Source organism: Mytilus edulis, chromosome 14, assembly GCF_963676685.1.
Source record: "Mytilus edulis chromosome 14, xbMytEdul2.2, whole genome shotgun sequence".
Lineage (NCBI taxonomy): Eukaryota > Metazoa > Mollusca > Bivalvia > Mytilida > Mytilidae > Mytilus > Mytilus edulis.
In genome coordinates this window covers 68,457,580-68,601,758 of record NC_092357.1, presented here as the reverse complement: position 1 = coordinate 68,601,758, position 144,179 = coordinate 68,457,580, and the positions used below count along the sequence as shown (strand labels likewise).

The 144,179-nt window shown below is 33.6% G+C and overlaps 3 protein-coding genes across 4 annotated transcripts; 2 read left to right on the top strand and 1 right to left on the bottom strand.

The window, feature by feature from the left end:
* Nucleotides 1–88,546: 88,546 nt before the first annotated feature.
* Nucleotides 88,547–96,253, bottom strand: LOC139503504 (uncharacterized). Of its 2 annotated transcripts, XM_071293294.1 has the most exons (9): nucleotides 96,231–96,253; nucleotides 93,736–93,998; nucleotides 93,156–93,283; nucleotides 92,155–92,407; nucleotides 91,660–91,815; nucleotides 91,080–91,142; nucleotides 89,814–89,873; nucleotides 89,243–89,420; nucleotides 88,547–88,679 (listed from the first exon to the last, which is right to left on the bottom strand). In XM_071293294.1, exons 4-9 carry the CDS (start codon nucleotides 92,155–92,157, stop codon nucleotides 88,591–88,593), a joined length of 549 nt encoding a protein of 182 aa, XP_071149395.1. In that variant the 5' UTR covers nucleotides 92,158–92,407; nucleotides 93,156–93,283; nucleotides 93,736–93,998; nucleotides 96,231–96,253; the 3' UTR covers nucleotides 88,547–88,590. The 2 variants fall into 2 exon arrangements, with proteins under 2 accessions (XP_071149395.1, XP_071149394.1); XM_071293293.1 differs by lacking the exon at nucleotides 96,231–96,253 and having other exon boundaries at nucleotides 93,736–95,093.
* Nucleotides 96,254–99,489: 3,236 nt separating this feature from the next.
* LOC139503503 (uncharacterized) lies at nucleotides 99,490–103,383 on the top strand. Its single transcript, XM_071293292.1, has 2 exons — nucleotides 99,490–102,065; nucleotides 102,993–103,383. Exons 1-2 carry the CDS (start codon nucleotides 100,900–100,902, stop codon nucleotides 103,102–103,104), a joined length of 1,278 nt encoding a protein of 425 aa, XP_071149393.1. The 5' UTR covers nucleotides 99,490–100,899; the 3' UTR covers nucleotides 103,105–103,383.
* Nucleotides 103,384–118,153: 14,770 nt separating this feature from the next.
* LOC139504425 (uncharacterized) lies at nucleotides 118,154–136,935 on the top strand. The gene is made up of 11 exons (XM_071294509.1): nucleotides 118,154–118,398; nucleotides 120,641–120,935; nucleotides 122,101–122,486; nucleotides 123,692–123,801; nucleotides 125,612–126,820; nucleotides 127,583–127,622; nucleotides 130,194–130,474; nucleotides 134,315–134,342; nucleotides 134,734–135,061; nucleotides 135,677–135,948; nucleotides 136,601–136,935. Exons 1-11 carry the CDS (start codon nucleotides 118,182–118,184, stop codon nucleotides 136,933–136,935), a joined length of 3,501 nt encoding a protein of 1,166 aa, XP_071150610.1. The 5' UTR covers nucleotides 118,154–118,181.
* Nucleotides 136,936–144,179: the final 7,244 nt, after the last annotated feature.

Sequence of the window (144,179 nt, the reverse complement as noted above, 5' to 3'; positions counted from 1 at the left end):
TCTGACACTATGTCTTTTGGCCACAGTACCACTAGTGGTACAAGATAAATCATCTGACTGTGATATATTTACTCTGACGCCTTTTCTTTTGTTTAAGGTATCATTATTGTTACAGGATAAATCATCAGACTGTGATAGATTGACTCTGACACCATATCTATATGTCACAGTATCCTTATTGTTACGGAATAAATCATCGGACTGTGATATATTGACTCTTACACCATGTCTATAGGTCACAGTTTCATTATTATAACGGGATAAATCAACTGACTGTGATAAATTGACTCTGACACTATGTCTATAGGCCACAGTACCATTATTGCTACAGGATAAATCACCTGACTGTGATAGATTGACTCTTACACCATGTCTATAGGTCACAGTTTCATTATTATTACGGGATAAATCAACTGACTGTGATAAATTGACTCTGACACTATGTCTATAGGCCACAGTACCATTATTGCTACAGGATTAATCATCTGATTGTGATGGATTGACTATGACACCATATCTATAGGCCACAGTACCATTTTTGTTACAGGATAAATCATCTGACTGTGATAGATTGATTCTGACACTATGTCAATGGGTCACATTATCATCATTGTTACAGGATAAATCGTCTGACTGTGATAGATTGACTCTGACATCATGTCTATAGGTGACAGTATTATTACCGTTACAGGATAAATCATCTGACTGTGATAGATTGACTCTGACACTATGTCTATTGGCGACAGTACCACTAGTGGTACAGGATAAATCATCTGACTGTGACAGATTTACTCTGACGCCATTTCTTTTGGTCAAGGTATCATTATTTTTATAGGATAAATCATCTGACTGTGATAGATTGACTCTGACACCATGTCTATAGGTCACAGTATCATTATTATTACGGGATAAATCATCTGACTGTGATAGATTGACTCTGACATCATTTCTATTGGTCAAGGTATCATTATTGTTACTGGATAAATCATCGGACTGTGATAGATTGATTCTGACGCTATGTCTATAGATCACAGTATCATTAATGTTATATGATAAATCTACTGACTGTGATAGATTGTCTCTGACATCATGTGTGTAGGTGACAGTATCATTATTGTTACATGATAAATCATCTGACTGTGATAGATTAACTCTGATACCATGTTTATAGGTCACAGTATCATTATTGTTACAGGATATATCATCTGACTGTGATATATTGACTCTGATACTATGTCTATTGGCCACAGTACCACTAGTGGTACAGGATAAATCATCTGACTGTGATATATTTACTCTGACGCCATTTCTTTTGGTCAAGGTATCATTATTGTTATAGGATAAAAATCGGACTGTGATAGATTGACTCTGACACTATGTCTATAGGTCACAGTATCATTATTGTTACAAGATAAATCATCTGACTGTGATAGATTGATTCTGACACTATGTCTATAGGTCACAGTATCATTATTGTTACAGGATAAATCATCTGACTGTAATAGATTGACTCTGACATCATGTCTATAGGTGACAGTATCATAATTGTTACAGGATAAATCATCTGACTGTGATAGATTGACTCTGACACAATGTCTATTGGCCACAGTACCACTAGTGGTACAGGATAAATCATCTGACTGTGATAGATTGATTCTGACACTATGTCAATAGGTCAAAGTACTTATTATTACGGGATAAATCATCTGACTGTCATAGATTGACACTGACACCACGTCTATAGGCCACAGTACCATTTTTGTTACAGGATAAATCATCTGACTGTGTTAGATTGACTCTGACACTACGTCTATTGGCCACAGTACCATTTTTTTTACTGGATAAATCATCTGACTGTGATAGATTGACTTTGACACTATGTCTATAGGTCACAGTATCCTTATTGTTACAGGATAAATCATCGGACTGTGATAGATTGACTCTGACACTATGTGTATAGGTCACAGTATCATTATTGTTACAAGATAAATCATCTGACTGTGATAGATTGATTCTGACACTATGTCTATAGGTCACAGTATCATTATTGTTATAGGATAAATCATCGGACTGTGATAGATTGACTCTGACACTATGTCTATAGGTCACAGTATCCTTATTGTTATAGGATAAATCATCTGACTGTTATAGATTGACTCTGACACTATGTCTTTAGGCCACAGTATCCTTATTATTACAGGAAAAATCATCTGACTGTGATAGATTGCTTCTGACACTATGTCTTTAGGTCAAAGTATCATTATTGTTATAGGATAAATCATCTGACTGTGATAGATTGACTCTGACGGTATGTCTATAGGTCACAGTATCATTATTATTACAGGATAAATCATCTGACAGTGATAGATTGACTCTGACACTATGGATATTGGCCAAAGTACCATTATTGGTACAAGATAAATCATCTGACTGTGATAGATTTACTCTGACACCATTTCTATTGGTCATAGTATCATTATTGTTACAGGATAAATCATCTGACTGTGATAGATTGTCTCTGACATCATGTCTATAGGTGAGAGTATCATTATTGTTACAGGATAAATCACATGACTGTGATAGATTAACTCTGACATCATGTCTATAGGTCACAGTATCATTATTGTTACAGGAGATATCATCTGACTGTAATAGATTGACTCTGACACTATGTCTATTGGCTACAGTACCACTGGTGTTACAGGATAAATCATCTGACTGTGACATATTTACTCTGACGCCTTTTCTTTTGTTCAAGGTATCATTATTGTTACAGGATAAATCATCTGACTGTGATAGATTGACTCTGACACTATGTCTATAGGTCACGGTATCCTTATTGTTACAGGATAAATCATCTGACTGTGATATATTGACTCTGAAAGTATGTCTATAGGTCACAGTATCATTATTGTTACAAGATAAATCATCTGACTGTGATAAATTGATTCTGACCCTATGTCTATAGGTCACAGTATCATTATTGTTACAGGATAAATTATCTGACTGTGATAGATTGACTATGACAGTATGTCTATAGGTCACAGTATCATTATTGTTACAGGATAAATCATCTGACTGTGATAGATTTACTCTGACACCATTTCTATTGGTCAAGGTATCATTATTGTTACAGGATAAATCATCGGACTGTGATAGATTGATTCTGACACCATGTCTATAGGTCACAGTATCATTATTATTACGGGATAAATCATCTGACTGTGATAGATTGACTCTGACACCACGTCTATAGGCCACAGTACCATTTTTGTTATCTGATTTTGATAGATTGACTCTGACACTATGTCTATAGGTCACAGTATCCTTATTGTTACAGGATAAATCATCTGACTGTGATAGATTGACTCTGACAGTATGTCTATAGGTCACAGTATCATTATTGTTACAGGATAAATCATCTGACTGTGATAGATTGACTCTGACACTATGTGTATTGGCCAAAGTACCATTATTGGTACAAGATAAATCATCTGACTGTAATAGACTTACTCTGACACCATTTCTACATGTTCTATTGGTCAAGGTATCATTATTGTTACAGGATAAATTTTCGGACTGTGATAGATTGATTCTGACACTATGTCTATAGGTCACAGTATCATTTTTGTTACAGGATAAATCATATGAGTGTGATAGATTGACTCTGACGCCATGTCTATAGGTCACAGTATCATTATTGTTACATGATATATCATCTGACTGTGATAGATTGACTCTGACACTATGTCTTTTGGCCACAGTACCACTAGTGGTACAGGATAAATCATCTGACTGTGATATATTTACTCTGACGCCTTTTCTTTTGTTTAAGGTATCATTATTGTTACAGGATAAATCATCAGACTGTGATAGATTGACTCTGACACCATATCTATAGGTCACAGTATCCTTATTGTTACGGAATAAATCATCGGACTGTAATATATTGACTCTGACACCATGTCTTTAGGTCACAGTTTCATTATTATAACGGGATAAATCAACTGACTGTGATAAATTGACTCTGACACTATGTCTCTAGGCCACAGTACCATTATTGCTACAGGATAAATCACCTGACTGTGATAGATTGACTCTTACACCATGTCTATAGGTCACAGTTTCATTATTATTACGGGATAAATCAACTGACTGTGATAAATTGACTCTGACACTATGTCTATAGGCCACAGTACCATTATTGCTACAGGATAAATCATCTGATTGTGATGGATTGACTATGACACCATATCTATAGGCCACAGTACCATTTTTGTTACAGGATAAATCATCTGACTGTGATAGATTGACTCTGACACTATGTCTATAGGTCAAAGTATCATTATTGTTACAGGATAAATCATCCGACTGTGATAGATTGATTCTGACACTATGTCAGTGGGTCACATTATCATCATTGTTACAGGATAAATCGTCTGACTGTGATAGATTGACTCTGACATCATGTCTATAGGTGACAGTATTATTACCGTTACAGGATAAATCATCTGACTGTGATAGATTGACTCTGACACTATGTCTATTGGCGACAGTACCACTAGTGGTACAGGATAAATCATCTGACTGTGACAGATTTACTCTGACGCCATTTCTTTTGGTCAAGGTATCATTATTTTTATAGGATAAATCATCTGACTGTGATAGATTGACTCTGACACCATGTCTATAGGTCACAGTATCATTATTATTACGGGATAAATCATCTGACTGTGATAGATTGACTCTGACATCATTTCTATTGGTCAAGGTATCATTATTGTTACAGGATAAATCATCGGACTGTGATAGATTGATTCTGACGCTATGTCTATAGATCACAGTATCATTAATGTTATATGATAAATCATCTGACTGTGATAGATTGTCTCTGACATCATGTGTGTAGGTGACAGTATCATTATTGTTACATGATAAATCATCTGACTGTGATAGATTAACTCTGATACCATGTTTATAGGTCACAGTATCATTATTGTTACAGGATATATCATCTGACTGTGATATATTGACTCTGATACTATGTCTATTGGCCACAGTACCACTAGTGGTACAGGATAAATCATCTGACTGTGATATATTTACTCTGACGCCATTTCTTTGTGTCAAGGTATCATTATTGTTACAGGATAAATCATCTGACTGTGATAGATTGACTCTGACACCATGTCTATAGGTCACAGTATCATTATTGTTATAGGATAAAAATCGGACTGTGATAGATTGACTCTGACACTATGTCTATAGGTCACAGTATCATTATTGTTTCAAGATAAATCATCTGACTGTGATAGATTGATTCTGACACTATGTCTATAGGTCACAGTATCATTATTGTTACAGGATAAATCATCTGACTGTAATAGATTGACTCTGACATCATGTCTATAGGTGACAGTATCATTATTGTTACAGGATAAATCATCTGACTGTGATAGATTGACTCTGACACAATGTCTATTGGCCACAGTACCACTAGTGGTACAGGATAAATCATCTGACTGTGATAGATTGATTCTGACACTATGTCAATAGGTCAAAGTACTTATTATTACGGGATAAATCGTCTGACTGTCATAGATTGACACTGACACCACGTATATAGGCCACAGTACCATTTTTGTTACAGGATAAATCATCTGACTGTGATAAATTGACTCTGACAGTATGTCTATAGGCCACAGTACCATTATTGCTACAGGATAAATCACCTGACTGTGATAGATTGACTCTGACACCACGTCTATAGGCCACAGTGCCATTTTTGTTACAGGATAAATCATCTGATTGTGATGGATTGACTATGACACCATGTCTATAGGCCATAGTACCATTTTTGTTACAGGATAAATCATCTGACTGCGATAGATTGACTCTGACACTATGTCTATAGGTCAAAGTATCATTATTGTAACAGGATAAATCATCTGACTGTGATAGATTGATTCTGACAACTATGTCTATGGGTCACATTATCATCATTGTTACAGGATAAATCGTCTGACTGTGATAGATTGACTCTGACATCATGTCTATAGGTGACAGTATCATTACCGTTACAGGATAAATCATCTGACTGTGATTGATTGACTCTGACACTATGTCTATTGGCCACAGTACCACTAGTGGTACAGGATAAATCATCTGACTGTGACAGATTTACTCTGACGCCATTTCTATTGGTCAAGGTATCATTACTGTTATAGGATAAATCATCTGACTGTGATAGATTGACTCTGACACCACGTATATAGGTCACAGTATCATTATTGTTATAGGATAAATCATCGGACTGTGATAGATTGACTCTGACACTATGTCTATAGGTCACAGTATCATTATTGTTACAAGATAAATCATCTGACTGTGATAGATTGATTCTGAAACTATGTCTATAGGTCAAAGTATCATTATTATTACGGGATAAATCATCTGACTGTGATAGATTGACACTGACACCACGTCTATAGGCCATAGTACCATTTTTGTTACAGGATAAATCATCTGACTGTGATAGATTGACTCTGACACTATGTCTATAGGTCACAGTATCCTTATTGTTAGAGGATAAATCATCTGACTGTTATAGATTGACTCTGACACTATGTCTTTAGGCCACAGTATCCTTATTATTACAGGAAAAATCATCTACCTGTGATAGATTGCTTCTGACACTATGTCTTTAGGTCAAAGTATCATTATTGTTATAGGATAAATCCTCTGACTGTGATAGATTGACTCTGACGGTATGTCTATAGGTCACAGTATCATTATTATCACAGGATAAATCATCTGACAGTGATAGATTGACTCTGACACTATGGATATTGGCCAAAGTACCATTATTGGTACAAGATAAATCATCTGACTGTGATAGATTTACTCTGACACCATTTCTATTGGTCATAGTATCATTATTGTTACAGGATAAATCATCTGACTGTGATAGATTGTCTCTGACATCATGTCTATATGTGAGAGTATCATTATTGTTACAGGATAAATCACATGACTGTGATAGATTAACTCTGACATCATGTCTATAGGTAACAGTATCATTATTGTTACAGGAGATATCATCTGACTGTAATAGATTGACTCTGACACTATATCTATTGGCCACAGTACCACTGGTGTTACAGGATAAATCATCTGACTGTGATATATTTACTCTGACGCCTTTTCTTTTGTACAAGGTATCATTATTGTTACAGGATAAATCATCTGACTGTGATAGATTGACTCTGACACTATGTCTATAGGTCACGGTATCCTTATTGTTACAGGATAAATCATCTGACTGTGATATATTGACTCTGACAGTATGTCTATAGGTCACAGTATCATTATTGTTACAGGATAAATCATCTGACTGATAGATTGGCTCTCACACTATGTATATTGGCCAAAGTACCATTATTGGTACAAGATAAATCATCTGACTGTGATAGATTTACTCTGACACCATTTCTATTGGTCAAGGTATCATTATTGTTACAGGATGAATCATCGGACTCTGATAGATTGATTCTGACACTATGTCTATAGGTCACAGTATCATTATTGTTACAGGATAAATCATCTGACTGTGATAGATTGACTCTGACACCATTTCTTTAGGTCACAGTATCATTATTATTACGGGATAAATCATCTGACTGTGATAGATTGACTCTGACACCAAGTCTATAGGCCACAGTACCATTTTTGTTACAGGATAAATCATCTGACTGTGATAGATTGACTCTGACAGTATGTCTATAGGTCACAGTATCCTTATTGTTACAGGATAAATCATCTGACTGTGATATATTGACTCTGACAGTATGTCTATAGGTCACAGTATCATTATTGTTACAGGATAAATCATCTGACTGTGATAGATTGACTCTCACACTATGTATATTGGCCAAAGTACCATTATTGGTACAAGATAAATCATCTGACTGTGATAGATTTACTCTGACACCATTTCTATTGTTCAAGGTATCATTATTGTTACAGGATAAATCATCGGACTGTGATAGATTGATTCTGACACTATGTCTATAGGTCACAGTATCATTATTGTTACAGGATAAATCATCTGACTGTGATAGATTGTCTCTGACATCATGTCTTTAGGTGACAGTATCATTATTGTTACATGATAAATCATATGACTGTGATAGATTGACTCTGACGCCATGTCTATAGGTCACAGTATCATTATTGTTACATGATATCTCATCTGACTGTGATAAATTGACTCTGACAGTATGTCTATAGGCCACAGTACCATTATTGCTACAGGATAAATCACCTGACTGTGATAGATTGACTCTGACACCACGTCTATAGGCCACAGTGCCATTTTTGTTACAGGATAAATCATCTGATTGTGATGGATTGACTATGACACCATGTCTATAGGCCATAGTACCATTTTTGTTACAGGATAAATCATCTGACTGCGATAGATTGACTCTGACAGTATGTCTATAGGCCACAGTACCATTATTGCTACAGGATAAATCACCTGACTGTGATAGATTGACTCTGACACCACGTCTATAGGCCACAGTGCCATTTTTGTTACAGGATAAATCATCTGATTGTGATGGATTGACACTGACACCACGTATATAGGCCACAGTACCATTTTTGTTACAGGATAAATCATCTGACTGTGATAAATTGACTCTGACAGTATGTCTATAGGCCACAGTACCATTATTGCTACAGGATAAATCACCTGACTGTGATAGATTGACTCTGACACCACGTCTATAGGCCACAGTGCCATGTTTGTTACAGGATAAATCATCTGATTGTGATGGATTGACTATGACACCATGTCTATAGGCCATAGTACCAGTTTTGTTACAGGATAAATCATCTGACTGCGATAGATTGACTCTGACACTATTTCTATAGGTCAAAGTATCATTATTGTAACAGGATAAATCATCTGACTGTGATAGATTGATTCTGACAACTATGTCTATGGGTCACATTATCATCATTGTTACAGGATAAATCGTCTGACTGTGATAGATTGACTCTGACATCATGTCTATAGGTGACAGTATCATTACCGTTACAGGATAAATCATCTGACTGTGATTGATTGACTCTGACACTATGTCTATTGGCCACAGTACCACTAGTGGTACAGGATAAATCATCTGACTGTGACAGATTTACTCTGACGCCATTTCTATTGGTCAAGGTATCATTACTGTTATAGGATAAATCATCTGACTGTGATAGATTGACTCTGACACCACGTATATAGGTCACAGTATCATTATTGTTATAGGATAAATCATCGGACTGTGATAGATTGACTCTGACACTATGTCTATAGGTCACAGTATCATTATTGTTACAAGATAAATCATCTGACTGTGATAGATTGATTCTGAAACTATGTCTATAGGTCAAAGTATCATTATTATTACGGGATAAATCATCTGACTGTGATAGATTGACACTGACACCACGTCTATAGGCCATAGTACCATTTTTGTTACAAGATAAATCATCTGACTGTGATAGATTGACTCTGACACTATGTCTATAGGTCACAGTATCCTTATTGTTAGAGGATAAATCATCTGACTGTTATAGATTGACTCTGACACTATGTCTTTAGGCCACAGTATCCTTATTATTACAGGAAAAATCATCTACCTGTGATAGATTGCTTCTGACACTATGTCTTTAGGTCAAAGTATCATTATTGTTATAGGATAAATCATCTGACTGTGATAGATTGACTCTGACGGTATGTCTATAGGTCACAGTATCATTATTATCACAGGATAAATCATCTGACAGTGATAGATTGACTCTGACACTATGGATATTGGCCAAAGTACCATTATTGGTACAAGATAAATCATCTGACTGTGATAGATTTACTCTGACACCATTTCTATTGGTCATAGTATCATTATTGTTACAGGATAAATCATCTGACTGTGATAGATTGTCTCTGACATCATGTCTATATGTGAGAGTATCATTATTGTTACAGGATAAATCACATGACTGTGATAGATTAACTCTGACATCATGTCTATAAGTCACAGTATCATTATTGTTACAGGAGATATCATCTGACTGTAATAGATTGACTCTGACACTATGTCTATTGGCCACAGTACCACTGGTGTTACAGGATAAATCATCTGACTGTGATATATTTACTCTGACGCCTTTTCTTTTGTTCAAGGTATCATTATTGTTACAAGATAAATCATCTGACTGTGATAGACTGGCTCTGACACTATGTCTATAGGTCACGGTATCCTTATTGTTACAGGATAAATCATCTGACTGTGATATATTGACTCTGACAGTATGTCTATAGGTCACAGTATCATTATTGTTACAGGATAAATCATCTGACTGATAGATTGGCTCTCACACTATGTATATTGGCCAAAGTACCATTATTGGTACAAGATAAATCATCTGACTGTGATAGATTTACTCTGACACCATTTCTATTGGTCAAGGTATCATTATTGTTACAGGATGAATCATCGGACTCTGATAGATTGATTCTGACACTATGTCTATAGGTCACAGTATCATTATTGTTACAGGATAAATCATCTGACTGTGATAGATTGACTCTGACACCATTTCTTTAGGTCACAGTATCATTATTATTACGGGATAAATCATCTGACTGTGATAGATTGACTCTGACACCAAGTCTATAGGCCACAGTACCATTTTTGTTACAGGATAAATCATCTGACTGTGATAGATTGACTCTGACAGTATGTCTATAGGTCACAGTATCCTTATTGTTACAGGATAAATCATCTGACTGTGATATATTGACTCTGACAGTATGTCTATAGGTCACAGTATCATTATTGTTACAGGATAAATCATCTGACTGTGATAGATTGACTCTCACACTATGTATATTGGCCAAAGTACCATTATTGGTACAAGATAAATCATCTGACTGTGATAGATTTACTCTGACACCATTTCTATTGTTCAAGGTATCATTATTGTTACAGGATAAATCATCGGACTGTGATAGATTGATTCTGACACTATGTCTATAGGTCACAGTATCATTATTGTTACAGGATAAATCATCTGACTGTGATAGATTGTCTCTGACATCATGTCTTTAGGTGACAGTATCATTATTGTTACATGATAAATCATATGACTGTGATAGATTGACTCTGACGCCATGTCTATAGGTCTCAGTATCATTATTGTTACATGATATCTCATCTGACTGTGATAGATTGACTCTGACACTATGTCTATTGGCCACAGTACCACTAGTGGTACAGGAATAAATCATCTGGCTGTGATATATTTACTCTGACGCCTTTTCTTTTGTTCAAGGTATCATTATTGTTAACAGAATAAATCATCTGACTGTGATAGATTGACTCTGACACCATGTCTATAGGTCACAGTATCATTATTCATACGGGATAAATCATCTGACTGTGATAGATTGACTCTTACACCATGTCTATAGGTCACAGTTTCATTATTATTACGGGATAAATCATCTGACTGTGATAAATTGACTCTGACACTATGTCTATAGGCCACAGTACCATTATTGCTACAGGATAAATCACCTGACTGTGATAGATTGACTCTGACACCACGTCTATAGGCCACAGTGCCATTTTTGTTACAGGATAAATCATCTGATTGTGATGGATTGACTATGACACCATGTCTATAGGCCACAGTACCATTTTTGTTACAGGATAAATCATCTGACTGCGATAGATTGACTCTGACACTATGTCTATAGGTCAAAGTATCATTATTGTTACAGGATAAATCATCTGACTGTGATAGATTGATTCTGACAACTATGTTGATGGGTCCCATTATCATCATTGTTACAGGATAAATCGTCTGACTGTGATAGATTGACTCTGACATCATGTCTATAGGTGACAGTATCATTACCGTTACAGGATAAATCATCTGACTGTGATTGATTGACTCTGACACTATGTCTATTGGCCACAGTACCACTAGTGGTACAGGATAAATCATATGACTGTGACAGATTTACTCTGACGCCATTTCTATTGGTCAAGGTATCATTACTGTTATAGGATAAATCATCTGACTGTGATAGATTGACTCTGACACCATGTATATAGGTCACAGTATCATTACTGTTACGGGATAAATAATCTGACTGTAATGGATTGAGTCTGACACCATGTCTATAGGTCACAGTATCATTATTATTACGGGATAAATCATCAGACTGTGATAGATTGACTCTGACACCATTTCTATTGGTCAAGGTATCATTATTGAAACAGGATAAATCATCGGACTGTGATAGATTGATTCTGACACTATGTCTATAGGTAACAGTATCATTAGTGTTATATGATAAATCATCTGACTGTGATAGATTGTCTCTGACACCACGTCTATAGGCCACAGTGCCATTTTTGCTACAGGATAAATCATCTGACTGCGATAGATTGACTCTGACACTATTTCTATAGGTCAAAGAATCATTATTGTAAAAGGATAAATCATCTGACTGTGATGAATTGATTCTGACAACTATGTCTATGGGTCACATTATCATCCTTGTTACAGGATAAATCGTCTGACTGTGATAGATTGACTCTTACATCATGTCTAAAGGTGACAGTATCATTACCGTTACAGGATAAATCATCTGACTGTGATGGATTGACTCTGACACTATGTCCATTGGGCACAGTACCACTAGTGGTACAGGATAAATCATATGACTGTGACAGATTTACTCTGACGCCATTTCTATTGGTCAAGGTATCATTATTGTTAACAGAATAAATCATCTGACTGTGATAGATTGACTCTGACACCATGTCTATAGGTCACAGTATCATTATTGATACGGGATAAATCATCTGACTGTGATAGATTGACTCTTACACCACGTCTATAGGTCACAGTTTCATTATTATTACAGGATAAATCATCTGACTGTGATAGATTGACTCTGACAGTATGTCTATAGGTCACAGTATCCTTATTGTTACAGGATAAATCATCTGACTGCGATAGATTGACTCTGACACTATGTCTATAAGTCAAAGTATCATTATTGTTACAGGATAAATCATCTGACTGTGATAGATTGATTCTGACAACTATGTCTATGGGTCACATTATCATCATTGTTACAGGAAAAATCTTCTGACTGTGATAGATTGACTCTGACATCATGTCTATAGGTGACAGTATCATTACCGTTACAGGATAAATCATCTGACTGTGATTGATTGACTCTGACACTATGTCTATTGGCCACAGTACCACTAGTGGTACAGGATAAATCATCTGACTGTGACAGATTTACTCTGACGCCATTTCTATTGGTCAAGGTATCATTACTGTTATAGGATAAATCATCTGACTGTGATAGATTGACTCTGACACCATGTATATAGGTCACAGTATCATTACTGTTACGGGATAAATAATCTGACTGTGATGGATTGAGTCTGACACCATGTCTATAGGTCACAGTATCATTATTATTACGGGATAAATCATCTGACTGTGATAGATTGACTCTGACACCATTTCTATTGGTCAAGGTATCATTATTGAAACAGGATAAATCATCGGACTGTGATAGATTGATTCTGACACTATGTCTATAGGTAACAGTATCATTAGTGTTATATGATAAATCATCTGACTGTGATAGATTGTCTCTGACACCGCGTCTATAGGCCACAGTGCCATTTTTGCTACAGGATAAATCATCTGACTGCGATAGATTGACTCTGACACTATGTCTATAGGTCAAAGAATCATTATTGTTAAAGGATAAATCATCTGACTGTGATGAATTGATTCTGACAACTATGTCTATGGGTCACATTATCATCATTGTTACAGGATAAATCGTCTGACTGTGATAGATAGACTCTGACATCATGTCTATAGGTGACAGTATCATTACTGTTACAGGATAAATCATCTGACTGTGATGGATTGACTCTGACACTATGTCCATTGGGCACAGTACCACTAGTGGTACAGGATAAATCATATGACTGTGACAGATTTACTCTGACGCCATTTCTATTGGTCAAGGTATCATTATTGTTAACAGAATAAATCATCTGACTGTGATAGATTGACTCTGACACCATGTCTATAGGTCACAGTATCATTATTCATACGGGATAAATCATCTGACTGTGATAGATTGACTCTTACACCACGTCTATAGGTCACAGTTTCATTATTATTACAGGATAAATCATCTGACTGTGATAGATTGACTCTGACAGTATGTCTATAGGTCACAGTATCCTTATTGTTACAGGATAAATCATCTGACTGCGATAGATTGACTCTGACACTATGTCTATAAGTCAAAGTATCATTATTGTTACAGGATAAATCATCTGACTGTGATAGATTGATTCTGACAACTATGTCTATGGGTCACATTATCATCATTGTTACAGGAAAAATCGTCTGACTGTGATAGATTGACTCTGACATCATGTCTATAGGTGACAGTATCATTACCGTTACAGGATAAATCATCTGACTGTGATTGATTGACTCTGACACTATGTCTATTGGCCACAGTACCACTAGTGGTACAGGATAAATCATCTGACTGTGACAGATTTACTCTGACGCCATTTCTATTGGTCAAGGTATCATTACTGTTATAGGATAAATCATCTGACTGTGATAGATTGACTCTGACACCATGTATATAGGTCACAGTATCATTACTGTTACGGGATAAATAATCTGACTGTGATGGATTGAGTCTGACACCATGTCTATAGGTCACAGTATCATTATTATTACGGGATAAATCATCTGACTGTGATAGATTGACTCTGACACCATTTCTATTGGTCAAGGTATCATTATTGAAACAGGATAAATCATCGGACTGTGATAGATTGATTCTGACACTATGTCTATAGGTAACAGTATCATTAGTGTTATATGATAAATCATCTGACTGTGATAGATTGTCTCTGACACCACGTCTATAGGCCACAGTGCCATTTTTGCTACAGGATAAATCATCTGACTGCGATAGATTGACTCTGACACTATGTCTATAGGTCAAAGAATCATTATTGTTAAAGGATAAATCATCTGACTGTGATGAATTGATTCTGACAACTATGTCTATGGGTCACATTATCATCATTGTTACAGGATAAATCGTCTGACTGTGATAGATAGACTCTGACATCATGTCTATAGGTGACAGTATCATTACCGTTACAGGATAAATCATCTGACTGTGATGGATTGACTCTGACACTATGTCCATTGGGCACAGTACCACTAGTGGTACAGGATAAATCATATGACTGTGACAGATTTACTCTGACGCCATTTCTATTGGTCAAGGTATCATTATTGTTAACAGAATAAATCATCTGACTGTGATAGATTGACTCTGACACCATGTCTATAGGTCACAGTATCATTATTCATACGGGATAAATCATCTGACTGTGATAGATTGACTCTTACACCATGTCTATAGGTCACAGTTTCATTATTATTACGGGATAAATCATCTGACTGTGATAAATTGACTCTGACAGTATGTCTATAGGCCACAGTACCATTATTGCTACAGGATAAATCACCTGACTGTGATAGATTGACTCTGACACCACGTCTATAAGCCACAGTGCCATTTTTGTTACAGGATAAATCATCTGATTGTGATGGATTGACTATGACACCATGTCTATAGGCCATAGTACCATTTTTGTTACAGGATAAATCATCTGACTGCGATAGATTGACTCTGACACTATGTCTATAGGTCAAAGTATCATTATTGTTACAGGATAAATCATCTGACTGTGATAGATTGATTCTGACAACTATGTCTATGGGTCACATTATCATCATTGTTACAGGATAAATCGTCTGACTGTGATAGATTGACTCTGACATCATGTCTATAGGTGACAGTATCATTACCGTTACAGAATAAATCATCTGACTGTGATTGATTGACTCTGACACTATGTCTATTGGCCACAGTACCACTAGTGGTACAGGATAAATCATCTGACTGTGACAGATTTACTCTGACGCCATTTCTATTGGTCAAGGTATCATTACTGTTATAGGATAAATCATCTGACTGTGATAGATTGACTCTGACACCATGTATATAGGTCACAGTATCATTACTGTTACGGGATACATAATCTGACTGTGATGGATTGAGTCTGACACCATGTCTATAGGTCACAGTATCATTATTATTACGGGATAAATTATCTGACTGTGATAGATTGACTTTGACACCATTTCTATTGGTCAAGGTATCATTATTGAAACAGGATAAATCATCGGACTGTGATAGATTGATTCTGACACTATGTCTATAGGTAACAGTATCATTAGTGTTATATGATAAATCATCTGACTGTGATAGATTGTCTCTGACACCACGTCTATAGGCCACAGTGCCATTTTTGTTACAGGATAAATCATCTGACTGCGATAGATTGACTCTGACACTATGTCTATAGGTCAAAGAATCATTATTGTTACAGGATAAATCATCTGACTGTGATAAATTGATTCTGACAACTATGTCTATGGGTCACATTATCATCATTGTTACAGGATAAATCGTCTGACCGTGATAGATTGACTCTGACATCATGTCTATAGGTGACAGTATGATTACCGTTACAGGATAAATCATCTGACTGTGATGGATTGACACTGACACTATGTCCATTGGCCACAGTACCATTAGTGTTATATGATAAATCATCTGACTGTTATAGATTGTCTCTGACATCATGTGTGTAGGTGACAGTATCATTATTGTTACAGGATAAATCATCTGACTGTGATAGATTAACTCTGACACCATGTTTATAGGTCACAGTATCATTATTGTTACAGGATATATCATCTGACTGTGATAGATTGACTCTGACACTATGTCTGTTGGCCACAGTACCACTAGTAGTACAGGATAAATCATCTGACTGTGATAGATTTACTCTGACGCCATTTCTATTGGTCAAGGTATCATTATTGTTACAGGATAAATCATCTGACTGTGATAGATTGACTCTGATACCATGCCTATAGATAACAGTATCATTATTGTTACGGGATAAATAATCTCACTGTGATAGATTGACTCTGACACTATGTCTATAGGCCACAGTATCCTTATTGTTACAGGAAAAATCATCTGACTGTGATAGATTGACTCTGACACTATGTCTTTAGGTCAAGGTATCATTATTATTACGGGGTAAATCATCTGACTGTGATAGATTGACTCTGACACCACGTCTATAGGCCACAGTACCATTTTTGTTACGGGATAAATCATCTGACTGTGATAGATTGACTCTGACACTATGTCTATAGGTCACAGTATCCTTATTGTTACAGGATAAATCATCTGACTGTTATAGATTGACTCTGACACTATGTCTATAGGCCACAGTATCCTTATTGTTACAGGAAAAATCATCTGACTGTGATAGATTGATTCTGACACTATGTCTTTAGCTCAAAGTATCATTATTGTTACAGGATAAATCATCTGACTGTGATAGATTGACAATGACACCACATCTATAGGCCACAGTACCATTTTTTTTACAGGATAAATCATCTGACTGTGATAGATTGACTCTGACACTATGTCTATAGGTCACAGTATCCTTATTGTTACAGGATAAATCATCTGACTGTTATAGATTGACTCTGACACTATGTCTGTTGGCCACAGTACCACTAGTAGTACAGAATAAATCATCTGACTGTGATAGATTTACTCTGACGCCATTTCTATTGGTCAAGGTATCATTATTGTTACAGGATAAATCATCTGACTGTGATAGATTGACTCTGACACTATGTCTTTAGGTCAAAGTATCATTATTATTACGGGGTAAATCATCTGACTGTGATAGATTGACTCTGACACCACGTCTATAGGCCACAGTACCATTTTTGTTACAGGATAAATCATCTGACTGTGATAGATTGACTCTGACACTATGTCTATAGGTCACAGTATCCTTATTGTTACAGGATAAATCATCTGACTGTTATAGATTGACTCTGACACTATGTCTATAGGCCACAGTATCCTTATTGTTACAGGAAAAATCATCTGACTGTGATAGATTGATTCTGACACTATGTCTTAAGCTCAAAGTATCATTATTGTTACAGGATAAATCATCTGACTGTGATAGATTGACACTGACACCACGTCTATAGGCCACAGTACCATTTTTGTTACAGGATAAATCATCTGACTGTGATAGATTGACTCTGACACTATGTCTATAGGTCACAGTATCCTTATTGTTACAGGATAAATCATCTGACTGTTATAGATTGACTCTGACACTATGTCTTTAGGCCATAGTATCCTTATTATTACAGGAAAAATCATCTGACTGTGATAGATTGATTCTGACACTATGTCTTTAGGTCAAAGTATCATTATTGCTACAGGATAAATCATCTGACTGTGATAGATTGACTCTGACAGTATGTCTATAGGTCACAGAATCATTATTGTTACAGGATAAATCATCTGACAGTGATAGATTGACTCTGACACTATGTATATTGGCTAAAGTACCATTATTGGTACAAGATAAATCATCTGACTGTAATAGATTGACTCTGACACTATGTCTATTGGCCACAGTACCACTGGTGGTACAGGATAAATCATCTGACTGTAATAGGTTTACTCTGACGCCATTTCTTTTGATCAAGGCATCATTATTGTTACGGGATAAATCATCTGACTGTGATAGATTGACTCTGACACCATGTCTATAGGTCACAGTGTCATTATTATTACGGGATAAATCATCTGACTGTGATAGATTGACTCTGACACCACGTCTATAGGCCACAGTACCATTTTTGTTACAGGATAAATCATCTGACAGTGATAGATTGACTCTGACGCTATGTCTATAGGTCACGGTATCCTTATTGTTACAGGATATATCATCTGACTGTGATATATTGACTCTGACAGTATGTCTATAGGTCACAGTATCATTATTGTTACAGGATATCTCATCTGACTGTGATAGATGGACTCTCACACTATGTATATTGGCCAAAGTACCATTATTGGTACAAGATAAATCATCTGACTGTGATAGATTTACTCTGACACCATTTCTATTGGTCAAGGTATCATTATTGTTACAGGATAAATCATCGGACTGTGATAGATTGATTCTGACACTATGTCTATAGGTCACAGTATCATTATTGTTACAGGATAAATCATATGACTGAGATAGATTGTCTCTGACATCATGTCTATAGGTGACAGTATCATTATTGTTACATGATAAATCATATGACTGTGATAGATTGACTCTGACACTATGCTTATTGGCCACAGTACCACTAGTGGTACAGACGCTTTTTCTTTTGTTCAAGGTATCATTATTGTTACAGGATAAATCATCTGCCTGTGATAGATTGACTCTGACACCATGTCTATAGGTCACAGTACCATTATTGATACGGGATAAATCATCTGACTGTGATAGATTGACTCAGACACCATGTCTATAGGTCACAGTATCATTATTATTACGGGATAAATCATCTGACTGTGATAAATTGACTCTGACACTATGTATATAGGCCACAGTACCATTATTGCTACAGGATAAATCACCTGACTGTGATAGATTGACTCTGACACCACGTCTATAGGCCACAGTGCCATTTTTGTTACAGGATAAATCATCTGATTGTGATGGATTGACTATGACACCATGTCTATAGGCCACAGTACCATTTTTGTTACAGGATAAATCATCTGACTGCGATAGATTGACTCTGACACTATGTCTATAGGTCAAAGTATCATTATTGTTACAGGATAAATCATCTGACTGTGATAGATTGATTCTGACAACTATGTTTATGGGTCCCATTATCATCATTGTTACAGGATAAATCGTCTGACTGTGATAGATTGACTCTGACATCATGTCTATAGGTGACAGTATCATTACCGTTACAGGATAAATCATCTGACTGTGATTGATTGACTCTGACACTATGTCTATTGGCCACAGTACCACTAGTGGTACAGGATAAATCATATGACTGTGACAGATTTACTCTGACGCCATTTCTATTGGTCAAGGTATCATTACTGTTATAGGATAAATCATCTGACTGTGATAGATTGACTCTGACACCATGTATATAGGTCACAGTATCATTACTGTTACGGGATAAATAATCTGACTGTGATGGATTGAGTCTGACACCATGTCTATAGGTCACAGTATCATTATTATTACGGGATAAATCATCTGACTGTGATAGATTGACTCTGACACTATGTCTTTAGGTCAAAGTATCATTATTATTACGGGGTAAATCATCTGACTGTGATAGATTGACTCTGACACCACGTCTATAGGCCACAGTATCATTTTTGTTACGGGATAAATCATCTGACTGTGATAGATTGACTCTGACACTATGTCTATAGGTCACAGTATCCTTATTGTTACAGGATAAATCATCTGACTGTTATAGATTGACTCTGACACTATGTCTATAGGCCACAGTATCCTTATTGTTACAGGAAAAATCATCTGACTGTGATAGATTGATTCTGACACTATGTCTTTAGCTCAAAGTATCATTATTGTTACAGGATAAATCATCTGACTGTGATAGATTGACAATGACACCACGTCTATAGGCCACAGTACCATTTTTGTTACAGGATAAATCATCTGACTGTGATAGATTGACTCTGACACTATGTCTATAGGTCACAGTATCCTTATTGTTACAGGATAAATCATCTGACTGTTATAGATTGACTCTGACACTATGTCTGTTGGCCACAGTACCACTAGTAGTACAGGATAAATCATCTGACTGTGATAGATTTACTCTGACGCCATTTCTATTGGTCAGGGTATCATTATTGTTACAGGATAAATCATCTGACTGTCATAGATTGACTCTGACACTATGTCTTTAGGTCAAAGTATCATTATAATTACGGGGTAAATCATCTGACTGTGATAGATTGACTCTGACACCACGTCTATAGGCCACAGTACCATTTTTGTTACAGGATAAATCATCTGACTGTGATAGATTGACTCTGACACTATGTCTATAGGTCACAGTATCCTTATTGTTACAGGATAAATCATCTGACTGTTATAGATTGACTCTGACACTATGTCTATAGGCCACAGTATCCTTATTGTTACAGGAAAAATCATCTGACTGTGATAGATTGATTCTGACACTATGTCGTTAGCTCAAAGTATCATTATTGTTACAGGATAAATCATCTGACTGTGATAGATTGACACTGACACCACGTCTCTAGGCCACAGTACCATTTTTGTTACAGGATAAATCATCTGACTGTGATAGATTGACTCTGACACTATGTCTATAGGTCACAGTATCCTTATTGTTACAGGAAAAATCATCTGACTGTGATAGATTGATTCTGACACTATGTCTTTAGGTCAAAGTATCATTATTGCTACAGGATAAATCATCTGACTGTGATAGATTGACTCTGACAGTATGTCTATAGGTCACAGAATCATTATGGTTACAGGATAAATCATCTGACAGTGATAGATTGACTCTGACACTATGTATATTGGCTAAAGTACCATTATTGGTACAAGATAAATCATCTGACTGTAATAGATTGACTCTGACACTATGTCTATTGGCCACAGTACCACTGGTGGTACAGGATAAATCATCTGACTGTAATAGGTTTACTCTGACGCCATTTCTATTGATCAAGGCATCATTATTGTTACGGGATAAATCATCTGACTGTGATAGATTGACTCTGACACCATGTCTATAGGTCACAGTATCATTATTATTACGGGATAAATCATCTGACTGTGATAGATTGACTCTGACACCACGTCTATAGGCCACAGTACCATTTTTGTTACAGGATAAATCGTCTGACAGTGATAGATTGACTCTGACACTATGTCTATAGGCCACAGTATCCTTATTGTTACAGGAAAAATCATCTGACTGTGATAGATTGATTCTGACACTATGTCTTTAGCTCAAAGTATCATTATTGTTACAGGATAAATCATCTGACTGTGATAGATTGACAATGACACCACGTCTATAGGCCACAGTACCATTTTTGTTACAGGATAAATCATCTGACTGTGATAGATTGACTCTGACACTATGTCTATAGGTCACAGTATCCTTATTGTTACAGGATAAATCATCTGACTGTTATAGATTGACTCTGACACTATGTCTGTTGGCCACAGTACCACTAGTAGTACAGGATAAATCATCTGACTGTGATAGATTTACTCTGACGCCATTTCTATTGGTCAGGGTATCATTATTGTTACAAGATAAATCATCTGACTGTGATAGATTGACTCTGACACTATGTCTTTAGGTCAAAGTATCATTATTATTACGGGGTAAATCATCTGACTGTGATAGATTGACTCTGACACTACGTCTATAGGCCACAGTACCATTTTTGTTACAGGATAAATCATCTGACTGTGATAGATTGACTCTGACACTATGTCTATAGGTCACAGTATCCTTATTGTTACAGGATAAATCATCTGACTGTTATAGATTGACTCTGACACTATGTCTATAGGCCACAGTATCCTTATTGTTACAGGAAAAATCATCTGACTGTGATAGATTGATTCTGACACTATGTCTTTAGCTCAAAGTATCATTATTGTTACAGGATAAATCATCTGACTGTGATAGATTGACACTGACACCACGTCTATAGGCCACAGTACCATTTTTGTTACAGGATAAATCATCTGACTGTGATAGATTGACTCTGACACTATGTCTATAGGTCACAGTATCCTTATTGTTACAGGAAAAATCATCTGACTGTGATAGATTGATTCTGACACTATGTCTTGAGGTCAAAGTATCATTATTGCTACAGGATAAATCATCTGACTGTGATAGATTGACTCTGACAGTATGTCTAAAGGTCACAGAATCATTATTGTTACAGGATAAATCATCTGACAGTGATAGATTGACTCTGACACTATGTATATTGGCTAAAGTACCATTATTGGTACAAGATAAATCATCTGACTGTAATAGATTGACTCTGACACTATGTCTATTGGCCACAGTACCACTGGTGGTACAGGATAAATCATCTGACTGTAATAGGTTTACTCTGACGCCATTTCTATTGATCAAGGCATCATTATTGTTACGGGATAAATCATCTGACTGTGATAGATTGACTCTGACACCATGTCTATAGGTCACAGTATCATTATTATTACGGGATAAATCATCTGACTGTGATAGATTGACTCTGACACCACGTCTATAGGCCACAGTACCATTTTTGTTACAGGATAAATCATCTGACTGTGATAGATTGACTCTTACACTATGTCTATAGGTCACGGTATCCTTATTGTTAAAGGATATATCATCTGACTGTGATATATTGACTCTGACAGTATGTCTATAAGTCACAGTATCATTATTGTTACAGGATATCTCATCTGACTGTGATAGATTGACTCTCACACTATGTATATTGGCCAAAGTACCATTATTGGTACAAGATAAATCATCAAACTGTGATAGATTTACTCTGACACTATTTCTATTGGTCAAGGTATCATTATTGTTACAGGATAAATCATCGGACTGTGATAGATTGATTCTGACACTATGTCTATAGGTCACAGTATCATTATTGTTACAGGATAAATCATATGACTGAGATAGATTGTCTCTGACATCATGTCTATAGGTGACAGTATCATTATTGTTACATGATAAATCATATGACTGTGATAGATTGACTCTGACACTATGCTTATTGGCCACAGTACCACTAGTGGTACAGACGCTTTTTCTTTTGTTCAAGGTATCATTATTGTTACAGGATAAATCATCTGCCTGTGATAGATTGACTCTGACACCATGTCTATATGTCACAGTACCATTATTGATACGGGATAAATCATCTGACTGTGATAGATTGACTCAGACACCATGTCTATAGGTCACAGTATCATTATTATTACAGGATAAATCATCTGACTGTGATAGATTGACTCTCACACTATGTATATTGGCCAAAGTACCATTATTGGTACAAGATAAATCATCTAACTGTGATAGATTTACTCTGACACCATTTCTATTGGTCAAGGTATCATTATTGTTACAGGATCAATCATCGGACTGTGATAGATTGATTCTGACACTATGTCTATAGGTCACAGTATCATTATTGTTACAGGATAAATCATCTGACTGTTATAGATTGACTCTGACACCATGTCTATAGGTCACAGTATCATTATTATTACGGGATAAATGATCTGACTGTGATAGATTGACTCTGACACCAAGTCTATAGGCCACAGTACCATTTTTGTTACAGGATAAATCATCTGACTGTGATAGATTGACTCTGACACTATGTCTATAGGTCACAGTATCCTTATTGTTACAGGATAAATCATCTGACTGTGATATATTGACTCTGACAGTATGTCTATAGGTCACAGTATCATTATTGTTACAGGATAAATCATCTGACTGTGATAGATTGACTCTGACACTATGTCTATTGGCCACAGTACCACTAGTGGTACAGGATAAATCATCTGACTGTGATATGTTTACTCTGACGCCTTTTCTTTTGTTCAAGGTATCATTATTATTACAGGATAAATCATCTGACTGTGATAGATTGACTCTGACACCATGTCTATAGGTCACAGTATCATTATTGATACGGGATAAATCATCTGACTGTGATAGATTGACTCTTACACCATGTCTATAGGTCACAGTTTCATTATTATAACGGGAAAAATCATCTGACTGTGATAAATTGACTCTGACTCTATGTCTATAGGCCACAGTACCATTATTGCTACAGGATAAATCACCTGACTGTGATAGATTGACTCTGACACCACGTCTATAGGCCACAGTGCCATTTTTGTTACAGGATAAATCATCTGACTGCGATAGATTGACTCTGACACTATGTCTATAGGTCAAAGTATCATTATTGTTACAGGAAAAATCATCTGACTGTGATAGATTGATTCTGACAACTATGTCTATGGGTCACATTATTATCATTGTTACAGGATAAATCGTCTGACTGTGATAGATCTACTCTGACATCATGTCTATAGGTGACAGTATCATTACCGTTACAGGATAAATCATCTGACTGTGATTGATTGACTCTGACACTATGTCTATTTGCCACAGTACCACTAGTGGTACAGGATAAATCATCTGACTGTGACAGATTTACTCTGACGCCATTTCTATTGGTCAAGGTATCATTACTGTTATAGGATGAATCATCTGACTGTGATAGATTGACTCTGACACCATGTATATAGGTCACAGTATCATTATTGTTACGGATTAATAATCTGACTGTGATGGATTGAGTCTGACACCATGTCTATAGGTCACAGTATCATTATTATTACGGGATAAATCATCTGACTGTGATAGATTGACTCTGACACCATTTCTATTGGTCAAGGTATCATTATTGTTACAGGATAAATCATCGGACTGTCATATATTGATTCTGACACTATGTCTATAGGTCACAGTATCATTAGTGTTATATGATAAATCATCTGACTGTGATAGATTGTCTCTGACATCATGTGTGTAGGTGACAGTATCATTATTGTTACAGGATAAATCATATGACTGTGATAGATTAACTCTGACACCATGTTTATAGGTCACAGTATCATTATTATTACAGGATATATCATCTGACTGTGATAGATTGACTCTGACACTATGTCTGTTGGCCACAGTACCACTAGTAGTACAGGATAAATCATCTGACTGTGATAGATTTACTCTGACGCCATTTCTATTGGTCAAGGTATCATTATTGTTACAGGATAAATCATCTGACTGTGATAGATTGACTCTGATACCATGCCTATAGGTAACAGTATCATTGTTGTTACTGGATAAATAATCTCACTGTGATATATTGACTCTGACACTATGTCTATAGCCCACAGTATCATTATTGTTACAGGAAAAATCATCTGACTGTGATAGATTGACTCTGAAACTATGTCTTTAGGTCAAAGTATCATTATTATTACGGGGTAAATCATCTGACTGTGATAGATTGACACTGACACCACGTCTATAAGCCACAGTACCATTTTTGTTACAGGATAAATCATCTGACTGTGATAGATTGACTCTGACACTATGTCTATAGGGCACAGTATCCTTATTGTTACAGGATAAATCATCTGACTGTTATAGATTGACTCTGACACTATGTCTTTAGGCCATAGTATCCTTATTATTACAGGAAAAATCATCTGACTGTGATAGATTGATTCTGACACTATGTCTATAGGTGACAGTATCATTACCGTTACAGGATAAATCATCTGACTGTGATAGATTGACTCTGACAGTATGTCTATAGGTCACAGTATCATTATTGTTACAGGATAAATCATCTGACAGTGATAGATTGAATCTGACACTATGTATTTTGGCCAAAGTACCATTATTGGTACAAGATAAATCATCTGACTGTCATAGATTCACTCTGACACCATTTCTATTGGTCATAGTATCATTATTGTTACAGGGTAAATCATCTGACTGTGATAGATTGTCTCTGACATTATGTCTATAGGTCACAGTATCATTTTTATTACGGGATAAATCATCTGACTGTGATAGATTGACTCTGAAACCACGTCTATAGGCCACAGTACCATTTTTGTTACAGGATAAATCATCTGACAGTGATAGATTGACTCTGACACTATGTCTATAGGTCACGGTATCCCTATTGTTACAGGATAAATCATCTGACTGTGATATATTGACTCTGACAGTATGTATATAGGTCACAGTATCATTATTGTTACAGGATAAATCTTCTGACTGTGATAGATTGACTCTCACACTATGTATATTGGCCAAAGTACCATTATCGGTACAAGATAAATCATCTGACTGTGATAGATTGATTCTGACACTATGTCTATAGGTCACAGTATCATTATTGTTACAGGATAAATCATCTGACTGTGAAAGATTGACTCTGACACGATGTCTATAGGTCACAGTATCATTATTATTACGGGATAAATCATCTGACTGTGATAGATTGACTCTGACACCAAGTCTATAGGCCACAGTACCATTTTTGTTACAGGATAAATCATATGACTGTGATAGATTGACTCTGACACTATGTCTATAGGTCACAGTATCCTTATTGTTACAGGATGAATCATCTGACTGTGATATATTGACTCTGACACTATGTCTATAGGTCACAGTATCCTTATTGTTACAGGATAAATCATCTGACTGTGATAGATTGACTCTCACACTATGTATATTGGCCAAAGTACCATTATTGGTACAAGATAAATCATCTGACTGTAATAGATTAACTCTGACACCATTTCTATTGGTCAAGGTATCATTATCTGTTACAGGATAAATCATCGGACTGTGATAGATTGATTCTGACACTATGTCTATAGGTCACAGTATCATTATTGTTACAGGATAAATCATATGACTGTGATAGCTATAGATTGTCTCTGACATCATGTCTATCGGTGACAGTATCATTATTGTTACATGATAAATCATATGACTGTGATAGATTGACTCTGACGCCATGTCTACAGGTCACAGTATCATTATTGTTACATGATATATCATCTGACTGTGATAGATTGACTCTGACACTATGTCTATTGGCCACAGTACCGCTAGTGGTACAGGATAAATCATCTGACTGTGATATATTTACTCTGACGCCTTTTCTTTTGTTCAAGGTATCATTATTGTTACAGGATAAATCATCTGACTGTGATAGATTGACTCTGACACCATGTCTATAGGTCAAAGTGTCATTATTGATACGGGATAAATCATCTGACTGTGATAGATTGACTCTTACACCATGTCTATAGGTCACAGTTTCATTATTATTACGGGATAAATCATCTGAATGTGATAAATTGACTCTGACGCTATGTCTATAGGCCACAGTACCATTATTGCTACAGGATAAATCACCTGACTGTGATAGATTGACTCTGACACCACGTCTAGAGGCCACAGTGCCATTTTTGTTACAGGATAAAGCATCTGATTGTGATGGATTGACTATGACACCATATCTATAGGCCACAGTACCATTTTTGTTACAGGATGAATCATCTGACTGCGATAGATTGACTCTGACACTATGTCTATAGGTCAAAGTATCATTATTGTTACAGGATAAATCATCTGACTGTGATAGATTGATTCTGACAACTATGTCTATGGGTCACATTATCATCATTGTTACAGGATAAATCGTCTGACTGTGATAGATTGACTCTGACATCATGTCTATATGTGACAGTATCAATACCGTTACAGGATGAATATTCTGACTGTGATTGATTGACTCTGACACTATGTCTATTGGCCACAGTACCACTAGTGGTACAGGATAAATCATCTGACTGTGACAGATTTACTCTGACGCCATTTCTATTGGTCAAGGTATCATTACTGTTATAGGATAAATCATCTGACTGTGATAGATTGACTCTGACACCATGTCTATAGGTCACAGTATCATTATTGTTACAGGATAAATCATATGACTGTGATAGATTAACTCTGACATCATGTCTATAGGTCACATTATCAATATTGTTACAGGAGATATCATCTGACTGTAATAGATTGACTCTGACACTATGTCTATTGACCACAGTACCACTGGTGGTACAGGATAAATCATCTGACTGTAATAGGTTTACTCTGACGCCATTTCTTTTGGTCAAGGCATCATTATTGTTACAGGATAAATCATCGGACTGTGATAGATTGACTCTGACACCATGTCTATAGGTCACAGTATCATTATTTTTCCGGGATAAATCATCTGACTGTGATAGATTGACTCTTTCACCATGTCTATAGGTCACAGTATCATTATTATTACGGGATAAATCATCTGACTGTGATAAATTGACTCTGACACTATGTCTATAGGCCACAGTACCATTATTGCTACAGAATAAATCACCTGACTGTGATCGATTGACTATGACACCATGTCTATAGGCCACAGTACCATTTGTTATAAAGGATAAATCATCTGACTGTGATAGATTGACTCTGACAATATGTCTATAGGTCAAAGTATCATTATTGTTACAGGATAAATCATCTGACTGTATTAGACTGATTCTTATACTATGTCTATAACTCACAGTATCATCATTGTTACAGGATAAATCATCTGACTGTGATAGATTGATTCTGACACTATGTCTATAGGTCACAGTATCATCATTGTAACAGGATAAATCATCTGACTATGATAAATTGACTCTGACACCATGTCTATAGGTCACAGTATCATTATTGTTACGGGATATATAATCTGACTGTGATAGATTGACTCTGACACCATTTCTATTGGTCAAGGTATCATTATTGTTACAGGATAAATCATCTGACTGTGATAGATTGACTCTGACACCATGTCTATAGGTCATAGTATCATTATTGTTACGGGATAAATCATCTGACTGTGATATATTGACTCTGACAGTATGTCTATAGGTCACAGTATCATTATTGTTACAGGATAAATCATCTGACTGTGATAGATTGACTCTGACACTATGTCTATTGGCCACAGTACCACTAGTGGTACAGGATAAATCATCTGACTGTGATATGTTTACTCTGACGCCTTTTCTTTTGTTCAAGGTATCATTATTATTACAGGATAAATCATCTGACTGTGATAGATTGACTCTGACACCATGTCTATAGGTCACTGTATCATTATTGATACGGGATAAATCATCTGACTGTGATAGACTGACTCTTACACCATGTCTATAGGTCACAGTATCATCATTGTTACAGGATAAATCATCTGACTATGATAAATTGACTCTGACACCATGTCTATAGGTCACAGTATCATTATTGTTACGGGATATATAATCTGACTGTGATAGATTGACTCTGACACCATTTCTATTGGTCAAGGTATCATTATTGTTACAGGATAAATCATCTGACTGTGGTAGATTGACTCTGACACCATGTCTATAGGTCATAGTATCATCATTGTTACAGGATAAATCATCTGACTGTGATAGATTGATTCTGACACTATGTCTATAGGTCACAGTATCATCATTGTAACAGGATAAATCATCTGACTATGATAAATTGACTCTGACACCATGTCTATAGGTCACAGTATCATTATTGTTACGGGATATATAATCTGACTGTGATAGATTGACTCTGACACCATTTCTATTGGTCAAGGTATCATTATTGTTACAGGATAAATCATCTGACTGTGATAGATTGACTCTGACACCATGTCTATAGGTCATAGTATCATTATTGTTACGGGATAAATCATCTGACTGTGATATATTGACTCTGACAGTATGTCTATAGGTCACAGTATCATTATTGTTATAGGATAAATCATCTGACTGTGATAGATTGACTCTGACACTATGTCTATTGGCCACAGTACCACTAGTGGTACAGGATAAATCATCTGACTGTGATATGTTTACTCTGACGCCTTTTCTTTTGTTCAAGGTATCATTATTATTACAGGATAAATCATCTGACTGTGATAGATTGACTCTGACACCATGTCTATAGGTCACTGTATCATTATTGATACGGGATAAATCATCTGACTGTGATAGACTGACTCTTACACCATGTCTATAGGTCACAGTATCATCATTGTTACAGGATAAATCATCTGACTATGATAAATTGACTCTGACACCATGTCTATAGGTCACAGTATCATTATTGTTACGGGATATATAATCTGACTGTGATAGATTGACTCTGACACCATTTCTATTGGTCAAGGTATCATTATTGTTACAGGATAAATCATCTGACTGTGGTAGATTGACTCTGACACCATGTCTATAGGTCATAGTATCATTATTGTTACGGGATAAATCATCTGACTGTGATATATTGACTCTGACAGTATGTCTATAGGTCACAGTATCATTATTGTTACAGGATAAATCATCTGACTGTGATAGATTGACTCTGACACTATGTCTATTGGCCACAGTACCACTAGTGGTACAGGATAAATCATCTGACTGTGATATGTTTACTCTGACGCCTTTTCTTTTGTTCAAGGTATCATTATTATTACAGGATAAATCATCTGACTGTGATAGATTGACTCTGACACCATGTCTATAGGTCACAGTATCATTATTGATACGGGATAAATCATCTGACTGTGATAGATTGACTCTTACACCATGTCTATAGGTCACAGTTTCATTATTATAACGGGAAAAATCATCTGACTGTGATAAATTGACTCTGACTCTATGTCTATAGGCCACAGTACCATTATTGCTACAGGATAAATCACCTGACTGTGATAGATTGACTCTGACACCACGTCTATAGGCCACAGTGCCATTTTTGTTACAGGATAAATCATCTGACTGCGATAGATTGACTCTGACACTATGTCTATAGGTCAAAGTATCATTATTGTTACAGGAAAAATCATCTGACTGTGATAGATTGATTCTGACAACTATGTCTATGGGTCACATTATTATCATTGTTACAGGATAAATCGTCTGACTGTGATAGATCTACTCTGACATCATGTCTATAGGTGACAGTATCATTACCGTTACAGGATAAATCATCTGACTGTGATTGATTGACTCTGACACTATGTCTATTTGCCACAGTACCACTAGTGGTACAGAATAAATCATCTGACTGTGACAGATTTACTCTGACGCCATTTCTATTGGTCAAGGTATCATTACTGTTATAGGATGAATCATCTGACTGTGATAGATTGACTCTGACACCATGTATATAGGTCACAGTATCATTATTGTTACGGGATTAATAATCTGACTGTGATGGATTGAGTCTGACACCATGTCTATAGGTCACAGTATCATTATTATTACGGGATAAATCATCTGACTGTGATAGATTGACTCTGACACCATTTCTATTGGTCAAGGTATCATTATTGTTACAGGATAAATCATCGGACTGTCATAGATTGATTCTGACACTATGTCTATAGGTCACAGTATCATTAGTGTTATATGATAAATCATCTGACTGTGATAGATTGTCTCTGACATCATGTGTGTAGGTGACAGTATCATTATTGTTACAGGATAAATCATCTGACTGTGATAGATTAACTCTGACACCATGTTTATAGGTCACAGTATCATTATTGTTACAGGATATATCATCTGACTGTGATAGATTGACTCTGACACTATGTGTGTTGGCCACAGTACCACTAGTAGTACAGGATAAATCATCTGACTGTGATAGATTTACTCTGACGCCATTTCTATTGGTCAAGGTATCATTATTGTTACAGGATAAATCATCTGACTGTGATAGATTGACTCTGATACCATGCCTATAGGTAACAGTATCATTGTTGTTACTGGATAAATAATCTCACTGTGATAGATTGACTCTGACACTATGTCTATAGCCCACAGTATCATTTTTGTTACAGGAAAAATCATCTGACTGTGATAGATTGACTCTGAAACTATGTCTTTAGGTCAAAGTATCATTATTATTACGGGGTAAATCATCTGACTGTGATAGATTGACACTGACACCACGTCTATAAGCCACAGTACCATTTTTGTTACAGGATAAATCATCTGACTGTGATATATTGACTCTGACAGTATGTATATAGGTCACAGTATCATTATTGTTACAGGATAAATCTTCTGACTGTGATAGATTGACTCTCACACTATGTATATTGGCCAAAGTACCATTATTGGTACAAGATAAATCATCTGACTGTGATAGATTGATTCTGACACTATGTCTATAGGTCACAGTATCATTATTGTTACAGGATAAATCATCTGACTGTGAAAGATTGACTCTGACACCATGTCTATAGGTCACAGTATCATTATTATTACGGGATAAATCATCTGACTGTGATAGATTGACTCTGACACCAAGTCTATAGGCCACAGTACCATTTTTGTTACAGGATAAATCATATGACTGTGATAGATTGACTCTGACACTATGTCTATAGGTCACAGTATCCTTATTGTTACAGGATAAATCATCTGACTGTGATATATTGACTCTGACACTATGTCTATAGGTCACAGTATCATTATTGTTACAGGATAAATCATCTGACTGTGATAGATTGACTCTCACACTATGTATATTGGCCAAAGTACCATTATTGGTACAAGATAAATCATCTGACTGTAAAAGATTAACTCTGACACCATTTCTATTGGTCAAGGTATCATTATCTGTTACAGGATAAATCATCGGACTGTGATAGATTGATTCTGACACTATGTCTATAGGTCACAGTATCATTATTGTTACAGGATAAATCATATGACTGTGATAGATTGTCTCTGACATCATGTCTATAGGTGACAGTATCATTATTGTTACATGATAAATCATATGACTGTGATAGATTGACTCTGACGCCATGTCTACAGGTCACAGTATCATTATTGTTACATGATATATCATCTGACTGTGATAGATTGACTCTGACACTATGTGTATTGGCCACACTACCGCTAGTGGTACAGGATAAATCATCTGACTGTGATATATTTACTCTGACGCCTTTTCTTTTGTTCAAGGTATCATTATTGTTACAGGATAAATCATCTGACTGTGATAGCTTGACTCTGACACCATGTCTATAGGTCACAGTGTCATTATTGATACGGAATAAATCATCTGACTGTGATAGATTGACTCTTACACCATGTCTATAGGTCACAGTTTCATTATTATTACGGGATAAATCATCTGAATGTGATAAATTGACTCTGACACTATGTCTATAGGCCACAGTACCATTATTGCTACAGGATAAATCACCTGACTGTGATAGATTGACTCTGACACCACGTCTATAGGCCACAGTGCCATTTTTGTTACAGGATAAAGCATCTGATTGTAATGGATTGACTATGACACCATATCTATAGGCCACAGTACCATTTTTGTTACAGGATGAATCATCTGACTGCGATAGATTGACTCTGACACTATGTCTATAGGTCAAAGTATCATTATTGTTACAGGATAAATCATCTGACTGTGATAGATTGATTCTGACAACTATGTCTATAGCTCACATTATCATCATTGTTACAGGATAAATCGTCTGACTGTGATAGATTGACTCTGACATCATGTCTATATGTGACAGTATCATTACCGTTACAGGATAAATCATCTGACTGTGATTGATTGACTCTGACACTATGTCTATTGGCCACAGTACCACTAGTGGTACAGGATAAATCATCTGACTGTGACAGATTTACTCTGACGCCATTTCTATTGGTCAAGGTATCATTACTGTTATAGGATAAATCATCTGACTGTGATAGATTGACTCTGACACCATGTCTATAGGTCACAGTATCATTATTGTTACAGGATAAATCATATGACTGTGATAGATTAACTCTGACATCATGTCTATAGGTCACATTATCAATATTGTTACAGGAGATATCATCTGACTGTAATAGATTGACTCTGACACTATGTCTATTGACCACAGTACCACTGGTGGTACAGGATAAATCATCTGACTGTAATAGGTTTACTCTGACGCCATTTCTTTTGGTCAAGGCATCATTATTGTTACAGGATAAATCATCGGACTGTGATAGATTGACTCTGACACCATGTCTATAGGTCACAGTATCATTATTTTTCCGGGATAAATCATCTGACTGTGATAGATTGACTCTTACACCATGTCTATAGGTCACAGTATCATTATTTATACGGGATAAATCATCTGACTGTGATAAATTGACTCTGACACTATGTCTATAGGCCACAGTACCATTTGTTATAAAGGATAAATCATCTGACTGTGATAGATTGACTCTGACAATATGTCTATAGGTCAAAGTATCATTATTGTTACAGGATAAATCATCTGACTGTGATAGACTGATTCTTACACTATGTCTATAACTCACAGTATCATCATTGTTACAGGATAAATCATCTGACTGTGATAGATTGACTCTGACACCATGTCTATAGGTCATAGTATCATTATTGTTACGGGATAAATAATCTGACTGTGACAGATTGACTCTGACACCATGTCTATAGGTCACAGTATCATTATTATTACGGGATAAATCAACTGACAGATATAGATTGACTTTGACACCACGTCTTTAGGCCACAGTAACATTATTGTTACAGGATAAATCATCGCACTGTGATAGATTGATTCTGACAATATGTCTACAGGTCACAGTATCATTATTCTTATAGGATAAACCATCTGACTGTGATAGATTGTCTCTGACATCATGTCTATAGGTGACAGTATCATTATTGTTACGGGATAAATCATCTGACTGTGATAGATTGACTCTTACACTATGTCTATAGGTGACAGTATCATTATTATTACGGGATAAATCATCTCACTGTGATAAATTGACTCTGACACTATGTCTATAGGCCACAGTACCATTATTGCTACAGAATAAATCACTTGACTGTGATAGATTGACTCTGACACCACGTCTATAGGCCACAGTGCCATTTTTGTTACAGGATAAATCATCTTACTATGCAATAAAACCAATTATATCAAGCATGTTTGAATAGATGGACCATCTTACATCATAGTACTATCTTACTACACAATAAAAATCAATTATACCAAGCATGATTCAATAGATAGACCATCTAACATCATAGTACTATCTTACTACACCAGAAAAACCAATTATATCAAGCATGTTTCAATAGATAGACCATCTAACATTATAGTACTATCTTACTACATCACGAAAACCAATTATACCAAGGCTATTTCATTACGTAGACCATCTAACATTATAGCCCTATCTTACTACACAATAAAAACAAATTATACCAAGCATGTTTCAATAGATAGACAATATAACATCATAGTACTATCTTATTAGACAATACAAACCAATTATACCAAGCATGTTTCAAAAGATAGACCATCTAAAATCATAGAACTATCTTACTTCGCATTAAAAACCAATTATACCAAACATTTTACAATAGATAGACATTATAACATCGTAATACTATCTTACTACACCATAAAACCAATTATATCAAGCATGCATCTATAGATACACAGTCGAACATCATAGTGCTATGTTAATACACAATAAATACTTGATTGTGTTCGACTAGGATGTCACAATTTCCTGAATAGGGTTTTACAAGGGCATGACTGGGGTGTTATATGAAGACATTATAAAAAAAGGTGTGATAGATACAATAGAACAATTATTACAAAGATAGGATGTCTATATGTATTATATAGTTGATTGTGTATGACTGGGATGTCCCAAATGCCTGACTAAGGTGCTATGAGGACATGACTGGGGTGATAGATGAAGACATTATAAATGAAGGTGTGATTGATACAATAGAACAATTATTAAAAAGATATGATGTCTGTATGTATTATATAGTTGATTGTGTATGACTGGGATGTCACAAATGCCTGACTAGGGTGTTAAAAGGGCATGAGTGGGGTGTTAGATAGGACATTATAAAAAAAATATGTGATAGATCCAATAGAACAATTATTACAAGGATTTGATGTCTGTATGTATCATATAGTTGATTGTGTTCGACTAGGATGTCACAAATGCGTGACTAGGGTGTTACAAGGGCATGACTTGGATGTTAGATGAAGACATTATAAATGAAGGTGTGGTCGATACAATAGAACAAATATTACAAAGATATGATGTCTGAATGTATTAAATAGTTGATTGTGTACGACTAGGATGTCCCAAATGCCTGATTAGGGTGTTACAAGGGCATGACTGGGATGTTAGATGAAGACATTATAAATGAAGGTGTGATTGATACAATAGAACAATTATTACAAAGATAGGATGTCTATATGTATTATATAGTTGATTTTGTATGACTGGGATGTCCCAAATGCCTGACTAAGGTGCTATGAGGACATGACTGGGGTGATAGATGAAGACATTATAAATGAAGGTGTGATTGATACAATAGAACAATTATTAAAAAGATATGATGTCTGTATGTATTATATAGTTGATTGTGTATGACTGGGATGTCACAAATGCCTGACTAGGGTGTTAAAAGGGCATGAGTGGGGTGTTAGATAGGACATTATAAAAAAAATATGTGATAGATCCAATAGAACAATTATTACAAGGATATGATGTCTGTATGTATCATATAGTTGATTGTGTTCGACTAGGATGTCACAAATGCGTGACTAGGGTGTTACAAGGGCATGACTTGGATGTTAGATGAAGACATTATAAATGAAGGTGTGGTCGATACAATAGAACAATTATTACAAAGATATGATGTCTGAATGTATTAAATAGTTGATTGTGTACGACTAGGATGTCCCAAATGCCTGATTAGGGTGTTACAAGGGCATGACTGGGATGTTAGATGAAGACATTATCAATGAAGGTGTGATAGATACAATAGAACAATTATTACAAAGATATGATGTCTGAATGTATTATATAGTTGATTGTGTATGACTGGGATGTCACAAATGCCTGACTAGGGTGTTAAAAGGGCATTAGTGGGTGTTAGATAGGACATTATAAATGAAGGTGTTATAGATACAATAGAACAATTATTACAAGGATATGATGTCTGTATGTATCATATAGTTGATTGTGTTCGACTAGGATGTCACAAATGCCTGACTAGGGTGTTACAAGGGCATGACTGGGATGTTAGATGAAGACATTATCAATGAAGGTGTGATAGATACAATAGAACAATTATTACAAAGATATGATGTCTGAATGTATTAAATAGTTGATTGTGTACGACTAGGATGTCCAAAATGCCCGACTAGGGTGTTACAAGGGCATGACTGGGATGTTAGATGAACACATTATAAATGAAGGTGTGGTCGATACAATAGAACAATTATTACAAGGATATGATGTCTGTATGTATTATATAGTTGATTGTGTATGACTGGGATGTCCCAAATGCCTGACTAGGGTGTTACAAGGGCATGACTGGGGTGTTAATTAAAGACATTATAAATGAAGGTGTGATAGATACAATAGAACAATTATTACAACGATATGATGTCTGAATGTATTATATAGTTGATTGTGTACGACTAGGATGTCCCAAATGCCTGATTAGGGTGTTACAAGGGCATGACTGGGATGTTAGATGAAGACATTATAAATGAAGGTGTGATTGATACAATAGAACAATTATTACAAAGATAGGATGTCTATATGTATTATATAGTTGATTGTGTATGACTGGGATGTCCCAAATGCCTGACTAAGGTGCTATGAGGACATGACTGGGGTGATAGATGAAGACATTATAAATGAAGGTGTGATTGATACAATAGAACAATTATTAAAAAGATATGATGTCTGTATGTATTATATAGTTGATTGTGTATGACTGGGATGTCACAAATGCCTGACTAGGGTGTTAAAAGGGCATGAGTGGGGTGTTAGATAGGACATTATAAAAAAAATATGTGATAGATCCAATAGAACAATTATTACAAGGATATGATGTCTGTATGTATCATATAGTTGATTGTGTTCGACTAGGATGTCACAAATGCGTGACTAGGGTGTTACAAGGGCATGACTTGGATGTTAGATGAAGACATTATAAATGAAGGTGTGGTCGATACAATAGAACAATTATTACAAAGATATGATGTCTGAATGTATTAAATAGTTGATTGTGTACGACTAGTATGTCACAAATGCCTGACTAGGGTGTTACAAGGGCATGACTGGGGTGTTATATGAAGACATTATAAAAGAAGGTGTGATAGATGCAATAGAACAATTATTACAAAGATATGATGTCTGTATGTATTATATAGTTGATTGTGTATGACTGGGATGTCCCCAATGCCTGACTAGGGTGCTATGAGGGCATGACTGGGGTGTTAGCTGAAGACATTATAAATGAAGGTGTGATCGATACAATAGAACAATTAATACAAAGATATGATGTCTGTATGTATTATATAGTTGAATGTGTACGACTAGGAGACACAAATGCCTGACTAGGGTGTTAAAAGGGCATGAGTGGGGTGTTAGATAGGACATTATAAAAAAAATGTGTGATAGATACAATAGAACAATTATTACAAAGATATGATGTCTGTATGTATTATATAGTTGATTGTGTATGACTGGAATGTCGCAAATGCCTGACTAGGGTCCTATGAGGGCATGACTGGGGTGTTAGTTGAAGACATTATCAATGCAGGAGTGATCGATACAATAGAACAATTATTACAAAGATATGATGTCTGTATGTATTATATAGTTGATTGTGTATGACTGGGATGTCCCAAATGCCTGACTAAGGTGCTATGAGGACATGACTGGGGTGATAGATGAAGACATTATAAATGAAGGTGTGATTGATACAATAGAACAATTATTAAAAAGATATGATGTCTGTATGTATTATATAGTTGATTGTGTATGACTGGGATGTCACAAATGCCTGACTAGGGTGTTAAAAGGGCATGAGTGGGGTGTTAGATAGGACATTATAAAAAAAATATGTGATAGATCCAATAGAATAATTATTACAAGGATATGATGTCTGTATGTATCATATAGTTGATTGTGTTCGACTAGGATGTCACAAATGCGTGACTAGGGTGTTACAAGGGCATGACTTGGATGTTAGATGAAGACATTATAAATGAAGGTGTGGTCGATACAATAGAACAATTATTACAAAGATATGATGTCTGAATGTATTAAATAGTTGATTGTGTACGACTAGGATGTCCCAAATGCCTGATTAGGGTGTTACAAGGGCATGACTGGGATGTTAGATGAAGACATTATCAATGAAGGTGTGATAGATACAATAGAACAATTATTAAAAAGATATGATGTCTGAATGTATTATATAGTTGATTGTGTATGACTGGGATGTCACAAATGCCTGACTAGGGTGTTAAAAGGGCATTAGTGGGTGTTAGATAGGACATTATAAATGAAGGTGTGATAGATACAATAGAACAATTATTACAAGGATATGATGTCTGTATGTATCATATAGTTGATTGTGTTCGACTAGGATGTCACAAATGCCTGACTAGGGTGTTACAAGGGCATGACTGGGATGTTAGATGAAGACATTATCAATGAAGGTGTGATAGATACAATAGAACAATTATTACAAAGATATGATGTCTGAATGTATTAAATAGTTGATTGTGTACGACTAGGATGTCCAAAATGCCCGACTAGGGTGTTACAAGGGCATGACTGGGATGTTAGATGAACACATTATAAATGAAGGTGTGGTCGATACAATAGAACAATTATTACAAGGATATGATGTCTGTATGTATTATATAGTTGATTGTGTATGACTGGGATGTCCCAAATGCCTGACTAGGGTGTTACAAGGGCATGACTGGGGTGTTAATTAAAGACATTATAAATGAAGGTGTGATAGATACAATAGAACAATTATTACAACGATATGATGTCTGAATGTATTATATAGTTGATTGTGTACGACTAGGATGTCCCAAATGCCTGATTAGGGTGTTACAAGGGCATGACTGGGATGTTAGATGAAGACATTATAAATGAAGGTGTGATTGATACAATAGAACAATTATTACAAAGATAGGATGTCTATATGTATTATATAGTTGATTGTGTATGACTGGGATGTCCCAAATGCCTGACTAAGGTGCTATGAGGACATGACTGGGGTGATAGATGAAGACATTATAAATGAAGGTGTGATTGATACAATAGAACAATTATTAAAAAGATATGATGTCTGTATGTATTATATAGTTGATTGTGTATGACTGGGATGTCACAAATGCCTGACTAGGGTGTTAAAAGGGCATGAGTGGGGTGTTAGATAGGACATTATAAAAAAAATATGTGATAGATCCAATAGAACAATTATTACAAGGATATGATGTCTGTATGTATCATATAGTTGATTGTGTTCGACTAGGATGTCACAAATGCGTGACTAGGGTGTTACAAGGGCATGACTTGGATGTTAGATGAAGACATTATAAATGAAGGTGTGGTCGATACAATAGAACAATTATTACAAAGATATGATGTCTGAATGTATTAAATAGTTGATTGTGTACGACTAGTATGTCACAAATGCCTGACTAGGGTGTTACAAGGGCATGACTGGGGTGTTATATGAAGACATTATAAAAGAAGGTGTGATAGATGCAATAGAACAATTATTACAAAGATATGATGTCTGTATGTATTATATAGTTGATTGTGTATGACTGGGATGTCCCCAATGCCTGACTAGGGTGCTATGAGGGCATGACTGGGGTGTTAGCTGAAGACATTATAAATGAAGGTGTGATCGATACAATAGAACAATTAATACAAAGATATGATGTCTGTATGTATTATATAGTTGAATGTGTACGACTAGGAGACACAAATGCCTGACTAGGGTGTTAAAAGGGCATGAGTGGGGTGTTAGATAGGACATTATAAAAAAAATGTGTGATAGATACAATAGAACAATTATTACAAAGATATGATGTCTGTATGTATTATATAGTTGATTGTGTATGACTGGAATGTCGCAAATGCCTGACTAGGGTGCTATGAGGGCATGACTGGGGTGTTAGTTGAAGACATTATCAATGCAGGAGTGATCGATACAATAGAACAATTATTACAAAGATATGATGTCTGTATGTATTATATAGTTGATTGTGTATGACTGGGATGTCCCAAATGCCTGACTAAGGTGCTATGAGGACATGACTGGGGTGATAGATGAAGACATTATAAATGAAGGTGTGATTGATACAATAGAACAATTATTAAAAAGATATGATGTCTGTATGTATTATATAGTTGATTGTGTATGACTGGGATGTCACAAATGCCTGACTAGGGTGTTAAAAGGGCATGAGTGGGGTGTTAGATAGGACATTATAAAAAAAATATGTGATAGATCCAATAGAACAATTATTACAAGGATATGATGTCTGTATGTATCATATAGTTGATTGTGTTCGACTAGGATGTCATAAATGCGTGACTAGGGTGTTACAAGGGCATGACTTGGATGTTAGATGAAGACATTATAAATGAAGGTGTGGTCGATACAATAGAACAATTATTACAAAGATATGATGTCTGAATGTATTAAATAGTTGATTGTGTACGACTAGGATGTCCCAAATGCCTGATTAGGGTGTTACAAGGGCATGACTGGGATGTTAGATGAAGACATTATAAATGAAGGTGTGATTGATACAATAGAACAATTATTACAAAGATAGGATGTCTATATGTATTATATAGTTGATTGTGTATGACTGGGATGTCCCAAATGCCTGACTAAGGTGCTATGAGGACATGACTGGGGTGATAGATGAAGACATTATAAATGAAGGTGTGATTGATACAATAGAACAATTATTAAAAAGATATGATGTCTGTATGTATTATATAGTTGATTGTGTATGACTGGGATGTCACAAATGCCTGACTAGGGTGTTAAAAGGGCATGAGTGGGGTGTTAGATAGGACATTATAAAAAAAATATGTGATAGATCCAATAGAACAATTATTACAAGGATATGATGTCTGTATGTATCATATAGTTGATTGTGTTCGACTAGGATGTCACAAATGCGTGACTAGGGTGTTACAAGGGCATGACTTGGATGTTAGATGAAGACATTATAAATGAAGGTGTGGTCGATACAATAGAACAATTATTACAAAGATATGATGTCTGAATGTATTAAATAGTTGATTGTGTACGACTAGGATGTCCCAAATGCCTGATTAAGGTGTTACAAGGGAATGACTGGGATGTTAGATGAAGACATTATCAATGAAGGTGTGATAGATACAATAGAACAATTATTAAAAAGATATGATGTCTGAATGTATTATATAGTTGATTGTGTATGACTGGGATGTCACAAATGCCTGACTAGGGTGTTAAAAGGGCATGAGTGGGTGTTAGATAGGACATTATAAAAAAAACATGTGATAGGTCCAATAGAACAATTATTACAAGGATATGATGTCTGTATGTATCATATAGTTGATTGTGTTCGACTAGGATGTCACAAATGCCTGACTAGGGTGTTACAAGGGCATGACTGGGATGTTAGATGAAGACATTATCAATGAAGGTGTGATAGATACAATAGAACAATTATTACAAAGATATGATGTCTGAATGTATTAAATAGTTGATTGTGTACGACTAGGATGTCCAAAATGCCCGACTAGGGTGTTACAAGGGCATGACTGGGATGTTAGATGAACACATTATAAATGAAGGTGTGGTCGATACAATAGAACAATTATTACAAGGATATGATGTCTGTATGTATTATATAGTTGATTGTGTATGACTGGGATGTCCCAAATGCCTGACTAGGGTGTTACAAGGGCATGACTGGGGTGTTAATTAAAGACATTATAAATGAAGGTGTGATAGATACAATAGAACAATTATTACAACGATATGATGTCTGAATGTATTATATAGTTGATTGTGTATGACTGGGATGTCCCAAATGCCTGATTACGGTGTTACAAGAGCATGACTGGGTTGTTAGATGAAGACATTATAAATGAAGGTGTGATAGATACAATAGAACAATTATTACAAAGGTATGATGTCTGAATGTATTATATAGTTGATTGTGTACGACTAGGATGTCACAAATGCCTGACTAGGGTGTTACAAGGGCATGACTGGGGTGTTATATGAAGACATTATAAAAGAAGGTGTGATAGATACAATAGAACAATTATTACAAAGATATGATGTCTGTATGTATTATATAGTTGATTGTGTATGACTGGGATGTCCCCAATGCCTGACTAGGGTGCTATGAGGGCATGACTGGGGTGTTAGCTGAAGACATTATAAATGAAGGTGTGATCGATACAATAGAACAATTAATACAAAGATATGATGTCTGTATGTATTATATAGTTGAATGTGTACGACTAGGAGACACAAATGCCTGACTAGGGTGTTAAAAGGGCATGAGTGGGGTGTTAGATAGGACATTATAAAAAAAATGTGTGATAGATACAATAGAACAATTATTACAAAGATATGATGTCTGTATGTATTATATAGTTGATTGTGTATGACTGGAATGTCGCAAATGCCTGACTAGGGTGCTATGAGGGCATGACTGGGGTGTTAGTTGAAGACATTATCAATGCAGGTGTGATCGATACAATAGAACAATTATTACAAAGATATGATGTCTGTATGTATTATATAGTTGATTGTGTATGACTGGGATGTCCCAAATGCCTGATTAGGGTGTTACAAGGGCATGACTGTTGTGTTAGATGAAGACATTATCAATGAAGGTGTGATAGATACAATAGAACAATTATTACAAAGATATGATGTCTGAATGTATTATATAGTTGATTGTGTACGACTAGGATGTCACAAATTCCTGACTAGGGTGTTATGAGGGCATGACTGGGGTGTTATATGAAGACATTATAAAAAAATGTGGGATAGATACAATAGAACAATTATTACAAAGATATGATGTCTGTTTGTATTATTTAGTTGATTGTGTATGACTTGGATGTCCCAAATGCCTGACTAGGGTGTTACAAGGGCATGACTGGGATGTTAGATGAACACATTATAAATGAAGGTGTGGTCGATACAATAGAACAATTATTACAAGGATATGATGTCTGTATGTATTATATAGTTGATTGTGTATGACTGGGATGTCCCAAATGCCTGACTAGGGTGTTACAAGGGCATGACTGGGGTGTTAATTAAAGACATTATAAATGAAGGTGTGATAGATACAATAGAACAATTATTACAACGATATGATGTCTGAATGTATTATATAGTTGATTGTGTATGACTGGGATGTCCCAAATGCCTGATTAGGGTGTTACAAGAGCATGACTGGGTTGTTAGATGAAGACATTATAAATGAAGGTGTGATAGATACAATAGAACAATTATTACAAAGGTATGATGTCTGAATGTATTATATAGTTGATTGTGTACGACTAGGATGTCACAAATGCCTGACTAGGGTGTTACAAGGGCATGACTGGGGTGTTATATGAAGACATTATAAAAGAAGGTGTGATAGATACAATAGAACAATTATTACAAAGATATGATGTCTGTATGTATTATATAGTTGATTGTGTATGACTGGGATGTCCCCAATGCCTGACTAGGGTGCTATGAGGGCATGACTGGGGTGTTAGCTGAAGACATTATAAATGAAGGTGTGATCGATACAATAGAACAATTAATACAAAGATATGATGTCTGTATGTATTATATAGTTGAATGTGTACGACTAGGAGACACAAATGCCTGACTAGGGTGTTAAAAGGGCATGAGTGGGGTGTTAGATAGGACATTATAAAAAAAATGTGTGATAGATACAATAGAACAATTATTACAAAGATATGATGTCTGTATGTATTATATAGTTGATTGTGTATGACTGGAATGTCGCAAATGCCTGACTAGGGTGCTATGAGGGCATGACTGGGGTGTTAGTTGAAGACATTATCAATGCAGGTGTGATCGATACAATAGAACAATTATTACAAAGATATGATGTCTGTATGTATTATATAGTTGATTGTGTATGACTGGGATGTCCCAAATGCCTGATTAGGGTGTTACAAGGGCATGACTGTTGTGTTAGATGAAGACATTATCAATGAAGGTGTGATAGATACAATAGAACAATTATTACAAAGATATGATGTCTGAATGTATTATATAGTTGATTGTGTACGACTAGGATGTCACAAATTCCTGACTAGGGTGTTATGAGGGCATGACTGGGGTGTTATATGAAGACATTATAAAAAAATGTGGGATAGATACAATAGAACAATTATTACAAAGATATGATGTCTGTTTGTATTATTTAGTTGATTGTGTATGACTTGGATGTCCCAAATGCCTGACTAGGGTGTTATGAGGGCATGACTGGGGTGTTAGATGAAGACATTATAAATGAAGTTGTGATCGATACAATAGAACAATGATTACAAAGATTAGATGTCTGTATGTAATATATAGTTGATTGTGTATGACTGTGATGTCCAAAATGCCTGACTATGGTGCTATGAGGGCATGACTGGGGTGTTAGATGAAGACATTATAAATGAATGTGTGATAGATACAATAGAACAATTATTACAAAGATATGATGTCTGAATGTATTATATAGTTGATTGTGTATGACTGGGATGTCCCAAATGCCATATTAGGGTGTTACAAGGGCATGACTGGGGTGTTAGATGAAGACATTATAAATGAAGATGTGATAGATACAATAGAACAATTATTACAAAGATATGATGTCTGAATGTATTATATAGTTGATTGTGTACGACTAGGATGTCACAAATTCCTGACTAGGGTGTTACAAGGGCATGACTGGGGTTTTATATGAAGACATTATAAAAGAATGTGGGATAGATACAATAGAACAAGTATTACAAAGATATGATGTCTGTATGTATTATATAGTTGATTGTGTATGACTGGGATGTCCCAAATGCCTGACTAGGGTGCTATGAGGGCATGACTGGGGTGTTAGATGAAGACATTACAAATAAAGGTGTGATTGATACAATAGAACAATGATTACAAAGATATGATGTCTGTATGTATTATATAGTTGATTGTGTATGACTGGGATGTCCCAAATGCCTGACTAGGGTGTTAAAAGGGCATGAGTGGGGTGTTAGATAGGACATTATAAAAAAAATGTGTGATAGATACAATAGAACAATTATTACAAAGATATGATGTCTGTATGTATTATATAGTTGATTGTGTATGACTGGGATGTCGCAAATGCCTGACTAGGGTGCTATGAGGGCATGACTGGGGTGTTAGTTGAAGACATTATCAATGCAGGTGTGATCGATACAATAGAACAATTATTACAAAGATATGATGTCTGTATGTATTATATAGTTGATTGTGTATGACTGGGATGTCCCAAATGCCTGACTAGGGGCTATGAGGGCATGACTTGGGTGTTAGCTGAAGACATTATAAATGAAGGTGTGATCGATACAATAGAACAATTAATACAAAGATATGATGTCTGTATGTATTATATAGTTGAATGTGTACGACTAGGAGTCACAAATGCCTGACTAGGGTGTTAAAAGGGCATGACTGGGGTGTTAGATGAAGACATTATAAATGAAGGTGTGATCGATACAATAGAACAATGATTACAAAGATTAGATGTCTGTATGTAATATATAGTTGATTGTGTATGACTGTGATGTCCCAAATGCCTGACTAGGGTGCTATGAGGGCATGACTGGGGTGTTAGATGAAGACATTATAAATGAATGTGTGATATATACAATAGAACAATTATTACAAAGATATGATGTCTGAATGTATTATATAGTTGATTGTGTATGACTGGGATGTCCCAAATTAGGGTGTTACAAGGGCATGACTGGGGTGTTAGCTGAAGACATTATAAATGAAGGTGTGATCGATAGAATAGAACAATTAATACAAAGATATGATGTCTGTATGTATTATATAGTTGATTGTGTACGACTAGGATGTCACAAATTCCTGACTAGGGTGTTACAAGGGCATGACTGGGGTGTTATATGAAGACATTATAAAAGAATGTCGGATAGATACAATAGAATTATTATTACAAAGATATGATGTCTGTATGTATTATATAGTTGATTGTGTATGACTGGGATGTCCCAAATGCCTGACTAGGGTACTATGAGGGCATGACTGGGGTATTAGATGAAGACATTATAAATGAAGGTGTGATTGATACAATAGAACAATGATTACAAAGATATGATGTCTGTATGTATTATATAGTTGATTGTGTATGACTGGGATGTCCCAAATGCCTGACTAGGGTATTAAAAGGGCATGAGTGGGGTGTTAGATAGGACATTATAAAACAAATGTGTGATTGATACAATAGAACAATTATTACAAAGATATGATGTCTGTATGTATTATATAGTTGATTGTGTATGACTGGGATGTCGCAAATGCCTGACTAGGGTGTTATGAGGGCATGACTGGGGTGTTAGTTGAAGACATTATCAATGCAGGTGTGATCGATACAATAGAACAATTATTACAAAGATATGATGTCTGAATGTATTATATAGTTGATTGTGTATGACTGGGATGTCCCAAATGCCTGATTAAGGAGTTACAAGGGCATGACTGGGGTGTTAGATGAAGACATTATCAATGCAGGTGTGATCGATACAATAGAACAATTATTACAAAGATATGATGTCTGAATGTATTATATAGTTGATTGTGTACGACTAGGATGTCACAAATTCCTGACTAGGGTGTTATGAGGGCATGACTGGGGTGTTATATTGTAACGCCGTAGGGCTATGCTTAGTTCTTGTGTACCTTAAACCGTGTTATAAAACGATTCGTACAATAGTGGGACTTTGACTGTTTATAGTTTTACCGGTCAAAGTTACACCAATATACAAGAAAGGACTGTAATATCCAGACAAGACCACTAAATACAAGAAGAACCTTTAATATAGCCACAACATTATGTTATCTATAAGGGATCGTTGAGTCTCTGGCTTTTGGTGAATATGAATGAGAAAGTTGGATATACATTATATAATTTATTAATTACGTATATGAAATATTTATTAGATATTATGAATAAAAATGTTTTATTATTGTCAATATATTTCTGGGTAGCTGCCTGATCTTCTTGCACAATGTATTTTTCTGCGGAAAAATACTCGGAACCTTTATATAGATATGGAAATAACGGACAGTCTTCTTTCTTTAACTGACGGTTGCTATGACGTAGTAATATTCTATATTATAACTCTATACAATTTATAAAGTATCTAACTCGATACGTTATTTATTTGTACGATAATAATTTATACTGTTGCCTTAATTCGGACAAGTAACTAAATTCCTTTATATTCAGGAATTTTCTATAGGAAATAAATATACATATATTTTTCCTTAAATAATACTTTTATTTGCTTTTAGCTGAATTTATATTTAAATTCAACTTTTGTACTTCTGAACCTTAATTGTTATGTACGAACACCGTTCACAATTTATTACGTAACTAAGTGTAAGTAAAAGACACCCTCTTTGTATATTAAATTAATTTCTCTTTCAGAAATATTCCGTCTATAGAAACCTTTCCTTGTTTCTCTTTTAGACAAATAATTAAAACTGCTTTTGCCTTCCGCCTAGCAGTTCTTTTTATTTTTTAGCTTCCGCCTTGAGTCTTGAAGCCAGACTGCCTAACACCGTCTGTGCATGATGTTTTATAATAATATTTACGTGCAATATCCTCGTGCTTCTCACAAGGTCCCCTATGGTTACCTCAACAACCAATCAGCCAATCAGAAACTGATTTCTACGGGAAACGTCATACTTCCGTTTCCTACCTGAAAAGACTTTTGTAAATATCTCTTTATTCCGTATTAACATATTCGGGAAATTTGTATAATTATATTCTAGACATGGAGAGGAATTTAAGCATGTCTCGTTTATTATGATACGAGTTTTCTAAGTGATCAGCCGCATGAAACAGCCATGAATATTGTGCCGTCTAGATTTCGATTGGAACAACGTCAGTTTGTTATCAACTCTAGACCGTCTATTTGTATGTTCAGCTGTCACCTTCTATTAAAATTGTTATGAAGTTATTCCTAGGATTATGTGTGTTCTATGGACTATTCATTTAAGCTGGTAAGACTTGTGTACGCCGAGAACGACGATTATTGCATCCAGATTATCTACCTTGTTCTAGACAGTGTTTGTTTACGTCACATTCCAAAGAATGACAATGTCATAGATGTGTATGAAATTACAATACAAATCTCTAACCGTTATAACGTTTGTAACAAAACCGATGTTACTATGAACTTCTATAACTACAACAATATTTATGTATAAAAATACATATTCTTTATCAACTATGAGCATTACGACTCTTTGTGTAAGGAAAATAAATATAAAAAACTAGAAACAGCCTGACTGTTTGTTTTTCTTTAAGACCTCTACAGGGTCTTGTGCGTACAATAATTTTTCATAGATATTCGGCGTATGGTACATGGTTCCTGGCCGTGACAATATGAAGACATTATAAAAGAATGTGGGATAGATACAATAGAACATTTATTACAAAGATATGATGTCTGTATGTATTATATAGTTGATTGTGTATGACTGGGATGTCCCAAATGCCTTACTAGGGTGCTATGATGGCATGACTGGGGTGTTAGATGAAGACATTATAAATGAAGGTGTGATCGATACAATAGAACAAAGATTACAAAGATTAGATGTCTGTATGTAATATATAGTTGATTGTGTATGACTGTGATGTCCAAAATGCCTGACTAGGGTACTATGATGGCATGACTGGGGTGTTATATGAAGACATTATAAATGAATGTGTGATAGATACAATAGAACAAGTATTACAAAGATATGATGTCTGAATGTATTATATAGTTGATTGTGTATGACTGGGATGTCCCAAATGCCTGATTAGGGTGTTACAAGGGCATGACTGGGGTGTTAGATGAAGACATTATAAATGAAGGTGTGATAGATATAATAGAACAATTATTACAAAGATATGATGTCTGAATGTATTATATAGTTGATTGTGTACGACTAGGATGTCACAAATTCCTGACTAGGGTGTTACAAGGGCATGACTAGGGTGTTATATGAAGACATTATAAAAGAATGTGGGATAGATACAATAGAACAATTATTACAAAGATATGATGTCTGTATGTATTATATAGTTGATTGTGTATGACTGGGATGTCCCAAATGCCTGACTAGGGTGCTATGAGGGCATGACTGGGGTGTTAGATGAAGACATTATAAATGAAGGTGTGATTGATACAATAGAACAATGATTACAAAGATATGATGTCTGTATGTATTATATAGTTGATTGTGTATGACTGGGATGTCCCAAATGCCTGACTAGGGTGCTATGAGGGCATATGACTCGGGTGTTAGATGAAGACATTATAAATGAATGTGTGATAGATACAATAGAACAATTATTACAAATATATGATGTCTGTATGTATTATATAGTTGATTGTGTATGACTGGGATGTCCCAAATGCCTGCCTAGGGTGCTATGATGGCATGACTGGGGTGTTAGATGAAGACATTATAAATGAAGGTGTGATCGATACAATAGAACAAAGATTACAAAGATTAGAGGTCTGTATGTATTATATAGTTGATTGTGTATGACTGGGATGTCCCAAATGCCTGATTAGGGTGTTACAAGGGCATGACTGGGGTGTTAGATGAAGACATTATAAATATTACAAAAATATGATGTCTGAATGTATTATATAGTTGATTGTGTACGACTAGGATGTCACAAATTCCTGACTAGGGTGTTACAAGGGCATGACTGGGGTGTTATATGAAGACATTATAAAAGAATGTGGGATAGATACAATAGAACAATTATTACAAAGATATGATGTCTGTATGTATTATATAGTTGATTGTGTATGACTGGGATGTCCCAAATGCCTGACTAGGGTGCTATGAGGGCATGACTGGGGTGTTAGATGAAGACATTATAAATGAAGGTGTGATTGATACAATAGAACAATGATTATAAAGATATGATGTCTGTATGTATTATATAGTTTAATGTGTATGACTGGGATGTCCCCATTGCCTGACTAGGGTGCTATGAGGGCATGACTGGGGTGTTATATGAAGACATTATAAAAGTATGTGTGATAGATACAATAGAACAATTATTACAAAGATATGATGTCTGTATGTATTATATAGTTGATTGTGTATGACTGGGATGTCCCAAATGCCTGACTAGGAAGCTATGAGGGCATGACTGGGTTGTTAGATGAAGACATTATAAATGAAGGTGTGATCGGTACAATAGAACAATTATTACAAAGATATGATGTCTGAATGTATTATATAGTTGATTGTGTACGACTAGGATGTCACAAATTCCTGACTAGGGTGTTATGAGGGCATGACTGGGGTGTTATATGAAGACATTATAAAAGAATGTGGGATAGATACAATAGAACAATTATTACAAAGATATGATGTCTGTATGTATTATATAGTTGATTGTGAATGACTGGGATGTCCTAAATGCCTGACTAGGGTGCTATTAGGGCATGACTGGGGTGTTAGATGAAAACATTATAAATGAAGGTGTGATCGATACAATAGAACAATGATTACAAAGATTAGATGTCTATATGTAATATATAGTTGATTGTGTATGACTGTGATGTTCAAAATGCCTGACTAGGGTGCTATGATGGCATGACTGGGGTGTTAGATGAAGACATTATAAATGAAGGTGTGATCGATACAATAGAACAAAAATTACAAAGATTAGATGTCTGTATGTAATATATAGTTGATTGTGTATGGCTGTGATGTCTAATATGCCTGACTAGGGTGCTATGAGGGCATGACTGGGGTGTTAGATGAAGACATTATAAATGAATGTGTGATAGATACAATAGAACAATTATTACAAAGATATGATGTCTGAATGTATTATATAGTTGATTGTGTATGACTGGGATGTCCCAAATGCCTGATTATGGTGTTACAAGGGCATGACTGGGGTGTTAGATGAAGACATTATAAATGAAGGTGTGATAGATACAATAGAACAATAATTACAAAGATATTATGTCTGAATGTATTATATAGTTGATTGTGTACGACTAGGATGTCACAAATTCCTGACTAGGGTGTTACAAGGGCATGACTGGGGTGTTATATGAAGACATTATAAAAGAATGTGAGATAGATACAATAGAACAATTATTACAAAGATATGATGTCTGTAGGTATTATATAGTTGATTGTGTATGACTACGATGTCCCAAATGCCTGACTAGGGTGCTATGAGGGCATGACTGGGGTGTTAAATGAAGACATTATAAATGAAGGTGTGATTGATACAATAGAACAATGATTACAAAGATATGATGTCTGTATGTATTATATAGTTGATTGTGTATGACTGGGATGTCTAAAATGCCTGACTAGGGTGTTAAAAGGGCATGAGTGAGGTGTTAGATAGGACATTATAAAAAAAATGTGTGATAGATACAATAGAACAATTATTAGAAAGATTAGATGTCTGTATGTATTATACAGTTGATTGTGTATGACTGGAATGTCACAAATGCCTGACTAGGGTGCTATGAGGGCATGACTGGGGTGTTAGTTGAAGACATAATCAATGCAGTTGTGATCGATACAATAGAACAATTATAACAAAGATATGATGTCTGTATGTATTATATAGTTGATTGTGTATGACTGGGATGTCCCAAATGCCTGACTAGGGTGTTACAAGGGCATGACTGGGGTGTTAGATGAAGACATTATCAATGAAGGTGTGATAGATACAATAGAACAATTATTACAAAAATATGATGTCTGAATGTATTATATAGTTGATTGTGTACGACTAGGATGTCACAAATTCCTAACTAGGGTGTTATGAGGGCATGACTGGGGTGTTATATGAAGACATTATAAAAGAATGTGGGATAGATACAATAGAACATTTATTACAAAGATATGAAGTCTGTATGTATTATATAGTTGATTGTGTATGACTGGGATGTCCCAAATGCCTGACTAGGGTGCTATGAGGGCATGACTGTGGTGTTAGATGAAGACATTATAAATGAAGGTGTGATCGGTATAATAGAACAATTATTACAAAGATATGATGTTTGTATGTATTATATAGTTGATTGTGCACGACTAGGAGTCACAAATGCCTGACTAGGTTGTTCGAAGGGCATGACTGGGGTGTTAGATAGGACATTATAAAAAAAATGTGTGATAGATACAATAGAACAATTATTACAAAGATATGATGTCTGTATGTCTTATATAGTTGCTTCTGTATGACTGGGATGTCCCAAATGCCTGACTAGGGTGCTATGAGGGCATGACTGGGGTGTTAGTTGAAGACATTATCAATGAAGGTGTGATTGATACAATAGAACAATGATTACAAAGATATGATGTCTGAATGTATTATATAGTTGCTTCTGTATGACTAGGATGTCACAAATTCCTAACTAGGGTGTTACAAGGGCATGACTGGGGTGTTAGATGAAGACATTATAAATGAAGGTGTGATCGATAGAATAGAACAATGATTACAAAGATTAGATGTCTGTATGTATTATATAGTTGATTGTGTATGACTGGGATGTCCCAAATGCCTGATTAGTGTGCTATGAGGGCATGCCTGGGGTGTTAGTTTAAGACATTATCAATGAAGGTGTGATCGATACAATAGAACAATGATTACAAAGATATGATGTCTGAATGTATTATATAGTTGCTTCTGTATGACTGGGATATCCCAAATGCCTGATTAGGGTGTTACAAGGGCATGACTGGGGTGTTACATGAAGACATTATAAATGAAGGTGTGATGGATACAATAGAACAATTATTACAAAGATATGATGTCTGTATGTATTATATAGTTGATTGTGTACGACTAGGAGTCACAAATGCCTGACTAGGGTGTTAATAGGGCATGCGTGGGGTGTTTAATAGGACCTTATAAATGAAGGTGTGATGGATACAATAGAACAATTATTACAAAGATATGATGTCTGTATGTATTATATAGTTGATTGTGTGCGACTAGGAGTCACAAATGCCTGACTAGGGTGTTAAAAGGGCATGAGTGGGGTGTTATATGAAGACATTATAAAAGAATGTGGGATAGATACAATAGAACATTTATTACAAAGATATGATGTCTGTATGTATTATATAGTTGATTGTGTATGACTGGGATGTCCCAAATGCCTTACTAGGGTGCTATGATGGCATGACTGGGGTGTTAGATGAAGACATTATAAATGAAGGTGTGATCGATACAATAGAACAAAGATTACAAAGATTAGATGTCTGTATGTAATATATAGTTGATTGTGTATGACTGTGATGTCCAAAATGCCTGACTAGGGTACTATGATGGCATGACTGGGGTGTTATATGAAGACATTATAAATGAATGTGTGATAGATACAATAGAACAAGTATTACAAAGATATGATGTCTGAATGTATTATATAGTTGATTGTGTATGACTGGGATGTCCCAAATGCCTGATTAGGGTGTTACAAGGGCATGACTGGGGTGTTAGATGAAGACATTATAAATGAAGGTGTGATAGATACAATAGAACAATTATTACAAAGATATGATGTCTGAATGTATTATATAGTTGATTGTGTACGACTAGGATGTCACAAATTCCTGACTAGGGTGTTACAAGGGCATGACTAGGGTGTTATATGAAGACATTATAAAAGAATGTGGGATAGATACAATAGAACAATTATTACAAAGATATGATGTCTGTATGTATTATATAGTTGATTGTGTATGACTGGGATGTCCCAAATGCCTGACTAGGGTGCTATGAGGGCATGACTGGGGTGTTAGATGAAGACATTATAAATGAAGGTGTGATTGATACAATAGAACAATGATTACAAAGATATGATGTCTGTATGTATTATATAGTTGATTGTGTATGACTGGGATGTCCCAAATGCCTGACTAGGGTGCTATGAGGGCATATGACTCGGGTGTTAGATGAAGACATTATAAATGAATGTGTGATAGATACAATAGAACAATTATTACAAATATATGATGTCTGTATGTATTATATAGTTGATTGTGTATGACTGGGATGTCCCAAATGCCTGCCTAGGGTGCTATGATGGCATGACTGGGGTGTTAGTTGAAGACATTATAAATGAAGGTGTGATCGATACAATAGAACAAAGATTACAAAGATTAGAGGTCTGTATGTATTATATAGTTGATTGTGTATGACTGGGATGTCCCAAATGCCTGATTAGGGTGTTACAAGGGCATGACTGGGGTGTTAGATGAAGACATTATAAATATTACAAAAATATGATGTCTGAATGTATTATATAGTTGATTGTGTACGACTAGGATGTCACAAATTCCTGACTAGGGTGTTACAAGGGCATGACTGGGGTGTTATATGAAGACATTATAAAAGAATGTGGGATAGATACAATAGAACAATTATTACAAAGATATGATGTCTGTATGTATTATATAGTTGATTGTGTATGACTGGGATGTCCCAAATGCCTGACTAGGGTGCTATGAGGGCATGACTGGGGTGTTAGATGAAGACATTATAAATGAAGGTGTGATTGATACAATAGAACAATGATTATAAAGATATGATGTCTGTATGTATTATATAGTTTAATGTGTATGACTGGGATGTCCCCATTGCCTGACTAGGGTGCTATGAGGGCATGACTGGGGTGTTATATGAAGACATTATAAAAGTATGTGTGATAGATACAATAGAACAATTATTACAAAGATATGATGTCTGTATGTATTATATAGTTGATTGTGTATGACTGGGATGTCCCAAATGCCTGACTAGGAAGCTATGAGGGCATGACTGGGTTGTTAGATGAAGACATTATAAATGAAGGTGTGATCGGTACAATAGAACAATTATTACAAAGATATGATGTCTGAATGTATTATATAGTTGATTGTGTACGACTAGGATGTCACAAATTCCTGACTAGGGTGTTATGAGGGCATGACTGGGGTGTTATATGAAGACATTATAAAAGAATGTGGGATAGATACAATAGAACAATTATTACAAAGATATGATGTCTGTATGTATTATATAGTTGATTGTGAATGACTGGGATGTCCTAAATGCCTGACTAGGGTGCTATTAGGGCATGACTGGGGTGTTAGATGAAAACATTATAAATGAAGGTGTGATCGATACAATAGAACAATGATTACAAAGATTAGATGTCTATATGTAATATATAGTTGATTGTGTATGACTGTGATGTTCAAAATGCCTGACTAGGGTGCTATGATGGCATGACTGGGGTGTTAGATGAAGACATTATAAATGAAGGTGTGATCGATACAATAGAACAAAAATTACAAAGATTAGATGTCTGTATGTAATATATAGTTGATTGTGTATGACTGTGATGTCTAATATGCCTGACTAGGGTGCTATGAGGGCATGACTGGGGTGTTAGATGAAGACATTATAAATGAATGTGTGATAGATACAATAGAACAATTATTACAAAGATATGATGTCTGAATGTATTATATAGTTGATTGTGTATGACTGGGATGTCCCAAATGCCTGATTATGGTGTTACAAGGGCATGACTGGGGTGTTAGATGAAGACATTATAAATGAAGGTGTGATAGATACAATAGAACAATAATTACAAAGATATTATGTCTGAATGTATTATATAGTTGATTGTGTACGACTAGGATGTCACAAATTCCTGACTAGGGTGTTACAAGGGCATGACTGGGGTGTTATATGAAGACATTATAAAAGAATGTGAGATAGATACAATAGAACAATTATTACAAAGATATGATGTCTGTAGGTATTATATAGTTGATTGTGTATGACTACGATGTCCCAAATGCCTGACTAGGGTGCTATGAGGGCATGACTGGGGTGTTAAATGAAGACATTATAAATGAAGGTGTGATTGATACAATAGAACAATGATTACAAAGATATGATGTCTGTATGTATTATATAGTTGATTGTGTATGACTGGGATGTCTAAAATGCCTGACTAGGGTGTTAAAAGGGCATGAGTGAGGTGTTAGATAGGACATTATAAAAAAAATGTGTGATAGATACAATAGAACAATTATTAGAAAGATTAGATGTCTGTATGTATTATACAGTTGATTGTGTATGACTGGAATGTCACAAATGCCTGACTAGGGTGCTATGAGGGCATGACTGGGGTGTTAGTTGAAGACATAATCAATGCAGTTGTGATCGATACAATAGAACAATTATAACAAAGATATGATGTCTGTATGTATTATATAGTTGATTGTGTATGACTGGGATGTCCCAAATGCCTGACTAGGGTGTTACAAGGGCATGACTGGGGTGTTAGATGAAGACATTATCAATGAAGGTGTGATAGATACAATAGAACAATTATTACAAAAATATGATGTCTGAATGTATTATATAGTTGATTGTGTACGACTAGGATGTCACAAATTCCTAACTAGGGTGTTATGAGGGCATGACTGGGGTGTTATATGAAGACATTATAAAAGAATGTGGGATAGATACAATAGAACATTTATTACAAAGATATGATGTCTGTATGTATTATATAGTTGATTGTGTATGACCTGGATGTCCCAAATGCCTGACTAGGGTGCTATGAGGGCATGACTGTGGTGTTAGATGAAGACATTATAAATGAAGGTGTGATCGGTATAATAGAACAATTATTACAAAGATATGATGTTTGTATGTATTATATAGTTGATTGTGCACGACTAGGAGTCACAAATGCCTGACTAGGTTGTTCGAAGGGCATGACTGGGGTGTTAGATAGGACATTATAAAAAAAATGTGTGATAGATACAATAGAACAATTATTACAAAGATATGATGTCTGTATGTCTTATATAGTTGCTTCTGTATGACTGGGATGTCCCAAATGCCTGACTAGGGTGCTATGAGGGCATGACTGGGGTGTTAGTTGAAGACATTATCAATGAAGGTGTGATTGATACAATAGAACAATGATTACAAAGATATGATGTCTGAATGTATTATATAGTTGCTTCTGTATGACTAGGATGTCACAAATTCCTAACTAGGGTGTTACAAGGGCATGACTGGGGTGTTAGATGAAGACATTATAAATGAAGGTGTGATCGATAGAATAGAACAATGATTACAAAGATTAGATGTCTGTATGTATTATATAGTTGATTGTGTATGACTGGGATGTCCCAAATGCCTGATTAGTGTGCTATGAGGGCATGCCTGGGGTGTTAGTTTAAGACATTATCAATGAAGGTGTGATCGATACAATAGAACAATGATTACAAAGATATGATGTCTGAATGTATTATATAGTTGCTTCTGTATGACTGGGATATCCCAAATGCCTGATTAGGGTGTTACAAGGGCATGACTGGGGTGTTACATGAAGACATTATAAATGAAGGTGTGATGGATACAATAGAACAATTATTACAAAGATATGATGTCTGTATGTATTATATAGTTGATTGTGTACGACTAGGAGTCACAAATGCCTGACTAGGGTGTTAATAGGGCATGCGTGGGGTGTTTAATAGGACCTTATAAATGAAGGTGTGATGGATACAATAGAACAATTATTACAAAGATATGATGTCTGTATGTATTATATAGTTGATTGTGTGCGACTAGGAGTCACAAATGCCTGACTAGGGTGTTAAAAGGGCATGAGTGGGGTGTTATATGAAGACATTATAAAAGAATGTGGGATAGATACAATAGAACATTTATTACAAAGATATGATGTCTGTATGTATTATATAGTTGATTGTGTATGACTGGGATGTCCCAAATGCCTGACTAGGGTGCTATGAGGGCATGACTGTGGTGTTAGATGAAGACATTATAAATGAAGGTGTGATCGGTATAATAGAACAATTATTACAAAGATATGATGTTTGTATGTATTATATAGTTGATTGTGTACGACTAGGAGTCACAAATGCCTGACTAGGTTGTTCGAAGGGCATGACTGGGGTGTTAGATAGGACATTATAAAAAAAATGTAAGATAGATACAATAGAACAATTATTTCAAAGATATGATGTCTGTATGTATTATATAGTTGATTGTGTATGACTGGGATGTCCCAATTGCCTCATTAAGGTGCTATGAGGGCATGACTGGGGTGTTAGATGAAGACATTATAAATGAAGGTGTGATAGATACAATAGAACAATTATAACAAAGATATGATGTTTATATGTATTATATACATTTGTAGTTGATTGTGTTTGACTGGGATGTCCCAAATGCCTGATTAGGGTGTTACAAGGGGATGACTGGGGTGCTAGATGAAGACATTATAAATGAATGTGTGATAGATACAATAGAACAATTATTACAAAGATATGATGTCTGTATGTATTATATAGTTGATTGTGTATGACTGGGATGTCCCAAATGCCTGATTAAGGAGTTACAAGGGCATGACTGGGGTGTTAGATGAAGACATTATAAATGAAGGTGTGATAGATACGATAGAACAATTATTACAAAGGTATGATGTCTGAATGTATTAAATAGTTGATTGTGTACGACTAGGATGTCACAAATTCCTGACTAGGGTGTTAAAAGGGCATGAGTGGGGTGTTAGATAGGACATTATAAAAAAAATGTGTGATAGATACAATAGAACAATTATTTCAAAGATATGATGTCTGTATGTATTATATAGTTGATTGTGTATGACTGGGATGTCCCAATTGCCTCATTAGGGTGCTATGAGGGCATGACTGGGGTGTTAGATGAAGACATTATAAATGAAGGTGTGATAGATACAATAGAACAATTATAACAAAGATATGATGTCTATATGTATTATATACATTTGTAGTTGATTGTGTTTGACTGGGATGTCCCAAATGCCTGATTAGGGTGTTACAAGGGCATGACTGGGGTGCTAGATGAAGACATTATAAATGAATGTGTGATAGATATAATAGAACAATTATTAAAAAGATATGATGTCTGTATGTATTATATAGTTGATTGTGTATGACTGGGATGTCCCAAATGCCTGATTAAGGAGTTACAAGGGCATGACTGGGATGTTAGATGAAGACATTATAAATGAAGGTGTGATAGATACGATAGAACAATTATTACAAAGGTATGATGTCTGAATGTATTATATAGTTGATTGTGTACGACTAGGATGTCACAAATTCCTGACTAGGGTGTTACAAGGGCATGACTGGGGTGTTATATGAAGACATCATAAAAGAATGTGGGATTGATACAATAGAACAATTATTACAAAGATATGATGTCTGTATGTATTATATAGTTGATTGTGTATGACTGGGATGTCCCAAATGCCTGACTAGGGTGCTATGAGGGCATGACTGGGGTGTTAGATGAAGACATTATAAATGAAGGTGTGATAGATACAATAGAACAATTATAACAAAGATATGATGTCTATATGTATTATATACATTTGTAGTTGATTGTGTTTGACTGGGATGTCCCAAATGCCTGATTAGGGTGTTACAAGGGGATTACTGGGGTGCTAGATGAAGACATTATAAATGAATGTGTGATAGATACAATAGAACAATTATTACAAAGATATGATGTCTGTATGTATTATATAGTTGATTGTGTATGACTGGGATGTCCCAAATGCCTGATTAAGGAGTTACAAGGGCATGACTGGGGTGTTAGATGAAGACATTATAAATGAAGGTGTGATAGATACGATAGAACAATTATTACAAAGGTATGATGTCTGAATGTATTATATAGTTGATTGTGTACGACTAGGATGTCACAAATTCCTGACTAGGGTGTTAAAAGGGCATGAGTGGGGTGTTAGATAGGACATTATAAAAAAAATGTGTGATAGATACAATAGAACAATTATTTCAAAGATATGATGTCTGTATGTATTATATAGTTGATTGTGTATGACTGGGATGTCCCAATTGCCTCATTAGGGTGCTATGAGGGCATGACTGGGGTGTTAGATGAAGACATTATAAATGAAGGTGTGATAGATACAATAGAACAATTATAACAAAGATATGATGTCTATATGTATTATATACATTTGTAGTTGATTGTGTTTGACTGGGATGTCCCAAATGCCTGATTAGGGTGTTACAAGGGCATGACTGGGGTGCTAGATGAAGACATTATAAATGAATGTGTGATAGATACAATAGAACAATTATTACAAAGATATGATGTCTGTATGTATTATATAGTTGATTGTGTATGACTGGGATGTCCCAAATGCCTGATTAAGAAGTTACAAGGGCATGACTGGGGTGTTAGATGAAGACATTATAAATGAAGGTGTGATAGATACGATAGAACAATTATTACAAAGGTATGATGTCTGAATGTATTATATAGTTGATTGTGTACGACTAGGATGTCACAAATTCTTGACTAGGGTGCTACAAGGGCATGACTGGGGTGTTATATGAAGACATTATAAAAGAATGTGGGATTAATACAATAGAACAATTATTACAAAGATATGATGTCTGTATGTATTATATAGTTGATTGTGTATGACTGGGATGTCCCAAATGCCTGACTAGGGTGCTATGAGGGCATGACTGGGGTGTTAGATGAAGACATTATAAATGGAGGTGTGATCGATACAATAGAACAATGATTACAAAGACATGATGTCTGTATGTATTATATAGTTGATTGTATACGACTAAGAGTCACAAATGCCTGACTAGGGTGTTAAAAGGGCATGAGTGGGGTGTTAGATAGGACATTATAAAAAAATGTGTGATAGATACAATAGAACAATTATTACAAGGATAGGATGTCTGTATGTATTATATAGTTGGTTGTGTATGACTGAGATGTCCCAAATGCCTGATTAGGGTGTTACAAGGGCATGCCTAGGGTGTTAGATAAAGACATTATAAATGAATGTGTGATAGATACAATAGAACAATTATTACAAAGATATGATGTCTGAATGTATTATATAGTTGATTGTGTATGACTGGGATGTCCCAAATGCCCGATTAGGGTGTTACAAGGGCATGACTGGGTTGTTAAATTAAGACATTATAAATGAAGGTGTGATAGATACAATAGAACAATTATTACAAAGGTATGATGTCTGAATGTATTATATAGTTGATTGTGTACGACTAGGATGTCACAAATGCCTGACTAGGGTGTTACAAAGGCATGACTGGGGTGTTATATGAAGACATTATAAAAAAATGTGGGATTGATACAATAGAACAATTATTACAAAGATATGATGTCTGTATGTATTATATAGTTGATTGTGTATGACTGGGATGTCCCAAATGCCTGACTAGGGTGCTATGAGGGCATGACTGGGGTGTTAGATGAAGACATTATAAATGAAGGTGTGATAGATACAAAAGAACAATGATTACAAAGATATGATGTCTGTATGTATTATATAGTTGATTGTATACGACTAAGAGTCACAAATGCCTGACTAGGGTGTTAAAAGGGCATGAGTGGGGTGTTAGATAGGACATTATAAAAAAATGTGTGATAGATACAATAGAACAATTATTACAAGGATAGGATGTCTGTATGTATTATATAGTTGGTTGTGTATGACTGAGATGTCCCAAATGCCTGATTAGGGTGTTACAAGGGCATGCCTAGGGTGTTAGATAAAGACATTATAAATGAATGTGTGATAGATACAATAGAACAATTATTACAAAGATATGATGTCTGTATGTATTATATAGTTGATTGTGTATGACTGGGATGTCCCAAATGCCTGATTAGGGTGTTACAAGGGCATGACTGGGGTGTTAGATGAAGACATTATAAATGAAGGTGTGATAGATACAATAGAACAATTATTACAAAGGTATGATATCTGAATGTATTATATAGTTGATTGTGTACGACTAGGATGTCACAAATTCCTGACTAGGGTGTTACAAGGGCATGACTGGGGTGTTATATGAATACATTATAAAAGGAGGTGTGATAGATACAATAGAACAATTATTACAAAGATATGATGTCTGTATGTATTATATAGTTGATTGTGTATGACTGGGATGTCCCAAATGCCTGACTAGGGTGCTATGAGGGCATGACTGGGGTGTTAGATGAAGACATTATAAATGAAGGTGTGATAGATACAATAGAACAATTATTACAAAGATATGATGTCTGTATGTATTATATAGTTGATTGTGTACGACTAGAAGTCACAAATGCCTGACTAGGGTGTAAAAAGGACATGAGTGGGGTGTTAGATAGGACATTATAAAAAAAATGTGTGATAGATACAATAGAAGAATTATTACAACGATATGATGTCTGTATGTATTATATAGTTGATTGTGTATGACTTGGATGTCCCAAATGCCTGATTAGGGTGTTACAAGGGTATGACTGGGGTGTTAGATGAAGACATTATAAATGAAGGTGTGATAGATACAATAGAACAATTATTATAAAGATATGATTGTCTGAATGTTTTATATGATTGATTGTTTACGACTGGGATGTCCCAAATGCCTGATTAGGGTGTTGTAAGGGATGACTGGGGTGTTAGATGAAGACATCATAAATGAAGGTGTGATAGATACAATAGAACAATTATTACAAAGATATGATGTCTGTATGTATTAAATGGTTGATTGTATATGACTGGGATGTCCCAAATGCCTTACTAGGGTGCTATGAGGGCATGACTGGGGTGTTAGATGGTGACATTATAAATGAAGGTGTGATAGATACAATAGAACAGTTATTACAAAGATATGATGTCTTTATGGATTATCAAGTTGATTGTGTATGACTAGGATGTCACAAATGCCAGACTAGGGTGTTTTATCATATGTTAAACTAGATACCCCAATGATGATTGTGGTCAAGTTTGGTTTAATTCGGCCCAGTAGTTTCAGAGGAGAACATTTTTGCAAAAGTTAACGACGACGGACGACGACAACGACGGACGACGGACGCCAAGTGATGGGAAAAGCTCATTTGGCCCTTTAGGTGAGCTAAAAAAGAGACATAGGGATCCTACATTCTGACGTTGTCATCCACAACTACTGACCATGTGGTTAAGGTTTTTTAAATTATAATGACTTTCTTAAACTGTCCTGAATTTCTGCCAAACTGGGACAGAAACTTGTTAATGACCATAAGATAGTATCTAGGAGTAAATTTGAAAAAAAAATATCCTGTTTTTTTTTCATATTTAACTAAAGTGAACATATATTTTTCTGCCACGAAGCATTTCATTCACTCACCTGTTTAGGATCATAAAAATATCAAGAATAAAATTTTGTAAAATTTTTTCATTTTTTCCGTATTTTTTTCCTTATAAATCGACTTAGTTTTTCTCCTAGGAAACATAACATTCACTCTGCGTTTAAAGTCTTTAAACTTTTAATAATTTTCTAAAACTATCTTGTAATTATACCGGACTTGGCCAAAAGCTTGTTTATGATCCGTAGCTATTACCTAGCAGAACATTTTTGTTCCTGGTTTGCTGTATTTTACTTATAAATTGACTTAGTTTTTCTTCCAGTTAGCATTACATACAGTCTTCAGTTAAAAGTTTTTAAAACATTTATTTGATTCAAAATCTATCCTGAATTTTTACCAAACTTCTTACAATCAAAAGATACCCTATAGCTGTTTATTTTATTTTTTTGGGGTGGGGGTTATTTTCGCTTTTTTTGGAGAGCATACTTTTGTTATTTTTTTAATTCTTTATTGAAAAGCACTTTACACCCATATGGGCCAATGGCTTAAAACATGATACATAATATACAATTTACATATATAAAACAATGAAAATAAACAATGTAGACACTTTGAACTATACTCCTTGTCTTTCTTTAAATCAATATATATATATAAGAGATTCAAATTATATCAAGGACTCCCTGTCCTCGGTCTTAGTGACTTTTTGAAGAAGGAGCCTAATTTGCAAGTGTCCTCTTTTGTTTCAGGATTGAGGATATGTTTTAATTTATCTATATCATTTAAGTTATTATATTTATTTTCATTTAATAGTTATAGTGTCTGTCGGTTGGTCAATAACAGTATAAGCTTAGTTTTGTACAACATAAACAGCTAGAAGCTCTAAAGAGCCTGTGTCTCTCACCTGTATTGACTGATGCTTTGGAAATCATGTAAAATAAGGTTAAAATCATAGTTTATAGTATTAGATATAATAATATCTAATATAATAACTAAAAACTGCAAAATTTCGGTACAAGTAATAGCTTTTCTCAAAAAGCTTGTCCCTTTTTCTCGCTTATTACGCTGTAAAATGATTTTTAATTTTGTACACTCATAGGACAAAAGTGAGTTCTCATTCCAAAACTGTTCTACCATTTTACTAAAATCGGTATGTACAAAAATATGCTACTAATTCTAATATGACGTGTTTCTTTCACTTTGTATACAAAAAATCTATACTTATGATATACATAATAATGGCTGTAACAATATACTTCCCATGTAAATCCACATTAATTGGGACATATTTGCAAACCCTTTGCCGATTTAATTGTTTTAAAAATTGAAATTAAATAAAGATATAATAACTTTTATTATTGCACCCCAACAGGTGACGTATTGTTATTCAACGTTTCTTTTTATTTTTTATGTCACCCTGACGGAAAAAATTGTTATTCTTATTTCTTTTTTTAATTTTTATTATTGAACACGTTTTTGTCCAGATTATTTCTCGGAATTGTATGGACCAATTATGATGGAACTTTACTATAATGTTAACCCTCTTGATGCCAGATTTAAAAAAAAGTTTAATTGAGATATAATATAAATGATTAAAGACCGTGCACTCTTAATCTAGATGTTTGAAGCAAGCATAGGTCATCATATATACGTCTTAAAATTTCAAAGTGTCGGCATTTCACAAAAATTAACGCAATTGAGCTAATTTTTGGTGCATCTGAAAGATAATGTAAAAGCCTTTAAGGATAATACCATAATTCAATGAACAAATAAGTTTTTTTCATAGAAAAATATATCATTAAAGTTTATGTATGCAGGGAAATGCATACTTAAACCCCGTGCCTACTTTGGTGAAATGCTGACTTATACGTAATTAAGAAATGTATCGGTTGTTCTAAAAATAGAATAATCTAAAAATATGCAATTCTACTTTCTACTTACAATATAGTATCTGTGTAAGACGATGATAATCCAACATCTTTTCGCCCTAGGGACCAAACTGAGCATATTATTGGTCTATACAAGGTGTCATTTTCATCGTAAAGACCTTGGCTAACTTTATGGGTAGTTGCCTTTATGTTGGTCTTCTAGGCTTTTATGATGGTTTATCGTGTTTTCCGCTTAATAAAGCACGTATTTATATTGAAAAACACATGTTAAAGTTAGCCAAGGCCTTTACGATGGAAATGACACCTTGTAAAGACCAATAATATAGTCAGTTTGGTCCCTAGGGTGAAAAGATCCGGGGTTGGTATGGTCAATACTGGAGTCTGGATTTTAAAATTGGGGATACGGGTCGATTAAACATTTGGTTGGCCTATGTTCCCATATTTTAGTATAAATACAGATTCAGGCATGTAGTAGACACCCTAAGCATTAGTTTGAGCTAGAATATACTCCAATGGCATGCCTGGGCGGCGCTAGGGGAAGATTTTCACTCTTATGGGTAGTTGCCTTTATGTTGGTTTTCTAGACCTTTATGATGGTTTACCGTGTTTTCCGCTTAATGAAGCACCTATTTATATTGAGAAAAAAAACATGTGAAAGTTAGCCAAGGCCTTTGCGATGAAAATGTCACCTTGAATAGACCAATAATATGTTCTGTTTGGTCCCTAGGGTGAAAAGATCCGGGGTTGGTACGGTCAATATTGGCGTCTGGCTATCAAAATTGGGGGTAAGGGTCGATTAAATATTTGTTTGGCTTACGGTCACATATTTGAGTATAGGTAAAGATTTAACCATGTAGTAGACACCCTAAGCTTTAGTCTGAACTATACTATTCCCCTATGCCTTACCTAAGCGGTGCTGGAGGGAGATTTTAACTCTTGTCGGTAGTTGCCTTTATGTTGGTTTTCTAAGCTTTTATGATGGTTTAATGTGTTTTCGGCTAAATGAAGCACCTATTTATTTTGGAAACACATGTTATAGATAGTCAAGGCCTTTACGATGAAAATGACACCTTGTATAGACCAATAATATGCTCAGTTTGGTCCCTAGGGTGAAAAATTCCTGGGTTGGTATGATCAATATTGGCGTCAAGCTATCCAAATTGGGGGTAAAGGTCGAATAAATATTTTGTTGGCCTACGTCCACATATTTTAGTATAAATAGAGATTTAGGCATGTAGTAGCCACCCTTAGCATTAGTTTGAGCTATAATATACCCCAATGGCATGCCTGGGCGGTGCTGGGGGAAGATTTTCACTCTTATGGGTAGTTGCCTTTACGTTGGTCTTCTAGGCTTTTATGATGGTTTATCGTGTTTCCCGCTTAATGAAGAACGTATTAATATTGAAAAACACATGTTAAATTTAGCCAAGGCCTTTACGATGGAAATGACACCTTGTATAGACCAATAATATGCTCACTTTGGTCCCTAGGGTGAAAAGATCCGGGGTTGGTATGGTCAATATTTGCGTCTGGATTTTAAAATTGGGGGTAAGGGTCGATTAAACATTTTGTTGGCCTATGTCCACATTTTTAGTATAAAGAAAGATTCAGGCATGTAGTAGACACCCTGAACATTAGTTTGAACTAGAATATACCCCAATGGCACACCTGGGCGGTGCTGGAGGAAAATTTTAACTCTTATGGGTGGTTGCCTCTATGTTGGTTTTCTAGGCTTTTATGATGCTTTATCGGGTTTTCCGCTTAATGAAGCACCTATTTATATTGAAAAAAACATGATGAAGCTAGCCAAGGCTTTTACGATGAAAATGACACCTTGAATAGACCAATAATATGCTCAGTTTGGTCCCTAGGGTGAAAAGTTCCGGGGTTGGTACGGTCAATATTGGCGTCTGGCTATCAAAATTTGGCGTAAGGGTCGATTAAATATTTTTTTGGCTTACGGTCACATATTTGAGTAATGGTAAAGATTCGAGTATGTAGTAGACACCCTAAGCTTTAGTCTGAGCTATACTATACCCCTATGCCTTGCCTAAGCGGTGCTGGGGGAGATTTTAACTCTTGTGGGTAGTTGCCTTTATGTTGTTTTTTAGGCTTTTATGATGGTTTAATGTGTTTTTGGCTAAACGAAGCACCTATTTATGTTGGAAACACATGTTATAATTAGCAAAGGCTTTAACGATAAAAATGACACCTTGTATAGACCAATAATATGCTCAGTTTAGTCCCTAGGGTGAAAAATCCTTGGTTGGTATGGTCAATATTGGCGTCTGGATATTAAAATTGGGGGTAGGGGCCGATTAAATATTTGTTTGGCCTATGTCCACATATTTTAGTATAAATACAGATTCGGGCATGTAGTAGACACCCTAAGCATTAGTTTGAGATAAAATATTCCCAAATGGCATGCCTGGGCGGTGCTGAGGGAAGGTTTACACTCTATGTGTAGTTGCCTTTTTGTTGGTTTTTCCAGGCTTTTATGATGGTTTCATGTGTATTCCGGTGAAGGAAGCACCTATTTCTGTTGGAAACACATCTTAAAGTTAGACAAGGCCTTGACGATGAAAATGACACCTAGAATAGACCAATAATATGTTCAGTTTGGTCCCTAGGGCGAAAAGATATGGGGTTGGTATGGTCAATACTGGCGTCTGGATATTAAAATTGGGGGTAGGGGTCGATTAAATATTTTGTTGGCCTATGTTCCGATATTTTAGTATAAATACAGATTCAGGCATGTAGTAGACACCCTAAGCATTAGTTTGAGCTAGAATATAACCCTATGGCATGCCTGGGCGGCGCTGGGGGGAGATTTTCACTCTGATGGATAGTTGCCTTTATGTTGGTTTTCTAGACTTTTATGATGCTTTATCGTGATTTCCGCTTAATGAAACACCTATTTATGTTGGAAAACACATGTGAAAGTTAGCCAAGGCCTTTACGATGGAAATGACACTTTGAAACGACCAATAATATGCTCAATTTGGTCCCTAGGGTGAAACCATCCGCGGTAAGCATGGTCAATATTGGCGTCTTAATATTAAAATTGGTTGGTAGGGTTCGATTAAATATTTTTGTTGGCTTACATTGACATATTTTCTTATAAGTAAAGGTTCAGGAATTTAGTAAACACTCTTAGCATTCGTTTGAGCTATAATATACCCCAATGGCATGCCTGTGCGGTGCTGGGGGAGATTTTTACTCTGATGGGTAGTTGCCTTTATGTTGCTTTTCTTGGCTTTTATGATGATTTATCGTGTTTTTCGCTTAATGAAGCACCTATTTATGTTGGAAAACACATCTTAAAGTTAACCAAGAACTTTTTGATGAAAATGACACCTTGTATAAACCAATAATATGATCAGTTTGGTCCCTAGGGTTAAAAGATCCGGGTTAGTATGGTCAATAATGGCGTCTGGCCTTCCAAATAAGGGCAAGGGTCGATTAAACATTTTGTTGGCCTCCGTCCACATATTTTAGTGTAAATAAAGATTCTGGCATGTAGAAGACTCCCTTAGCATTAGTTTGAGCTATAATATATACCCAACAGCATGCCTGGGCGGTGCTTGTGGAAGATTTTCACTCTTATGGGTAGTTGCCTTTATGTTGGTTTTCTAAGCTTTTATGATGGTTTATCGTGTTTTCCGCTTAATGAAACACCTACTTATATTGAAAAACACATGTTAAAGTTAGCAAAGGCTTTTAAAATGAAAATGACACCTTGAATAGATCAAAAATATGCTCAGTTTGGTCCCTAGGGTGAAAAGATCCCGGGTAAATATTGCCAATAATGGCGTCAGGCTGTCCAAATTGGGGGTAAGGGTCGATTAAACATTTTGTTGGCCTCTGTCCACATATCTTAGTATAAATACAGATTCTGGCATGTAGTAGACACCCTAAGCATTAGTTTGAGCTAGAATATACTCCAATGGCATGCCTGTGCGGTGCTGGGGGAGATTTTTACTCTGATGGGTAGTTGCCTTTATGTTGCTTTTCTTGGCTTTTATGATGATTTATCGTGTTTTTCGCTTAATGAAGCACCTATTTATGTTGGAAAACACATCTTAAAGTTAACCAAGAACTTTTTGATGAAAATGACACCTTGTATAAACCAATAATATGATCAGTTTGGTCCCTAGGGTTAAAAGATCCGGGTTAGTATGGTCAATAATGGCGTCTGGCCTTCCAAATAAGGGCAAGGGTCGATTAAACATTTTGTTGGCCTCCGTCCACATATTTTAGTGTAAATAAAGATTCTGGCATGTAGAAGACTCCCTTAGCATTAGTTTGAGCTATAATATATACCCAACAGCATGCCTGGGCGGTGCTTGTGGAAGATTTTCACTCTTATGGGTAGTTGCCTTTATGTTGGTTTTCTAAGCTTTTATGATGGTTTATCGTGTTTTCCGCTTAATGAAACACCTACTTATATTGAAAAACACATGTTAAAGTTAGCAAAGGCTTTTAAAATGAAAATGACACCTTGAATAGATCAAAAATATGCTCAGTTTGGTCCCTAGGGTGAAAAGATCCCGGGTAAATATTGCCAATAATGGCGTCAGGCTGTCCAAATTGGGGGTAAGGGTCGATTAAACATTTTGTTGGCCTCTGTCCACATATCTTAGTATAAATACAGATTCTGGCATGTAGTAGACACCCTAAGCATTAGTTTGAGCTAGAATATACTCCAATGGAATGCCTGGGCGGTGCTGGGGGAAGATTTTCACTCTTATGGGTAGTTGCCTTTATTTTGGTTTTCTAGGCTTTTATGATGCTTTATCGTGATTTCCCCTTAATGAAGCACCGATTTATATTGTAAACACATGTTAAGTTTAGCCAAGGCCTTTGCAATGAAAACAACACCTTGTATAGACCAATAATATGCTCAGTTTGGTCCCTAGGGTGAAACGATCCGCGGTAAGTATGGTCAATATTGGCGTCTTAATATTAAAATTGGTTGGTAGGGTTCGATTAAATATTTTTGTTGGCTTACATTGACATACACTATAAACTGCTCAGAGTCTGAATTGACCAGTTTTTGTGCTCGACCAGTAAAATCGAGAACACATTTTACTTGACTAGTCTCGACATTGTCTCGACTGTACTTAACTGTACTTAAGTGTACTCGACTAGGTCTCGACTTTACTTAATTAGTCTGATTCAGTACTTGATGATCTTTGTGTAGTCTGAAATGGTCTTGACCAAGGCTCGACCTGTCTCGACCTGTCTTGACTAGTCTCGACCTGTCTCGACTAGTCTTGACCTTCAAATTTAGTTTTGACTGGTGAAAATCAGCCCATCTAACTAAATTAAATATTGATCTTACAAAATTCAAGCTTATTAGGTAGTTTGATTTATTGCTGTCAAATGAAAGAATTTAATTTTACAATAGGTAAAAATAAAAATTATTATATAAATTCAGATAAGCATCTTTATTTTTTTTTTTAGCTTTTTCAAATCATCTTGGATTTTCATCAAACTATGCAGCTATTTCAGAGATATATTAAGCTTACTGAATCCCATGTCATTTACTTTTTTGTTGTATTGCTGTAAAATTTAAGAAATAAAGTAATCTTGGTAAAAAAAGCTAGGATTTGCAATTCGGACAAAATAGAGATAGTACACTTTAATTTTTTTAATAACTTTTTTCAAATCAACTTGGATTTTCATCAAACTATGTAGCTATCTTAGATATATATTAAGCTTACTAAATCCCTGGTCATTTTTTTTTTTTTTTTTTTTGTATTGCTGTCAAAATCAAGAATTAAATTAATCTAGGTAAAAATAGCTAGAATTTGCAGTTCGGATGAAATAGAGATCGTACACTTTAATTTTTTTAATAACTTTTTCAAATCAACTTGGATGTTCATCAAACTATACAGCTGTCTTACATATATATTAAGCTTACTGAATCCTGTATCAATTAGTTATTTGTTGTATTGCTGTAAAATTTAACAATTAAAGTTATCTTGGTAAAAAAAAGCTAGGATTTGCAATTCGGTCAAAATAGAGATAGTACACTTTAATTTTTTTAATAACTTTTTCAAATCAACTTGTATTTTCATCAAATTATGTAGCTATCTTAGATATAAATTAAGCTTACTAAATCCCTGGTCATTTTTTTTTTTTTTGTATTGCTGTCAAAATCAAGAATTAAATTAATCTAGGTAAAAAAAATAGAATTTTCAGTTCGGACAAAATAGAGATAGTACACTTTAATTTTTTTAATAACTTTTTCAAATCAACTTGGATTTCCATCAAACTATGTAGCTATCTTACATATATATTAAGCTTACTGAATCCCAGGTCATTTTATTTTTTGTTGTATTGCTGTCAAATTCAAGAATTAAATTAATCTAGGTAAAAATAGCTAGAATTTGCAGTTCGGATGAAATAGAGATCGTACACTTTAATTTTTTTAATAACTTTTTCAAATCAACTTGGATGTTCATCAAACTATACAGCTGTCTTACATATATATTAAGCTTACTGAATCCTGTATCAATTAGTTATTTGTTGTATTGCTGTAAAATTTAACAATTAAAGTTATCTTAGTAAAAAAAAGCTAGGATTTGCAATTCGGTCAAAATAGAGATAGTACACTTTAATTTTTTTAATTACTTTTTCAAATCAACTTGGATGTTCATCAAACTATACAGCTGTCTTACATATATATTAAGCTTACTGAATCCTGTATCAATTAGTTATTTGTTGTATTGCTGTAAAATTTAACAATTAAAGTTATCTTGGTAAAAAAAAAAGCTAGGATTTGCAATTCGGTCAAAATAGAGATAGTACACTTTAATTTTTTTAATAACTTTTTCAAATCAACTTGGATTTTCATCAAATTATGTAACTATCTTAGATATATATTAAGCTTACTAAATCCCTGGTCATTTTTTTTTGTATTGCTGTCAAAATCAAGAATTAAATTAATCTAGGTAAAAAAAAATAGAATTTGCAGTTCGGACAAAATAGAGATAATACACTTTAATTTTTTTAATAACTTTTTCAAATCAACTTGGATTTTCATCAAACCATGTAGCTAATTTAGATATATATTAAGCTTACTGATTCCCAGGTCATTTTATTTTTTGTTGTATTGCTGTCAAATTCAAGAATTAAAGTTATCTTGGTAAAAAAAAAAGCTAGGATTTGCAATTCGGTCAAAATAGAGATAGTAGACTTTAATTTTTTTAATAACTTTTTCAAATCAACTTGGATTTTCATCAAACCATGTAGCTAATTTAGATATATATTAAGCTTACTGATTCCCAGGTCATTTTACTTTTTGTTGTTGTTTTGCTGTCAAATTCAAGAATTAAAGTTATCTTGGTAAAAAAAAAAGCTAGGATTTGCAATTCGGTCAAAATAGAGATAGTACACTTTAATTTTTTTAATAACTTTTTCAAATCAACTTGGATTTTCATCAAATTATGTAGCTATCTTAGATATATATTAAGCTTACTAAATCCCTGGTCATTTTGTTTTTGTCTTGCTGTCAAAATCAAGAATTATATTAATCTAGGTAAAAAAAAATAGAATTTGCAGTTCGGACAAAATAGAGATAATACACTTTAATTTTTTTAATAACTTTTTCAAATCAACTTGGATTTTTATCAAACTATGTAGCTATCTTAGATATATATTAGGCTTACTAAATCCCTGGTCATTTTTTTTTTTTTTGTATTGCTGTCAAAATCAAGAATTAAATTAATCTAGGTAAAAAAAAAATAGAATTTTCAGTTCGGACAAAATAGAGATAGTACACTTTAATTTTTTTAATAACTTTTTCAAATCAACTTGGATTTCCATCAAACTATGTAGCTATCTTACATATATATTAAGCGTACTGAATCCTAGGTCATTTTATTTTTTGTTGTATTGCTGTCAAATTCAAGAATTAAATTAATCTAGGTAAAAATAGCTAGAATTTGCAGTTCGGATGAAATAGAGATCGTACACTTTAATTTTTTTAATTACTTTTTCAAATCAACTTGGATGTTCATCAAACTATACAGCTGTCTTACATATATATTAAGCTTACTGAATCCTGTATCAATTAGTTATTTGTTGTATTGCTGTAAAATTTAACAATTAAAGTTATCTTGGTAAAAAAAAAGCTAGGATTTGCAATTCGGTCAAAATAGAGATAGTACACTTTAATTTTTTTAATAACTTTTTCAAATCAACTTGGATTTTCATCAAATTATGTAACTATCTTAGATATATATTAAGCTTACTAAATCCCTGGTCATTTTTTTTTGTATTGCTGTCAAAATCAAGAATTAAATTAAGCTAGGTAAAAAAAAATAGAATTTGCAGTTCGGACAAAATAGAGATAATACACTTTAATTTTTTTAATAACTTTTTCAAATCAACTTGGATTTTCATCAAACCATGTAGCTAATTTAGATATATATTAAGCTTACTGATTCCCAGGTCATTTTGTTTTTGTCTTGCTGTCAAAATCAAGAATTATATTAATCTAGGTAAAAAAAAATAGAATTTGCAGTTCGGACAAAATAGAGATCGTACACTTTAATTTTTTTAATAACTTTTTCAAATCAACTTGGATGTTCATCAAACTATGCAGCTATCTTACATATATATTAAGCTTACTGAATCCTGTATCAATTAGTTATTGGTTGTATTGCTGTAAAATTTAAGAATTAAAGTTATCTTGGTAAAAAAAAAGCTAGGATTTGCAATTCGGTCAAAATAGAGATAGTACACTTTAATTTTTTTAATAACTTTTTCAAATCAACTTGGATTTTCATCAAACTCTACAACTATCTTTGCAATATATTGATCTTACTGAATCATAGGTTGTTATTCAGTTTTGTGTATTTCTGTCAAATTTAATTAATCTAGGTAAAAAAGCTGCGATATTAGAAATACATCTTTCCTCATTATTTGGGAAAAAGTATATATAATTATTTAATAATTTATTCCTTTTAATATATATTATATAAATATATCAAATAGTGATGAAACATTAAAGAAATTATTAAAATAGTTTTTCTGATTTGTGGTGATTTAAAAAGCAATACCTTTTGCTTGGGGCAAACTTATTAAAAAGATCACATCTACCAGTGTTTTAAATTCTAAATAACATTAATCAAAGTTGCAACATCCTGTTAAATCTAAATCGCAAGGCTTTTTTAATTTACTAGATAAGTAATACACGAGTTTAAGAAAAGAAGGGCTTTCTTTTTACCTGTAAAACTCACATGTACTGATGTAATTAAACCATGTATAGTGCCATGTCATTAAATTTGACCAAAATAATATTTTAAGATTTGATTTAAATTAAGTTTTACTGTAACTTTGAAACACATTTCTTTTTTTAAAAGGTTATCAAGGATTGTTATGAAAGTTCATGATATTAAATTTTTGTTTTAACAAAAAAAAGGTGTTTATTTGGTTTAAGCTGATTTGAAAAAAATTATGAAGTCTTAAAAAAGACACTTTTTTTTTGTTGTTAAAACAAAAATTTAATATCATTTAATATATCAGGAAAGATATATTTCTAATACCGTAGCTTTTTGACCTAGATCAATTAAATTCTTAAATTTGACAGAAGTACACAAAACTAAATAAAAACCTATGAATCAGTAAGATCAATATATGGCAAAGATAGTTGTAGAGTTTGATGAACATCCAAGTTGAATTGAAAAAGTTGTGAAAAAAATTAAAGTGTTCTATTTTTTTTACCTGGATTAATTTAATTTTTAAATTTTATAGCAATACAACAAAAAACTAAATTACATGGGATTCAGTAAGCTTGATATATATCTGAAATAGCTGCATAGTTTGATGAAAATCCAAGTTGATTTGAAAAAGTTATAAAAAAAATTAAAGATGCCTATCTGAATTTATATAATAATTTTTATTTTTACCTATTGTAAAATTAAATTCTTTCATTTGACAGCAATAAATCAAACTACCTTATAAGCTTGAATTTTGTAAGATCAATATTTATTTTAGTTAGATGGGCTGATTTACACCAGTCAAAACTAAATTTGAAGGTCAAGACTTGTTGAGACAGGTTGAGCCTTGGTCAAGACCATTTCAGACTACACAAAGATCATCAAGTACTGAATCAGACTAATTAAGTAAAGTCGAGACCTAGTCGAGTACACTTAAGTACAGTTAAGTACAGTCGAGACGATGTCGAGACTAGTAAAGTAAAATGTGTGCTCGATTTTACTGGTCGAGCACAAAAACTGGTCAATTCAGACTCTGAGCAGTTTGTAGTGATATTTTATTATAAGTAAAGGTTCAGGCATGTAGTAGACACTCTTAGCATTCGTTTGAGCTATAATATACCCCAATGGCATGCCTGTGTGGTGCCTGGGGGGAGAGATTTTTACTCTGATGGGTAGTTGCCTTTATGTTGGTTTTCTTGGCTTTTATGATGATTTATCGTGTTTTTTGCTTAATGAAGCACCTATTTATGTTGGGAAACACATCTTAAAGTTAGCCAAGGCCTTTATGATGAAAATGACACCTTGTATAAACCAATAATATGATCAGTTTGGTCCCTAGGGTGAAAAGTTCCGGGGTTGATATGGTCAATATTGGCGTCTGGCTATCCAAATTGGGGGTAAGGGGTCGATTAAATATTTGTTTGGCCTATGTTCCGATATTTTAGTATAAATACAGATTCAGGCATGAAGTAGACACCCTAAGCATTAGTTTGAGCTAGAATATAACCCTATGGCATGCCTGGGCGGCGCTGGGGAAGATTTTCACTCTTATGGATAGTTGCCTTTATGTTGGTTTTCTAGACTTTTATGATGCTTTATCGTGATTTCCGCTTAATGAAGCACCTATTTATATTGAAATACTCATGTTAAAGTTAGCCAAGGCCTTCGCAATGAAAACAACACCTTGTATAGACCAATAATATCCTCAGTTTGGTCCCTAGGGTGAAACGATCCGGGATTGATATAGTCAATATTGGCGTCTGGCTATCCAAATTTGGGGTAGGGGTCGATTAAATAATTTTTTGGCTTACGTTCACATATTTTGTTATAAGTAAAGATTCGAGCATGTAGTAGACACCCTTAGCATTAGTTTGAGCTATAATATACCCAAATGGCATGCCTGGGCGGTGCTGGGGGGAGATTTTCACTCTTATGGGTAGTTGCCTTTCTCTTGGTTTTCTAGGCTTTTACAATGGTTTATCGTCTTTTTGGCTTAATGAAGCACCTATTTAAATAAAAAAAAACACATGTCAAAGTTACCCAGGACCTTTACGATGAAAATGACACCTTGTATATACCAATGATATGCTCAGTTTGGTTCCTAGGGTGAAAAGATCCAGGGTCAATATTGTCAATAATGGCATCAGGCTGTCCAAATTGGGGGTAAGGGTCGATTTAACATTTTGTTAGCCTACGGCCACATATCTTAGTATATATAAAGATTCAGGCATGAAGTAGACACCCTGAGCAGTAGTTTGAGCAAGAATATACCCAAATGGCATGCCTGGGCGGTGCTGGGGGAAGATTTTCACTCTTATGGGTAGTTGCCTTTATGTTGGTTTTCCAGGCTTTTATGATGGTTTATCATGTTTTCCGCTAACTGAAGCACTTATTTATATTGAAAAACACATGTTAAAATCAGCCAAGGCCTTTACGATGAAAATGACACCTTGTATAGACCAATTATATTCTCAGTTTGGTCCCTAGGGTGAAAAAATCCAGGTTTCGTATGGTCAATATTGGTGTCAGGCTATTCAAATTGGGGGTAAGGTCGAATAAACATTTTGTTGGCTTACGTTCACATATTTTCGTATAAATACAGATTCAGGCATGTAGTAGACACCCTAAACCTTAGTTTTACGCTGAAATAATCCCAAATGGCATGCCTGGGCGGTGCTAGGGGAAAGTTTTCACTCTATGGGTAGTTGCCTTAATGTTGGTTTTCCAGGCTTTTATGATGGTTTAATGTGTTTTCCGCTAAATAAAGCACCTATTTATGTTGGAAACACATCTTAGAGTTGGCGAAGGCCATTACGATGAAATGACATCTTGTACAGACCAATAATATGATCAGTTTGGTCCCTAGGGTGAAAAGATCCGGGGTTGGTATGGTCAATAATGGCGTCAGGCTATCCAAATTGGGGGTAAGGGTCGAATAAACATTTTGTTGGCCTACGTCCACATATTTTAGTAAAAATAAAGACTCAGGCATGTAGTAGACACCCTAAATATTAGTTTGAGCTAGAATATACCCCAATGGCATGCCTGGGCGGTGCTGGGGGAAGATTTGAATTCTTATGTGTAGTTGCCTTTCTTTCGGTTTTCTATGCTTTTAGATGGTTTATCGTGTTTTCCGCTTAATGAAGCACCTATAAAATAACACCTTGTATAGACCAATAATATGTTCAGTTTGGTCCCTAGGGTGAAAAGATCCGGGGTTGGTATGGTCAATAATTGCGCCAGGCTATCCAAATTGGGGGTAAGGGTCGAATAAACATTTTGTTGGCCTACGTCCACACATTTTAGTATAAATAAAGATTCAGGCATGTAGTAGACACCCTAAGCATTAGTTTGAGCTAGAAAATATCCCAATGGCATGCCTGGGCGGTGCTGGGGGAAGATTTGAATTCTTATGTGTAGTTGCCTTTCTTTTGGTTTTCTAGGATTTTTTTGATGGTTTATCGTGTTTTCCGCTAAATGAAGCACCTATTTATATTGAAAAACACATGTTAAAATCAGCCAAGGCCTTTACGATGAAAATGACACCTTGTATAGACCAATTATATTCTCAGTTTGGTCCCTAGGGTGAAAAAATCCAGGTTTCGTATGGTCAATATTGGTGTCAGGCTATTCAAATTGGGGGTAAGGGTCGAATAAACATTTTGTTGGCTTACGTTCACATATTTTCGTATAAATACAGATTCAGGCATGTAGTGGACACCCTAAACCTTAGTTTTACGCTAAAATAATCCCAAATGGCATGCCTGGGCGGTGCTAGGGGAAAGTTTTCACTCTATGGGTAGTTGCCTTTATGTTGGTTTTCCAGGCTTTTATGATGGTTTAATGTGTTTTCCGCTAAATGAAGCACCTATTTATGTTGGAAACACATCTTAGAGTTGGCGAAGGCCTTTACGATGAAAATGACATCTTGTACAGACCAATAATATGATCAGTTTGGTCCCTAGGGTGAAAAGATCCGGGGTTGGTATGGTCAATAATGGCGTCAGGCTATCCAAATTGGGGGTAAGGGTCGAATAAACATTTTGTTGGCCTACGTCCACATATTTTAGTAAAAATAAAGACTCAGGCATGTAGTAGACACCCTAAATATTAGTTTGAGCTAGAATATACCCCAATGGCATGCCTGGGCGGTGCTGGGGGAAGATTTGAATTCTTATGTGTAGTTGCCTTTCTTTCGGTTTTCTAGGCTTTTTTGATGGTTTATCGTGTTTTCCGCGTAATGAAGCACCTATTTTTATTGAAAAACACATGTTAAAGTTAGCCAAGGCCTTTACGATGAAAATAACACCTTGTATAGACCAATAATATGTTCAGTTTGGTCCCTAGGGTGAAAAGATCCGGGGTTGGTATGGTCAATAATTGTGCCAGGCTATCCAAATTGGGGGTAAGGGTCGAATAAACATTTTGTTGGCCTACGTCCACACATTTTAGTATAAATAAAGATTCAGGCATGTAGTAGACACCCTAAGCATTAGTTTGAGCTAGAAAATACCCCAATGGCATGCCTGGGCGGTGCTGGGGGAAGATTTGAATTCTTATGTGTAGTTGCCTTTCTTTTGGTTTTCTAGGCTTTTTTTGATGGTTTATCGTGTTTTCCGCTTAATGAAGCACCTATTTTTATTGAAAAACACATGTTAAAGTTAGTCAAGGCCTTTACGATGAAAATGACACCTTGTATATTCCAATAATATGCTCAGTTTCGTCCCTAGGGTGAAAAGATCCAGGGTAAGTATGATTAATAATGGCGTCAGGCTATCGAATTTGGGGGTAAGGGTCGATTAAAGATTTTGTTGGCCTACGGCCACATATTTTAGTATATATAAAGATGCAGGCATGAAGTAGACACCCTAAGCATTAGTTTGAGCTAGAATATAACCCAATGGAATGCCTAGGCGGTGCTGGGGGAAGATTTTCACTCTTATGGGTAGTTGCCTTTATTTTGGTTTTACAGGCTTTTATGACGGTTTATCGTGTTATCCGCTTAATGAAGCACCTATTTATATTGAAAACACATGTTAAAGTTAGCCAAGGCCTTTACGATGAAAATGACACATTGTATAGACCAAAAATATGCTCAGTTTTGTCCTTAGGGTGAAAAGATCCAGGGTAAGTATGGTCAATATTGGCGTCTTGATATTAAAATTGGTTTACATAAGAGTCAAACAACTGGATTAACACATAGAAACAGTAATATGTCCACATGAAAACCTGTCAGATAGAAAGTCAGAATGCCACTTAGTCATCAAAATTGAAAAAAAGGTCTGTAATGCTTATTTTGACCATATAATTCCAAAATTGGTAATTTGTGCAGAATTTCTAATAAGTGAAAGTTTAAATCCTTTAGTTTGTTTCTATTTGACAAATTGACACCGTCAAATCATTCAGGGAAGTTGCCAAAGTACAGATTCTATATTTACTGATTTCACCTCTTAAAAAAGAAAAAATTGACCAATCTTTATAAAACTAGTTATGACCAAAGCTTAGTTACTTATGAGACTGCTTACAAATTTCATGACAATAGGATATATATAACATACAATATGTTAAATTTTAAATTTAATTTGCGTGTTAAATTTAGACGTTAAATTGGAAAATTTCAACTATCAACATTTGGGAGTTTAAAAATTAAAATGTTGCAAAAAAAATACTTCTTAAATGCTTAATATATAATATATCAAATATCAAAAGCAAAAAAGGACTCATTTGAGTAATCAGAGGTAACACAATTATTCAAAAGTCAAATTTATATGAGCCTGTGGTTTAAAATTAAGGTTTTCCAATAAAAGGGTGTCTTACATAAAGATAAAGTATTTTCCAGCAATTTTAAATTTTAGGAGTATTTAAAAAAAAGAAAGAAATGAGGCATATAACATATCATATTAGTTTTAAAGGGTGTTAGGCCAAGAAAGACTGCAAAATATTTATTATTTTTGACATGTTTGGTTCAGTGATTTTGTAAGCAGTTAATTTATAAATATATGATTTTTTTTATAATAAACACATAGTTTTTGATTGACTTAATTAAACTAAAGTTTCATATTATCATCGTCTTACGCAGTTACTCTATTGTAAATAGAAAGTAGAGTTGCGTATTTTTAGATTATTCTATTTTTAGAACAACCAATACACAGAAGAGCACTATTTATAAATTCCGTACAAGTCAGCATTTCACCAAAGTAGGCACGGGGTTTAAGTGTGCATTTCCCTGCATACATAAACTTTAACGATGTATTTTTCTATGAAAAACTTATCTGTTCATTAAATTATGGTATTATTCTAAAAGGCTTTTACATTATCTTTCAGATGCACCAAAATTAGCTCAATTGCGTTTATTTTAGTGAAATGCCGACACTTCGAAATTTGAAGATGTATATATATATATGATGACCTATGCGCTTGCTTCAAACATATAACTTAAGAGTGCACGCACGCAAGCATGCATATATAAAGTACGAAAACATTGATATGATCACATGTGGGGAAGAATTTAAAACTCTTCAACACTACCTGTCAATTAATAACATTCAATTGTATAAAAGAAACCCAGAATATATGCATGCTTTAGAAAATAGAAGACTATAGATGTAAGGGGACGGGTTTAAATTACATCTACATTATGTAGAAATGAGACAATTCTCCACAAGAGACCAGATGACCTAGAAATAAACAACTAAAGGTCACCCCGAGCAGCATTTAACAATGAGCAAAACCCATACCGCTTAGTCAGTTATAATATATAAATGTACATTATGTATAACGTTTGTTACAATGCAAATATTTTTATAATATAGCCGTCTAGGTTTTTAAAACGCGTATCATATGTAGAACAAGATTGTATGATTAAGAAATTAATGTTTATTTTAATAATTTGATTGAGTTGTAAAAGTGTTGACTGGAGCATAACTTGTACGAAGCGGTTCGTTCGAAAAATATTCACACGATCAACAATATAAAATCCCCTTTCTCTTTTCCCGTCAAAAAAATATACATAAAGAAGCATTCATTTCTTAAAACTATATTTCTATGCTAATAAGACAAAACAAAAAGTTGGATCAAGTTTTTCTTTTATATACCAGTGCACTTTTTTTGCAGCACGTATCAATTCGAATTTAACATATTATTTTGATATTCCTTATGTATTAATTCAATTTCAGACAAACTACTCGTAATTTCTTTAAAGTTTTTAATTACATTTCATTTTTTTCTACAAAATTTTAATATAACTTCCTTGCCAACAGAACTGCCGTTTTGTTTGTTTATTAACAAAGACTTCCGAAAAGAAATGTTATTCTTATCCTTAATATATACGCTGACTTTAACGACCTTATACTTGTTTAAATACAAAATCAAGAGATGTTCCGGTGATTGCGACTTAAGTAGTAATTTAACAATATTTTTTTTTTTAAATTGTATAAGAAGGCACAAAATTTAAAGTAGGCACGTATACATTTTGGAGGCCGAGTTTACACATTTCCCGATTTTTTATTGAGTTTAAAGTAACATATTTATCTTAAATTGTTATAAAAAACATATTGTACGTCCAAACAATATTAATATAACATCAAGATTTTCGATAATAACCGATTTCCTAAATTCTTTGAAAATGCTGAATCATGCTTACTTTAGTAGCTGTTTTAACGCATCGGGACTTTGGTAGCAATTAGTTAGTATATATATATATATATATATATATATAAGTTTACACTCAAAGTAAAGCCCAATAAATTTACACACCACTAATTCTGTCTCTTGAAATTTACACTACTGATGATAACACATTCAAGTGATCCACTAATAATGATGATATCCCTTATTCACACCCCACTGAAGATAAAAAGTAAAATAAAATAAAAATACTGAACTCCGAGGAAAATTATAAAGGGACAGGGCCTAATCTAATGGCAAAATCAAAAGCTCAAACACATCAAATGAATATATAAGAATTGTCATGTTCCTGACTTGGTACTAGCATTTTCTTATGTAGAAAATGATATAATCAACCTCGTTTTAAAGCTAACTAAACCTATTACTTGTATGACAGTCGCATCAAGTTGACAACAATGTATGAATAAAACAAACAGACACAATATGTCAAAATGTCACAAATAGGGGTATAGCAGGAACACGAACCCCACCAAAAACCGGGGTGATTTCATGTGATTTGGAAGGGTAACCAGATCCTGCTTTTGATTTGTTACACCTTTAATTTATTAACACAAAAATGGTGAAACCCTGTCTCTTACACCACTGATGATGGTGATAGTCCTAATTCCCACACCGCTAATAAAGACTCCCGCAATTCATCAAACAACAAATGTTAATATCTCTTATTCACATACCGATGGTGATAACTATTCCAATCCATTCACCAATAACGGTGATATCCATAATTCACATACAACTAATGATGACTCTTTCGATGCATTCAACAATAATTGTGATATCCATAATTTACATTACAGTTTATGACTCCTTCAATTCATCCATCAATAATGGTAATATTCCTAATTTGTGACTCCTTGCATTCATCCGTGATATTCCTAATTTTCGCAGGTTGACGATGACTCAACTCCAAAAGATGAAAATAACATTAAATGCATATTTTTCGGAATGATGTTTAGAGGGCTAATGGCTGAATATGACAGTTGTTGTCCATTCGTTTTTGATGTTTTTTGTCATTTGATTTTGCCATGTAATTAGGAACTTCCCGATTTTCCTGTTAGTTCAGTATTTCTGTGATTTTACTTTTTATGATCCAAATTTGACATGCTTTTGATTATTATCACATTCCTTTCTTTCCTTAACTTTATCACATGGAATTCCGATGTTACGTTTTCAGTAATAAACATATTAAAGTACGTCTACAGAAACAAACATGAAATATACTGAAACAGGAAATTGAATATGTTGAGAGAGAAAAAATCAGAGTTACAAGCATAGTTATGAAAGTTACTTAAACAAATAATGTTTTCATACTCATTGAAGCATATGATAAAAAGATCTTAACATGTCATTTTTCATATCAGATGTATTACCAGCCCTGTATCAACATCAGCATTCGACCCTTTAGATTTTAGGCTGATAATACATCAGATATGAATAATCCTATGCAAGATTTTATATTATCACACCACTGATGATGACTCCTTCAAACCATCAATCAATAATGGTGATATCCCTTATTTGCACACCACTGATAACCTATCCAATGCATAACCCAATAATGGTGATATTAATAATTATTAACCATTATTACAATATGTATAGAAATGCCCATGATTTATAAAAGTAAAATTTCGACAACTGCTCATTATGAACGGAGAAATTGCTACAGCCAGTCATTACGAAATCTAAGTCATGCATTACGTAATCACACCCGTGTTTTACGAAATCATAGTCATGCATTATGAACAGTTGAAACAGGACATCGATTTAATCAAAATGTCGTTTATTTCTTAAAATAAGTGTGACAGTTTTTTTTGTTTTTTTTAAACTTAATATCATAAAAACAAGTTTAAATACTGCGCAGTGTTTTGTAACGACTTGAAACAGAAATATTTTACATACTTTTTCGGGTACGACTTTCGATTATTATCCCTGTTTCATTTCTATTGTTCAATTCTCAGAATGCAGACTACTCAGGGCCATTACAACCATCCTTGGCTATTATTAATACCTCGGGCATGTTACAGGGCCAATATGAAAAGTCCATACATTATAACTATATTAACAAACAACTGATTATAACTTCTTCAATTCATTCAACCATAATGGCGATATTCATTATTCGTCAATTAATAATGCTGCACAGAAAAGCAACATGGATATTCTCCTTTATCTGATCACTAGCACTAGCTATGACATCTCACAACAAAGCATTGTGTTTATTTGTTATACAATTATATAAAGAATATACTTACTGGTTCGACCGGTAATTGTTATTCAAGTTTTACATCGTATTCATTTGATATGGAATGTATATATTTTATCTATAATTATTCAACGATGTCCAGTTCATGACACAAGTGTTGATGAATGTTATATATTTATATTACAGTATGGAGGCACACCATTAATGAACGCTGCCGCCGAAGGACACCTGGATGTTGTCTGTTACCTGGCCAGCATTGGATGTAATATTCTCGCCAAATCCAAGGTAACAAAATATATATCTCCTGTTCGGTTGTATCCCTGTTTATATTTAATAATTCAATCAGACAGGTTTATCTTATATTTTGTTTATATGTGTTTTACATTGTCGTTTGGTTTTGCACTTTAGTGTTTCTATATTTTCGTTGATTTACTTTTATGTTTGATGTGTTTTCCTTAGTGGTAGTTTATATCTCTGATTTTTTGTTTTCTCTCAATCGATTTATGACTTTCGAAAAGCGGTATACTATTGATGCCTTGATTTAATACACAACGCAATTTGTAAAGTTGTATACCATTGAATGTTACTCTGAGAAAGGCTTCAAAGTGTGTTTATAATAATGGGCAGTTGATAGTAATCAAACATATCTTTCTGAATTCATTGATATAAGTAGTTCTTTTTCAATGGTTTATGCCATAGAAAATAGTTCGTTTTGTATCATGACATTTATGATGGAAATTTGGATTTCGATGTGTTTACCACTCATTCTTTTCTGATACAGTTTGGTGCAGACCAAGCATTACATAAAGTAAACGCAAGTTAACGCCGCGTGCACATATTTCGTTAGTTAACTTCAAATCTCCCGTTTACTAGTAAACGCACGTTTACTATAATAACGTTAACGTGGCTGAAATGGAAATTTCTAATGTCTACCTTACTAAACGGGTGTTTACTATGTGTCCGTTTAGTCAGTAGTAAACGGGCGTTTACTTCAGAATTCTTCAAATTTATTTTTACGTGCACTTAAAAGTAAACGGGCGTTTAGTACAGATTTTACAAGTGTATTTTTACGTGCACTTGAAAGTAAACGCACGTTTACATTTCGCGTTAACTGATTGGGTAAATTTAGAAATAAAGTTCATTCGCACATTTATTTTAGAAAAACGACCTTTAGTCTTAATAATTTACGTATATGTGTTTCAAACCAGAACAATTCAAAAACTCTTTAAATTCGAAATATTAAATTACACAAAATCACTTTCATTAAGTCCATTAACTTTACTGATTGGCAGATTTTCTATATTTTTCTTCCAAAAGTTACATGTGCAAATATCGATACGAAAGGAAGGTTATCCGAGACATCGGGAGAATATTTTAATATGATGGGATATAAACATCACGGTTTACGTTGTTTCTTTCCCTATTCATAATTGTCTCTTCGAATTCCTACTATAACTCGGGGTATTTAATACATTATTTGTAATCGAAATTCACCTTGTTTGCCTTGGATTTACATGATAAGATTCTGTTTTGACAAATGATAAAATAAGACGTAAATTGTTTAGTGGATTGAAAGGGATATCGATAAAGGGTAATATAAGTATGTACATTTGTACCGGTCATCTCGTCAATTTAAATGTTCAAATATTGCTATCTTTACATGGATATAATACACTAATTTACTATGCAGCTATATATAGTGCTAATATGGTCTGTTTTGGTTAAAATTCGAGTCAGTCTGAGGTTAAAAAACTACTGAAATTTGTTTCAATATTCAATATTTTGAATAAAAAAAGGACATGCTGGCACTCTTCCCATCCCTAGATTTGTTTTCCATGGAAAAAAAAGATAAAAAGAGAGCTATCTAATTCAACCATATACATTTTCCATGGAAATCCATGGAAAACCATGGAAAACAATTTCCATGGAATTCCATGGAAATTTTTCCATGGTTTTCCATGAAAAAGAAACCCAGTCAAGGTAGAACCTTATTAACTCTGTGACAAAAGGGTTCCCTATATGGACAATTTACCAGGCTCTGGTTATAAGCATGAAACGACTAGTTGCATTGACAAGAAGTTCTTACTGTTAGATAAAACCAGTAAAACTCTGTTTTGAAAACATAAAATATCACAATTTCATCCAAAAACTAACATTCTATCCTTCACTTGAAGATTCTGACTCTTTGAGGACACACTTTTGATATATAAAATAAAAACAAGAACTTGAGTATATTTGTGCACTGCATTTATATATAAATGGAATTTTTTAAAGTCACTTTTGGCGGCAAGGCTTCAGTAGGTCCCTTAAAACTGCATTAACCATATTTGGTGTCACAAACCGCCATTTACTTCTTATGATGCCTGCAAACAAAAAACAAAAGATTTGTTATATAAATAATTCACACTTTTCCTAAACTAAATCTAATTTTGGTTTTATATATATATGGCTTTTAATGTCAACTTTCTTTAATTAAAAAGGATCATTATGTGTTGTCCTGTGCTAAGTTAATTATTTGGATGTCCTTATTGGTTTTCTCTCTCAAAAATAGGTCAAATTTACATCTTAAGTAATTTCATTTGATTCCTTTTTTGTATATATAGGTAGCTTTGTCCAACAAACTGTTTCCTAAATGTGTGGATTAAGGTTTTGTCAAGCCTACCACTATCTTCTTACTTTATGATCTTGATATGGGCTATAAATGCCAATCCCTTTGGTCTCGATCCTGTTTTTAATGCATGTGTTTGTGGTGTCTGACCTTTTGTATGTTTAATCCACTTGAGTTTGTCTTGTTTTTTCAAATACTTTTTTTTTAATATTGGACTTACTACTATATTTGTACCAAAAGGCTGTTATACTCATAATGATAATTTATAGAAGACCATAATTATCTGAAAGTTATTGCAAGAGTAAATAAACAATATACTTCTCAAAATGTCCAATTTGTCTAGGTCCTCCAAGGCAGGTCTTTTTGTTCCAGTTTTCGAAATTGATCCAGTTAAAGATCTGCCATCACACTCCTCCTTTGTATACATTAGTCGAAATAGACGTGTTGATGCTTTTTTGTAATTGTCCACCTCAGCAATTTTTTGTTCTAGTTGACTCTGTGATAAAAATATTAATCTTTATTTGAAAAGTACAAATGATGAAATTCCTGATATCACTAAACATTTATTATTCATCCAGTAATATACCTCAGTATCCTGGTCATTCCTCTGTTGAACGGTATACATTGATAAAAAAAAATATGTTTACATAGAAGGATTTTACAAAAGTATTTCACAGAAGTTCTAGAAGAGAACCTTTCACTTTCCAGAAAACTATTTTCAGAAACTATTTTTGTTAAAATCGAGAGAAAAAAAGATGATCACGAACAAAAAACCCTATATTATTTTTCTTAAATATCAATGTATCATTCAATGTGTAACAATGTACTTACAGAAGAATTAAACATTTCATGTAAAAGCAAATTAACTCAAAATATTATATACACATACCTTTAAAAGACCATTATATAACATATTTTTCTTTGTTTTTGCTAGACACACTTGAGACTCCTGAAGAAAAAAAAAATACAAGGAAGGATAACTGACTTTGTAAATGCATTAATTTTTAAAGGAAAGATTGTACTTCAGTATCTGATGGTTCTTGTTTGCCAATGTTGACCTTAAAATAAATAAAAAAACAATGTTTTTAAAATATAATTGTGCCTGATGTCCTCGGAATTTTGAATTATCGAGGAAAAATTACATTTTCAGGTACAAGATTCAAATATACTCACACATATAGATAACAATTTAGTAACACACCTTTAGGGACGACATCAAAAAATCAATGAAGGATAAAAAACTTAATTCAAATAGTTTTGGGGGTCAAAATTGCCGCAAGTTTTGTTTAATTGACATCAATTCAATATATATACTTATTGGTCAATCAATTTTTCCCAAATTAAGTTAAGAAAGGGGGGTGTGTAAAAGGGTCAGCGAAAAAAATATATGAAAAATAAGTTTTTTATTTTACATTAAACTTTAGAGTATTTTATCCTACATTAAACTTTTGATGTCGTCCCTTACCATAGTATGGTCACATTTATGTACAACAGCTTAATGTTGAATGAATTGTTTTTCTTACTTTTACAAACACATTTTAGATGATCATTATATTGATGGATTTTTGTCTCTAGTAGTTCTTGTGGCTTCAGATATCTGGGACTTCTCTAAGGGTGCCATTAAAGTGTGGATATACAATCCTTTGCATGGATAACCTTGCTCCCCCTTTTATGAGTGATTGTTCATATTTATTCTGTCGTCTAGTATATTGTTTAAAAAAAAAATGTGGTATGATTGCCAATGAGACAACTCTCTATTAGAGACCAAAATAATACAACTATAGGTCACCTTATGGTCTTCAACAATGAGCAAAGCCCATACCACATAGTCAGCTATAAATGGCCCCGAAATGACAATGTAAAACAATTCAAACGAGGAAACTAATGGCCATATTTATGTAAAAAAATGAACGAAAAACAAATATGCAACACATAAACAAACAACAAACCACTCAATTACAGGTTCCTCACTTGGGACAGGCACATATGTAGAGGATGTGGCGGAATTAAACATGTTAGCGGGATCCCAACTGTCCCCTTAACTTGGACAGTACTAGTGGTGTAATAGTACAACATTTGCTCTATTTTAATACTTCATTTGAATTTGAATCTCTAAAGTATATCTTTCATGTCTTGTGTATTTATTTCTACTTACCCCAGGCTCAGAGACATGCTCTTCTAAATCACAGTCATTTTCAACTTCAAAACTTGGACCATCCTAAAAGAATAACATGCATTTTTAAATTAAACATATAGCATTTTATCAAATGATATAAAAGATGTAGAATCATGATTAAGGCTAGCAATCACCATTTCCTGATTTTTTCAAGAGGAAAAAATTACAGCGTTCATCTTATTTACTTTTCTGGTTTCTCAAAACTATATCACTTTACTATCAGACAATACTAGGGATCCATCTTGAACTTGTAATGATTTTGATTGAAATTCAATAAATAGCTGATTGTATTTGATAGCTATTGGCAACAAAGGACTAATTGATAAGGGTGTGGTTCTATTATTTATTTGAAGTGTTGTGGTTTAGTTTAAGGACTAGTCACTTACAATTTTTTTTTTAAACTTTGATAGGATATAATTGTTCTGAAGCAGAAATTTCACGATCGTTATGGCGATGCAGGTCTTTGAAGTATGTGGTAATTTTATGTCTCCTCTTTTTCTTTTAACAGAGTCTTTAGTCCAAAAAAAAAGCTTTGTTTAAAAAAAACTAATGCACTTACTTTTACCTCACTTTTACTGCATGTTTCAGTTTTAATGTTAATTTCCTGGCTCTTACACTGGTCTGGTATTTCAGTTGTTTTCACAGTAGTATTTTCTGTGCACTTCTCTGTTGTTTCAGTCTGTCTTTCAACTGAATTTGATTTTGGATTATATGCCTGAAATCATAAATCTAACCATTTACACCATGTACAAACAATAACATTTATATAACTTGTCTATCAAGGGTGTATTTCAAATAAGTTATTAGAGAAAAATAACATACATGTGTTATTACATATACTTTTATGAGTTGTCTGCTCTTTCCTTCTCAATCTGTAGTAACATATGTTTGTTATTAGTCAATATATCAAAATATATATATTCATTGAGGAAATAATATAATCATAACAAAGAGTTTTATTTAAAAAATACATGTATATTTTTTTCAAATACTTTCGGATCACCATTATTGTGTAATCTGCATATTTTTGGGTCACATATATAGAAGTACTAACCATATTATTTAACAAGTTCCAAGACCAGGTAAGAGAACTCTAAGCCTGTCCCAATCTATGGAACAGCTCTCCGAATGTACTGTGGAAGATCTTGATTTGCTACTCCAGAGCCTTTACCCTTATAGAGCATTGACAGTTACTGTCTGAGCTACTGCCTTGACTGCTTGTATCTGAAATCCATGTTGTTTGTGAGTCAGGTTGTTCATGTCCAGAGATTAGCCTCAAACTATCTCCTATAACTTCTGATGCTGGCCTACAAGAAAACAAAATATAAAGTGCATGTTATGGGTGTAGAAAAAAGAAAATAATACAACAGCATTTGATACAAAACTTTGTATCAATTACATCAGTTTCATCAGTTTATGGGATTAGTGCACAAGATATTTTAGACCATCACTTAGCAATAGTTTGTTTGCAGTTTCCCAATCCACAATTAACTGTTATTACATAGATATTTCTAGCCTTTTTAGCCTTTTTGAAATTTTGGTTTTTGACCTACCAGTTGTGGCTCACTATAAACTAGACCTAATCCTAAACTAATACATTGTTGACAATGCTGTGGCCAAAACATACCTACGTCTTGCTTTTAGACTTTTAAGGTGAGCCAAAAATAGGTAGGCAAGTACACATTTTTCTTTTCTTCAAAAATACTGTTAAGCAAATATTTGTAAAATCATGCTACTTATAGAAAGATTTTTTTCTTTTCTTCAAAAACATAGGATTTAATTTTTTTTGTGAGCTTCATTTTGGTTGGGGAAGGCCGGGAAACAACAAACCAACATTTTATTTATAGATGGCCTTTTTTTAACTTGATGACCATAAATAAATCATGTAGAAAGATAGATGATTTTTTCGGTTAAATATTATTTTCCCTATATATCTTTCAAAAAATATGACTGTACATGCTGTAAGGCTGATTTCATTAGACTTATTTACAAATTACAATGTATTAAAGTTATAACAAATATATATGTTACCTGCTAATTTAAGTAGTCACTTACTTTTCCCTTACAGCAATAGGTCTGAGGACTTTGACCGTTTGAAAGCTGCTCTCTTTTTTTTCTTCAATATCCATGTTACTGGATAGTTCTGTGCAGGCAAGTTCCTCTGCAATTTTTTGTAGCTCGGCCTATAGAAAAAGACATTATTTTTTTTTCTGTTTTAATTTCATTTGCAATAATATATTCCATAACAAAATACTGCTGACTATTACAAGTAACAAAGAAATAGATTTTTTCCTTCCTAAAGCCCATAACACAAATTATAACATGTCTTTACAAAATCTCTGATCTATCGAAAAGTCAAGTCTGAAGACAATGTGACATTAGAGTTAGTTACTCGGACAAGCTAATTTTTCACAAGCTATTTTGTTAATTTTTAGGTAGTCTAGGATCTCAATTTCCTTTTCTTTGCTTTTATAAACACTATATGTAAGCCAGTGGTGAAATTACTATTTTTATATTTATCCTTGTAAAACTTACTAAAATGTTAACCCCTCTGGATACAAAAACTTTTGGGTAAACAACTCATTTCTTGATACTACAATATATAAGAGCCAAAAATTTTATATTGTAAACTTACCTTTGTCTTAATATTGTCTTCAGAACATTCTGTTACTTTTCTTTTCTTTTTTGGTGGTGTCTTCTGTGTTGCAGTCTTTTTTGGTGGTGTCTTCTGTTTTGGTGTCTTCTGTGTTGGTGTCTTCTGTAGTGGTGTTTCCTCAACACTTTCATCATTTATCTTCTTTCTTTTAGGAGTTCCATTAGTTTGCTTAGTGGTGTCTATCAGCTGTTTGAAACCGGGACCTTTTAAAATTGCCTCCAGCTCCTTTTTGTCCTTTTCATCTGTTAAAACATAAAATTTGGGTGAATATTGGTTTTCAAATTCCCATATGGAATTTACTGACCCATATATAACGTATTACCTCACTAGCACACTATATAACAAATTTATCTTAATGTTTAAAAATTAGACTAGTGACCTATGAAAATGAGCAAGTCCTCAATACAGTTGGCATTAACATGATTAAGAAACTACTTCCTTTATTCCTACAAAAACAGATCACAACAATGACAACTTGTTAGATTTAAATGTGTTTTATGTATTTATTTCACTTTATCATCACTTTCTTCGTCTGTTGAAACCTTTAGATTTTTTCTCAGTACTTGTTTTTCTAAAGGGACGTACATGTAACACCACTACTAACCATGAGTGAAATAAGCCCCGCCTCCTAAATATTACCTTATATGAAATATAAAGAGACATAACTCCACTACTAAACATGTATGAAATAAGCCCCGTCTCCCAACTTAAACCTAATATTAAATATACACGGTTTCCATGAGGACGCTTTTAACCAATCATATTCACGTGATTTACCATATTTGGTCAATTTCCATTAAAAAATTACATCATCAGATAAAATTTGTTTTATTTAAGTCAAATTAATATCAGATTGAAATAATTTTTGCTCTGCATCCTTGGAAGTGTGTTTGGTATAAACTCAGCTATATTTCGTAGTATAAAATCTTTCCTTTATTCCAAATAAGCAATTTTTGGAAGGCATGCGCGAAATCATCGGTTATTTGAGGAACTCTCAGAACAGGGGTTTCCCTTATTTTGGACACACATTACACAAAATCTAGAGGATGAAACCATACAAACAGAATATTTTATGAAATAAAAGTATGTTATGAACGTGTTCACTCAAAATTATTTAATTATTGGTTTTATCAGTTGAATGAAGTGAAGTCATATTTGTCTTAGGTGCGCGGATACACCGGACTGCGCCGTACATTTATATGCCAATTATGCCACAAGTGGATCAAGAACTGCTAATCTTTCCATAACCAAAAGAATTATGATGTCTTGAAAGGCTACTTTTTCTTTTTCTTTGACACCTTAGTCACTGTTACATGTAGGTGTCAAAGCAAAAAATATATTAGCCTTTCAAGACATCATAAATATTTGGATGTTACTGAGGTTCTTCATCTTTAGTTCCCGTCTTTCTACTACATGTAATTTGAATTCGATTTGCATAAACTTATTCGAAATAGTTTAATTCGCATTTGAAACTTTCCATGTCCAAAGGTAAATTATAATTCCAATTGCAATGCGCGTCAAATTCAATTTACTGTCAGAACAACGTTAACTTTCAATTCGTATTAACAAAAACGCATCTCTAATGCGAATAGGATAATGAGATTTAACCAATTCGAATAAAAATGAAGAGTATGTATTCAATTCGAATTAAATGTATGTATGTGTGAAGGAGGCATAACTGACAACTGTACGTTTCAGTGTTTTCCATTCGGCATTTAAGCCGGGTGTGCCGACCAACTTTCGATTTTAGGAGGTGGTCTGCTTTTTTTTCAAATTCCAGATTTTTTTCGGTTACGTACCGTTAGCATTTGAATAGTAATCGCGCCCTGCTGATTTGTTTTCATTGACAAAGATGGCTTCCAATCGTCAAATTTCAATGTTTTCAGTTATCAATCATGGGGGGGGGGGGTTAAGAAAGGCAGATGGGGATGATGATAAATTAAATACCAGACCAAATAAGTTAAATAAAATTGATAGTAATGTTGAAGTTGTTGAAATTGGAAATTGAACAAAAATCAACCAAACAATGGAAAAGACACGCAAGTGAAGACAAATAAGAGCAAGACTTCAAATGGCTTATAGTCACAGAGGTACATTGTTTGTTAAAATGTACAATTTTTTGTACTTTGAACACCAGATTTTTGAATCACTCAATTTCCACTTCACAAGTTTACAATTCATTATCTACAGCTCTTTGATGTACATTACAATTTAATTGAATTAATTTTTAAGAGTACTATAGCGTTTGACAACAAACAAATCACACAATGCCAAATTGCAAAGGGGTATAAAACATGTCAACCTTTATCGTGCTTAGGACAGATCATAATTAGTCGGTATTTTTGTGCGTCAATTTATAATCACTTATGATTTAATAAGTATCGTAGTGGGTGCATTTTAAATGGCATGTTGTTTCGACAGATTTGATAGTCATAAGAATAAAACAAGACAGAATATAAACACACACAAGTCACCTTCTCAACATGGGATCGGAAACGGAAATGACCGAAGAGTACCGAATGTGGGTAGGCCTAAAAACCAATCCTAAAAACAGGATAAAGGGTCACGCTATAATTAATGTCTCTGATCAAGGATTTGAATTATTATATTTCATAAATATTATTTATTGATGTTGTGCGAAGGATAGGTGAAAATTTATTATTGCTTTAACTTATTTGTGAAAATGACAGGATGGCCATGTGGTCGCTTATAAAACAATGAAAAAAACGAGGAAAAACAACAACGACAATTATTATTATTTATACACAATTCTTTCATATAAACATTAAAAATAAATAGCATTTTCAGTTTCTTTTAAATTTTAGCTACAAGATTTATCTGACATTAACATTTATTCATATTAGCTTCAGGCATAAAATATTTGATAATAAACTTACCGGCAATCTTCCCTAGAATACCCTCTGCAATTCCAAAACCTGGACACTTTGCCTTAACCAGATCTCCGACAGCATATTCGTTGAAACTTTTTCTCGGTGACGTTATGTTGGATAAATTCAGTACATTTCCCTGAATGGGATCGTCGTGAATCCAAATGAATAAACCAAATATTTTACCAGCCATGTTGTGTAGCGATTTCAAAAGTGGCGCTAATCCTACCCACAATGCACGCGGTTTGAAAGTATTATACACGTGCAGAGGCCAACGAAAGGAAACATTGACAAGAAATATATTTCATTGTGGACATTAAATAATACAAACAAGGTAGACATTATTCATGCAAAATACATCGGTTTTTTTAATGTTCAAAAGTTTCCGTAATCTACAGACATGCATGGTTTTAAAAGTTACCAATACTGCATCCCAGCCTGAGGCCTCCAAATACTCATAGGTATGTACATAGACATATTTTTCGATTTCCGATTGAAATACTTTAGAAACAAACTTAATTAAGGTTTATGAAAACTAAGATTGAGTTTTCCTTATAAATTATTTTGTTTTACCACTTATAGTTTATTGATTAAAATCGAGGTACAAATATATTATAGCCTATGTCATCACCAGGGTCAACATCATGGCTGAAATTCTGTAAACAAACCTCATGACCTGAATTTACCCACGACTTACGTATCATGGCTAAATATAATAATTGATTTATAATGTCCGACAGTACTATACAGAATTGCTTTTCTGTGATATTTTAATATCAAGTAAATGAAAATTAAGCAAGCTATTGCATTTGACGTGTTTATCCCAAGTATAGTGAGGACCACTGTCAAACAATGAATGGGTATTTTTGATAATACATCGAATCATTTTCTTGAAATATACATGTATAAATTAATTCTGGTTATTCAAAACATGAATAAGTCCAATTTTTTTTATAGCTAGGGGTACAGGTTCATACTGCAATAACAATTAGGACAGCATTATAAAATGTCTTTTTATGGAAAAAAAGGGGGGATAATTTTGAGAAAGAAATTCTTACTGTCTTAAATTTAGAAAAAAAAGACTCTAAAAATGAAAACAAATACATCTAGGGGGACAGGTATACACTCTTATTAAGATAAGGTTAGAATTGTAGAAAAATACTTACTGTCTTAGATGTAGAATAAAAAAGCAAAATGAAAACTTTGAGGACACTATCTACAATGGTTTTCAATCAAGCAAACAATTAAAAGTCCATCAACTTTTTAAACAAAATAATTACTTCCTTACCCCCTTCCTTTTCATATGTTATTCTGATTAAAACAAAAAAATAGTGGAAATTTTCAGATTTGATTTCAAAAAGTAGTTTTGTTTTAAAGTTGTTTTTTTCTGAAATAGGCTAGCTCAATATGAAGAAATGTTTTTCTTTTATATTTTTTCCTCTAATTTCATACTAAAATAAGGCAACTCACTTCTGACATATATTTTTTCAGTTTAAAAATGAATGAGGAGGAGATACAGAAATGTTGCATTTTACCAAGTACATGGGTATGTCCTAAAGAGGACTGTAAAAAAGTATTGTCTAGGAAGCAAACTTTGATCAGTCACTTGATGAATATTCATAACTCTGAAGGTGAGTAAAACCATATCTTTAAAGGAAAATAAAAAACCATGAAAATATGAAGCTGAATCCAACTAAGCATTACACATACATAAAGTTGGAAGATATAGCTTAGTTTTACAAAAAATGTAGACGGGTATGTTGCTACATGAGTATTTTTGTTTGATTTTTAACACATCACCACCTAAATCTTGCATACTAACCTAATTGATACACCTGTGAACTTAAACAATCTACAGAGTTGTAGAGAGGCAATCAACCTAAAATTATTCAGAAATGTTAGGCATCAAATAAATGTATAAAAGAAAGAAGTGATATCATGCAAAAAAACTCAGGTTTACATAAAAGACAATGTAATAATTTTTTCATACCTGAAAATATATTATTTCAGCTGACATACCAAGAAAGAAATATAGACTGTACGAGTATGATATTACAGAAGAAATTCCGAAATCAACAAAAAGCCAAAGGCAAAAAAGGTATGGGGTACTATAAATAGGTTTGTATAAATAAAACTTTGAGTTATTCACTGCTAAATATATCAATGGTGGGAAATTCCTTTTTATTTACAAAATCAGTGAAAAATTGTCATGTTTTTTGTTTTTTTTTTATGGTAAAAATCATTTAGTTAGCTTTCAATTAAAACAAGGTTGATTGATTAAAACAATTTAAAAGATGCATTAAACATACATATTTAAGTAGAGACAACACTGTAAACTTCCTGTTTTTTTGGTAGTTAAAATTGAAATTCTATTGTTGTAGCTCTTTCAGAAACAGACGAACATTATGACTCATACTCTGAAACAAGATTTTTTCATTTTTTAAAAATCAATTATTTATTCAAATATATTAAACCTACAGGCAATGTTGATAAAGAGAAAGTGCCAATTGTTGAACGATCGCAAAATATTATCTATCAACCAGCTAACAAAGTTTTAGCTCTGACAGTCATGACAGTCAGATCTTTGAAATATGAAATAAAATGTTTCAGTCATGCAGGCTACACAAAGAAAAACCTGAGGCCTTAAATTATGATGTGTAAGAGAAAACCATTGTATGGCATTTCAGGCCAGTAATTGCTTCTATTAGGCTGAGCAGATCTTTTCATTTGCATGCATATGTCAGGCATTTGGGTTTAGGTCAGCCGTGGATTTCATAGCCTGAAATTTGTGATGCCTAATGAAAATCATATAAATAATTTTAGCTTTATTTTTCATTTTGAGTAGGAAACTGAATGAAGATCAGGATCATTTGTATTATTCTAACGACAAAGATGATATACCATGTAATGATGTAAATCTTGCGACAGAAATAGAAGATACCTCTACCAATACCAATGAGAATTCAGAAATTGACATTGAAGCATCCAGCGATTCTTCAAGTAATGATACTAGATTACCAGTTAGCAACAATGTGGAAAGCAACAATGTCGAAAGCAACAATGTGGAAAGCAACAATGTAAGCAACAATGTTGAAAGCAACAATGTGGAAAGCAACAATGTGGAAAGCGAAATGGAAATTTCCAGTGGTGAGGACTCTGAATCAGAGAAAGAATCAAACGATTTTCTGGGAAGCGAGGAAGAGTCAGGTTCAGAATTGATTGAATGTAGAGGAGAAAATATTCAGCCTGAAATCTTAAATATTGATTCATGTCAATCAGACATGTCAGATGACAACGAGCTAATTTCAAAAGTTCCTTTGTATATTGTGCCACCCAGTGAAAGTAATTTTGTTTCTCCAATTACCTATGACGATCATGTTTTAGCAGTCAGTACTTATGCAAAGCGTCACAATATTTCAGGCACTGCATTTGAACATCTTCTAAATTTAATTGATTTACATATACCAGAAAACAATTTACTGGAAAGGCGAGTAATCAAAATGAAGGAGAAATGTGGGTTTAATGATGAACTGATGCAATTTCACACATTTTGTACACATTGTGAGAATGTGTTTTCAAACGGGTCGATTCTTGCCAAACACCATTCTGTCCTGGAAAGAGAAAAAACAGCAAATCACAAAATTATTTTGTCACGGGAAATTTACAAAATCAACTTGCAAATGTTTTGGTTCGAAAAGATATTTGGAACTCTATCCAAGAACGGTCAAACAATGTTACACAAACCATAACTGATCTTGTGGATGGTTCAGAATATAAAAAGCTGAAAGCAGATAATCAGTTCTTAAGTTGCACTAATAACTTGTCATTAGCATTTTTTACAGATGGTGTTGCATTGTTTAAAAGCTCAGGAATTTCCTTTTGGCCAGTGTACTTACTGATAAATGAATTACCAAGGAAACAGAGGTTCTTAAAGAAAAACATGATATTATGGGGAGTATGGCAAGGTACTGGAAAACCCAGGATGGCAATATTTTTGAAATCATTAGTTAAAGATCTGCAGGACCTGTACAAGAATGGAGTAACTTTACAATAGATAGTAAACAAATTTGTTGCAAAGCGATGTTAGTTGTTGCTACAATGGATTTGCCTGCTCGAGCAGTGGTATTGCACATGACGCAGTACAATGGAGAATTTTCATGCATCTTTTGTATGGCTTCTGGAAAAGTTGTTAAATCTGGAAAGGGACATTGCAGATGTTTTCCATATAAAACAGACCCAGAACCTTTGAGAACAAATGAGGATGTATTACAAAGTGGTACAAAGTGGTACAAAGGCACAGCAAACAAACAAAAGAGTAAACGGATTTATTGGCATGAGTGTATTCAATTACCTTCCAAACTTCAGTTTATGTAATAACACTGTCATTGATTACATGCATGGCATACTGCTGGGGATCTGTAAGAAATTATTGTCTTTGTGGTTCAGTGCAACATCTTATGAACAACCATATTTTATTGGACACCTAATCAAAGATATTGATAAATACATGAAGACAATTTCACCACCATATTTAATAAACAGATTGCCAAGGAAACTTTCAAACACAATGCATCACTGGAAGGCATCAGAAATGAGATCATGGCTCCTATTCTATGCACTTCCTTGTCTGCTGGGAAAATTACCAGATTTATATTTAAAACATTTTAGTACCTTAGTTGAGGCAACATATATACTTCTGGGTGAAGGCATATCAAATGAAGACCTTGAGAGAGCTGATTTACTTCTGACTGTTTTTGTGAAGTCTTCGGAAGGGTTATATGGACAAAATTTTATGGGTCTTAATGTTCACAGTCTTCTTCATTTAGTAACATGTGTAAAAAAATGGGGACCTCTTTGGGCATGGTCATGTTTTTGCTTCGAATCCTTTAACGGTGAGATAAAAAGAAGCATCCATGGAACCGGAAATGTTTGTAAACAGATATTCTGGTCACTTCATGCAGAAAAACATGTTGAAAATATGTCAATAGCAGGATGTAACCAGAAGATAGAAGACTTTATTTGTGAGTTAACTTCTGGTAAACTAGCATCAGAAAAAAACTGCAAAAAAGCTTATCAATGCACTGTTCTGAATGCCAAAGACATCCTTGAAGAACTCCAGTATTACGATGAAATTAAACCAGTTCTTTCTAATTTCACTGTATTTCAATCCAGCTCTGACTTTTTAAAGGCCTCCAAAATAATTAGGAATGGATATGTCATGTACAGTAGATTGTGCACAAAGGTTAAGAAGAGAAATTCTTACAGTATTAAGTTGAGTGGTGATGAACAATACTTTGAGGTTGAATACTTCTTGTGTCACAAAGCTTCATTGCATGTATTTGCTGTGGGAAGAAAGCTTGTCATAGTTGGAGGAGTACTTGTCAGTAGAGTTCCACATATAAAAGAAGTAAAACTGGAGAGGTACATGTAATATTATTTTTTCAAAATAAGATACAACAGTCAACAGAAACCAAGCAATCTTCTGAATGTTATCAAACCATGAACACTTTTATTAATTTCACTTCAAGAACAAAAGAAGAAACAAAATGGTAAACATACATAACATAGTTACCAATCTAGCACATAAATATGTCAAAAATTTAATCTTAATCTTTCAATAATTATCATGATTATAAGAAAAACTTTGACATGTTTGAAGATATAATGGAAAATATGTTTGATTTAAAAAAAAAAAAAGGTAGCTGGTATTGGTTTAAGACAATATCCAGTAAAAAGATTTTTTTTTAAATATATTGAAACCAAAAACATGCCTTTCAGGTTGAAGGCCTCACTGTGACTTTGAGATGAAGAACAGTCATCAAAGTGCTGGTCCTTCATGTCCTTTGCTTTTTTAGTGTTTTGTGCTGAGCATGTACTGATTTTGAGTCAATGACCTCATATTCCGTATTGTTCTATCAAATTATTGTGCTTTATAAATTAAATATTTTTACACGAATAAACAAGGACACCAAGTTCAGAATGAGCAATAATCATGACAAAATATTTCTTCAGGAACATTTAGAACATTATTTGAATTATATCTATGATATTGAAACATACATTTGATTCAATAAGTATATCAAAGTCAACAACTCAGATAAAAAATATGCACAGTACTTCATACAGAATGGAATTTATTATATGATTTTGTTATTCTTTTTATATCACATTGTTTGCAAGTAATAAAGTCGGACAGATGCAGGTACATGTGTATATTTTTTATAAACAATTTGAAAATAGCACAGTGATGTATTGAAATTTTCAAGCTAGAGTTACCGGTACCTGGGTTTAAGTTATAATACTTCTGTTAAAACATGCAACAAACTGTCCATTATTCTATAATTTCAGTGATACTGTTACTGTGCAGAGAGCAGAAGACCTACAAGATCTTGTTGTAAACACACGAGTTGATAATAGAAAATATGTTTCACTGATGCCAAACATGATTGAAAGGAATTAAGAATGAAGATAGATTTGAAATATATGCAATGTGCAATATATGATTTACTGATTTGTTTAGTCTTTCTTGAAAAAAATCGTTGTATTGAACATAATAAACTTTTCTGAGAACTACTATGATTTTGTTTGTGTATAATTAAGCCGTTCATGAAATATTAATCACAGTCTTAGGTCTTACTTGATTCCTTTAGTAATTGTAAACTTACTGAATGTATTAAATGTATACTTTGTATATAATATCACTCTTTAATCAATTTCTATTGAAACATGTTTTAAAATACAGTTTCTATTTCTTTTCATATTAATGTTATGTCTACGTTATCAAATGCTTATTTTAAAAGTCATCCATTCATCTATGCCAAACAAGTTCTCAGTCAAACATTCATTCTTTTTTCTATGCCAAAAAATTCTAAGTCAAGATTCCATCCCCAAAATATTCTAAGTAAGGATTTCATCACCTTTTCCATCTCGAAAAAATTCTAAGTCCAGATTCCATCCTCTTTTCCATCTCAAAAATATTCTAAGTCCAGATTCCATGATTTTTCCATCTCAAAAATATTCTAAGTCAAGATTCCATCATCTTTTCCATCTCAAAAATATTCAAAGTTCACTTTCCATGCCAGTTTCCATCCAAGCAATATTAATTCCATGGAATTCCATGGAAAAGGTTTCCATCATATCATGGAAAACGATGGAAAATATTATAGAGATTCATTTTCCATCAATGATGGAAAATTTTAACATGGAATTCCATGGAAAAAACAAAATTTTCCATCATTTTCCATCATTTTCCATGATATATTCATGGAAAAAGTATAGCTGCATGGAAAATCTAGGGATGGGTTAATTGATGCAAACAAAATTTTTTAGTCATAATATTCAAATATTGCTACCTTTTTCATTATACAATCAATCCTTACATGAAAATATAACTCATTCACTATGCAACTATATAGATTTACATAATAGAATGCTTAAATGGTCAGTTTTGGTTGTTGCGAACAAATAATTTTATTATATGAGTCAGTCTGAGGTATGAAAACTACTGAATTTTGTTTATGATTCAATATTTTGAATAAAAAAGTACATGCTGGCACTCTAAATTGATGCGAACAAAATTTTTTAGTCATAATATTCAAATATTGCTACCTATTTTCTTATACAATCAATCCTTACATGAAAATATAAGTTAAACTCATTTACTATGCGGCTATATAGATTTATATAATTAAATGCTTATATGGTCAGTTTTGGTTGTTGCGGACAAATAATTTTGTTATATGAGTCAGTCTGAGGTATGAAAACTACTGAATTTTGTTTACGATTCAATATTTTGAATAAAAAAAAGGACATGCTGGCCCTCTAAATTGATCCGAACAAAATTTTGTATTCATAATAATCAAATATTGCTACCTATTTTATTATACAATCAATCATTACATGAAAATATAACTCATTTACCATGCGGCTATATAGATTTAAATACAAGAATGCTTATATGGTCAGTTTTGGTTGTTGCGGACAAATAATTTTATTATATGAGTCAGTCTGAGGTTAGAAAACTACTGAAATTTGTTTCAATATTCAATATTTTGAATAAAAAACGGACATGCTGGCACTCTAAATTGATGCAAACAAAATTTTTTAGTCATAATATTCAAATATTGCTACCTTTTTCATTAAACAATCAATCCTTACATGAAAATATAACTCATTCACTATGCAGCTATATAGATTTACATAATAGAATGCTTATATGGTCAGTTTTGGTTGTTGCGAACAAATAATTTCATTATATGAGTCAGTTTGAGGTATGAAAACTACTGAAATTTGTTTACGATTCAATATTTTGAATAAAAAAAAGACATGCTAACACTCTAAATGGATGCGAGTAAAATTTTTTAGTCATAATACTCAAATACTGCTATTTTTTTCATTGTACAATCAATTCTTACATGAAAATATAACTCATTTACTATGCGGGTATATAGATTTAAATATTAGAATGCTTATATGGTCAGTTTTGGTTGTTGTGGACAAATAATTTTATTATATGAGTCAGTCTGAGATATAAAAACTATTGAAATTTGTTTACGATTCAATATTTTGAATAAAAAAGGACATGCTGGCACTCTAAATTGATGCAAACAAAATTTTTTAGTCATAATATTCAAATATTGCTACCTTCTTCATTATACAATCAATCCTTACATGAAAATATAACTCATTTACTATGCAGCTATATAGATTTACATAATAAAATGCTTATATGGTCAGTTTTGGTTGTTGCCGACAAATATTTTTATTATATGAGTCAGTCTGAGGTATGAAAACTACTGAAATTTGTTTACGATTCAATATTTTGAATAAAAAAAGGCATGCTAACACTCTAAATGGATGTGAGTAAAATGTTTTAGTCATAATACTCAAATACTGCTATCTTTTTCATTGTACAATGAATTCTTACATGAAAATATAACTCATTTACTATGCAGCTATATAGATTTATATAATTAAATGCTTATATGGTCAGTTTTGGTTGTTGCGGACAAATAATTTTATTATATGAGTCAGTCTGAGGTATGAAAACTACTGAATTTTGTTTATGATTCAATATTTTGAATAAAAAAGGACATGCTGGTACTCTAAATTGATGCAAACAAAATTTTTTAGTCATAATATTCAAATATTGCTACCTTTTTCATTAAACAATCAATCCTTACATGAAAATATAACTCATTCACTATGCAGCTATATAGATTTACATAATAGAATGCTTATATGGTCAGTTTTGGTTGTTGCGAACAAATAATTTCATTATATGAGTCAGTTTGAGGTATGAAAACTACTGAAATTTGTTTACGATTCAATATTTTGAATAAAAAAAAGACATGCTAACACTCTAAATGGATGCGAGTAAAATTTTTTAGTCATAATACTCAAATACTGCTATTTTTTTCATTGTACAATCAATTCTTACATGAAAATATAACTCATTTACTATGCGGGTATATAGATTTAAATATTAGAATGCTTATATGGTCAGTTTTGGTTGTTGTGGACAAATAATTTTATTATATGAGTCAGTCTGAGATATAAAAACTATTGAAATTTGTTTACGATTCAATATTTTGAATAAAAAAGGACATGCTGGCACTCTAAGTTGATGCAAACAAAATTTTTTAGTCATAATATTCAAATAATGCTACCTTCTTCATTATACAATCAATCCTTACATGAAAATATAACTCATTTACTATGCAGCTATATAGATTTACATAATAAAATGCTTATATGGTCAGTTTTGGTTGTTGCCGACAAATAATTTTATTATATGAGTCAGTCTGAGGTATGAAAACTACTGAAATTTGTTTACGATTCAATATTTTGAATAAAAAAAAGGCATGCTAACATTCTAAATGGATATGAGTAAAATGTTTTAGTCATAATACTCAAATACTGCTATCTTTTTCATTGTACAATGAATTCTTACATGAAAATATAACTCATTTACTATGCGGGTATATAGATTTAAATATTAGAATGCTTATATGGTCAGTTTTGGTTGTTGCGGACAAATATTTTATTATATGAGTCAGTCTGAGGTATGAAAACTACTGAATTTTGTTTTCGATTCAATATTTTGAATAAAAAAGTACATGCTGGCACTCTAAATTGATGCGAACAAATTTTTTTAGTCATAATATTCAAATATTGCTACCTATTTTCTTATACAATCAATTCTTACATGAAAATATGTCTCATTTACTGTTCGGCTATATAGATTTACATAATGAAATGCTTATATGGTCAGTTTTGAGTGTTGCGGACAAATAATTTTATTATATGAGTCTGTCTGAGGTATGAAAACAACTGAATTTTGTTTGCGATTCAATATTTTGAATGAAAAAGGACATGCTGTCACTCTAAATTGATGCAAAAAAAAATATTTTATATCATAATATTCAAATATTGCTTCCTTTTTTATTATACAATCAATCTTTATATCAAAATATAACTCATTTACTATTTCGGCTATATAGATTTACATAATAAAATGCTTATATGGTCAGTTTTGGTTGTTGCGAACAAATAATTATATATTATGAGTTAGTCTGATGTATGAAAACTACTGAATTTTGTTTACTATTCAATATTTTAAATAAAAAGAGGTCATGTCCGTCAGGCTGGTACAAAAATTGCTGTCAATTGTATTATATGGTCAATTATGGCATGAAAATATAACTGAATTACTTCTATATAGAATACGATAACTTGTTAAGAGGTAAATATTGTCAGTTTTGGTTAATGATATCAAATAATTTTGTTTTACGAGTCAGTCTGTCTAAGATGAGAAAACTATTTTTTGCACTATCTTACTAATTTACTATAATTATTGTTCAATTAAATACAAATGTGTGACATTTTTAAATAACTTTAATCTTCAATATGTCAAGCAGAAATGACCGGTTGGTCAATTAATTTTGATGTTCCTTATCATTTCATATTTTAGGTCAGTGTATCCAGGTTACGATGACAATCTGCGTTAACGGGCGTTTACTACAAACAGTAAACGCGCGTTTACTTATTAGGAAAATAGAAGACGCCCATTTTCCCACGTTAACGCGGGGGTAAACGGGAAAGTAAACGCCCGTTTACTCTTTACAAAATTAGAAGACGCGCCGTTTTTGCGTTAACGCAGAGGTAAACGCGAAAGTAAACGCCCGTTTACTTTTAATGTCTACTGCAATTTCGGAGTTAACGCACAGTTAACGCGGCGTTTACATGAAGTGCACGCGAGTTAACGCCGCGTTAACTTTTTCGGCCCGTCTACATGTAATGCTTGGTCTGCACCCAACTGTATATATATGTGTCTTGTTTTTAATTAATTACACAATATTGTCCAGTGTGGCAAAGTTAAGGAAAATGTTGATATTACAGATGTCAGTAACATTGTAAAATTGTGTGTATTTTGTTGATATTAATTACGCAATAGTGTCCAGTGTTGCACAGGATATGCATATGTTGTCTAGATCATCACTTTAAATTAATTGACTCATTTTTGATATTACAGAAAGGATTAACAGCATTACATATGGCTGCTCAGTTTGGACATCTTCATGTCACCAAATGGTTAATTGAGGAAGGAGGAATCAGTCCGCTGGATAAAACAGATGAGGTAACTTTTAACATTATATACTAGGTGTTAATTTATCAATGAAAAGCTATTTTGAATACTTATATAGGATTTGTTGATGTAATTTAATTATTGTCTATATTCAATTTTGATGAATTGTTTTTTATTTATATTTTTAAGTTAACATCTTGAATCCAAAAAGAAGAATGACAACAATTGACAAAACAAACTACGGACAAACGTTTCTATTTATCTAATAAGACTGTTGATACGCCATCTTACACCTAAACATAACCATAATAAGTATATACGAATACATAGCCACTATTTAAAATAACAAATTACAGGTGCTACAAAAACCAAATTCCTATATTGTACTGATATATAAACACTAAAAATAAAATACCACGTATTCAAATGCATGAGTAACTACCATTCTTTAAACTTAATAAACAGAAACCAACATTCAGCCTCTACTGATATAATCACCAATATATCAAATACTCAAGAAACAAACACCTAACATGATAAACTACAAATATGTTAACAACAATTTACATTAACGACATCGAGAATGTTTTAAATAAACACAAAGTCACCAAACAAACACATAACAGTTGCCAAATCCAGACATTAAAGACGCACTACTTTCAATCGAAATATTAAGATACAAATTCACCATTATAACATATGACAGTAGACATATACAACAAACTACAACCAGACATTAAAGACAAACGACTTACCAACACGGATTAAAGATACAAAGTCTCCAATCAACCTCATTTCGTTATATAGAAAAACATTTTTTTAATAACAAATCACTACATAGCCATTGATATGTTAATGTTGTTGTAAATTTCACCGAAATGGTAAATTGTTTTACTGATGGTGTTATAATTTAAGTTTATCATTGTATTTCAATCTTGTAATACACTCAATTATGACCAGAGCATTTCTTTGTAAAAAATCCTGAAATTAAGAAATTCAGGGCAGTCATCATGCATTTACAGCAACCATTCAGACACCAATTTGAAAGAAACAAACCCCTTCATCACTCCAAAAAATCACAATCCCAAATAAAACATATGACGACCACCAAGACTTGAACAACCAGCTTTCACATAATCACTAATTGTAAAAACAGCAAAAAACTAAAGGGTCACCAGTCAGGCGTATGGCATCATTCAGAAATCAATTAAAACTTACTATTAAGACTTATAATAAACCATCACCCATTGAAAACACAGTCAAAAACCAAACACTTGACAGTAAGTAGGCAACTCAACACGAATTCTTAATCACACTGTGAATACAAATGTCAAAAATTTTAATCGATGAAATCTTAGTACTGCTGTAACATGTCACAATTCAAACACATTTCACAGTCAGACACTACTTATAATAAGTTTAACACGTTTAATTACTTTAAAGACACCACCACAAAGAATTCACCCCTTAAGTATATGTCAAACAAACATACGACAGCCATTAACTAATGCTACACTTATAGCATAAATTCGACCTTATATCATCGTAAATAATACATGTACAATCACAAATCAAGCATATGATCGATAACAAAAAAACAATCAACAACTCTTTGAAAGTAAATATAAAGATAGTGTTCCCTATCAATCACTTGATAGCTACCAAGTACTACAACAGGCAACACACATTTGGCAATGATTTAAAAAAGAGTCACCAATCAAACAGATGATAACTTCTATGCAAGTTAAAATCCTACAGCAATTGACATGAAAATAATGTCAAAAAGAATCACCAATCAATAACATGATAGCTATGAGGTAGTCCAACAGCTAACATATATTTGAAACTAATCATAGAGCAACTGTCATCAACGAAGTACATAATAATCACAAAGACCTATATTTGAAACTCATCATAAAGCAACTGTCGTCAACCAAGTTCAAAATAATCACGACCTATAACAACCATGTGCTACTACTACTTATTATTAGGTCACACTCACAACACAGATAAGTAGTTTAAAAAAAACAGTCAATAGCTAATAATCACTAATCAAACATATGAAAGCAATCAGGAACAACCAACAACTATTTGTAGTGAATTGAGGAAACGTAATCAACTAAGTTCAATCAGGTATCAAATTTAGAATACTGTGGATTCATTTATTTTCGTGGGTTCCAATTTCCGTGGATAAAGGAAAACTTGTATGTTTGTGGATATTTCATTTCGTGATTTTGCTGAGGTCTGCATACAAACCTATTTAGAATTTGTCGTTCGTAGAACATTTGATTTCGTAGTTTACCTGTACCCACGAAATCCACCAAAATTGGTATCCAAAGAATAATATTTAATCCACAGTAATGGTAAAGATATAAACAAGAACTTTCAGATACCAATAAAACAGGACAGTCATCTTTTTATATATCAACAATCAGAAGATACTTACTGTAAATACACAGCCAACACCTTATACGTACACAAGATAGCCATATGAACTACTAAAAAGTATTATAGACTTTTTAGTAGAACCATGAGGCATTACCAACTGTCGACCGACAACTTACGGTCACTAAGTAACACATTTCAACTATCAGGAACAGTCAACAACATACAACCACTTGGGACTAACTCTTAATATACAGCCAACAATAAAATAAATCACTTATCAAACACAAGACATAAATAATGTATTTCTTACAACCAATCATATACTAAGACATAAATAAGGTATTTCTTACAACCAATCATATACTAAGACACAGGGCATAAATAAGGTATTTCTAACAACCAATCATATACTAAGACATAAATAAGGTATTTCTTACAACCAATCATATACTAAGACACAAGACATAAATAAGGTATTTCTAACAACCAATCATATACTAAGACATAAATAAGGTATTTCTTACAACCAATCATATACTAAGACATAAATAATGTATTTCTAACAACCGATTATATACTAAGACACTTCTTCAAACAATAACAGCAATCAATTAGAAATAAAACAGATATAAGTCATTCCCTACTTATACATCCCGTCAATGTGTTTGTATTGTCTTGTACGATGATGACTGCAGTACCCATATTTAAAAATTGCGAATGGAAATGTGGAATGTGTCAAAGAGACAACCCGACCATAAAACAGCAAAAGGTCACCAACAGGTCTTCAAAGCAGCGAGAAATTCTCGCACCCGGAGGCGTCCTTCAGCTGTCCCCTAAACAAATATATATACAAGTTCATTGATAATGAACGCCATACTAAACTCCAAATTGTACACAAGAAACTAAAATGTAAAATAATACAAGACTAACAAAGGCCATAGGCTCCTGACTTCGGACAGGCGCAAAATTGCGGCGGGGTTAAACAAGTTGATGAGATCTCAACCCTCCCCTATACCTCTTGCTCATGCAGAAAAGTAAACACATAACAATACGCACATTAAAATTCGGTTCAAGAGAAGTCCGAGTCTGATGTCAGAAGATAAAGCAAAGAAAATAAACAAAATTACAATAATACATAAATAACATCAGACTACTAGCAGTTAACTGACATGCCAGCTCCAGACTTCAATTAAACTGATTGAAATATTATGTCTTCATCATATTAATATCAGGCACAATCCTTCCCGTGAGGTGTTTAGTGTCATACCATCATAACATATATGAGAAGAACATAACCCGTGTCATGCGAACAACTGGTTTTTAAATAAATGAGTTCAGTTCCGATGCAAAGACCCTATAAGTGAATTGATATTAACGCCAAAATATGCAATTTTTTTATGCTTTATAAAGAATATTTCCATAAAATATTGGATGTGAAATACCTGAACGTATAAGAAGTCTGCATGTTGAGCTATATTTACGAATGATGTCCTTATACCGATGATAAAATTTAGTAAATGTTTTGACTAGTTTGTGATATCGAAAATCCTTGGTGCAATAATTTTTCAGTAATACACAAATTTCTCTCATTAAAATCTAAAACATTGTTACATACACCAGCGAATCTTGATTTTCCTCTGAGTTCAGTACTTTTGAGATTTTACTTTTTTTTCCCAGCATCCTATTGAAATATGTTATGAAGACAGACTAACAACTAAGAACTATTTATTGGGCACATTTCACCCATCAGGAACAACTAACAAACAATTATATTACCTAAAACGAACAACTTGCTACGTCCAATTAAACACATGACAGCAAACAGGCACTTCAATTACAGCAAATGGACGCAGCTTACAATCAGTAGTCACATATCAAACATTTGACAGTAATCAGGTACTGCTACTATCCAACGATCATATGAGACTAACTTTTGATACACTTATGTGGAAACAATCATAAGATTCTATCAAAAACTATCAACAGCCTATAATTGCAAGATACAAATAACAACTTACATGCTCCCAAACACAAGACTGCTATCAAAAATACCATTTATCAAATGCACAATCATTTCTCATAATCACCAATCAAACCCATAACAAATATCAACAAATACCGACTATCAGATATTTAGTAGAAAACAAGAGGCAACAACTAAAAATCACCACGAAAACACATAATAATGAGACCCATACAACAGCCATCAATACTAGTTTGAAAGTCACTACCAGACAAATGGCCACACATCAAACACAGGACAGTCGTTGGACACTTAAAAAACTTAACAAAACACTAAAGACACGACCAACATATAACAATCACGGACCAAACACAATATAACCTTCAAATACTTCCAACTAACAGTGATACACTTATTAAAAAACACAACCAACAATTCGCATTCATTTATCAAACAAATGACAGGCATTAGACATTAACAACAACTTACCAAAAGACGACGATAATTGTAAAAACAACAATTTAGTCATTGATAAAACACACAACAGCTTACATTATTACTTTTTGGAACTTTGGGATGATAGCTCTTCATCTTTTATATAAGCTTTGGATTTCATATATTTTGGTAACAAGCATCACTGAAGAGACATGTATTGTCGAAATGCGCATCTGGTGCAGAAAAATTGGTACCGTTAATGTTATTACAGTTCACAATGAAAACATGTACTAACACCAACCAACCACTTACCAGATACTAACGACATTCAACGGGTATTTCCAGCAGTCATCCACCAGACAGACACTGAAGACACATACACCAACAATCAAACACTAGAGATTTTACCTCGCCGATCAATCATATGATAGTATCAAACTACTATTTATATTTAGTACTTTTTATAAGACACAATCATTAGCTATGACTTGTTACTAATTTTAACAGTATAATCAAGCAAATACGTCTTCGAAATCAAATAATACACTGCTACATTGACTGATGTTCTAGAATTGTTAGTTTCAACATATTTATGTATAGTGGATTGTGAAACAAGTTAATCAAACTGATAATAATTTGCGGGTGTAAGTGATGCCTTGTAGAGGCATTAGCCCGATTTTTTTTTATTAATTTTGATGTTTTTTACTTAAAACATATAGGCCCTCTCTTAACATGGGTCAACCATTTATCGTCCCCTTCCGATAGTCTATCATCGTTTCTCAAGGACATACTCGCAAATGGTGTCAAGGGAAGGCCGAAAATTCAGTCCCTCAATTTCTTCCAAGAACGAGGATCGATTAAGGAAACTTTGTGTTAGTAGTCCGATGCGCTCACCACTAAAATAATTTAATCTTGAAATAAGACTTGAACCTCATACATTAAGTTTGCTGAAAAAAAAATGTATTGAATAACTTCTGATCAGGAAATTACCCTTATAGATGTAAAAAAATGTATTACCAAACAATTTACAAATGCTCTTTGTATTTTGCCTGAAAGTTGTTGTAAAAAATGAATTATTTTAGTTGATAGATACAGGTTTAAGATTTGTTTTTTAGGGTTCCACTCCATATATTCTGGCTGCAAATAAAGACGACTACAACTATTCATCTAAGCAGAAAAAAGGAAAGACAGAAGTAATGAATTTCCTCAAGGTACATGTTCTGTCGTATCCTATTTATGAAATAATCAAAAAAATGCAGTATATGTTGACACTGATATTTATCAACAGAAAAAGTTTGAAAATATATGACAATTTTCAACATTTTACAGATAAACGAAACTAGATTCTTTTTCTTTGTTGATAACATTTACATACAGTCTGGAATGTATTTGTTTATGTCTCGCTGTGGGTTTTGGGGCATTAACTGTAAGATTAATTTCTCCGTATGTCTATTAGAACGTTCGTCCTAAAATTAGTTTCCGTTATCTAACTTGAGTTTGCCTCTATCAAATGTTATGAAGCCTACACAAGCTGTATACATCCTCGGCTTTCAAATATTTGGCTTTGAGCATTCCTGATGAAAGTAAATCCTGAAAAGCGCTTCTGTTAAATTGTTCCTTTTAAAATTGTTACACGATGATGACTGCTGTACCCATATTTTGACTATTTTATTTATTTTGTCTGTTCAGTTAACGCATCATTGTAAATATAACGGAATTTGATGAGACTGTCATCAAAGTGAGAGGGTTAGCGCTATAAAACCAGGTTTAATCCACAATTTTCTACATTTGAAAATGCCTGTACCAAGTCAGGAATATGACAGTACTTGTCCATTTGTTTTTTATGCGTTTTGTTATTTGATTTTGCCATGTGATTATGGACTTTGAATTGATTTTCCTCTATGTTCAGTATTTTTGTGATTTTACTTTTTTCATATGATTATAAAACATTGTTTTCGATATTTATACACGATGCTTATTACAACAAAACACAGATGAAGGTCGAATTAGACTGGCAACAATATAACAATTCTCTAGGGTATGTGGTTCGTAAAAGATTGTTTGAATCCAAATTTCTTGAAATGTAATTTGTAACGTTCGAGTTGAAAAATGAAATAAAATACTTTGTTAAAAAAAAAAACAGATAATGTTTAGCATTACACAAAAAAGATTTTTTCTGATAAAGTTAATTTCGTTGCATAAATGGTAAAAACATGCCTGCTGAAAAGGTGAAAGGTTGATATCTGACAATAGAAACATAAGGATATCTAGTATACAACTACGGACTATCGTGTATACAGTTATTGATTAATAAAACATTTGAGAAGAGGTTATATTCATAATGTCTGTTTTTCATATAAATAATATGTACCAAGAACAAGTCTAAGGGTAGGCATTCTAAGGCAGACAAAACTGGACATTGTTTTGTTTTGACCTTAAATGTGCTGCCTCACAGAGCAAACGATACAATGAGACATATTTTTGTGTGGGATAAATGAGCGCTCATAAAGATTTTTGTCCACGCTTTAAATAGTATGTCCTTGTCCCTAGTGTATTCACTGCTTGTCATAAGTCGCTGTGTGTAATATCTATTTTTTTGTGACGTATACTCAAGTGGCCAGGTGTAAACTGGTCAAGATACACATATATTATCTATTTCTTCTATAATTTTTTTTTAATAAATAAATATGATTAGAACAAGCACAGTTCAGAACAATGGTAGGCTGGTGAAGTTTTCAAACATTGATGGAGTGACTGAAATATGTTTTTCTGTCTCTAAAGAAACAGCATTACAAATGTGGTTCACAATGAATAAGGAGTAAATCATAAAAAAACGTTGATGACGTTACGGTCATGTGACAAACTTATGTTCATGAGATGATAAACAAAATTATCTTATCCAATCAGAAGACCAGTTATATTAAACATTACGTAGAGAACAGAGTGAAACGGTGCGTGTTTACCAGTGCCATCTTCATTCTTTTAGGACACTTCTCGGTAAAGTGACAGTAGTGTGAAATAAAACTTTTAGATTTTAAAGCAATAGCTATTTTATATATACCAACAAGTCTTAAGTTTTTTTTCTGGCACTCTTAACTCACGCGTTCTACCAACAGATTCAGTTTTTAACAATTAATATTTCACTTCATTGACTGAAACGTGATTATAATGGCCTAAAGTTAACGTTTGTCCCGTTCTTTGCATTGTTTAATTTATATTTCTCTCCAACTTGCTTATCAAAAGTGGTTTATGTTTGTTTACTTTGTCCTCCATTCAAATATTATTACGAATTAAGTACGAGAGATCCGAGCTGAAATATGAATTTCTACGGTATAAAACAGAGACAAAAAAAATCACGAATCATTTACCCAAAATGAATAAAAAATCATTCTGGGAAGATTATTTTTCCATTAAATCCCCTTAGTTAGATATTCTGACTCTTATAGCCTCCAGTCAATGTGTATTTCCCTATTCATAACCATAACATATCGTCTGCTGTGTTGTAGACTGTCATGGCAAACGAAGAACAAGAAGTGGTCACAAAAGTCTTCCATCAGAAAGGTCTAACACAAATTATCAAAGGCAAGTTTGTATATGATTTCATTTCATGTGTTGAATACATCTGTGAGACGGCATAAAAAGATTTGAGAAAAAAACAAATGTGATTTTATAGTAAAGAAAATGAGAATTTTACATTGTTTTATATGATCAACTCATGCATGCGGTATATATTATGGACGGCAAAGAGTACACGAGTACTCACTAGGAAGATCTATAACTCCTATACTTTTTAGTACTTGCTAGTTCTCATATACCTGTTAGCCTTTAATAAATCTAGAGATATCTCTCCTCACATTACCACTCACTTTAGTTCCCTTTGAAATACCCTCCTCAGTAACGCTAGTTTTAATATCGTTAAACAACGTAGATTCGTTTATCCTGAGACTCCAAGTGTTGTACTAGAATTTTGTTTTATTTTAACTGTGTAAAAGATTTCTATTTGGCTGTCAATTCCCTGTTTACTAATATCGTTCAGAATGTGTAATTTCTTTGACATTGGATTTTAAGGAGCTAGCGATCCTTCAACATAATCTCTTTGGTTTTAATTTTATCTACTGTACTCATTACTGAGTGGGCTAGTATTTTGTGATAAGGTTCTATGCTTCTGTATTGTGCAAGCATTTTTCAGTAAATCTAGACAATAAATTCCTGCTAAATTCATGTCATTATATTTTATTATTTGTGGACGAAATGCGCATCTGTTGTGTAAAACTGTAAGGCTAGGCTGTTTGATGAGGTTTTTTTTATTTTGAAAGGATTTTTTTCACATTTCGTCATCTTCTGTACAGATATGATTTCATTTTCGGCTTATCAATTTTATGACGTTGATGTGTACAATTTTACTTTTTTGAGATCTTAAGGGAAGTCACTTACTGTCAAAATTTCTGTAATTTGTGAAGTACCAACTCAGCTTGATTTTTTAGTCACCCATTAATGTTTCATAGCTTTTTCAACTGCAAAGAAAGTTGAGGAAGGCGACATATAGAGATTTTCATTACTACCAATTCATATCAGTTTGAAGATTGTTTTGAGGCCATATTCAATTGGAAATGGTCAAGTGATTGAATTAATTAGCAATAAGCAATATTCAGTTTTTCTGCCTAAGTTGTATTAAAAGGAACTACATATGAACATATATAATAAACGACGATTATTTTCTATAAAGTTATGTGTAACTGTCTGTTTGTCTCAGTTTTTTTAAACATTTGTAGGCCCTGCCAACTACATCATAGTCTGTAGACTGGGATATTAAGCATTTGTTTTAATTTATTCCGGTAGTCAAGACATATCTCTGTGTCAACAATTTGTTTGTAATAAGGCATGATTCGACATTTGATATAGAACTTTATCATGTTGAATTGTACTGCTTACAGCCCTTATGATACTTTTGAATTTATAAATCTGTGTTAGCTTGTGATATTTCTAAAATGTATAACGATCTAAACATATATGATGGATAACACCCTGTGTATCTTCTTGTTTATACTGCTTGTATTTGTGTCAGCAAGAGAACAATAAAAAATGATATTTGAACTTCATATCTTACATTTTTTTCGGTTTTATACATTTAGGACCCAACAAAGAAATCCAGATATTTTCTGATATGGAATTTCAAGGTCTGTTAAGCAGCGGATCATACAAATGTTACTGGAACCGTGTTTTTCTTACCGGTCCATTTGGTGTTGGCAAGACATGCTTAGCCAAAATTCTAGTGGGAGATGAGGCTCCAGAGCAACGAGAGTCAACAGATGGTATATGGATTTACCTCGGCAGAGCTGGAATGAATATAAAGGAACGTTGTTGGGTTTTCTTGGAAAAGGGTATGAAATTTTAAGACTATAAACAATAGAATTTGACTGAGGATATGTATCTCAGAGTAATTGGTTTAATTTTGAGTAAGGGATTGAACCAAGATTTCAGGTGAAAGTTCGATTTATAATGTGAGGTGAAAATGTATCTCGAGTTACAATTTGAACTTAACTTAATTATTTGTTTTATTCGTTGGTTTCCGTCTATTATATTGTCTTTACTTACTCTTTTGTCCTTTGGTGGTAAATCCTTGGTAAGCCTAACATTATTCTGTCTGAATATGACTATTTTGGGTTACCATAATTAAACATTGTGAAACGTTCGAAAATCACTGATAGACATATATAATAACAACATTACCGGTACCAATTTTCCTGCACCAGATGCGCATTTTGACATTCAAAAGGTCCAAAAAGTATAGCCAAATCCGTGAAAGGAATCAGAGCTTTGCATGCGGGAGATACATTTCTTAATTTATAATAATTTCTAACATTTTGGTTGTCTGTTTTGCACAAGTTTTCATACAACTTATCTGACACTATATAAAGACGTACATATTTAGAATTCTATAACTTGAATGCAAATATATATGAATAAGTAAAAATTTGTGCACAACTCAGATAAAGCAAGTTTTCAAACAGTGCCAGACAATGAAATCATTATGTTTATTTTTAGAAAAAATCGTGTCTGTTCTCCATACAACCTTTAACAGTCTATCTGTGCATTATTTTGCGTGTCTACTTGGAAATTGTTAATGGACACGTTTATAAGGAAAACAAATATATTATTGGACGATAACCTTGTGACGACGAATTATCATACCGATATTTTTGAAGCGTCAAGTTGGTTTCCTTTTTCAACACTACAAAATTCCTCTGTCATCACACAGCAGCTGATTAATTCAATATGTAAACAGTCTATCACTATCCAAGTACTATCTCTGTGCTGATTTTGATTATATATTAGAATTAGCTGGTACTGGGATGGGTGTTTAGATTATATCTTGTAGCATTTTGCCATTTGTATATAAAACCAAAGGCATTCATCCGATCAAATAAACGCTTAAACCTTATAATTTCAAAATTCATTCATTTTCTACCATTTCAATTTTCAAACTGTCAACAATTTATTTAAATGTTGCAAATAGAAATAAAAAAAAATCTTAGAACATATTTTGTTTTAAAACTTAACACGTTTGAGTGTTTATTTACTACGTTTTAACTTTTGGTTTTCAATCTTTTGAGACAAAATACTTCAATGATATTTGTAGTAAAACTTGTCGTATTCTTATAGATGATTTTTTATCATTTTAAAAATCAATGTATTAGAGACAACATAAATGCTTAATAGCGGTTTCAGTTACGCCTGAGTTAAAATGCACAAATTACTTGCAATACATTTGTAAGATTTGTCTTTTATATTCTAATTTTTAAGGGAGAACAGGCAAAAGAAATATTGTCACCATTGGTCTCAAACGACAGTGACCTCCTAAAAGTGAGGCGTCCGTTTGGTTGTGCGATGCATAAAATTCACAAGCTTTTAGAATGGCCATTATTTAGGGATGTTAAATCCGATGCCTCAAGTAAAGATAAAGTCATCTATGTTTCTGTCCCTATCCATTTAAACCTCGTTTTACAGTGGCAGCCTTAATTTCGCTTACCTTCATCCTGGACGGCATCGTTTACAGGACCTACCTATTCTATTTATCATTAATTTGTTCGCGTCCTGAAAATGCATGACATATTTCCCACTGGATGTAAGGCATACAACTATCAGCATTCAATTCTAAACCCTAGGTTTACCCTAAATTACTTGTTGGAACTGTTTTACATTGTGCTGTGTCATAAAGGGGGATGGGTAATCGTAATTAGATATTAGTTATCGATTACTTTTTGCAATGTGATCATATGTAACCAGGCTATGACTTTCTTAACCATATTTGGTAATCTAAGTATTTCCTAAATTGACGTGAATCAATATTTTGTAATGATCAAAACAAACGTTTTGGAAACGAACTTTTGTTTGATCAATCCGATATATATTATTTTAGGGACAGAGGTAATCGTAATCAGTATTCAGTTGTCATCGATAACTCTTTGCAATGTGATCACATGTAACCATTCAATGTCTTTCTTAAACATATGTCTTAATCTAAGAGTATACCCTTAGTAGATGTGAATTTATGTTTTGCAATGATTAAAAACATGTCTTTGAAACGAACTTTTGTATGATAAATCAGATGACATATTTCAGGGACTATCTTGAATGCAACAGTGCAAAGTTTACTACGAAGTAAAGAAATGGCAATGCCAGGTGTTGTAAAATCTATCGAGGAAGTGGCAGATTCTGATGATGCTTACCATAGGGAGGAAATCAAAAACAAAGGTTCTGTATCTTTCAGTCTAGGGGCTGCAAAACGTATAGAGGAAATGCCTGATCGAAGTGGTGTTAAGTCTAATATCAGTACTCCAGGTCTTCACACGATAACGTCAAGGTTGAAAGCTTTCTTCAGTCTCCCAAGTCGAAAACAGAAAGAATTTAAAGATATGTGTTGTTAATATTATGTGTAAATATAAATCATGCCATATTGTGTAGACGTCTTGTCTTTCTTGTCAGTGGTGTGCTTAATTTTGTCCATGTCACATTTTATGTTAACCAATAACGTCGTTAAACAGTGAATAGCTGCTAAATTTCACTACAAGGTTCTATTCTTCAAACAAGAGGTTGGGAATGATTTTGATGGTTATGGCCAAAATTGTCTAAAAGGACCAAAAACTAGGATGTATATGCTGCTGGACAATTATTTGTGTATCTCTATGAAATTGTACCACAAGGTGTCACGACACAACCGAAAAGTTGTGATTTTTTTTTTGTGTTATTGTCCAAACTGTTTTGGAAGGAGGGGTCCAACAAAAAGTATTTTTTTATGTTTCAGGACTTGTGTATAAATGTATGGATATCTGTGAAATTGTACGACAATGTCCTATACATCAAAATGAGGGTTGGGCTTCCTTTTGGTTATTATGTCCAAATCTGTTTAAAAGGATAAAAAAAAAGGTGTCATACATTTTGGGGATTAAAGTCAAACTGTAAATGACGTAGCGACTAAAAAGACTAAGATTTCCATGTTTTCTGACAATAACTCTCTGTACTGAAAATGGAAAGTTTGGAATGATGTTAGGGGTTAAACCCTAAATATTTTCTAAAAGGGGTAAACGATACTTTTTTCTACTTTGTATAAATTGCTTTTTTTATAGAGCAATATCAATCGGGTTATAATTCAAAGACTTGAATTCTTCTTCTTCTTAAATATGCTGAATCTATCAATGTATTCATATTTTGGATTTTGAACTTTTTTTTCAAGCTGGTCCTCATTGAGGTCAAGAGTATCCAAAATGAGACTTTTTTTCGATATACAAAAATGTAATAACGGATTTTTGTATCTGCTGAATCTAAACATTTATTTCGATTTTATAGTTGAGGACCAGCTTTCAAATCGGCACAAATCGCGGTCTTAATTAACCATTTTTTTCAAATTCAACAAAAAATAATTAATATGTATTTATATTTTATATATTTTGCTATTATTTGTCTGTTTACAAAACTTGTTTGACACATTTTTAAATGTGCAATTATGTTTTTCAATATCTAGGAAATTTTAAAAATATACACGATTATCTTTAACCTTTCATTCAGCTCTAACATACACACAGCAACTTATATCTTTTATTTTCAGGTCAAAATGTTGCTCATCTTAAATCTTCAAAAGATGAAAGTGCTCTGATACATGGAGCTACTAGAGATGATAGTGCTGGGAGAGGTGGAGACTCGGAAGATATATTGACTGCCAATGACATGTCAGAGGATGAAATTATTAAACTAATCCGATCTGAATGTAATAAAGGCAATTACGAAATGATAATTGTCCCCATTGATTTATGGGACTTTGGCGGTCAAAAGATATATCACTTGACACACCAACTCTTTATATCTAGCAGAGGCACTTTTTTATTAATCTTCAATGGTAGTAAAGGTATCCATGACGACATTCCTGACTACATAGACTTACCTGGCTGTAATAAGCAACGGAATACTGCAGGTATGTTATCGTTTATTAATGGGTAAAACAATCTGTCTATTTCAATACAAAGATATATTTTATAGACTTTCGATATAGGTAAACTGTAGATTGTCTAAGCTCTCCTTGAGCACAAAAGGCCTCAACATAAAAAAACAATAGGCTCCTTAGTGAAGATGTATACAGCAACAGAGTCAACAATACAACATCTGGTATTGTTCGTAACATCTAGATGAACTGACTATTAATTGTTTTAAATCGAAGTTTGTTTTATCCAGTATAAATAATGAAGAATTTCATTTTCCTTTCTTCAAATTTGAACACAAAAAGCGGAAGACCAATTTGTGAATGCTAATATGTATAAAAATGAGTATGCTTAAACCCTACATTCTTTTGTTGCGTAACTCAGTTTATGATTCATACAAATAACAAAGTATTGTTAAACTGTAATTCTTTTGAAAAGAGAAGTAACATAACAAAAATAAGAATTAGCGATCATAATTTAATGATAGAAAAGGGAAGACATTTAAAAATACCTAGAGAAAAAAGACTATGCACATGCTGTAATACAATGGAGGATGAAGCCCATTTCATTTTATACTGCAAAAAAAAATGCTAAACTAAGAGATAACTTTATAGGAAATGTAATTAAACATATGCCAGATTTTATGTCCTGGCAAGAAAATGAAAAAAATAAATATCTTCTTTGTCCATCAACCTCAAAAGAAGTGGAAAGTTTAGGGTCCTATTTTAAACAGGCATTAGAACTGAGGACAGGGGACTCTTCATTTATTTATAAAATATATTTATATATCATATAGATAAATTAGTTAGCTTTTTTGCTTTTTTTGTTTTCATGGTTTTGTTTATTAAATGTATTTTGTGTATGATTATATTATTTGTCACAAACTTATTGTTCAGAGTTTATATGACAATAAATATATGAATTGAATTAGAGTTAAAAGCTATGTCTGCGAGAATACAAAATATGTTCACCTCAAAGGAAAGATTAGAATAAGCTAACAACAGAAATGATAGAAAAGTTGTTTTTGTTTTAATTCAATAATGCTGCTAACAATTGAAAAGATATCTTCAATTGATATAATTAGATAGCGGTTGTGAGAATCAATTATTTTCAGTTCTTTATAAATACCTATTGTTCAGTAATTATTGGCAGGCAATTTTATACTTTCAAACATATCAACATGTATGCGATTTTGTTGTAGCCTATCTTGTCCATTGGGTTAATTCAGTCCTAACATATTGTAAGACTTCGGCTGAAAATGGAGGATACCCAAAAATCAAGTTTGTTGCAACACACAAAGATCAAGTAAAAGTAAGTACTCACATACATTCAAGAACTGTGTAACTCTAATACTTTGCCATGTCTGACAGAGTTACAATTCACTTTTGGGTTAACAACTCATCTGTCCGTTTTTATTCCTATGTCCATGACTCTTCAAAAAAGAATGAAATAAGTTGAATTTATGAACATGCCATAATGAAATTGTTAGCGGTATTCTGATCAGCTGTCAGATTTTAGCCTAGATTATGGGATTTTCAGTCAGAGTGTTTGAAGTTTTTTTCCCAAATTTTCCGCCTTAGAAATGAGTAATTGATTTTCAAAATAAAATTACAAATGATGAAACAGATGTGTAGATCCTTGAAAACATCTAAAATGTATTGTAGCTATGTACCTTCCATGTAGGGTTTTAAAAAATATATAATCGTTCTAGACTAAATCATTCGTCGTAAAGATTTTAAAAGTTGTTGAAAGTACAGATCTCTGAAACTTCAAAAAAACATTAGCCTGGACGTTTTGAGGGACATTCTGTTTTTTAAAAAAAAGTGCATCTGAGATTTGATCCATCATAAATCATGGCCGCTGTGGCTTGACTTATTAAATGTAGTTTGAAGACATTTTTGGGCTTATCTCCATAAAATAGTTAAAGTCCATGTGACAGTATATGGTCAACTGTTATCCCTGTAGCCTCGATCACACCTTACCGTATAGCACGAACGGACGCCTAACGGATGAAAATAAAAGTTGTCCGTTGACAAAATTGTTATCCGTTGGGAGTCCGTTGATGTACTGACCGAAAAAAACGGACGTGTAACGGATGCATAACGGACATACACCGGATATGCAACGTACGAGAAACGGAAACGTACCGGACAGAACGGATGTCGAACGTACATCCAACGGACGAGTACCGCATATAACGGACACCTAACGGAAACGTACCAGATAAAACGGATGAACAAGATATACGGAAAAATTAAAGGCGACAATAATAATACATTTAAATCGCATAAATATTCAAAATGTGTCTGTGTAACTGGTTTTGGTTTGTTCTTCAAAATTCCGCCAAAGGGCAGTGTTTAGCCTGAATAAGAACTGCTTGATTGTGAAGACGTGCCTATACTCTAAGATTGATTATGAATAATAAAAATTCATGAACCTTAAGAAATCTGACATACCAAAAATTGGCATTTCTGACGCAAAATTTTCAATTGGCATTTATCCGTTTCAGATCCGTTCATTATCCGTTTTATCCGTTATACGTCCGGTAGAAGTCCGTTTCTCATCCGTTCAACATCCGTTTTATCCGTTAAACGTCCAGTAGAAGTCCGTTGGTGAATTTATCTTCCAGACCTCCAACGGATGTATAATGGACACGTAACGGATACAAAACGAAACGAAACGGACGAGTACCGTACAAAACGGATGCCTAACAGACGTTCAACGGACATTTTATCCGTTGGACGTCCGTTCAAAGTTTTGAACATGCTCAAAATTTTCCACAGGACAGAACAGACGTCGACGAATAAAACGTACGCTTAACGAACATGCAACGGATATGAACGGACGTCTAACGGATAAGAACGGACGTCTAACGGACATGAACGGATTGAAAACAAGTTATCCGTTAGACGTCCGTTCGAGCTATCCGGTAAGGTGTGATCGAGGCTTTAGGAATTCATTTTTGGAACTCTTGCAATTACAATTTCATTTTAAACAAATGTCATAGAATAGTTTTAGTGAGAGGAAAAAAGTTTTGACTATCCTGTTCACACAATAAATCATTACTATCGCTTGATTCACTGAATTGTATATATACATTTTTCATTTGTGTATATTTTAGGGTGATATTGAGGAACAGAGACGAATCTTAGTAACCTCAATTGAAAAACTCTTTGAAAATCATGGAGGAAAACAACATCTTCAATATCAACCACTTATTTTTGTGGATGCAAGAAACAAAGAGGACGAAGAATTAGACACATTGAAGAAGCAGTTGGTGGAAGTTGCATTAGACCATCCTAGTTGCGGAGAATTAATGCCAACCAAGTTTGTACCCCTTGAACTTCAATTAGCCAAAAAAGTAGAGGAAAAAAAGAAAGTCCTATCCATTGGTGAACTGATGGACCTAAACCAGCAGAATGAAAAACATGCATTAACCCCTGATCAGCTACAAAAGTTTCTGAAGGTTAACCATGCCCTTGGAAAACTGATCTACTTCGATGAAGCTTGCTTGAGAGATAACGTTATCATAGATCCAGTGTTTTTGGTAGACGTGCTACGTTCCATCGTTACTGATGAACAATTTTGGCCAGAACATCTCACTGAGGTACTTGGAGAACTCAAAGAAAGTGGAAAATTGCGGGAAAAGGATTTATACGAAATATGGAAACAAGACTGTTTCAAGGAGATCTCAGAGCATACAGAATATATGGTAGAAATGTTAGTACATTTGGACATAATTTGTCGACAAAAAGTCGATGAATATGAATCAGAATTGTTTCTAGTTCCATGCATGATTAGAACCAAAAGAGAAGACAACTCACACATAGATTTTGACAGAAGCATACATCTGGCTTATAGGTTTAAAGAGGAAGTTGTGCCACCTGCTATCCTTTACCGGTTCATTGCGACTTTCATATCAATGTGGAAGCTTCGAATCAGCACTAAATCCAGTCGTCTGATGATCTTTACAGACAGTGCTGATGTTACAATTGATAATGAACACGATATGAGAATTGACATTCAGGGAAACAGAATCATAGTTTCTCTTTCTCACAAAGAAAGCCAAATTTCCATTGTACCAACAATAGCATCAACAGCTCAGGAATGCCTCACAAATGCCATTACAAACATTTCCAATTTCTATTTCTCAGTTTCAGATGATTCTAATTGTACTAGAGATTTGCCTTTTACCATTCAAATTGGTATAGTTTGTGGGTCAGATCTTTGCTTTTTTGACCACATGTTGAGATCTAAGGAGGAATGGACATGCCCCGATCACAATATTATACATAAGACTAATATTGTGTCCAGGTGGTTTGCAGACAAGGTATCTGTCTTTTAAAGAATGTTTATAACGTTATGCTTTTGAATGAAGAGTCAATTCACTGTTGAAAGTTTGATCGGTCATTTTGACCTTAAAATCATAAAAAAAAAAGTGACAGCAATTATTCAGATGTGTTTAGTGTTTCGGTAAATTTTCCGATTAATCCTTGCAGTATATTCAGTACTGATGAGATAATTCCATTGAAGTTAATCTATACAGTACCGTTTAGTAGCGTTTCATACAATTCAGAATGATGTTGATGTGTACAGGAAGATAAAAACTTCTTAACAATCTGAACATAGACTAAACAGAACTTAACTAATTACAAGTCAATCGTCTGAACATAACTGAATTTATCGTTGTTTATAAGTACATGAAGTATAAACATTGACTGGATTATACAAATGAGTTGTTAAAGAAAAAAACAAAACTCTTTCTTAATTTCATGCGTCCAAAGTACTTTTCTTATTTGATCTTTATCAAGAGCGCTCAATGTTAAAAGTTTGAAAGTCGAGAATGTATAAGAACCGGGACAGTTTTGAAAAAAATGCAAGAAAGGGCTTAATCACCATTTAGGTTCTATGCATACAAAATCAAATATAAACAAGAAAAAAAATTCAAAATGCAAATCTAAGAACACTCATCGTTACTAGTTGGTATAAATACAAAAGCCACTGAAACATCAATACGTGCAGTTCCATCATATCAGTGTTAAGACATCATAAGTTCATAAAAAATACAACTTCAGTTTATCTTATCTTACAGTCACATACGGAGGGTGACAGATGTCTAGAAGATTGTCCAGGTAAAAATATCTTAATCTTACCAACATTATATTGTAAAGGTGTGTGTGTGTTCATTGATATGGGGACGAAGTCCCCAATAACAGTAGAAAATTCAATAAAAAAAAGGGGAAAATTTTGCCGATATTTTCATTGTCACTAATGAACTCAAAATCATTCAATCTTTTTTTGTCTCGTTTTTGAATTTCCGCATCTGCGCAGAAATCTACTTCCGTTTCCGGTCTTGTTTGCGTGAGACTTTGAATAAAATGTATATATATCAGTCTAAGAAAGGAACTCAATACTAATTCATTTTTAAAAATTGTTTGTTATAAAAAAAAAGTTACTTGATGACAGCGTTTCTTCATTTACATTGAATATGACGTCATAACTTAAATAACGTCACAACTAAAATCCCTAACAACAGAACCAAAATCGGAAACGTTACGTTCTTTGTTTACATTGAATATGACGTCATAACGTCACAACTAAATCCCTAACAACAGAACCGAAATCGGAAACGTTACGGTAATTCCGTTTCTCTTTTTAACATGTTTGATGTATAAAAAAAATCATACAGACTTCGTCCCCATTCACAGGTTATGCCTGCCTCATATCAAACATAAAAGAAAATTTTGAAGAGAGACCAATGAGGAAAAAATTTTAATATGAAAAAAGGCAAATCAGATATGTTGTATATAAACAAATAAACACATACCTTTTGATAAGGTCGAAGTCCAATCAGATGTTTCATGTACATAAGCGAAACAATAACGTATCAATACATGCCTATCTATAGGTGTAATACCACCAAACCATAGTACGTAATATCCGGTTGCATAAGAAAAAGGGTTGAGAAAAATAGTCCCTTTATTTTGACAGTTGTAGGCAATTAATCCCACATCATTGCATACAATATTTCTGGGTCATAAACATATATCTTGGGTATTTCATGGAACTATCAGTTTTTATTTGGGGTTTCTATTTTTTTTTTAATGGAAACCTGAGGTTACATGGTTACTAGAGCTTGTACATATGTATAAAAGAGGTGAACATTTGATTGATTAACTTCCATTGGTGGTTATTTTTTTATATGCAATCAAATTTTATGTGAAATTGTGTCTATAGTACTGGACAGGATAAAACTTTACTCAAGTCAAGTATTTCTTAATTTGAAACAAAGAAAATTTCTGTACATTTCTTGGGAAAATGCAAATTTATCAAAAACTAATAGGGGACAATCAATGGTGGTATTACACCTATAAGGTTAAATACAAATCTTATTTTGGATGTACATTATAATATATGATAGTGATCAATCAACACACACCAATCAATAGGGTTAAATGCAAATCAGATATTAAAATCCCGCTGCAAATGTTTGCACCTCTCCTAAGTCAAGAATCTGATTATAGTAGTTGTCGTTTGTTTATGTAATTTATACGTGTTTCTCGTTTCTCGTTTTTTATATAGATTAGACCGTTGATTTTACACTAGTAATTTTGGGGCCCTTCATAGCTTATTGTTTGGTGCTGAAGACCGTACATTGACCTTTACTGGTTTACTTTTATAAATTGTTATCTGGATGTAGAGATGTCTCATTGTCACTCACACCACATCTTCCATGCATGCCAATTGATTGATGTTCATAAATGACATTTATCTATTCACGCATGACAATTGATTGATGTACATAAATGACATTTATCTATCCACGCATGCCAATTGATTGATGTACATAAATGACATTTATATTTCCCCGCATGCCAATTGATTGATGTACACAAATGACATTTAACTATTCACGCATGCCAATTGATTGAAGTCCATAAATGAAATTTATCTATCCACGCATGCCAATTGACTGATGTATATAAATGACATTTTTCTATCCACGCATGCCAATTGATTGATTTACATAAATGACATTTAGTAATCTATCCACGCATGTCAATCCATTGACAATTACACCATGTACATATTGAATACATATAAATGACATTTATGTATCTACGCATGCCAATTGATTGATGTACATAAATGACATTAAAATATCAACACATGCCAACCTATAAAATCAAAACAAATCATTCATTAGATTAACATAATTGAACTAGTAACCTATCAAATGACAAATTGCTAAGTGTATTTTTGAAATACTTAGTATTGACCATTGTATATCCTCTGTTTTTTCGTATCATTGGATGCTGTCTCCTTTATCACATAAGCAACACGACGGGTGCCGCATGTGGAGCAGGATCTGCTTACCCTTCCAGAGCACCTGAGATCACCCCTAGTTTTTGGTGGGGTTCGTGTTGTTTATTCTTTAGTTTTCTATGTTGTGTCATGTGTACTATTGTTTTTCTGTTTGTCTTTTTCATTTTTAGCCATGGCGTTGTCTGTTTGTTTTAGATTTATGAGTTTGACTGTCCCTTTGGTATCTTTCGTCCTTCTTTTATCGCTGCTCAGTATTATTTTTGAGCTATACATTACAGTTAAACTTGAAAGTCCATGATTTCTTATCTACTGTTATAACTTAAGCAGACATTAAAAAAATGGTATGAACTTGTGAATTAAGTTTCAATATATTACAGGTCTAGATATGGCATGGTTAGACAGCAATCCAGATGATAGACACTTGGGACGCTTAGCAGCTGAAATGACAATGGAAGAAATACGAAAAATATATATGCACCTAAAGGAAAAGAAACCGGCTAGGTCATGGGAAATTATTAACGAGTCAAAACACAAAGAGTCTTTTGATATCAAAATCAAAGCTTTACATGATTGGAAGAAGAACACACTGTATGCTTCATTCAAGCAGATTCAGCAAAGTATGAAAGAGGAAGATATCGACATCCACATACTATGTCAGGTACACATGTAATGATAAAAATGTAATACTAGAGATTTCCAATAAAATGACATACGTACCTAACTTAACCTACTAACGTAACGGGACCGGTTATTGCTAACCTATTAATTTTGTTAAATGCGTCAGTCAAGTTTTACATAAGTATTTATAAACTATAATACCCATTCATAATAACTTTTATCAATATCAAGTATTTACAAGATGATGAAAAACGAAAGAAATCATGATTTTTATATATCACGTGATTATTGAGATTCCCGCCTAAACTTCACTGTCATACGACCACGTATATATACGTATCTATACCTATCATACGATTTATTTGAGTTGCCTTTCATGGTATGACAATGAGTTTGTTTTTCCGAAATACTTTGCAAAATTTAATGAACGTTTTATTATTTGATATTTTTATTGCTTTTGTTTGTCGTTATCAGATGGTGTCCGTTCTTCTTTTTCTTTTTTATTTTCTTAATGTTTTATAATATTTAAATTCCGGGAGTATTATTATTAGATAGACTATTTTAGCAATTTCAGAAAAATTTAACTCGAAGTGCTAATCAGAATGTGTCTCTGTTAAAGTTGATAACTGGGATTGCATCATAGTTTTTAAAGCATCGTTTCAAATGTTCTGTTCTCCTGCAGTTAATCTCCTTTATTTACAATCTCCGAAATTTATTTTCTTTCAACAGGCAAAACGAAGTACGATACGACAACGGGATGTGTATATTTAAAAAAAAATGATACATGTCTTTTACTTCTTTAAAGTTTGAGTTTTATGAGTTGACAAACACCTTTCTTTCAAATGAAAGTCAACGAACATTAAAATAAAAGAATATTGTAATAATTGATAATAATATATGTAAATAAATCTGTACACCAATTCGTTAAATAGATTGTAATTTTGGAAGGTGTACTTGATTATCAACTGATGACTAATCTGCGTATAAACATTGACCACTGTGGATAGAAAACTATCAGTTTAAAGTACATAGTAATTGGCTAAACATATTCTGTGCTCAAATGTCTCTGATTAAAAGTGGATGAGAAATCTAATTTACATACTTGTTACATTTTTAAGACAACTATAACATGTATAATATATATGTATAATGCCACTTCAGCCTTTACGGGAATTTTCTTTTACTCTTACTTATCCAATAAGAAGTGGATTCTAAAACTATCACATCTATTGATTGAGTCAGCGAACATTTTCCTTTCATTTTTTGTCTCGCTTTGGAGGTATATATATTTTAAAGTGAAAAGTCTGCGACAGATCCATTGACTGGATCACCAGTGTTGAAGGTGATACATGACTGGAAAAAAAACATTTTACATTCATAGTTATATCCTAATAAATGGGATTGACTGTTAGCAGGCTAGCCTCAATAAGGGTTCAATTATTTTCACCCCTGGTCGAATGACTTTAAGACTTTTTCGGCTTCTCCAGCAAGCATGATGCATTCACGAGTAATATCAGGTTATGGTTTACTCGTAAACAGACAAATGTGTGTATAGCGGTTACGCTCTCTTGTTACCTTTCATATAAAATTGCGACTCTAAGTTTTGGTCATGTACAAAAAGGTATATGCATTTGTCATCATCATTTCATCATCCTTAATTTAAATGTAATATTTGTCGCTTGATATAAGACATACATCAGTATTATCATCATCATAGGTACTATACCAAGAGGTTAAATCTCTGTCGTAAGTACATGTATTGAATATAGCTTAAGGCTTCTTCGTCGTTAGTATTATAACTTGAGGCTTAATTCTATCTGATATTTTGGCCTATTTATGTACGCATGCATCTCTATGCTACATAAAGTACAATGTAGTTTTTATAAAAGTCCAACTTAAAGCCCAAAGAGATACACAGAAGTATGTTTATTAAATGATCATGCCACAATTAAAACAGTAAGAAAGGGATTGATTGTGAAACTGAAACGAAGCATAAAAACAGCAATTTCTAGTATTTCAAAATAAACTCTATGTACCGATCTGATAGTATCCACAGCTGCTGAACACTATCTTAAAAACAACTACAACTAATAAATAGTTAATAATATTGACAGTATGTCGTATGGTTACACCACTGTCCTAGTATGGATGTGTCTGTCCCAAGTCACGAGCCTGTAATTCTAGCAGTGCTTATCGTTTGTTGTTGTGTTTGCGTTAATATTTTTTAACATAAATTTGGTCGTTAGTTTTCTCGTTTTATATTTGTCATTTTGTGGCCATTTAAAGCTGACTATGCTGTATGGGCTTTGCTAATTGTTGAAAACAGTACAGTGGCCTATAGTTAATTAACATTTCTGTGTCATTAAGTCTCTTGTTGTCTCATTGGCAATCACACTACACCTTTTTTGTACATTTCACAAATTAAGTATAAAAATGTATACACAGTTTAAAAACAAAACCTTTTGTCATGTAAAAAGAACGGAGTGTATGTAGGACCATTAGTGGTCATGACTGTATAGCAGATTATATGAATTTTCTATAAAATGTAAAGATACTTTATCGGCAAATAATTCATGATGATTTGTTTTTTGGAATTAAAATAAATAGTGAACTTCTTAATCAAGGAAAAAATCCAATCAGTATGTATTCTTAAACATGCGAGATGTTTAATATTCATACATTGTTGTTTTTAAAGTATTAATCAAAGTCAAACGACAACTCTTTCATTCTTTTTTCGTGCAATACAATTTGTGATCATGCCGGATCCAAGATATTTGAAAGACGGTGTAATTCCCGATAATTGAATTTATACAAACGAGCGGAACGATGCGAAAAAAAATTGGACGATTATAAGCTAAAGATTTGTATAGATAATGTGGAACATATGAGATTTTCAAAATTATCTAGCGATCGAAAAAGAGGGGGTACGCCCTCTACCCCTGTATCCTCGAATTCACGTTTACGTATATATGGACAAAAACCTCGTCCCATACAATTAAATTATAGAAATTTTATTTTTTCTAAAAAGTCGAGTACACCTTTTACATTCGGGTGTGTTGGAACCCACTTTAAACGCTTATACTTTTCAAAACAAACAAAAAAGACAACCTTCTCGCTTCGGAATTTATTATTTTAATATTTTCATGCTAGATTTTGTCTAGGTAGTTTTTAAAATTCATAATTTGAGAAGAACTAAAGTATGGGTCGAGTGAAATGACAAGAAATGATGGGTGTATGCGATTACATGTTGCTAACTTACTTATTCCATTATAAATATTTGTCAATCAAATCAATCAAAATTTGATGGCAAAATATTCAAATATTAAACAAAATAGTTGGGGTTGATTTTTATATAAACTATATTCCAGAAAAAAAATTCGTGTTGAAAGAGCAAAACATGCATGCAGTGTATTCTCCCCTCCGTCATGCTTCAATGCAATAGGACGAAATACGTTGAGTTAGGTCGGTTATGCCAAGTAAAGTCATTTTATTGGAAATCTCTACTACACCTTTAGTGCCCAATAACCATTTTGACAGCTTTCACAGATGATTGAAATGGTTTATCTAAATTATGAATGACAAGTAATGAGATTAAAACATTTGAATATTTTCATTTAAAAGCAAAAATTATCTGCAAATTTTTACAATTAACAAATTGTAAAATATAAATTCCATTATTGTTTTTTTTCTGCCATTAAAACATTAATTGCTTCATTATTTCATTATTTTGTCAAAAAAACAAAACATCGAAAAGGTGAAAATATGGTATTAAACAATTAGTGTCCAAATCATTTATATGAGGGATAATACAGTAAAAAAACTTGTTTTCTTTCAAAAATGTGTTTATAAAATAATTTAATGCATACATGTATAACTTCAGATTTCAAGAGAAGTTCAAAAAGATTTGGGTAAGTGATAATTTGAAATAGCTTAAACTGAAAATTGCACTTTTGTAAGCATTTGTTTCTGAATAAAGCCTTTTTAGGAATGATCAATCGTTAAACAGTACTTGATTGCAAGATAAGCTGTTTCACAAAAAAAAAGGGACGAAAGATACCAGAGGGACAGTCAAACTCATAGATCGAAAAATAAACTGACAACGCCATGAATAAAAATAAAAAGACAAACAGACAAATAATAGTACAAAAGAAACAACCTAGAAAACTAAAGACTGAGCAACACTACGCCGCCAAAAACTCGGGGTGATCTCAGGTGCTCCGGAAGGGTAAGCAGATCTTGCTCCAAAGATTAAATTTGCGATTGAAATAATAAATACTTCTGTTCATACACACATTTTAGACCAACCAAGGGAGAAGTTGTTTATAAGACCATCCGGTTCAAATCTACAGCAACTGTCTGATCATATTGGTTATCAAACATATCAGCTTGGAATAGAACTTGGGCTAACAGTTGTTGAGATGCAACAGATTGAAAGAAACCATGTTACAAATCTTCGTAGCCAAACAGAGGAGGTCCTGAACAAATGGAGGAGACTTCCAGAAGCTACATATGAAGTTTTACTCAAAGCTCTTTATCGCCTTGAATTATCTAGTGTTTTACCATACATAACATATAAGGAAGGATTAGCGGAACAAGCGGAAGGAACGTACAGTCTAAATATTAATAAGTTAGTCTGATATCACTTGTTTACATGAACAATATACTATTATTACATTTAAGAATCAGCTGTCTGTTCACGTAAACTTACATTCCTTCCAACAGAGTACCACTAAAAATCTACTGTCACGTGAGATACTGGTCACAATCGTATTAGCAGTCTCTAGTATTTCGTTACCGCCATTATTTATAACAAATCTTTCTTAAATTCACCCATTAGTGTTATAGCAAACTGTGTTACCCTCTTTGAATAAGGAATTCTCATCATAATTATTATTATTCTTATTATTATTAATGATGAATTTGGAAATTATGATGAAACGAAGGTTCCAACAACAGAAAGAAAATTTGATGTTTTATAAACCTACAGTTAGGTGCAGACCAAGCATAGCATGGAAATGACTGGAACGGCGATAATTCACATGCACTTTGTCTAAACGCTTCTGCTTTAAGTGAAAACAGCACGTGGTTGTTTAAATTTTGTTGTAAGTATACGCATGTTTCAGTGGTTGTCTGAATAATTATATCAGACAAAGATGGAAAAATACAAAATTAAAAATTATTTTAATTATAGTAGTTATAACATTCTAATCAAATATAATTGATATTTCCCAAATACAGACAGAATCATACAGGATATAGAAATCAGACAGATTTTAGATTATATGATGACACATTTAGTGATATCATCTGACGACAGACGCAGCATTGAACAACATGTTAGACAAGACGATCAGAATAAGGCTTTGCTTGAAGTAGTGAATAAAAGGGGGAAGTCCACTTATAATGTGTTTGTTGATGCACTACTGACAGGTGGATACACTGATTTAGCAAATGAATTGAAACGCGATTCACAGACAGAAGGCTCAAATGAAGCATTAGAACCACAATATAAAGGTATGAGCTGTCTGTTATATGAAAATACACAAATAATAGCATTTGTATTACATTGATGGTCTTGATACATTTCAAGTTAAAAAAAAAGATATAATATTTGTTTGTAAAAGTGAAAGTACCGAAGGTACAATCAATCAAGAAGCTGATGGTAGACTGGAGATAATCCATGGGGCAAAAAGAAAAAATGCAACATTATTTTTTAAACATAACATAAGAAAAAAAACAATGAATAAACCCCCAAAAAATGGGGAAAAGGTAGTCTCATAAAGGCTTATATATTGTGTATGTATTATATATAAAGGTCTCATAATTGTGGCACCGTTGTTAATATTAAGGGTTTTGTATTCTTGGTCTTTTGTTTTTGTCTGTCGTTGATATAATTACAATGTAAACCTGGATGACCTGTGTTTTGTATTAACCATCATTCACTTAAATGATTTTTTTTAAAACAGTATTTGTTTCTACATTTTCGGTTAATGTTGGTCGTATTTTTATGCTAAGATATCCCTCAAAAGTTTCTCCTCGGATTTTCCTAAATAATTTACTACTTCTGTGGTATGATGGTCATGACATTCCGTGAAACTTTCGTTGTTTATTTTTACTATACATGTATCTAAAGTGATAATACAAAATTCTTAACAATAAATTGTAGGATTGTCCGAGTGGACTGTTCCAGTGTATAGAGTTCGTCTGCAGAAGAATTACTCAAATATCATTAACTGTATAGATCATGAAAACATAGTAGATCATTTAATATCACGTGATATTTTGACAATATCTGACAGACAATTGATAAATGCTTGTCCAGCACAAATACAAAAGAATAGAAAGCTAATGGATATCCTTTTACATGGGAGTGAAAGGGGATTTATTGAATTTCTAAAAGCTATACGAGAAGACTCTACTACTACTGAACTGGCAGCTGAAATAGAAAGCACATTGGTTACAAGCAGAGATATATCAACCATTTATGGTTGCTACAAATAAACTGGAAGTAGGTCATACGTATATTTATCCTGTATCTTAAAATCTGAAGATCTTCTACGTATACTAAGATATTATAAATAACATGAGTATCAAATAATTTGCAAAACAGAAATAACTAGTGGTTTTGATATTTGGAGCTTAATATTTTTGGTGAAGATATATATTTTTAATTCTACTATAAATTATGAACATTTTATAAGGGATTTTCATGGTTTTTTTCTCAATTTATCTGATAAAATAGTGTCTATTTATTTCAGAGACAACATAAAATTCCTGAAATGGAATTCAAGAAATCTCGCTAATATTAAACGTGTGATCTCGTTTTCAATATCAACAGGTTTCCCGTAACATCCCGTGCTATGAAACAACATAAAAAAGAAGAAAATGATTGGAAGAAGATGAAAAGAACAAGCAACTGAAGTTATTCTTACTTGAGTTTATGTTAATTTATATAAAACAACTTAATATCTTATGTTTCTTCCGAGACTATATGTTTAAGCTTTTTAACTGATAAATATATGTAAATATTTGTCTATATTTTAATCTAGTTGTTGTGTTCAGTTATTAGAGTAACAAATTATTACTGTCTGATTTGAATTGTATTTATCTTAATTATATTATATGTTGACTGTCCCTTTGGTATCTTTCGTCCCTCTTTTATCATTTAATTTTTTTTCATAGATAATTTGATACTTTGATATTTGATACTAAGTTAGTAAGTTATTCAGTATCTAATTAACGGTTTGTGAAATGTTGTAATTTTTCTAAGTTGAGATATGTAAAATAGCATTATGATAATATATTCAAGCAGTATTCTGCAGATTTAATGGAAAACGTTAGCAGTATGCATGACAGCTAAAAGCAACAACACGTGTACTGGCCTATCCTTAGGTCTTTCCACCTTTCCGTGGAGTTTTTAATTATATATTGTTTTACATTTGTTAAACATTTTTCTATATTGCTTCAGGATAGTTGCCATGTTTGAATGAATATGCATGCTACCTAAAGAAACAACAAATTTATTTGACTAAATAATTTTTATATTGACTACAGGGTTTGTTACATGACCTGTGTTAATGAATACGTATGACATCATGAAGAAACAACAAATTCATTTGACTTAATTTGTATATCCATTACAGTGTCTGTTGCCTGCGCGGTGTGGATGTATTTGTATAATACCTAATGAAACAACAAATTCATTTGACTTAAGTTTGTATATTGATTGCGGGGTTCTTGCCTGTGGTATGTGGATGTATTTGTCAGGTACCTAAGGAAACAACAAATCATTTGACTTAATTTGTATATCCATTACATGGTCTTTTACCTGCGCTGTGTGGATGCATATGTAAGATACCTAAAGAAACAACAAATCCAATCGACTTAATTCTTATCTTGATTTCATTGTTTGTTACCTGCGCTGTGTCGATGCACATGCATGATACCTAAATGAACAACAAATTCGTTTGACTTAAATTTTATATTTATTGCAGGACCTCTTGCCTGTCCATTGTGGATGTTTAATTATAATACTTAAAGAAATATCAAATTTGTTTGACTTATTATTGATAACAGGGTGTTGTGTCTACATTGTGTGATACCTAAAGAAACAACATATTCATTGGACTAACATGTTATATTGATTGCAGGGTTGTTGCCTGTGCTATGTGACTGTATATGTATGATACTTAAAGAAATATCAAATTCATTTGACTTATACTTTATAACAGGGTTTTTCGTCTACGTTTTTAGGTTGCATATGTATCATGTGTATGATACCTAGGAAATATCAAATTTATTTGACTCCAGTCAGGGTGTGTTGTCTGTACTGTGTGGATGCAATCTCTGTTCATACGTTGTATGCCTTTGTATATGACAATGATAGATGTTCTTGATGTGGTAGAAATGTCCATCATTTACTATTTTACCGTTAAAAGAGGGACGAAAGATACCAATAGGACAGTCAAACTCATAAATCTAAAACAAACTGACAACGCCATGGCTAAAAATGAAAAAGACAAAGAAACAACAGCACACACGACACAACATAGAAAACTAAAGAATAAACAACACGAACCCCACCAAAAAACTAGGGGTGATCTCAGGTGCTCCGGAAGGGTAAGCAGATCCTGCTCAACATGCCGCACCCGTCGTGTTGCTTATGTGATAACAAATCCGGTAAATAGTCTAATTCGGTAGGTCACATTCAGGAAAGGGAAGAGGATTGTAGTTACGACGTAAGGAACATATCCTATATCATTTGTGATACGGTTATTCCATAACGGTCAACCAACTCGTGATGGCGTCCGTAAAATTTACGAAGGGATGATTTCAACTTCACCATTTGGAACTCTTGGTTTAATAGCTTCCTTGTGAGCAGCAACCCTCTATCAAGAAAATCATGATAGGAAATGCAAGCACGGGAATATCGTATCAATTGGGAGATATATACCCCGTATGCAGGTGCTGCTGGAATGTTGCTACTTAGAAATGGAAAGTTCACAATTGGAAAGCTGAAATCATCTCTTTTGTCGTAAAGTTTTGTTTTCAACCGACCCTCATTGTCAATTTCTAGATGTAAGTCAAGATATGAGGCCGACTTAACTGTATCTGTAGTATCCTTTATCTCTAGCTTGATTAGATAGATGCGTTCCACATAGTCACCAAATGTTGAATTATTTAGTGAAAGAACATCATCTATATAGCAAAAAGTAGAGTTAAAGGATAGTGCTAACTTCTTATCTTTCTTCCTAAGAAGTTCCTGCATGAAGTCAGCCTCATAATAATAGAGAAACAAGTCGGCAAGTAGAGGGGCACAGTTTGTTCCCATTGAAATGCCGACAGTCTGTTGAAAAACAAATACGTTGTCAATCAAGAAATCAAGCATCTTGATGATATTAGTTTCAGAGAATTTCTTGTTCGAATCAGAGTGATCCTTTACAAAGTAGGATTTATCCCTCCCTAAGACAAGATACTTGTATCTACGTTGGCCATTCTTTTTTACGAAGCAAAGCAATACCAACTCTTTCAATTTGTCTTTTAGTTTGGAATGTGGAATACTAGTGTACAGAGTAGAAAAGTCAAATGTTTTAATACTGTTACAAGATGAAAGAGGGTTAGATTGTATGTACTCTAAAAGATCTTTGGAATTTTTAAGTATCCACATCTGATTCTGACATCCCCTCTAGAATAGGCAGTTTCACAATAACTTTGAAGCCCGTCTTTGATTGCTGATAAAATAGAGGTTAATAATTTAGAAAGAGGTTTCGTGGAGCACTTGGAAGACCCAGCAATATACCGTTGTTTGTAAGGACACTTTTGTAGTTTAGGTATCCAATACAGTGATGGCAGATCCAGTTCTTCATCTTTGGTTGAAATTCCAAAGGAACACAGAACAGACCTATGATTATCCAGGATTTCCTCTTTGGTAAGTGTCGTGAGGGTATATGTTGAGTTTCCAAGTGAATTGTCAATACCTAATTCGTTTATCAAGCAGTTAATGTAATGAGTTTTACATACAAAAACGATGTTGTTTGGGGCTTTATCTGCACGGACAACAACATATTTGTCATGGAGGTAGGATAGGTGTTTTGCAACATTAGGGTCTTTAAAGATTGACGTAGCATGGGCATTGATAGACCCATTCAGTTTCTTAATTCTGATTTGTATCACCGACCTCACTGCCTTAATCCATTCGGAAAGAGTGTCTACATCTTCCTTCTCGCGCTTAGCCCATTGCCTGGCATAATCCTCAACTGAATCCATCAAAATTTTAAAGTTGAATTTCCAATTGATGGATTTAGGCTCACGATATTTCGGACCTTTCGATAACACATTTCGTAGAGAAGTGTTATTAACAATGTTGAGGTCACCGGTAATAACGTGGCCAGCTGGATTATATGTGAATTGGGAACTAGCACAAGTGCAATCGGGAGGTTAACATGTTAAATACTGTCACATTCTGTATAATTATGTCTCTAGCAAGTCAGAAGACTCTAAATCAGTGGTTGTCAATTTTGCTGTATAACATTTTTTTCCGTTATGTACATACATCTTTCCGGTGGTTTTTTAGTTAAGTAAGAATTATTTAGATTTATGATGGAAGCCTTGTTTATTTTACTTATTGTTGAAGGATGTAAGTTGTTATATACATTGTACTTTTTACGTCATTTGGTTTGTGTTGCAGAGCTGTCTTATTGATATTCTTACCATATTTTCTTACTTTTATATTAAAATTCAATAAATTAATAAAAGAAACAAAAGTTTATAATGCATGTACAGTACTTGCAACCTTAGGCGTTACTATTTCAGCGATCAATCAGCGGTCATCGATCAGTCACCGATCAGTCAAGTTCGCGCCAAACTCACGTCAGCAATCCGTCAGACTTATAGTAAAAGTAATTGACTGATCGGACTGATCGGACGGATAGTACCGATCGACCTTGATGACGGATTGAACTTCAATTAGTCACATGATAAACTAATACAAATTACGGAATCTTAGTTTCGTTTAATTTAATTAAAATTGCAACTCGTGAAAATTGAACGTTCAATGATACATTTTTGTTTATTAATTATTAAGCAAAGTTTTATGAATTGAAATGAAAATAAATGTACAGAAAAAATTTGAATTAAAATATCATCATTAAAGAATGGTCTTTTTCGTTTTATTTAGGTTATATATTTTCAAACCCGGCAAGTTTTAAAACGGTGTCTACATCGCGATTTTGATTTTATTATTTTCCAAACATTTTTCAAAAACAAAATGAAAGAATCAGTTATTGAAATTTTTGCATACTTATCATCATAAAATTCTTTCAAAAAAAAACTGATCATAATCACGGACTTTCTATATTCCTGTCACAGTCGACGCCTTTAAAATAACAAATTACAAAAATAAATGCTGTTCTTTTAACAAGAAATATGAATAATTTTAAACGAATAAAATAGTATCATTTTTAATAAAAAGAAGAAGAATTTTGGTTATTTTAAACAATGCAAATAAAATTTTAGTATAATGTCTCTGACATTTTTTTAATTTTATGAAAAAAAAAACTATTCTAAACTATAAAAAGTACAAAATTCCAATGGCGGTCAATAATTTTCAGTAAAATGAAGAAATATTTGCATTTTGAGCAACGCGTACAAATATTTAATATCTTTTTCCTTAAAGTAAGCATATTTTATGAAGAACAGCCAATCATGAAATGTACAAAAAGTACTGAAATCATATGACAGTTAATAATTTGTATCAAAATAAATCAATAACTGCATTCTTATTCCACAAAAATAAAAGTTTAAGTATTTTAAGTCTTATTATATCTCAATTCTGATTAGAAGACTTGTCTCAAGATGGTAAAAATAACTAATTTCAAATAAAATAGTATTTTAAACAATGCGAATAAAATTTTAGTATGATTTCTCTGACATTTTCTTAATTTTATGAAAAAAAAACTATTCTAAACTATAAAAAGTACAAAATTCCTATTATTTACTGATCGATCGGTGACAGTTGTCAGGGTAACTCTCACATAGATTATTTGACTTATGTAACGGATCCTATGGGTCACCGATCACCGATCACTCATCGATCAGTCAAACATCCGTCACCGATCATTCACCGATCAGTCAAGTTCATGTCAAACAGTAACGCCTAAGGTTGCAAGTACTGTAACTGTGAACATAAAAAATATAGTTCATATAGTGTGGCAGAAGGTTTTACAAAAAGGAGGAGAAATTCAATGAAAGGGAGGAATTTAAATTTCATACAATAGCTGTTAATTTGATTTGACTGCATCTCATATTTCTCATACAAAAATAACAAGTAATGTTTTCATATGGTTCCTGTTTTCCTTCTGTTATAAAACTGTTTATTTACTTTAGTCATCTCCTTTCAAAAGTATCTTGAGATTGATCATTTAAACACCCTCTGTGAATGATAATGATTTTAAACATGTTGGATTTAAAGCATGGCAACATTGAGGGCAAGCAATTCACATTATATCATAAAACGTCTTTGCCAACTTCAACAAAATTTGGCAGAAATGTTGTTATTGAACTGTTCTCTAGATGCGATTGTCAAATCACAGATGAAGAACGCAACCACCAGAGGCATATTTAAGTTCTAATTGATAAATAGAAAATCATAATAGATGAAGCTGAAGATTTTGACCATCAGATGCATTCAGTAATTATAATAGATGAGACAGTTTTAATACTTCTTGATGAAGAACCCGACTACAAAAGACAATTTTTAATTCGATTAGATGATGACTACGAGAGGCAATCTTTCATTCTAAGTTTTGGGGAATTTTGGGGATTCGGCTACCAATAGCAATATTTGATATTAGTCCCCCCCCCCTTCCCGAAAAAGATCCTTTGTAAATAGGGTTATCAAAGCTTGATTAAGCGGAAGTCATGTTCTGCTATTTTATTCTTTTTATTTTACCGGAACATTGATTTATATTGTATTTATATTCCATATATAAACTATGCAGGCTCATTTGGGTATCCTTTTCTAATTTTTGATACGAGTGCACATGCTTTTTCATAGAAATTATAGATAACTACCATTGTAAAGTATTTTCTACAAGTTGCGTTATAGTGATTTTTGTAAATATTTATTCTACATTATGTTTTTTTTTTTATCAGATATAAATTATCTTGTTCATTATTTTTTTCTACCATTTGTGTTATAATAAATTTTGTGTATATATATATATTCTAAAGTATTCTTTTTATCGTATATGAATAACAAGTGTTCCTACCATTTGTGTTATAATGAATTTTGTATATATATATATAGTCTATAGTATATATAGAGAATATCATATGGCTTTTTCAATATCGCATCCGTATCAACCCGAGATACCAATATAATCCCAAGAGCTCTGCTCGAGGGATTATATTGGTTGAGGGTTGATACGGTGTGTGATATTGAAAAAGCCATATCATATTCATTTTATTATATACATATATCTCAAGTAGATGTTTTTTTATGTGAAATGACTTCATACAGATAAGGAGGATTGAAATGACGTCATACAGATTATAGGTTAGACATGACGTCATACAGATTAGGGTTTTGATAAAGCCTTTGCAACAGTGACTGCAATCGATGACGTGACGTCATACAGATTAAAGGTGTGATAAAGCTTTTGCAACCGTGCTTATATCGATATTATCACGGGTGGCTGATACAGCACGCTTGCCATTGATTGTATTACACATACAATTTATCTGTA

Bases quoted from the DNA above. Each gene is read 5' to 3' on its own strand.
- LOC139504425 (XM_071294509.1), top strand. From the start codon at position 118,182: ATGGAATTTCAAGGTCTGTTAAGCAGCGGATCATACAAATGTTACTGG. The intron at 120,936-122,100 runs GTGTTGTTAATA...ACATACACACAG, and splicing joins CAGAAAGAATTTAAAGATAT to CAACTTATATCTTTTATTTT. The intron at 123,802-125,611 runs GTAAGTACTCAC...TGTATATTTTAG, and splicing joins CACACAAAGATCAAGTAAAA to GGTGATATTGAGGAACAGAG.
- LOC139503503 (XM_071293292.1), top strand. From the start codon at position 100,900: ATGAGGATGTATTACAAAGTGGTACAAAGTGGTACAAAGGCACAGCAA. The intron at 102,066-102,992 runs GTACATGTAATA...CTATAATTTCAG, and splicing joins AAAGAAGTAAAACTGGAGAG to TGATACTGTTACTGTGCAGA.
- LOC139503504 (XM_071293294.1), bottom strand. The intron at 91,143-91,659 runs GTAAGTGCATTA...TTATTCTTTTAG, and splicing joins GCAGTAAAAGTGAGGTAAAA to GATGGTCCAAGTTTTGAAGT. The intron at 88,680-89,242 runs GTATATTGTTTA...TTTTGTTTGCAG, and splicing joins CAAATTGGACATTTTGAGAA to GCATCATAAGAAGTAAATGG.